The sequence below is a fragment of the Caloenas nicobarica genome, chromosome 1, assembly GCF_036013445.1.
Source record: "Caloenas nicobarica isolate bCalNic1 chromosome 1, bCalNic1.hap1, whole genome shotgun sequence".
NCBI lineage: Eukaryota > Metazoa > Chordata > Aves > Columbiformes > Columbidae > Caloenas > Caloenas nicobarica.
Window position 1 is genome coordinate 28354969 of NC_088245.1, and position 144179 is coordinate 28499147.

At 37.4% G+C, this 144179-nt stretch overlaps 1 protein-coding gene across 3 annotated transcripts; it reads right to left on the minus strand.

The window, feature by feature from the left end:
* Positions 1-48729: 48729 nt before the first annotated feature.
* Positions 48730-99350, minus strand: MDFIC (MyoD family inhibitor domain containing). 3 transcript variants are annotated; one of them, XM_065658715.1, is made up of 5 exons: positions 99268-99350; positions 96905-97060; positions 85357-85488; positions 64175-64450; positions 48730-52298 (listed from the first exon to the last, which is right to left on the minus strand). In XM_065658715.1, exons 2-5 carry the CDS (start codon positions 96993-96995, stop codon positions 52051-52053), a joined length of 747 nt encoding a protein of 248 aa, XP_065514787.1. In that variant the 5' UTR covers positions 96996-97060; positions 99268-99350; the 3' UTR covers positions 48730-52050. The 3 variants fall into 3 exon arrangements, with proteins under 3 accessions (XP_065514787.1, XP_065514788.1, XP_065514786.1); XM_065658716.1 differs by lacking the exon at positions 99268-99350 and adding an exon at positions 97560-97651; XM_065658714.1 differs by lacking the exon at positions 99268-99350 and adding an exon at positions 97374-97458.
* Between the last annotated feature and the right edge of the window lie 44829 nt (positions 99351-144179).

A 144179-nucleotide genomic window follows, 5' to 3' on the forward strand; every position in this document is an offset into this window, starting at 1 on the left:
CACACATGGAACACATATGCCTTGTAAAAAGCTGGTATTATTTCTATCCAGCAAAATGGCATAGGAAGAGTCATGTCGGTCATTTCACAGAAAGGCATTTGTTAACAAAATTCTGTTTAGTTTCTTAGCATCAGTGTGCACAAAGCGAAAAGCACGAAATAAAACTGTTGTCATTATTCTGCTATGTAAAGACAGAGGAGAATACATACTAATGTCAGCTGTGTACACATTCAGCTCTGGGGTAAAAAGCATTAACTTGAGAACAGAAAGAGGTAAGACTTAACTTCTAGATGTCAACCAACAGTCTTTTATCATATATAGAAAGCATATCTGATATTCTCTGGCACTTTACATTTGATCAGATGTTTGATTTATTGTGATAAAGGCAGTTAAAACTCAGTAAGGCTCATAGACTTTGAGAATGCAAAATCTTGCAATCCTTAGGCAGACAATGCTACCACTGACTTCAAAGAAGACAATAGGAAGACTTCACAGAATCACAGAATCACAGAATCACAGAATGTTAGGGATTGGAAGGGACCTCAAAAGATCATCTAGTCCAATCCCCCTGCCAGAGCAAATAGACAATATCTATTGTCACATTGAGATGATCCCTTCTGGCTGAAATATGGAACAATATTGACAGCCAACTGCAAAAGCAGTCATTTCCAGGCCTTCTCAGTCAAAAGGAGGGTCACTGAGATGCAGACCTGTGAAGGTATTTGCAGGACTGCATGGAATTGGTTCCTCTAGATGCCTCATCTAAACTGAGGAAATTTTACCCTGCGAAGCATTCTTTCTATAATTTGCTTCTATAGTATTGAAGTACAATGCAAAAACTTAGAGAAACACCTTCTAACATACAAACAGTTCACAACTCACTACCCTGTAATATTTCACCCTTTCTTTCCTTCCTCTCCAGTTTTTAGCCTTGGCCTTCCTATTTCTAGCAGAACCAAGAAACAATTGCAGAATGAGTGGGGCAAGTATCAGTAATGAGGTAGGTTTTGCAGTTTGATCAGAGCAGTTGTCCATGTGAAGTTCAAAGGCCACTAGAAGATTTGTCACTAGAAAATTTGCCACCAGCAGATTTGTCTCAGAAATAGTAATTTGTTTGAAGTACAGCTTTAGACCAGAAATAAACAAAATACCGAGAGGAAGGCATAGTCCTGGATTATCAAAGTGAGATACCTTGAAAAAGACATTAAATCCAACTACAAAAAATAAACTAAATGAATAAAGAACATTTGCTTCCAGGGTCTCTTTTATTTTTCAAATCTAAGCATTTCTTCTCTCTTCACATTTAAATCCATCTATGTTCTTTAGAGGAAGAAAAGACAAACTTAGCAGGACCTAAGAACTGAATTAGAGAAACAGAGACAAATCCAACAATATAGAGCTATGTTAACAGGTGCTTTCAAATAAAAACAGGAGAGGAAATGCAATGACTATCCCTGAAAAAAAGACATGAAATTAAGAGCCTTTTTTTTCACCTGGGAGCCAGAAGAGGACCAGGAGTGATTACTGCCAGCACTCCCATCATCTGGAATACAGATCCAGGTGACTAGCAAGAGATAGTATACTTTAACAGTAGATGTGAAATAATCTGCCTTTCAAAGATGATCAAACTCTGCCTACTTGCTATGAAGACTGAAGCTGGATTTTCCCTAATCAGAAGACTGTGTAATAGCCTTTGGATTCTTGTCATTGTTTTCAGTCCATGCAGTAGCTATTTCACATGCAGCAACTGAAGCTAAACAGAGCTCTCTGTGCCACTGATCCTATTTATGATAGTCTTGATCCTGCAGTGAAATGAGTTTGGAGTCAGGCAGAGCACATTTTTGGATCTGCAACTAACTAGCTAGTGTGAAAGCTCCTGACTAATAAGCACTAGGTTCCATATCTGTTCCCTTGCATCATTCCCAAGGCCATATCCCATACCATCATCCAAAACAAAATAAGATTAGCATCTGAATTCATACCACAACACTACATGTTGTGTTTGCCACCTGTCGAGTTTGCCTGCTACAGAGTACCCAGCTTCACCATTTCATACTTAAGGAGAACTGGAATGTCTCGTGATGTATTCAAATTTACACAAATGTTGATGGCACAAAATTTCACAGACTTTATTACAGTATGTGACATTATTTGGGCAACATATTCAAAAGGCAAAGAATATATCCTGTCTCCTCCCTGTCACATAGAGAGAGACGATCAATCAAAAAGGTGCTTGGAGTCAGACAAAATGGCCGTATGGTTCTTCGGTGTTCAAATTATGTGTGTTCTTTAAAAAAACTGAATGCTGGATAATGATTTGCCACACGGCTACACTACAGGTAAGTTCAAAAGCAGTCATTGTCAGTATGCTGATTGATGTAAGGCTTTCAGTCTCTGAGGGAAAGAGTATAGCACTTCCTACTGCTTGATCCATAAAGTAGCATTTACTGCAGCCCACCTTCCTGGTCTGTGCTGCATAATACATCGGCAGATTACGGGAGTTAGGGAATTAAAAGGAAAATAAAAGAATGGATAAAAAAGCCATGACCCCCTCCTCCACAGGTGAAATATTTGAGTCACTGCCTTAGGGTATTGGAAGTAGACACTAATTGCCATCCACATACCCACTACTCACTTTCACCTAAATATTTCCCACTTCTAGATGATCAACCAACCTAAAATTCAACTGAAGAAAATTTTCATCTAATGTTTGCATCCTGTGATGACTAGCTGGGTCTGGAAGCATTCACTATCAGAGCTACGCTATAAAAAGGGAGAATAGCACTGTGTGAAGGAGCCCAAGTGAAAGGCAAGAAATGAGAAGCAGGGAGGGGGGGAAGCTCTTAAGGATACACACTTCAAGTTTCTTTTACTAGGAACCAACAACTTGCACTTCAAGTGATACTTCATGTGCCAGGTACTGTGCCAGCTGTTTGATTTTGTATTTGCTACCTAGTGATCACTAGTTGGATTTTTGTAGGCATTTTCTCATGGCTGTTGAACAGAAACCTGCAACACTATCCACAGACAGGAAGGGGAAAGTATTATTGATCTGTGTCTGCTTTGATGTGCTGCTTTCTGGGAGTGAAAACCAATCTGTTACAATCAGATGCTGGACAGCCTGAATTATATTGAGGTTCCCATCAATATATAGAATATGTGGGAGCAAATAAACAGTAGCCACAAAAGAAAGACTTGACCAAATTATTAACCAACTCTGGGTGTTGAAAAAGGAAATTCATGTGGGATCCAGACAGGTCTCATTCTTAAAGACCTTTTGGAGAGAAAAATACAAGAAAGGAAGCATTTGATATTGGAGACCACGCAGAGAAGGCAAAGAAGAGGATTTGTGCTTTATGAAGCATTAAAGTGACTTTTGTAATGATACTCTATTTGGAACAGAAATGTCTCATTTTTTAAAAAAAAGGAACGAAAGCAGCTGAGACTCAGAAATTGCAAACCTCGTTGGCAGCCCTACAGATATTTTCTGTGTTAGAGTTGTACCTAAAAGGAGGAGATGGAGTACGAAACACCAAACCTCAAAATGCCTGCTCAAAAGTGTTTACAGTCTGAGAGAAGGAACATGAGCACAAGTAGTCATCAGAAAGAAAGACTCAAAGGCAATGATTAGAGACAAGGGGAAGATGATTTGAAAGACAAAAGAGTAAATTAATTTATAGTGCCAAGCAGATAAGATTCTCACCTGCTTAGAACTTGCCACCATCTGCCTATCGGTCTCCGGGCGGGGCAGGCAGGCAAAGGGGAATATTGGTTACAAACAGGGATGGATGCCAAAATGACATTGGCTAAAGTCAGGAACAAGTGAAAAAATGAAACTTGTTCAGAAACAAAGTCCTTGCAGTGCTTAAAAGTTTAACAACAAAATTGAAACACAGATGTGTGATTTACAGATTTAAAATGTCTTTGGATCTGATCATGCGATCTTTTGCACTTTTTCCTCCTTAAACTTAGAAATCATCTGTAAACCAAAACAGTACTGACATTTTCAGAGACATAAATACGAAAAATTCAAGGGATAGGCTTGTATAGGGTAAATGAGGGAAGAGCAGTGGATGTTGTCTACCTTGACTTCAGCAAGGCTTTTGACACCATCTCTCACAACCACCTCATAGGCAATCTCAGGATGTGTGGGCTGGATGAATGCACAGTGAGATGGATCATGAACTGGCTGGATGACAGAGCTCAGAGGGTTGTGATCAAGGGTGCAGAGTCTGGTTGGAGGCCTGTAGTTAGTGGGGTTCCCCAGGGGTCAGTATTAGGTCCAGTCCTGTTCAACCTGTTCCTCAATGACCTGGATGAAGAGACTGAGTGCACCCTCAGCAAGTTTACTGATGATAACAAACTGGGAGGAAGGGCTGACACACCAGAAATCTGTGCTGCTATTCAATGAGACCTGGACAGGCTGGAGGACTGGGCAGGGAAGAACCTGAGGAAGTTCAACAAGGGCAAGTGTAGGGTCCTGTACCTGGGGAGGAATAACCCCAGGGACCAGTACAGGTTAGGGGTGGACCTGCTGGAAAGCAGCACTGCAGAGAAGGACTTGGGAGTTCTGATTGACAACAGGTTGACCATGAGTCAACGATGTGCCCTTGTGGCCGAAAAGGTCAATGGTGTCTGGAGTGCATCAAGAAGAGTGTGACCAGCTCTTCGAAGTAGGTTATCCTCCCCCTCTACTCTGCCCTGGTGAGGCCACATCTGGAGTGCTGTGTCCAGTTCTCGGCTTCCCAGTTTAAGAAGGACAAGGAATTACTGGAGGGAGTCCAGCGGTGGTCTACTAAGATGATTGGGGGTCTGGACCATCTTTATGATGTGGAGAGACTGAGAGAGCTGGGTCTGTTCAGCCTGGAGAAAAGAAGGCTGAGAGGGGATCTTATCAATATTCATAAGTATCTCAAGGGTGGGTGTCAAGAGGATGGGACCAGATTCTTTTCAGTAGTGCCCAACCATAGGATGAGGGGCAATGGGCACAGACTGAAGCATAGGAGGTTCCATCTGAATATGAGGAGAAACTTCTTTACTTTGAGGGTGACAGAACACTGGAACGGGTTGCCCAAAGAGATTGTGGACTCTCCTTCTCTGGAGACATTCAAAACCCGCCGGGATGCATTCCCATGCAATCTACTCTAAGTGAATCCGCTTTAGCAGGTGGGTTGGACTAGATGATCTCCTGAGGTCCCTTCCAAACCCAACCATTCTGTGATTCTGTGATTCTGTGTAGAAACCTCTTCCAGCTGCCTCTCCACATAGGGATTTCTGGTAGGTATCTCTACTCTAAATGAAGAGAAGGTAGTGCTTTGCCAAGCCAAAAGTATTCCATAACAGTGGTCAAATGTGGCATGAAGGCTGGCTTCATCAGAACAGGTAAAATGGCCAAATATATGTTAATGACTGTAGCTGAATAGAAGCAGAATTCCATTGGCCTAAGGGAAATGTGAAAATATTGGAGGATGCAGTCAAAGGGAACTTAGAGAATATTGCAGTATGGTAAGTACATGTACTAGAATGACAAAGTAATATAAGGAAGATCCTTTCATTTTACTTAACTTATCTGATGCATTTTTTGAGTGTGCAAAAGTAGAAAACAGAGATAACTGAACAAAACACTAAAGGCAACTTTAGTACCCTAAACAATGCTTTGGAATATCGAAGACACATACATAGGAGACAGATATGACACAGGACCCACAGAAGACTCACAACCTTGTGAAGTCAAGCAGAATACCTTAGAGCATATTAAGTGGCAGATGATACCTACAATGAGGCACCTGAAATATTCTCAAAGAGTCAGAAAAATATTTTATCTCCATAAGTACCAGGTAAACACTCCCCTAAACACAACCACCAACACAAGGTTTCTTTCATTTTTTTATCCTACTTATTTAATTCTATCATAATATCTTTAGGCAGAGTTCTTAGAGAAAAAGACAGGCTTCACAGAGACGTGAGGGTCACTGGACTGATGCCTTTGGACATGGGTTATTTGTCTTGCAAATGTAAATGCTCATGACCTGATGAGTTAGATGCAGAACAGTATACTGCATAATAAAGACAGACGACTCCAAAGCATGGTCTTAACTTTGATTGTTTGGAGAGGTTTATGAGATTCTTCTCTTCTTGGCGTTTCAATTTCTCGTTGGAAGAATAAAAAAAAGTCACTCAATTTCCAGTTGTGGACAGATTCTGGGCAGATAGATAATTACCCTGCTGTACCTGTGCTCCTGTTCCACCAGTGCCCTGTAGCATTTGAATTGTTTGCCTTGTCTCTCACTGGTTTTGACTTTGTTAAGAAGAATGAAGGCAACATTTATCTCTTAACACAAACATGTATTAGTAAGCCATTTTTAGAGATGCAGGTTAAGTGAGAGACTGTAAGGCACACATATGGGCAGACGCACTACAGCAATTTTAGTGACAAAAAGACCAAAATGGAATGGTTACATTTGGGGAGAATGTGATTGAAAGTTAAATTTGGATATGTGTCACTATTCTGTCAATGCTAAAAGAAAGCGAGAAAATAATGACCTGTAATTCCAACAGGGAACAAACAATCAGACCATTTACAGACAATAGGTGTGTTTCTTGCCATACTCCTCTTTTGATTTCCACATGAAGTTATACACTGAGTAAATTCCTAGCACAGTTTTGTCAAATTTCGTATCACATATCCAGTTATTAAATATCTAGGTTTGAAAAGAGTAGTGACAAATGACTGTTATGTGAAAATCGAGTGGTTTTGGTAATTTCTTGACACAGATGCTATGTAAGCAATAAGACCTGGATTCAGCCATATGGCAATGACTTAAGCCAGGGGTGTCAAACTCATTTTCACCGGGGAACTTTATACAGTTCTAAAATTACATTCAGCCCTTTGAAGGCAACCGCAAGGCTGATGTGGCCCCCAGTGAAAATGAGTTTGACAGCCCCTGACTGAAGCATATGACACCACCATTTACTTTAAGTGCTGCAAAAAGCAGGCACCTGACCCCAATCAGGAGATCTAGTATGTGTTTCCCTGGCACAAACATGCTCTACAATCAACAGACAGAGAGAAGCTACTTTGAAGTGAGAGAAAAAATGCTGAAGGTTGGCTAGAGTTGGCCAGGAACTCGGCTGTGTCTGAACTTCATCCCCTTGCAAAAGCTCAGATATGGCTCTGCCTTCAGTCTCCAGCCTCAGAGCTGTCTCCTAAGGCCTGATGCATAACTAAGCATGGGCTTTCTGCAAAATATCCTAGTGACCAGAATATTCTGAGAAGAGATACCTGTGTTCCAACTTCTCCACAGCTTAAGGAGTTTTGATCTCCAAAATGCCATACCTAACAAGAGTGCTCCACCATCAAATTAGACCTAACTGCTGGAGTAAAAGAGGATAGTGAGAAGATGTTCTCTAACCTTTCTTTCCAGGCTGAGACACTGTGAAGTCAAAAAGACAAAAATCTTGAAGTCAAAAGACAACAGAGAATTGAGAGTCTAACTTTCAGGTCTGTGGATAGATGGAGAGGCAGGGTCCACTCCCTAGCAATTTGTAGCATTTCTAAAAGTTTATTTATGTGACATAAAACATATTTATGTAACTGTAAGAAGGTAGAAATATCTTGGAAGCCTCTTTTTATTCAGTTAATTACTGTGCTTGAAGCTTTCAATATTCTGCAAGATGGAAGATGACAGAAATAAATGTATGTGATAAGAAATTTAGCCATACTGACATTTTGTGATATATTTTGAGTCCTAAGTGATTGTAGAAACCAACACCTGACATTTTAATGTCCAGAATTTTGAAAAATTCTTCTAAGAAATAATTTCATTGTATTATAAATTCATAGTATTCTGTAATTAAAATATTTTAATTATATAAAATTGCATAAAATTGTAGTATGCTATAAGTACGTTATTTTATTTTTATTATTATTTTCAATTGATAAACAAGAGGAAGGCAACAAACACACCTTCACTTTCAACTCTAGACAAGAATGTGGAGGTAGTCAAGAAGAATGAACGGAATAGGAAAATGCTGTGACATTAGAGAGCTGGTTTTGACAGAAAGATTTCCAGCTCCTGTAATGGTGTTGCAAGCAAAATGTGTAAGACTTCACACAGATTCATAATCAGTGAAGCCATAATAATCCCTGACATGCATTATTTTTGAGCCACTGCTGCCCTTATGCAATGTGTTAAGACAACGAACTTCCAAACGCAATCAGCAGATGTCACAAACGTTACCGCTCCACTCTGTAACACACGGCAGTGAGTCAGGGCAGGCCCCTGGGAGACTTTAAACGTGGGTTGGAGTGCAGCACCAAAGCAGAAGAAGCTCTCGGAGATTTAAACTCTCCCACTTCTGTCACTGTAACTTGGTCTGACTTGGAGCCAGCAAACACTGGAGGTGCTGCTCTTTCTCACACTATCTTTAAAAAAAAAGTGCCTTATGCATTTAGCAGGTTATTATGGGGAGAAAAAAACTCATATTAGAAAAAAATATCAATTTCTTGTATTCTTTTTTAACCACAGATTTTACCTCACCAAGCTTCCTTTTTCACTGTCTTACAACATTGTACACCATCTCAGTTGAAAAGAAAATGAAATTGTATAGACATGTGGCATATAAGGACCACAAAATTTCTCTGCACATGTTCTCTGCTACTCAGTTTACATGGGCAATAAGGATAATAGAATTTCTACAGCTTTTTCACCTTTCATACCCATTCCAGATTCTTGAAGGGTCTCTGAGGGACTGGTTTGAAGCATGCTATTCAATGTCCCATAGAAAATACAAATCCACTAACCTGATTTTTAAAATGCCCACTCACTTTGATACATAAAGTTATTTGAAAAGTACCATTTTCTAGAAGATATATGATACTATTGCAAATGATCATCGGGAATTTGAAAACACAAATTCAAAATGTCTGTTGTATACAACTCCTGCATAGATGGAACCAGATATTGCTCCCTACTCCCTATTTAAAGTTGCCATTAACATAAATAATATTTAAATATTTTGAAATTACTCCATATTATTCCTTTTATCCTTAAGAGGATCAGAGCCTGTAAGCATCTGATTCAGTTCCAGAGGCATTCAGTCACCAGTAGCACACAACTATAGCATCAGGTACAGACACTGCAATATGTTGAATGGCTGAGGATGTCAAAGGGTGAGATTTAAGTCCACAGTAATTCTGAATTTGCAGATTGAATTCCCCACGAACACAAACTAAGTTTCAAATATACATTTATTTTAAAATGTTTCCAGAGTACATATACACTGAAAATATTTAGGGTGCATTGATGTTGCTTTAGTTGTCTTCTGAAGTCTTGGATTGTGCTCTTCAACAAGTGGGAGCTTGGAGACCACCGGTCACTGGTATGATTATAGTCGCAAGATGTGAAATGCCATAATTGCAGTCTTGGAAATGCTGGGCTAAGTCCTGAATATATTTTACCACTGCGCATTAGTGGGACCTTATTATACAATATTACTTATCTCTAGCACTGTATTTCCTGTATTTACATAAGAAAAACTATAAACATAGTGGTAAATAAAATGACATCTAAGCCTCACCTTACATGGACTTTGCTGTTTGCAAACTTAAGTGTGCCCTAACAGAAAAAAAATCTTTTATGCTTCATTAAACCTAAACAACAACAACAAATCTTCAAACAAATGTTCTTCTGTTGGCTAAATTCTGCAATAGTTAAAGGCCCAATAGGTGTATTAATTGTTGTTTCATCTGAGGCTGAAAAGATAATGACCAAATGCATTGCTCCTCTGCCAGTCCCTATGTAACTCAAAGGAACAATAAGCCAGCTATATATCCTAAAAAAACCAACCTACCTTCACAAGTCCAAGCCCTCCAAGACAACTCTTCTGACCTGCTGCCTTTAATTATAATTACAGGTCAGTGCCAAGTTGTGGACTTTAAGTGCAAGTATTTATACTTTAGACCAATGCCATTCCTTGCTTCTCAGAGTTTGATTAAGGCAGAAAAGGTTTTATTCAAAACAAATCTGATAAAAGGGAGAATGACAGGAGTGAGACATGGCTCCTCCTCCTTCCACAAAGGATTCTTCCTCACTAGCAGAATCCTCCTCTCCTTCTCCCTCCCTCAGTCTGACAATTGCAGAGTGCCAAGATGTGGAAATCATCTTTCCACTGGTGACATCTGTCTCCCCAAAGAGCTCTGGAGGCAGTTACTGTGATAGCTTTGGAGTTTGTCATATGATTAGGTGAATATCGAACAGTCTGAGACTTCATTCTCTTAATGGTAGCTCATGTGACTCATGTTTGATTGCCTGGAATTAATGCAATGTATCATCTTATTTTTTTTTTTTTTTTTTTTTTGTGCTAAGAAAGGGAGGAAAAAGGCTTAAATAAATTTATGCATAGGGATTGCAGTTTAGGAATGTCTTCTCTTTCATTTATTGAAGGGTTTATCCATAACTATCAGTCAGCATTGTCCGTTTATGCATCTACTGGAAATACTGAATTTTCATTGTGAAAAGGCTGATGCTTATGAACACGTAAAAAAGCTTTATGTGTCACTTCTTTGCAAACAGGGACTTCAGAACACTCTCATTAATGAACTATAAAGGAAAAAGATTTTTTAAAAATAACAGCTCTCCTAAGAAATGACATTTGTAAAGAGTACTGATTAATATCAGAAACAAATCAAAAGAGTTAAAGAAGTTTTAAGTATTATCCTTTTCAGCATAGCTATCAATAGGAAGCTGACAATAGTATTATTGCTATTTACATATTGGTAACATGCTGGTAAGAATTTGCATAACGTATTGTGGTTCTATGCTCTAGGGAGTTGCATTGTAACATATTGGTGCTTAATGAACTCTGAAAAAATTGATTTTCCACAGAGTAAATTAAGGAATGCATTATAGCTGTTAAAGCAATCTTAAGGGAAATCTGAGGCTTCCACTGCAGCACCATGCTTAGTAAGTAATAAATTACATGTTATACTTATTTGCCTTAATTCATGCTAATTTTGTCCAATTAATGTATCACAGTAATTCAGAAGCCTGTCACAGGAGAGCTAATTATTTATTGGATTTTTGTGTTCAGCTCCCTAGGAGTCTACTAGCAAACAAACTTGCGACTGTCTTTCTGTTAGGTCCACAATGACATTCTTATGTCTTACTGTGAGAAGAAAAAGAATGTTACTGTTTTCTGGTTTCAGTTATAAAAATGAATCATTATTCACATAAGTTAGTTTTTTGTTTACAAACTGGTGTCACATCATGACAGACTGCCATGCTCTTAGGATGAGATCCAATGTTTGTCCTCTTCCTGTAAATGTCTGACGTGACATAATTCTTATTAAAGACCATGGTGGTACTTTTCACAACCTGAAACCTTCTTCTGAGTGTCTGTAAAGTTCAAGAAATAAACCCTTCTCGTTCTTTTCACTGAAACCTGTGTTTTTCAAAATCCATTGGCTTTAAAAATCAAGCACAACATGCCCATAGCAATTGATAGTCTTTCACAAAAATAGATTTTTAACTGTGGCAGAATGTTAATTCACAGCGAAGAATGAATTATTTATGAGATTAATTTGTGCAATTCATACCTATAAATAATATGGCAGTTGCTAAATAATTTGCAGAGTGATAAGATGCAGACATCACAGTTAAACAATAAGAGAGTCACCAGCTGTGAAATACCCACTATCTGCTCGCATTCTGTCATGCACAAGCATTTACAGAAAATTGTTTGTTGGGGGTGGAAAGTATTAGATCTGATACTTGGCTTCTTCTCATGGGTAGCGGGAGAATACTTGTCAGTTGATTACTGTCTTCTACCCTACGCAAAAAGAAGTGATATTTCTTTAAATGTATAATGCAAAGTGATGTTACCAGCAGGCTACATAAAATCATGTGATGTAACCTGCCATAATATGATGCACATGACCGACTGTGTCACAAATTTAAAGAGACTTATTTTAGAAGAACTGGTGAGAAAAAAAATATTACCCTTACTCCTTTCAGTCAGTTGCTATTGATCTGTGTTTGCCTATAGCCAAATGAATACCTGGTAGTTCAGTAAACGTCTCTGAGTAATATACCATCTTACACTTACTGTAGCTATTCTTATCACTTTAAAAGCATCTGTCAAGCACTTCATAATTTTCTACCATTGTTTTTCAATCTCTCTATTCCTAGCAAACCCACAAAAGCTTGACAAAGAATTAATTATCCAGTCCTTGTTTCTTGGAAAACAGTTGTTTAATTGTTTATGGCATTTAGAATCTGAAATTGTCTTCTTAATTGTCTTCCTTGGCTTCTCTCTTCTGGAAAATATGAAGCCTACACTTACTGTTAAGAATGTTTAAAATCCCATCAAAGTCAACTCTGTAACTAGGAGCTTTATTTTCAGACTGCTTTACCACGTTTTCCTGACAAGGGGACGGAATATGGGCACCGCTTCCAAGGTAAGAGCACATGTGGCCAACCATACCATGCAAACATAATGGCTGTTTTATGAATGGTTCAGAAAAGGGATGAACTACACAAAAGAGTAACAATCAACAAAGAAAACCCAAGCAGCAGGAAGAATAGACCTTATGACAATGTCAGAAAATAATTCCTGGCAGCAAATATATGAGTTTTGAAAGGCCACTTGCCTGAAAATATTCATAACTTTTTCCATTTCTCAATCCTTTTTTCCAACGAGTAGTCTGCATCATTGCCTATATGGAGAAGTTTAAACAGCCTCTTCTTGTGAGCCAAAAGCGGCACAACCTGACACTGAAAATCATCTGAAACACTAATCATGTGGAACAGGTGACAGAGTTTACATTGTAAAGATGTCACCCTATGGATATACAGAATAGTAAAAAGCCTAAAAAGTTAAAACAAGAGTTTGAATCCCTAGTTGGAATGAATGTTTTAAAGTGCCCATGTTTACTCTCTTGTTAAACTAATATGTTTGCTTCTGCTAGATGTAGCAGAAACTTATAAGCTAACTTTCGTGTTACTTTAACCTCATATAGCAACTTCAAAAAAACTGCACAATACCAAAACACCCTTGGAGAGGGAAGGTTGAAGACAAGGAACTAGATGTTCATTAGAGACTCCATTTGTAACAGAGCTTTGACTGTGTTTGCTCCTTCCTTCTCCAAGCCACCCTCCTGTTGAGCCCAGCTGCACAAGGACAGTAGGGAGGAAGAGTATTGTACTTCCCCTCTTCTTTCTGCTTCTGCCATCTGATAAATGCTTCACTTTAAAATCTTCTTCTCTCCATGGAGGCAGCTGCTTTTCTGCTAGTTATTTTATTGGGTTATCTTCTGGTCATTCAGAATATGACAAAAGAAATCAAGTTTCAAACACCTTCTTGTATCACAGAAATGTAAGGAAATACTGAGTCACACAGCAGCAAGTGGTAAGACTGCTATGATCTTCAACTACCCAGGAGTTCATCCAAAGTCTCTTGTTATACTAAACACCTGTAGACCTTAATTTCTGGATCTGTAACTTTCCCAACACCAGTGTATTTTGTCATTCCTCCTGACACCTGACATGTTCTGGCACACTGTTTCTTTCCAACACAGAGACAACTCCTTTCTCCGCACGTGGAATGTCTTTGTCTCACTTCTTTCCCCTCCCATGTCCTTCTGCCACCTCCCTGGCAAAGATCCATCAGCAAAGGGTTTCACATATCCCTTTTCAGGCTGACGAGATTTATGTGGTCTTTCATCACCCAACAAATGAAGAAAGGCTTCTCATGAAATTAGAAATATGTACTGAAGATCACATTCACAATGCAGATTATTTGTATAATCAATGCCATAAAAAATCCATCCTGTTATGCCAATAAGCCACATTTGTCAGACTATAAAATACATTTTTTAAAAAAAAAGTTACAATGTAGCAGCATGTAATTTTGGGGAAGATCCCCACTGGAAGCAGCGTCTTCCTTCTTCTCTCAAAGGAAACACAGAAAGGTTTTACAGATTATAGAGATTCCCAAACCAATCCTGGTCTCAGTGTTTTCAGAAAACAGTGCTGTTCAAAATAGCCGCATCCTTCTTAGCCATAGCTGGATGCAGAGCCAGCACAAATGCTTTTCTGGCCGTTCATATCATCATGGGTGAAATCAGTGCAGAAATCAGGGCAGGAACCATCAGAGAGAGAGAAAGATGTGGATACACTCATAAAACTCATAAAACTGCAAGCTTATACAAATAGCTTTCATTTACACACTGAGTTCAGAAACAGATTATTAAAAGAAATGGAGGGCAATGATATCAAGGCTTTTAAATGATAACTAAGTAGCATCTTGGCCTCGATTACAACACTAAATTAAAGCAAAAATCATATTAAAAAAAAAGGTGACCCAACTCAGTATTAATTATAGAATGACAAAACCACACAGGTTGGAAAGGAGCTCCAGAAGTCATCTAGTTCAACCTTCTGCTCAAAGCGGGTCCTTTGGATCAGGCTGCTCTCTTGGTGAATGATTAGCTTACTGGGGTGCAATGGAACTTAGCTAGACAAAGAAGGAAGGTAGTAGTTTCTTATAGAGTAAATTGTAGCAACAGGGAAGAAAAGGGAAAGGAAATTCAAAAGTGGCTATAAAAATGAGGCAGACTATGGCTACAAATAGAAGTTGCAGGTGATGACACACTCTGCCTCTTGGCCTCCTGTTGCCTTACAACATAGGTGACTGAATGAGTTGTGCTAACGGACACCCACTGCTTATCTTTGTTTTCCTGTCCACCAGTGGTCGATCAAGACTAAGAACACCTACAGACCTGCTTGCAGAACTCACACATGACCAGATTCCTTGTCCTGACCACCATGAGCTGCTCATAAGTTCTTGTCTTGTGTGTGTGGCTCTTACTGTCCTGTTCCATGTCTCCCAAACACTTCTGAAATGAATTATAACTATTCTTCTGTAATTTGAAAGGTGACTCTCCAATTTCAGCCAGAGTTTGAAAATAAGTTTGTTTCTTTTGATAATATCAAGGTGGTTAGCAGAAATAGCAAGAGTTCTGTTTGCTTATCTGTGTCTCATAGTATCATGGATTTCCTTTTTTTCTATCTGGGGATTCTGGTATACATTTATGTGCTTTTGCAAGAGAGAGGAGAGAACACAGCCATTGCCTCTATACTGGTTGCTGCTACACCTGCCGTTGCTGACTTCCTACGAAAGTCTGTTTCTTGCATTTGGTAGTTACATATGTAAATACAGGACTGCAGTAATCAACTTCAGGACTGCAGTTTAATAAAATCACTTACGAGTAGCCCCATTACACAAGTGATGCCACCTGATGTGCAATTGACCCCGTGGTTTATCGGAGGGTTGCACCTCTCCTGCTGTTCATACAAATCTCCTTTTTTTCAGCATACTACTGCAGTTCACTGTTCTGTTTTGTAAGTATTTTATATGGTTGTGCTGGAATTAACAGAGGGACCGCTTTGAGATTTTCAGGTGAAATGTATTATAGAAATGAAAATAAACTACTAGCTTATTTGATGCAGAGGCTGCTATATAACTCTACCTAGCAATTACATTTACTTTCCATGCCTATCAGTATGCACTCAGAGATTGATAGATGATGGTTTTATAATTCTTAAATACTTTTTTGATATCCTAAACCTATAGAGCCTTCAGACATTTTGTTCAGGAGATTTGGAACACTTTGCTACTTGAAATAAAAAGAGCTTCAATTGCCAGGGTTTTAAATCCAAACATTTAAGGCATTGATTTTACTTAGTTTTTCTAAAGTAACTCCTTTAGGAAATTGAGTGCTACATTGCTAATTTTAACCTTATTCATTTTAAAGTGCTCCAGGACACTAGCACAAAGGGCACTGTAAAAATTGCATTGTGCTGTATTAGGTTTGAATAGGATGAGTTATAGAACTGTTTGAGACTTTGAATTTCCAGAATTTAGTTATTACAATGCTTATAATACTAAAGGTTTCTTATGTATGCATTTTATGTTTGGGGTTTTTTTCTTAATAATCATAATTTCTAAGAAATATCCACTATACACAGTCTGTCAGTAAAGCTTTATAACATTTTCTATTGCAATACAGCTGTTAAAAAAGATTTTATAGAACAGTTATTCACACCTAAAGATAATTTAAAATGCAAATGTTCGTCACCTAAATAATAGTAGAAATTAATCTTCTATAAAATGAATCTGTAAAATATTTCCAGTGTTGATTAACCTGCAATGGATTTTTTCTTTTGCAATACAATAAATATGCTCACCTTGTATAAATCTGAGTACAGAATGCAAAACTCTGCCTGAATATTACATAATGACAGTAAGTGGTTGTGTATTCAGAGTAATCAATGCAAAATAATTCGTATGCAATTTGAATTTTAGAACATTTTTACAATAAAACATTTGGAGGTTTATGGCCTGCTACTGCACAACTAAATATACACTAAAAATACAGCAAAGATTGCACTCATTTTCCTTTAATGATTGTAAAAATTTATGTAGGACTATATAATTGATTTCAGTAAAAAGTGGTTCATAATACTTTACCTTTTAAAACAATAATATCATTTCATAGGTGTATTTTTCCTGTAAGTATTCCTTCAAAAAAATAGATGGCATAGTGTGAAAATGTGAAAGATATTGCAAATATTCTGATTTTTCCTCTCTCTTTTTCGGTGATTTGTCTCAATCCCATGTATAATCTAGCATTCACTGCAAGTGATAAATATCTAACATAAGCAGGCATAGAATTACTTTAAAGGTAATAAGCAAAATTTGAAAGATACTATGAGTTGAGAGGGAAAAATAATCAGAAGTATTCAAAAAGGTAAACATTGGCTTTGGAAGAATAAATGGAACATTCCTTAATTGCTTTTTAAGACCAGTGGAAAATATTCCTCACACATACAGTGTGCTTTTTTTCCCCTGCCTCTCAACAAGGAGTAATTTGTGAAGGGTTAAGTTAGTGTAGAAAAAATAAGGTGGATGAACTTCAAGCAACATTTTAATAGATATACCACCAAACTTCAGCAGGTCATTGGGGAGACAGATCGATGGAATGTATGTTATCACTAACATCAAAAAGAATAGATCTATCACAGGAAAAAAAACCCAAACTATTTAAAAATTTAAAGCATTATCTATAGTATTTTTATTCAAAGACTTTTTTGAACAATTGTGTTTGCTTACACACTTCTTTGACAAGAGAAAGGTCCCACAAATCCTATCTTCATGGTCAAAGTACTACATAGGCTTTTTGCATTCCATGTGTAACCAGATTTGATATGTACTTCAGTTATGTTTAAAATAGGCATTAGTGATTATAAGTCATCTTAGCTTTGAAGGAAGAGTCACTCCAAAATAAAAAAGGGATAGCAAAGTCAGGCAGTTATATACATTTTTACTTTTACATTCTCTGTATTAAAACACGTTTAGCACAGTAAAGCATGCACTACATAGCATTTATCTTCTGCTATCTCCCTGAGTGATATCCAAAAGAAATTGAAACCCACAGTTATCTTCTCACTTGTCTGTGTATTTCCTGGAGCATGCCTTTTATATATTTCCAGCGTGTCCTTCCCTGTTATACTCCAGATCCACCTTTTACCTTCCTTGGTGAGACCAACAAAATTTGTGGTTTTATAATCACCCACTTGTTCAGAGCCAAATTACAGTAGGCACTTTATTGATGAACAGAAAGTGCAGCATTTGTGGTAGAGACCCATTGACTGGAATAGCACGGGGCCTCTAGAGACCCCCGGCCTGCAACGCATTCATGGCAAAACACGGCCTGATGTACCAGGAGGGATGTAGACGAGAGCTGTCAGTAGCAGGGAGGCAACATGAATCAGAGCATCATCTAAAGTCATGAGCCTGTATGTAACATTCACATCCTGCTGCTCTTCTGAGGTGGTAAGACAGGGAGACCAGACCTTCTGAGAGAAGTAACTACAAATTTGTTACAATTCTGTGATAACCAGGATGGGTGATTAAGATCTGTAATGTGTTCTACAGCTTTAACTGTAAAATGTCTGATTAAATTAACTCAATCTAATAATCTACTTACTTTTCCAGTAGCAAAATTTGCAATGGGTTAGAAAAGAAGAAAACTCTTTCATATTTCTTATAAGGTCTTTTTAGTTAGAAAATACAAATTTACATACAAGTGGGAAATGTTTCTCATCCCTGAGAACAATTTTCATTAAATATTCTGGTTTTGCAATGAAAAGGTAAAATTTTGTCTAGCAAACAGAAAATAAAGTTATTTAAACAATGCCTTACTTTTCCCATCAAAATAGTTTTGAGTAAGTATATTCAGTTTTACTTATATGAGATGCTTTTCTCAGAGAAAACATTTGTACAAAACAATCAATGTTTGTAACTAAATAATTTATGTTGGCTGAATTTAGCAATTTTTAGTGTATTAATTAGGCTTGAAGTTTCACTCATCATGGTTATTTAGGACTGGATTACAACACATAACCATTTTTCTTCTTGGGACTGGGATACAAGGTAGAATACTGTAGCAAATTTGTTGAAATATATTTGTGGTCAGAATTAGTCAGAAAATTTCTCCCATGGAAAATTTCAAATCTGAAGCAAAATGTAAGAAATGGAAATGTTTTTATTTGGAAATTCTGACATACCGTCTGCCAAGAGTTGTGCTCCAAGTGCCCTTTGCTGGGGGGGGCGTTGCATGATCAAGATATTATATATACAATAGTAGCCTTTCTTAGCTAATCTGACTAAAGAAAATCCCCAGAAGATATAATGTAGCTGGGCAATCCGTGCAGAGACAAGGAAGATGACCTACTGCTCTTCTAATCTCCACACTTAAAGCATCAGTGTGGCAGCATTTCAGCTTTCTGGCACATGGTTCCTACACTGTTTTTTAATATGAAAACCAGATCTCTTGCACGAATAAAGAAATAGTTTTAGATCAGCTGGCCATTGGGGAGGAAAAAAAAAAAAGTGAAATAGAACTTCTCACACTCCTCCGACTCAAGACCCTCTTCATAGTTAGTGAGAACAGCAGTCACCTCTGAGCCAAAATTCCTCTAAAACAGGTCAGATAAATTGCACCCAAAAGCACCTATTCCTCTCCATGGACTCCCAAAAATGTTGGGGTAACTCATTCAGATACAGATCTCCAATTTTGTGAGAACAATTCCAGCTCTGGTCTTCAGTCACACACTGTTCTAGTGGAAAGAGAGAAAAGAAAGGAAAGCAAACTTTCCCTTGGGTTAGGAAGTTACTTTTTCTATCTCTTCTGAGCTCTTTTTGTCCACAACTTGATGCTGTTTCACAGAGTGATCGCTGGATATCTTTCATGACACTTTCACACCATTTTCTGAAGAATGATGAAACAGAAGTTTTCAGTCCCATTTCTTCTCTGTACTTTCATGTAGCTCCCACAAAATTTCAGCAATCAAAGCTACACTTATGTGTTGTAAAAGAAAACAACACAAGTCTTGTTCTGACTAGGGTTATCGGTTCAGTTTCCATGTTTGTTTCAGTGAAGTAAATAACAAAATTATATATGTACCTTTCGATATATTCCTGCAATTCTATTTAATTTAACTGAAATCATATGTGAGTTTCAAAAAATATCAGCCTGTAGTCTGTATTCATATCTCAAGTACAACACTTTTAATTTACATTGACTCCTTTGAAGTCAATGGATTCAGGCCAGTGTAAATGATAAAGTCTACTCTGTGACCCTAAAATTCTCGTAGTAGAAGGACTGCATCTGTAATCATACTTTATGGCATTTTACAGTGTAGGCATACAAATTTGCTGCAGAAACACACTTTTGAACTCTGCATTCTTTTCTTTAAGCTGCTATCTTAGTGGAAGAATTTAGGCGTATTTTGCCATCAAAATATATAAAAAAGACATGAATAAATCAAACTTCACAAGCATAAGTCAAGTATATTTTAAATCCTTTCAACACCACTAATCAGCTATTCTTGCATCTATACAATTAAAAATAATAGAAAACAGATGCAAAGAACTGGAGAGATCATTCAGTTTATCCTTTACCCCAAAGGAGGTGCCAGTACTTACGATATTATCTAGGATACACAATATATTAGCTTTCTTTTTGCCTACCACAAAATTAAGGTATTCAGAAAGTCCCATTTTCAATATTTTGAGAACTCCAGTCCGGGAGCCTACATATATAAAGGCAAATGAAATATTAGTTACCTAAATGTTTGTATGTTCAAGTTCCAGTTGAAAATTATCTACATCTGCACATAAGGCCTGACATAACTTCCACTGAAATCAATGTGGATTACTTTACCGCTAACTTTCATGGACTTTGGGGTAAGTCCTTATCCAGACCCCCATGTAGAATAATTACATGCACAACTGTAAACATACAATGTTTCATACAAATTTGACAACATAAAACTAATTTATTTGAAAATTTTATCCACAAATGAACACTAATCAGTATAAACGTTAGAAGAAAATTTCTCCAGCTAAATTAAAGCATAATTCTTAAGATCAGAATATGTTAATTAATATAATCACTAGTGAATATAAGGCCATTTACCTCTCTTATCACACACTTTCGTTGCATATAACTTCACACACCTGAATAACTAGAAGTTTCTTCATGCACCTCTAATAGCAGCTCTTAACTACAGGACAACTCACATGAAAAATTTACAGATCTACAGAGAATCTTTAAAAAACACTAAAGCTTTGTTTTACTTGTTGTTTCTTGAACAACAACCTTTTACCATTCTGAGTATTTGCTGTACAATGGGGATATTAATAGTTACCCTTAGACTGCACCTTATCTTTTACTGTAAACCTCTTAGCCAGTGCATTCACATTTCATGTCCTTTCACACTGCAGTTCACTTGGAGACAAAAGCAAGAAGAATTTGCTTCAGTTGAGCTATTCCTTTTTAACAGACACTTTCCAGCTCACTTGCAGAAGCTGCCAAAAGGGAAATCAAGGATTGAGATTAGCATTTTTTTTTTCCAAGATATAAAAGACCAGCAAGGTCATGGGGATTTTTAAAATGTATCTGTCATTGATTACAGTGTCATTAAAGTATTTGCTAATTGATGGACTGTCAACTATGGGACAGTCCTATACCTCTAATCCTCTAATTGTACAGTCTTCCAAGATACTAATATCATAACCAGATCTTAAATTTGTCCTGTTGGAAACTGCTTCCAAGTTTTACACTTTCACTGCTGTTGAATTTGTTTTGCTACAAGAATAATGAAAGACTAATTATGTTAGTTATATATTAGTCTCAGAACAGGCATTCTAGAAACATTGCTGAACTTTCGTTTTTTTATGTGCTGTTTGAATCTGATGTTATTATAGATTCATATGACTAAAAATAACAATGGCAAACTTTTTCCTAAGCTTTTGTACTTTCATATGTATCTTGCTTACACATAACAAAGAATGAAGTCTTATTCAATCAGAACTTAGCCAACTTAAAAATGTACATGGAATTTTTACTATTTGTTTTATGTTACACAGAACATAATGACTAAATTATATATTACCTAAAGACCTTAAAGACAAATACTACCTTGCAATACAAAATCCTGTTTTAAGCAGAGAGAGATCCAGTCACTGATTAACAAAAATGTCTTTTAAGGTTTGGAACCAGATCATACAAGATGGATTTCAGCAGTGGAAGATATTATCATTTAACATTTTTTATATACCTTCCAAACTGGGATGTTGTTTTTTTCTTCTGGCAGAGTTCTGCACTGAGCACTACTGTCAGCATTCTCACCAAGAAAAATACTACCAAAACTGGTTCAGATCACCTAAGACCTACACAAGGGACAAGGCCGCCTATGGGGGTCTTTACCTTAATACTGGCATTGGGCCTAAGCCTTGACTTAAGTTCCCAGGTAACAGATCTATTAAAGTTATATCACTAAGGTTCACACTGCCCCTGAAAGCTTTATTAAATGATTATTTCACAGCATGGAGGGAAATCTATTGAAAATTAATATGTAGCATCAGCCAGTCATGGCTTATAGCTGAGATATGCTCTTCGTGTCAAAACCAGTAGACTTTTCCAAAGAAGAAAGGGTAAGTGAAATTCCTCTCATTGACTTGTCTAATCAGACTTCTAGGGCTATAGTCAGTGGGGAGAAATGGCTGTTTCTAGAGTTGGTTTCATCTTTCCTCTTTCTTAGGACACCAGTCTTGGGTAGGATGCATTGCCCTCTGGAAGTGCCCCTTTGCTTCTGCAGACCATAGAAGGAGTCCAACTGCCTCGCCAGAGTGGCTGAAATTAAACAATATGAACTGCTGCTTACATGAAAGGAGTAAGATTTTATGTATCCATCCAACCCATAAGATTCTGACAGGCTCAAGCATCTTGCATATATACAGGATTTAGCATATTAGGTCATCCTTTTGTAGAAAACAATTTGAGAGAACTAGTGCCAAGTAAAATCATGCCCACACATGTCACTTCAAAAGAATTGTTCAGAAACAATTAGCTAAACTTCTACAGTGTTGCCAAAGTCAGAATATACATATTTTCTTCTATAGAAACACAATTACAAGTTTTATGGAGCTGATTTTTAGTGAACATTTAAAATCTCTAAATAAGTTAAAGATACAGTATAATCTTAACAAAATTTGTCATTTTACATTATTACATTGCCAAGTAACGTAATAATTCAGATCATACAGTCCTGAAGTTATGGGCAGATTTTCCTGCTGACTTCAATTGACTTGGAAGGTGAGGGATAGGAAGAGCCCGGGCGGGCAGTTCCCATCCCTGTGAGCACCAGGTGGCAGTCCGACCTTGACTGACAGGTCTTCATTTTCTCTGCACTCCCCAGACCAAAACCTTTCCTTGTTAAAATACTTGTCTGACTACCCCTGCTCTGAAAGTCTTCTACACTTTTCTATCTGCTAAATAACATACATTCGCCCTGGGGATTTAAGGCAAAAAGAACTTCTGGCAGAGAAAAAGATTCATGTTTTTCACAAACTCATCTGTACCACCTTACTGATACTGAAATGCCAGGGAATTTCCTTTACATATAGCATATTTTGACAAATTAATCTCTAAATTTTGCTGGTAGGACAGACAACAGTAACACACCTCAGAAGTTGAAACAACCTTCAAAACCATGTACAGGGAATATGAGGCATCTTTTATGTACTAACGAAGATTGATTCAAATCTCCATTAGTCAAAATGGAAAACAAAAAAATCTTTACAGCTCCAAATTAAGACTCAAAGAAATACTGGATAAGACATAAACATACATTACAAACTTTGTAAGACAGGTTGAACTAGTGTACAAACGTGTCTTTGTTAGGAATTTTGATGGTCCAAAAGTCAGGTTTGGTTTTGTAAGCTATTTAGTACACCGTACAATCTGACTAGTTGAACTGATTTTATAGCTTTTCTTGCTAACCTCTAGAAGAAAAATAAAGTTAGATATTATAAAAGGAAAAAAAAATATACTAATATGTACACCAAATTTCTCAAATATCCATGGAAACTATCCTACTTTATTTGTTACTCATCATTGTATCATTTTAACTAGTCTGGTGATCCATTTAATGATTAATTTTTATTAACAAAGGAGGTAAACAACAACAAAAACATGGAAAGAACAGTAAAAATCTTATAACCTCCCACATAGTGATAAAAGATATTTTTTCCTAGTATCAGAAAAAAATATTGACAAATACAAATATTTCACTGAAAATGCCTGCTAATTCCTATTTATGTAAACATACAAGTCACTCTTATTCACCAGAGCTTTTCTGCTAAGCCAGGCGGTCACTCCTTTCACCTTGCACAATTGTGCTCACATATACAGACAGCTCAAGTTTCTAAAAAGGAACAATAATAATAATTTAAGTGATTTATAATGTTGATTTAGCTTTTATTTGTCCATTTTGGTAAACTGTTATTGGAACTGCATGGTGCTCCCTGTCCTCATTTTTATGTAACCATCAAGGGAATTTTTTGCATCTTCGTCAGTATTTTTGAAGGCTGAATTTTAATAAGAAATTTTGTTACTGAATATTGCTAAAAACATAAAAATATACTAATTTAGAACCTGTGACAGTATTCATGAAAGTAAATCTAGTAGAAATTGTGGGCTTTTTCCTCAAGGAAATTTAACAGATTTGGAGACGTGTAACCATGTTTATTGCAAAGGTTAAATTCAGTAAGCAACAATTATTCACCAACAAACAGCTCAAGCGAAGTTCAAGTTACTTGCAAAAAAACCCAGGAAGCCTGTATTCGTCACCTTGAATAGAGAACTGAAGAGCTTTACTAGTCTTCTATTATATATATATATTTATTTGATTGTAGTGGATATATCAAGAATTTTAGCCTATATTCCTTGTAGTCTTTTTCCAAATTCTTCTCCACATAATTCTGACATTTGTGAAACCTCATTATAATTGTCATGAGATTCTACCCACAGTGGGCATACACAATACATTTATAGAAATCACATATCATTCATCTTACAAAGAAACAATTTTTTTTCTTACTGAGCACTCTCATTTGGTCATACTCTTCACCAAGGGGAAGTCGTGTTTGACCAACCTCATAGCCTTTTATGAAGACGTAACAAGGTGGATTGACGATGGCAGAGCAGTGGATGTGGTCTACCTTGACTTCAGCAAAGCATTTGACACCGTCTCCCACAGCATCCTCACGGCAAAACTGAGGAAGTGTGGACTGGATGATCGGGTAGTGAGGTGGACTGCAAACTGGCTGAAGGAGAGAAGCCAGAGAGTTGTGATCAATGGGGCGGAGTCTGGTTGGAGGCCTGTATCTAGTGGAGTGCCTCAAGGGTCAGTTCTGGGACCAATACTGTTCAATATATTCATCAATGACTTGGATGAGGGAACTGAGTGTACTATCAGCAAGTTTGCTGATGACACCAAGCTGGGAGGAGTGGCTGACATGCCAGAGGGCTGTGCTGCCATCCAGCGAGATCTGGACAGGCTGGAGAGTTGGGCAGGGAAAAATTTAATGAAATATAACAAGGGGAAATGTAGAGTCTTGCATCTGGGCAGGAACAACCCCAGGTTCCAGTACAGGTTGGGGAATGACCTGTTGGAGAGCAGTGTAGGGGAAAGGGACCTGGGGGTCCTGGTGGACAGCAGGATGACCATGAGCCAGCACTGTGCCCTTGTGGCCAAGAAGGCCAATGGCATCCTGGGGTGTATTAGAAGGGGGGTGGTTAGTAGGTCCAGAGAGGTTCTCCTTCCCCTCTACTCTGCCCTGGTGAGACCTCATCTGGAATATTGTGTCCAGTTCTGGGCCCCTCAGTTCAAGAAGGACAGGGAACTGCTGGAGAGAGTCCAGCGCAGGGCAACAAAGATGATGAAGGGAGTGGAGCATCTCCCTTATGAGGAAAGGCTGAGGGAGCTGGGTCTCTTTAGCTTGGAGAAGAGGAGACTGAGGGGTGACCTCATCAATGTTTATAAATATATAAAGGGTGGGTGTCACGAGGATGGAGCCAGGCTCTTCTCGGTGACAACCAACAGTAAGACAAGGGGTAATGGGTTCAAGCTGGAACACAAGAGGTTCCACTTAAATGTGAGAAGAAACTTCTTCTCAGTGAGGGTGACGGAACACTGGAACAGGCTGCCCAGGGGGGTTGTGGATTCTCCTTCTCTGGAGACATTCAAAACCCGCCTGGACGCCTTCCTGTGTAACCTCACCTAGGTGTTCCTGCTCTGGCAGGGGGATTGGACTAGATGATCTTTCGAGGTCCCTTCCAATCCCTAACATTCTGTGATTCTGTGATTCTGTGATACTCACTTTAGTGATGTTTAAAAATTATAGATTGAGGACAATTTTACTCACAATTAGTATGTTTTATTCTCTCTTTAAAATACACGGAATTCATGTGGCATTTTCATTGTGCAGAGACTGTTCTCATCTTTTTATGCTGTTGTGACAGCATGGAAGAGCTTTATAGCCTTAGATAAGTCTGCAAGGGAAAGCCTGTGATGCAGACATTGCAGGACAACTCCTGCTGTAGTATACAAATGCTGGTGGACGGGCCGCTAATGAAGGAGCAGGAACAAAATCCAGAAGGGATTTCAGCTGTAATAATTACTCAAAGGTAAGTGGGCGTAGTCTTTAAAGGTCATATCTGCTTTTAAAACCACTTATGAAATAGAATATGATCAAAAGTAATGGAATTAATACTAACTGGTTTTCATTTGTAACTGAGGTGGGATGAAGATCATGACCACTGCTTAGCTGAGAGGCAATACCTTGCCATGCTACAGTAACTCCAGTGCCTTCAGTTTCTGTGTCCATACTCTTAAAATCAGTTGAGCACAATGGTGGTGTAAAGACTTTTTCTTGCACTCCACTTTGAAAGTTGCGCCTTAATAAATATTTGGCATAAAGTTTCACCTTAGTTATCAGTAAGTCGATTAAAGCAGAAGTCTTCAACCAGTCCCTCATATATGGCTTCCCTTGCAAATTTTATAGTAATCACTCCATTAGACAGTATTTTCAAAACCAAAATATACATACATAGACTACTGACACTTTCATTTTTAGAAGTGTTTGGGACAGTCATACTCCTACAGTGCTGGAAAAACATACCAAAGTCATAGTTCTTGTGTCATTAGCTGTGTCCTATGAGACTTTGCAGGTTTTGCCTCTCCTGTGTTGAGATAAATACACGAAGATCTTCACCAAAGTTGTGAAATGGCTCTCTACACACATTTAAGTGTCATGTTTCACCTGTTTACTTTCAAGGAATTAAAGCTTTCACTAGAGTAATTACAGGTATCATCTTAAAAGCATAAACATCTGAGAAGGAAATAAACCTGTTATTTGGTAGCAATCTATTCAAACGTTACTTTATAAAGATCAAATAATATTTTTAAAGGAAATACCTGCACAAAAAAAAGGGAAAAAAAGAAACGAAATTAAAGCCAGACGTTTTAGAAAAAAAGATCACTAGTGATGACCAAAAGAAAGGAATTTGACAAATGGTACACTAGTTAACTTCAATGAGCCACAGGTAAAGTGGAGTAGTCCCGCACTTGTCAAAAGTCTTTTTTCTCTCCTACCCTGAAGTGTTACCATATCTGAGTAAGAATAGCACGGTTTATTCCACAGAGCCATTCCTTTTGAGCATTCTGAGCAGGATCTGCTGACTTCAGTGAGGAGAAAAAAAAAGTTTCAGTGCTTTTTATTGCAGCTAGAGACCTGCAAAACCAGCACAGCTAAGAAAGATGGATTCTGTTCCTTCTTGTTCAATAGAATTCTTTAAAATGCCACTGAAAAAAAATGTCTAGTTGTCATAGGTCATTAAACATAGACATTCTCAGGCATGAACTGGACTAAAGAACCAGGATTCTGTGCCTGCATATAGGCTTGCAGGACAGACCTGGAAGCAATACGTACCTTCTCTGAATCAAATGTAGAAGGGGACACACATCGTGCACTGAAAAACAGCTCACAAAGTCACTTAAGTGTAGTCACCGGTCTTTTCCAGCCAGAGCCCTGGTGGCTCTGAAGCAGCTGAGGCAACCCCATACCCAAGGCTCCTACACACAACTCGAGACCAGGCTTCGGTATCCAGGCTGCCCCACACCGTCTCCACACCATCCTGTGTCCATATCATCCGCAACGCTGAACACACGCTCCCCTTAGTATTGAAGAGGGACAACTGGTGGCAGAATGCTTTTTCCAAAGATCTGGTGACTCGGGAACTGACTTTTGCCATCTGCCTGCCACAGCCTTGCCTTCCTAGTCTTCAATATGTAAGAAAGCCTGTTTCCTCTTGGGTCATCTTTAGTGAAACTCTGAGCTTCACTTAGAGGAGTGTATATTTGTTATAAACTATTTTCTATTACACTTGCTCTGACATTTTTATCCATATTACAAATTGAGACAATGACTGTTAATATGGCTATGGAGCAAGCAGTGCATGGAGTGGGCACCTACTGAGAATTTTCATCTATCAAAAATAAATATTTTTTAAACCACACATGCAACACATGATTTGCTGTGTCTTTTAGAACGTGAGCTACTTGCTTGTTATTTTAAAAACTAGTTTTAATTGATTTTCAGATTTCAAGCATCACTACATGGATCTGTTTTTATTTTATTGCACTGGCTTCTACTTTATTGTTTCATTTTATGTTAGTCTGTTGAGATCTCTTTATATGAGGTATTTTCTTCTTAGCCATATTTTATTGAAATGTCAACTAGTACTAGGGATCTTTCCATGGCTTTTTGAAACTTAGAAACATCTTGATTCTTACATGATACTTTAATAATGTTGCCAATCCTCTGATAAGTTGTTCACATCAGATATTTAGCCCCAATACCTAATGCTTGAGAATCTACACTGATTCTCTTCACGTTCTGCTTCTGCATTCCAAGATTTATGAATATTAAGTTGTGCTTGCCCCAAAGCAAAAGTATACTCAGTAAGATATTTGCTGAGATCAGGAGTCTCTCTGCCCCATTTTTAAAACAAAGGCATTAATAAGGAAGCAGTATAAAATGTACGACACTGAAAAAAATAAGGAAAATTCAGTATTTTTAATAAAGTGAGAAAAAGATCCTCTAGTTCAAAGCATCCTATCTGAGCTACCCTAAATAATGCAAAAGAGTAACAATTTATTACGCTTGTACAGAAATATGTCTGCTGAGCAGTGTGAATGAACTGTGATAAAACTATAACCATTATTTTTAAAAACAGTGGTCACCTAGAGTAAAAAGAAATTATTCTCTTTAATTTTAACCCTTACAAATACATGGGCAGATACTATACACAGCAGCTATCAAGACAGTTAGACCCAGCAGCAATAGTTGCTTCGTTATCCAGCACATACATAATTACTTTGTGTACCAAGCACGAAAGTCATAGACCTTGCAGAGGCTACACATATACATCTTTCAATGCTGAAACATCTTTCACAAGGACGAACTGAGCTTTATAATTGTAAATGTATATATAAACATGTACTTTTAAAATTCCTGAAATGTCACCTTCTTTTTTTTTTTTTTTAATAATTACATTTCTTAAATTCTATTTCAAATGCTCTCGGCTTCCTTAGTGATTTGGTCCAATTTTTATGTGTGCATGAAAATAAGAAATTTATTTAAAACAAGCTGAAACTGGTACAAATGAGAAGGAAAAAGATCACAGAAGAAATTTGAATGAGGTGGTTTGCTGGTTTACCAACAGGTGGAATAAACGTGCTCTGGCAAAAACATCCCATTGAGATAAGTGCCGAAGCAAACTAATACTAGTCATTCATGTAGGCATTTATTAAGATACTCAAGGCTCAGTTTCTAAACTGTGACTACATAATATTGCTTCTGCCCCTCTGTTTGTAATTACATTGCTTTCAGTTTTATATATTAAACAGTTCCCCAGCTGCTCTTTAGAAAATAATAAATTAGTTAATTTTAAGAGCAACCACATATGGTTAAGATAATTCAAGAGATACAACTGAGTAATGTAATTCATCCCTTTTTTACATAAGTCTTTTTATTAAAGTAAAAATAGAGCTCTACTGTGTTTATTACAGTAAATATTCTTATTGAAATCAACAGTACATGAGGTATTCCCAGCAGGTTCTGTATAAGCCATTATTGAAATATCTTATTGCAATTATTTTTCAGCAATTTCTTCCCACTGTTATTCTATATATTACAATATATTGAGTACAAAAAAAAAAAAAAAAAGATATTGGTATTGCTCTGTGTAGCCTCAATTGGATTATGAATTAAGATGGATATAAATTGGACTGTAAAGTGAAAAACACGAAAAGTCAAGGCCCCCCTTGGATACAGAGAGCTCACTGTGCGGCACCACCAGCGCTGGGGCTGACACTCGACACACTTCAGGGTAACGCTCTTATTCGCCATACTGGCAGAAATAAGAAATTCCCTGGCTTCAAGAAGAAGTGCTAGAGAAATTTATTCTTCTCTTTACTGGCAATTGCTATGTAGGACATTATATGGATTCCCGGATAGCATTAATGGTTCTGTTTTCTGCATGCCTGGGGCCACAGGGCTGTGATTACTTTTAATCAGTTTCAAGACTCCCCACCCTCAGCTGTGCTCTGGTTATCTGCAGACTGGATCAGTACATTGTAGCCTACCTACTCCAGCACTTGGAAGTTTCCCTGAGGCTTTCAGGCTATGCAGAATGCAGCCAAAACGAAAGTTTAGGTCCCTTTCCTTCCCCTTCCTATCTCTACAGGAACTTTGCTGGCTGTTCCCTGTTTCCCCTGTTACACAGCAACCAGAAACCCTGTCCTTTCTTTTGCAAGGCAATACCATAAAACAAAACAAAACCAACCAACCAAAGAAGAAAAGTAAAATAAAATAAAATCAATTTCCCAAAAGCTTGTAATGTTGTTTCTTATTTACATTACCGTTAAATTCCTTCTGAATACCCATGCCAATACATGTAAATTCACTTTATACATATTCCTGATAAAAAGCAATTCCCAAAATCATCAGTCTGTGTGATCAAAAATAAACTTTACCAGTTTTCAAGCCCCAAAACTCAGTTTAATGGGTGCAAGGAGGAGAGAATCCTTGGTACTCACCCATAACCACAGCAAAATAGATTCTGCCACTCATGCTCACACTTGTTCCTCACTCATTAACCTTCTTCATTTCAGTGAAACTTATAAGTGTAATTGACCCCTGCCAAGATAGCAAGCACACTTTCTGTTTCAAAAGATCTATAGCTTTAATGATGTCATTGCACAGCGATGCCAAATCTTAACACAAGTGCTTAAATGGAGTGAATATTGTTGACAACCGTAGAATACTTTTCACTATCATATGTTATCAGTAGCATAAAAACCACCAAATTATCTACCAATGTGGTAAAATCATGTCAGTGAATGAGGTGGGGAGCAACTGGGAAGATGCAGTGACAGTGCCCTGTGCATATGCAGTTCTTATTATTCAGAGAAAGAAAGAAGATAAAGCTGGAGGAAATGTATTTATAAATCCCTGGTGAATAATATATTAATTATCAAAAAGGGCTCAGCCAAACACTCAGACAGTTTCTATAGCATATCAGACAAAATATGCCAGCTATTCAAAAAACTGAGGCAGATGAGATTAGGCTTGTGCAGGTTGTCTCACTGACATGCAGCGTTCTAGACAAGCAAGTGAACATGCTACTAGACAAGCAAGTGAACATATTACACAAGGACCTACGCAAACTACAAAACGATCAAAGACTGCTTCAATATCATAACGTAAAATTGTAATGGGAAGGCAGACAGGATGATAAAAAGAAGCAGATCTCTTTGAAATGTGAGTTGAGAAAAAAAAAGTGACAAGCTCATAACATTTTCAGATGAGGATTTAAGATTATGGCACCTTCTGCAAGAACAACATAGGAAGTGAACACCAAAACATGCAGCTATTGAAACAACAAGATTAGCATAATTTTTAGAAGCTATATAACATTATTAGACAACTCTGCTAATTCCAGAAAGGAAGATATCCAAAGACAGAGAGATGGAAGGTTTAATTAAATGGAGAGCAATGCTACTAAAGAAAGCCTAGAGTGGTTTTCTGCCTTCTGTATAGAAACTGCAGTCTCCGATAAAAAAACAGGACTGGGCTCTCCTGATTTCCCAGCAGCAATTCCAAAAGCAAGAAGTTGCAAAAGCTCTTTTAGTACATTTGTGACGAGCAACCATAAACTCAAGTTTAACTGAAAAGAGCATTTTGCAGTTGCAAAACCAAAAGCTGCAGTACCACCAGCTTTTAAAAGCTGCCACTTGCAGCACTGGCTGTGGGAAGCCTAATGCAAGATTAAGACTCCAGCTGCAGGAAACCATGTGTTTTTTATTTAAAGTTGACTACAAAACTTCTCTTCACTCATTATTGAAATACAGGTTGCAGGAAGAACACTTTTGTCCCTCAACTGGAAAAGTAGCCAAGTTCCAGTTAACTCCTGCCAGTGAGACTGGCTCACTGGCCATGCTGTGATGAAAAGAAAAAGGGCAGAAGCTCAGTACAAATAGACAAGAGGCTGTCATGAACAGCCGTGAAAAAGGCAGGCCAAAACACTTCACAGTGTGATAAAGGGGAAAGAAAAATAAATAAATAAAGACAAATAAGATAAAGAGGCACAGCCAAGTTACACTGGAAAAAGCAAAACCAAAATCACTGTTAAACCATACCTGGGTAAAACATGCATTTCGTATGATAGAATCATCGAATGTTTGGGGTTTGGAGAGACCTTAAAGATCACATAGTTCCAGCCCCCACTGCCATGAGTGGGGACAACTTCACTAGATGGGGAAAGGTCTACATGGCTGCCCCACAGATTTTGTGATTTCTCTGGTTTCTAAACAGCACCAATATTCCTGGTAAATTCACCAGTAAAACCAAAGGATAATTGGGAGAGTTTCACACCTTTTGATGGATTCTTAGTTTGGTTACCTTTTACAGTACATCTATACATTAAATCTCCATCTTGAGACACAACAAAACACCAGGTGGCAGGTTAAAAATGCTTCTAGAAGTATAAGCCAGTTTGCTCCTACCAAGTTAATATATAAACACAACACTAGAACATAAACAGCAAAACAAATTTGCAGGTTCATTATTAGGACCTACTGATTTCACAGTATGTAGCAAACACTTGGTTTTAAGCAGAAACCAAAGTGAATAAGCACTTTATGATCAAGTTTATGGAGACAGACCTGCAGACAGATGTAGGAGTATAAGTTGTCTCTGTGCACAGTCTTTTTTGTCCGCAAGCACATGATTCAAATACTTCTGGATGAGCATTGGTTACTTTTCAAGAGGAAATATTAAGCTCTGATAATCTCTTTGGATACCTCTTTCTTGCCTTGCTAGTGGACACAGGCTCAAGCCCTAAGTAGCTACAATAAGAAATCAAAGCAACGTAAAAAGTAAATATTTACAAGCACACGTACCAAGGAAGCCAAAATGGGAGAAGATAAGAAGTAGTAGGTTTTCTCTCAGTGCCATCTGGTAGGATGGATGCTGTAAGCCCCATGAGGAGGTAGGTCATCTGGCCTACAGGAGCTCCAGCAACCACGACTGTGATTTAAGACAGGAAGCAAAATTCAAAAAAACTTTAAACAAGAGGATCAAATCCAGCAATTCCTATAGAATCAATAACTGAAATATGGAGGGGGAGAAAAGAAAAAAAAAAAGTATGAAAAAGTTTATTCAGAAATGGAATATCTTTTGTTCCAGGGAGAACAGCAATTTACTCCTGCTGTGTGTTTGCTTTGTATGAAAGGTTATGATTTGCTGGTTCATGCAGGGAGTGGGAGGAATTAAAACGTGTTCAAGTTTTTAAATACATGTTTATCAACAAATTCTTGGCTTTGATCCAATAGTATTTTTTTTACTCATTATGAGCTTAATACAGCCCTAAGCAAAGCAATTCCTACAAAAGGATGTTGCATTTATAATGGATAGAACTTTTGTATTTATGTGTTGGTTTGATAGGTGAAGGAGGAAGGCTTTTTGGAGGCTTGTGGGATCTTCCTTTTTCCTCATTTCGAGCTTAAAAAAGAAAAATGCTCATAATTCTTTATTTCGGTGGAATCCTTAGAAATGCTTTTCTACAGTTTAGCTAGTATTGTGAATGATTCCCTTGCACAGCTCCACAAGCTACCCCAGTATGAAGAACAGAAGAACAAGTTAAGAAAATGATGAGAGAAGTGTCTAGGGAAGACAGCACTGCACTGTACATTACAAAGATCAGAGGAAGCCCAGAAGCAGAACTAGAAAAAAATCTGTTCACAACATGCATCACAGTGTAGAAATTCCCAGAAAACCCAAATACCATCATTGTCACTTTTGAAATCAAGAAAGTTGGGGAAAAATTTGCAGAAGGGGCCTGAGAAAAGTAAAACCTAACAAGTTGTTTCTATAGAAAGATCTTGTTGAGACATTTGACCTTAAACAACAGATACAGTAGATTTAAAGTCCAGTCAAAAGACTATCAATTCTTGAATCCAAACCACCTCCATATCTGGTGAAGAGAGCTGCTAAAAATGCATAGTTTATTTCCTTCTGTTTATTCCCTCTGTTATTTCCTTCTGTTTATTCCTTCAGGAATTCACTGAAACAGCCAAGCAAACAAAAAAGCTTTCAGCTTAACCAAACAAATAGAAATTGTGTTAGGAAGAGTTTGGGGCAGCGTATTTTTCCAAAAATATTTATCATGACTGTGTAGTAAAGATTCGGTAAGAGAAGTAAAGAATGTGTCCAAACCACAGAATGTGAAAGGAAATAACCCTTAAGTTTTATATACACAACAATACAAATCCCTCAGTTTCATTTGCTGCCACCTCTCATTGACTGGCAACCTCAGTTAACAGAAGTAGTAGAACATGTTTTCTTGGTATGTTTGCCAGGTCTATGACTGTAAGAGACAATACCAAGAATACAAAACAAGTGACTGGCTTCTTAGAAACAGAAATGGAGAAAAATGGTGTTAGTGCTTTTAGTAACTAACTGGAAGAAAACACGGAACAAATAAGAAATCTACTTGGTAACAGACAGAAATCAGAAATCTTCATGATCATTTGGTGGACTAAATGACTTGGAAGACCATTCAGAAAAGCCAAAACATATACATCTGTGCTGAACCTGATCTGACTCTACGTAAATTCCTGATCAATAAACTGAGACCCAGTACGTGGAGGTTTATTTATTTTAGGAATACTTATGACACTCCTCTGAGAAGCATGCTTTGCGTTGGTGCAAAATTTGCTCATCAGTACAACAAGGAGAAGGAGGAGGGCCCCAGATAGTGCAAGCATTGCTAATGAAACAAAGATGAGCCTTTGTGCTGATGCCATTGTAAGTCACACAGTATCTTGTATTGTCTTTTAAATGTCAGCTATTGGAATAAACAGTTCATACGAGAATCTTTGTTTTCTTGACTTTTTCTTTCAAGTTATTTTTGCTACTGTTTTTTAAGGAAGCATTTAGCCTCTGCAGTTCCAAAGTAAAATCTGAAAATAAAAATTGTGGTTTTAGGCGTCTGACTACTGGTCTGTCATCCAAAATCTAGATAGTTGTAGATCATACAGTAGCAAATTACTGATCTTCGTGGTTAAAGATATTCTAATATATAGAAGTTCATAAACATTAGTGCATATGGATTTGTATTTCTATGTGAAACAAATATAGACATCGTTCTAATTTGTAATAATCTGACATTTTGTTTATTTGAAGAAGGAAAAATAACCCAAAACTAAAGTTAAATTATAGTATGGCTAAGTTGGGAATTGCAAGGTCTGTAGAAGGGATGATGAAGTCAATGTCTGTGTCATTTGGGAAGCACACATCAACATAAATTTTGCTCTTTCCTGGATGGCTGGACTTGTGATGTTACTATCATCCAGAGAAGTCCAACTTCTACATGCTTACATGTGATATCCCCCTGATGCAGTCTCTTCCACTAATCTTCTAAGTGTTGTGTGTGATTCCTTCTGTGTGCAAAAGCTACAGGGCAAATTGCGATCAATGTGTAATTTGACTTGATGCCCTTTGAGTTTCCCAGTACTCTGAAACAGGCAAAATCACTTAGAGCAGATGATTCAATTTGTCAGGCAGCACTGTGTGTAACATGTATCAGCCCTAATTCAGCTGTAGCAGAATAGGGTGTCTTGTCAGTCCATCAGTATATTGGGTTATTCACAGGAGCAGGACAGAGCAGGATGTGAGCCATTAGCAGTCCAAGCAAGAATATTTAGTTAGAGAGTAACTCATGTGCACGTAGAAATATTAACATTCTCAGTCACATAGCAATACATTTAACAGAGGTAAATTCAGCAATTGTAGGAAAGGAAAGTTCATAAGACAGGTGCTTTCCCATATACCTCACCAAAGCTCTCTGAAGGAACAAATTCTTCTATGGCTGTTTTTCAACATGGTGTCCAGTTTTCCAGGCTATCACCTCTCAAGAGGTCTTGAGGGTTTGGGTTTGGTTTGGGTTTGGGTTTTTTTTTGCTCTCAAACTCCCTGACACCATCTGTCCTAGCACCCTGAGGTACATTTCTGAGAAGAGCAAGGAAGAGGGAGATGCAGGTTCTAGGTTTCTCCGTTTAATATTAGTTTCAATTGTGAAGATTTCCCTACGAATCAGCAAAGGCAAAGGTTCCCATGTTGTGGCAGACTGCTACTCTGCCATCAGACCTTTATACACAGTGCTTGAGATCAGCTTAACAATAGAAAATTATAATAGAACAAACAATGTCTGCCTGTTGTTTCGTATATTAATGTCAGGAAATAATCATTTACGCTAATTGTATCTACATGTGAGCAGTCAGTTCCATTGTTTATGGTTTAAAAGTCCATTAAATAAGACTACGTATTGATACAATACCCTTAATTCCAGGATTTACCTGAAGGCTATGGTAATATTCATAGAGGCAGGCAGACAGTTGGGCCTATGCAAATGCAGATCCACATTTGTAATTCCCTTTCATAAATAATAGTCTTACAAAATACACAAATGTGGTGTTTGAGCTACATCCCAGGATCATATCTTATCTTCTGTTTGAAACATGCTAGAACACCTTTGGCCCCTATTGAAAATACAAAAAGATCTAGCCTGAGAAAAAAAGTGAGATATCCTACATTTATTTAAACCACATACTACAATGAAGAATCTTTTATCAAAGATGCGGGAGTACTTACCTTTCCTGATATGCTATTTCTTGAAACATCAGAATCCTAGAGAATTACCATTAAGCCCCCAGACAGCATGTGCTTTCCCTGATTGTCTCTTCTATTGTTTATCTGAGCTCAGAATTGGGCCCACATAATTCAGACAGAAGGTTTCAAGAAGCATATTAGCCCAAGCAGTGCTGCATACAGTGTTTTGTATATAATTAGTGAAAAATCAAGCCTCTGAAACACAGTCAGCACAGAAGACATCACAAACAAATTGCGCTCTTCCCATTTTAATTTTAACGAAAAGCTTCAAAAAGTCTTTACACTTTTGTGCAAATTGCCTGCCCTTTGTGTGCCAGCATCCTTGCTGGGGTGCTGATAGCCTACTCAGAGCACCTACAGTCAACAGGATCTTGCCTTTCCCTATCCTGATTAAGTAAGTAATGTTCACTTCCCGGGAATCCCCCACAGAGCAGCAGCATTCCTACACGCCTGGCCGTAACACCAGTAATGACTGGATTCTGAGAGAATTTGAAAACCTTCCTCAACGCACTTATTTCTGTTTTTCAACCTGTATTCAAAGCAATTCTTTGGCATTGTTATGTGATTTTTGACAGGGTTACAGTAAATTCATCATGCTAAACTGAAATGTTTCTGGCAGATGTCTACTCTGCAACAATCAAGCTATGTGTACAGTAAAATGTGACAACCACAGTGCTACTTCTAGTTGTAAAAATTACATATATAATGCTTTATTAATGCTAACGGGGAGCACAATTATGCAGTATATTATTTATTTTTTCCTTAGAAAATGTTTATTGGAAAAAGTTGCTTCAGTATAGAATTAAAATTTAAAAAATTTTGTCTTGAGTCTTGGTATTGGTAAAAAGAAAATAAACAAGTGTATGTGTTAATAAAAAGAGAGTTTCTTTATGAACTCTTCAGACTTTTTTCTTAGTCACTATCATTTTTTTTTCAATTCATTTGTAGTTCTCTTCCTGAAGCCTACCCTGAAATAATGGATTTAGAAACCTATTTAGTGGGAAAAAACCCTGAATCATTAAACCGGGACACCATAGCTTTTCCAAAAGCAAACTTTACAAAACAGGAGACAAAGAAGTAGGATTTATTTTGAAAGCAATTTAAACTCTTCATATTGATGGAAGTCAAGCTTAAATCATGCAAAACAACTCGTTTCATGAGTAGTGGAATTAATCTTAATTTGTGTGATTTCAGTCTCTCAGCTTGATTCCCTTAGATTTACTAAAACATGAACTTCAGCAGTTGGTTCTAATTCAATTAAACATGTTTAGTAAGTCTCCAATCTGTGGATTATCTGACAGTTTATAAGAGCTGCACAAATTCTGCAAGTGCCCTCTCCATGGGGTAAGAATAGACCCACTCCGTTATTTTTTTTTAATTGCTCTCATTTTTCACTTGGTTTAAATGGGACCAAGAGGCTTAAAAGTTATTAGCAGGATATAAGGAAATGGAAAAACACGCACACAAGCGTATACATCACAGTGGATTGTTAACACCTTTTCTCTCTGGAAACAGACTAAGAAAAGGGGAAAATTCGTTTCTGTCATTGGAGAAATCCATGTATCTCAAAATATAGTCTAACAAACTGCTTATGATTTCCATAGGGGTCAATTTTCTCTTTATCATTTCATTCCCTCAAGAACACCACAGAACTGAGGAAGTAGCCTGGGGAAAATAAATAAATAAATAAACCTAATGGTGTAGTTTGTGAGTTAAATTTCTCCTGAAGTAGGCGAATGCAAAACTATTGCTGAATCGATGTAACGTAGCATTGCATTAACCTCTAACTAAGGCGCAGGGAAGTGAAATATGCAGTAAAGTCTCTACACACGCCTGACCTTTCCACCTGCTCTATTATTTCCTGCATTGCAACATGTGGAAGGATGGCATACACACAAAAAAAGCCAGTACTCACTTCTTTTCCCTGGCCCAGAGGAAACAGACCTTCTAGCTCTGTAGTTTTGCTCTTTTAGCATTTCAGGGTAGATTTGTAATGGTTATGATGAGCCTACTGACAGCTCACAACACACAAATCCCAGTGGTCCTTGGTTTAATACACTGGAATGGATTTTGTCTTGTAAATTTTCCATAAACTTTTATATCATAGATGAACTTTCATGCTTTATTTTGGTGTGAGTGGACTACTTATCTTTACACTGCTGCTCAGTGTTCTTTCACAGCCCATTTTATTAACTTTTTTATATTAAGTAAATTCACTTTTTATCTATGATGTTTGTTTTACAGGTAATTCATCTAATTTAAAGTATTTTCTTAGGGACTTCAATTTAGCTTTGCCCTTGAAATTAACATTTAATGTGTTTTACATTTTTGCAATAGAAATTAATTTTTATTTGAATTATTAGTCCAGAACTATAACCTATATTCATCATATTTGGATGTTGGTATGGGAAACATCTATGACCGCTACGTTATCCCAGACAGCTACTCGGAAGAAGACAAACATGTCTGTGCTGTGGAGATCCTGCACTAATGAAAAAAAGCACCATATCAAGTCCATTTCAATAGATTAGGTGCACATACTGGTACTTCTCACGCTCCCACCAGTAAGGGTAAAAAAAAGAAAGAAGTAAATAAATACATAAAACAAAACTTCAACCCACAGAGATGTTGTAGAGCCTGTTAAGGGAAGACAGCCAAGGAGCAAGCCACCTTGAAGACCCAGGAGACCTGTCCCTGTTTTATCTGATTCCCGTATCTTACTTGCAGAGCACGGGGCAGAAAACGTCACTTCCCCGTTAGATAGTCTCTCTGAATACAAGTGATAAACCGTCTAGAATACTGACACTTTTCTTATATACCTAGAATATAGAGAGATATTTTGCAAATGAAAGTTTTATAGAAAAACAAACATTTCCTTCTATTCTTTTTGTTTGACAAAGGTAAGAATTCTATGAGCCCCGTTCAAATGATTAAAATAATCTGTTAATGCCCTTAGAAAACAATCATGAGGTATTAATGCACCACATCATCTAACCTCTCCAATATGAAAGGAAATAAAATTTCACCCAGTTAGACTATTATTACTATTATTCTTTTCCCTCTATATATGTTATATGTGTGTATGTATGCATATACACACACAGCCCTTTAAAGGTAAGCATATCTTTCAGAAAAGCATTCCACTGTGAGCTAATACTATCAGGAGGTGTGTAATCAAATGCTGCATTTTGTAGTTTCTTCTACTCATTACCATCTTCACAGTTACATTCTGGTAAGAAATTAGACACCAAATTTTGCTTGTCTTTAGATTTTAGCTCTTTCTGCATCTCTTTGGCACAACAAGAAAAGCTTCAGAACACCATAATTTGTGCCTGTGAAGATACTGGTACAGTGAGATGAAGTCACATCTCAGTCTTCTGCTGCCTAAATTGACTAGAAAAAGCTCAGCAATTCTCTTCTTTTAAAGCACTTTTATGTCTCGGTAAGTCATTTCTGTGGCTCTCTTTTGGACTGCTACTGTTTTTCAAAACATAAAGGTCACAAAGCAGTGTTCTGAAACTGATTTCCTAAGTACACGCTCTTCCCTGCTTCCACTCACTGCATTAACCATTCAAAAATCAAAACGTCACCATGAAAGGCCAGAGCATTTCAACTCAAATCCATTGTTCAGTACCGTCTTCATCATGAGCCCCAAGTTTTTTCAAAGTGTTTAAAATTAATCCTTTTTCTATAAAGTAAATTCTAAATATTTCCTTTCCCTTTCATAGCATGGGAAAATATTTTCTCGGAATAGGTCCATCCTACCAGGTCCAAATTGCTCTAAATAAGCACCTTGTAACAAGGTATGTGTTTAAGTTACTGTTCATCGACTATTGATTCATCTACAAAATCTGTTAGAAATGCTTCCAGATCTTTGATGGAAGCGCTGAATAGTGGCAGGCTCAGTACTAATTTCCATAGTACCTCTCTAAAATCACCCTTTTAACAACAATTTCATTTGACAACTACTGATTGAGACCTATCAGATACTTGGTTTCAGTCTACATCAGCTGCACATATTAAAGTATAATCTTGCAAATCAGGATGTCATGTAAGTCCTAAGTCAAATGTGTTAAGAATACAAGTATATTATGGCTATACAATTATTTTTATCGGCCAAACTTTTATTCTTACTAGTGAATAATAATCAAGTATTTCCCATAAGCCTATATTGACATGCATTAGAACTTTTTCCATAATTTAATTTGTCATTATTTTCAGATCAAGCCTCCAATGATTTTCCTTAAGAAAAAAATGAGCTTTCCTCAAATTCTAATTACCATTTTTGAACATGAAGAGTAGCAAGGTAGCATCAACCTTTTGAAATGTGGTTTGTTTATGTTAAAATCCACTTTTGCCTAAGGTCACAAAACCATATTCACAGAATTACAGAATGTCAGGGATTGGAAGGGACCTCAAAAGATCATCTAGTCCAATCCCCCTGCCAGAGCAGGAACACCCAGATGAGGTTACACAGGAAGGTGTCTAGGTGGGTTTTGAATGTCTCCAGAGAAGGAGACTCCACAACCTCCCTGGGCAGCCTGTTCCAGTGTTCTGTTATTGTAAGGCTACCATAAAGCTGCAGGTAAGTTTAAGAAATAAAACACTAGTCTTCAGCGGCAGAGGTTTTTTTTTTTTTGCTTAGAAAAATATGTATTTGGTTTCAAAGAAGAAATGAGAACCAATAGAACTGGACAAGAAGTTTTAGTGAAAACACGGAAGATGCTGGATTAGTAAACAATGGTGAACAGAAATGTCAAGAAGCTGAAAGCTGAGATGGAGCAAAAATACATTGATTTTCTCTTTTTGTTTGCTAAGACAGCACTTATAGATCTCCACCCTGAAAATTTTTAGAAGTGTTCTACAAATCCTATGAAAACCTTTGAAGTGTTTATGTACAGGGCGATACTGTTGATTCTTTGGACTGTTTCCTTGACAGAAGTTAAGGTGCAACTGAAATGCTGTCAACTTTCTTGCCACAGAAACCCATACATGTTAGAAGCATTAATGTATTTCTCACTTCAATATGCTATCCAACACCTGTGTTTCTCATTTGCAGAGGAAGTCCCTCACAACTTGTTCCCTCAGTCTTGTGATGCTTTGAAATGAGAACCATAGCTCATACAGTCTATAATGTCTGATATGATCGTGGCACTGAAGAAGGCAGGTTGGAGAAACCAGACTGGATTTCTTTGGACTAGGTAAGAGAAAACTAGTTAGGACTACACAAACTATAAGAAAGGTTAATAGAAGAAAGGTTATGACAAGAGAATGGTGATTGTTCTGCACATCCATTGGGAATAGAACATGGATATATCAGTCTTACTTGCACAAATGAAAATAAGATTTTAAAAAGATTTCTGTCTGCAAGGCTGCTGTAGCACTAGTGCCAGCTATCTCAAGATTGTCCAAAATTCCCTTCAGCAGAAATTTTCAAGAACATGTTTTTAGACACTGTTTCAGGTTAGACTGCTGAACTAGAAGTTCTCCAGAAGTTCCTTCCAACCATGTACTTCTGTGCTTCCACAACATTTGTGTGTGCATTTTGAAATTAATCTTTCAGTATTAGCCTTTTTTATACAAATGATTCCGAAAAGTAGTTTCCAGTAAAAGTTGGAAGTTAGTATTACTTAAAAACACAGTATATTTTTTTTTCCTTTCCAAACAGTGTGTGACATACAACTTCAGTATGATATAACCTTTTTCATTTACATGTACATATACTACAAAAATATTGCAGTTCTGCTTTCAGATGCTATTAAAATTATTATCAGCTTTAAAAGGATGTGAAACATGTAAAAATATCATTTTAACACCAAAAAAACCATTTTCACCACAGGTTTTTGTAACAAGACTTGCATATGCAATACATGGAACAATTTAAAAATCATTTTGATGCATTATGAATCACCTGTAAAAAAATAAATAAGTGAAGACATTCTCAATTTTGGTAAATATTTATAGAGCCAAACAATATGAAGTATATGTAACAATCAACTTTCTAGTGAAAATGTGTGCAAGTGGGTTTATTTTGAAAGGAAAAATCCTACTCCCAGTGTCATACCCAATTAAATTCTCCAGGTAATGACCCCATTTGCATAGAGAGCTGAACCCACAAGTGGGAATTTTAATGGGCACACCACCTGAGTACATTAATTGAGAGTGACACTACTTGAACTAGTTTTGTGCTTACCTCACTGAAAATTCTACTCATATTATTTTTAATGTCAAGCTACAAGTCAAATTTCAAGATGATGGATTTGTTCTTTTTTAAGCATTGAATTTGAATAAAAGAAAGCTTTAATTCTGTTATGCATTGCATAGCTTTAACTAATCTGTAGTTGTGATTCTCACCATTGCTTCATTTTTTCAGTGATTGGAACTTAATTTTATTCATTAATTTGTGAATAATTAGATAGAAAATAATGCCTTTAGCAGCTAAATTGCTTTTGGATTGCTGTTTAATGTACTTTTACCAGAATACGTGTTACAGTTAAGCTGGCATAATAGTTTACCAAAATGTAATTGTGTAAATATGTCTAATTATTCTTTCTGAAGAAACAAGACTGAATATAAAATTTCGGTCATGGATACCTTAATTTTCTTAAACTTAACCTGATGAAAGCTTGATAGTTGCGAAGCAGATTACTGATGCAGAGATAGCAGTTGTCAACAGTAGTGGAATCCTTGTACTGCGTTTCCCTTTATCCTTCACACGCTACTTGTAATGACCTTGAAGTTATTGTGGATTCTAAACCACTGCCGTTAGTCTACATTAAATATGTAATCAAGGTGTCTTCTCCTCACATGAAAAAATCAGACAAATGGAGCTGCATTTCCGAGGGAGGAAAGCAAACCCATGTTGTTTAATGCATTTCTTTTTTCCCAGCTTGTTCTTATTAGTCTTCAGTAACTGAAAGTAGCACAGAATCTAAAAACTAGCATATATATGCCACTATAAAAGATATTAATTTTAAAATAATGTACTGCTCTATTCTTGTGAGAACTATTTTGAAAACTGCCAGTTTGCAAGATTCTGCAGAATTCATCTTGACAGAACTTTCAGTTCGTTATTTTAATGAGCAAGACACAATCAATATATTTTGAACTTCATATATTCAAATATAAACCATTGTTGAGCTAGTTACTTAGATATGTTCCAAAGATATCACTTTCACAAGTCTGTTTGACTAGGAGTTGCATATAGCAGTGAACACAGAAAAGATGAAGAAATAATTTACGACATGACATACATCATGGTATTGTCTGAGACCCTCATAACAAAAGCCCTTTCTGTTGTCTTTGAACAACAAAGATTTAAAACAAAACAAAACCACCACCACCACCAACAAAAAAAAAACACACAAAAAACCCCAACCAACACACACACAAAAACACCTCATAATGAAGCTAAAGAAACAAAGCTAGGTGCTGTGGGAAAAGATTGTAATGTGTAACACATACGAGTTGGAGTACAGCATATTCACAGTGTGGTCACTTCGTGCAACTTGGAGATGAGAAAAATTGCAGAAGCTTACACCACTGATTGAAGAGGAATTGTATAGTGCTTGGGCACCAATTACATACCCTACTGAGATGATATAAAGAGCCTCAATTACAGTGGAGTATTTTGTCAGTTAAAATAGCATATGCATATCAGAATAAAAATTAGTAAGATACTACTCAAAATGTAAAATGTATTATGGAATCTTTCATCCAACATCCCATTTTTATGAGTATTGAATAGTAATGTACTAACAATTGGTATAATATACATACATAAAGGAGGTAAACAGGATTGCATGTAGTGTCTTATTAAATTAAGTTTTAAGTGAGGTGAACTGATAGACTAAAAACCATATGGAGGTTAAGATCGCCTAATCAAACTCAATATCTGACTGTTTCGCAGAATGGTAATTCATACAAATTTCTCTTTCCAGCTATACTAGAAATAGTCCATCATATCAAAGACTTGTGAAGAAGAGAAACACCATCCTTTTATGTCACTAGTACCAAATCACTGGTAAATAGCAGATGCAAGTGCTTACAAGGAGGCTGAATTTTGTACAAGCAATCAAGTTCACATTTGAGTATACCGAACAGGGAAAAAGTGCATCATGGAAATAGGGGCAGGGTATTATTTTTATTGAACTTCTTTCAACATCCTGATGCTAAAATTGAGCTCATGTCCTCCTGATCTCTTTGGAAGTGATGAAAACTGGCAGAAGTGTTAGAAGATAGGAAAAAAAAGTAAGATTAATGCCTGCCGATTCTAGAGCTACTACTGTCAGCATCAACACTACCTCTTTTGACACATGGTGTATGCACTCACATATGGATAGAGAGAGGGACAGAGAGAAGACACGAGGGAGATATTTCTCTAATCTTTAATTTAATTTGGGGGCCAAGAGTAAGACTTCAGATACATGATTAATTCTATGATTCATTCAGTGATATATCTGTTGCCTTTCAGAAGGTTACAAGACTGCTGACAAAAGGAGTTTTACTGTGGAAATATATCAATACAATTGGCATTGCTCTCCAAGAACATATATCAAATATTGCAATCATTAAGACATTTTTTTTAAAATGTGTGAACAGCTCTGAAAAGCTTCTCATTTAGAGGATTATGAAAACAATGATTCACCCAACTCAACAATCAGTTCTTAACAAGAGTACTATGGCTGAAATAAAGTCATTACTCAATCCAAATCTCCCAGATGTTCATTACCCTTCTTCACAGAAGCCTTTTGTTTCCTAGAAATATTATGTATTATGGATACTGGCTAGAACATCTATAAGAAGTCCCAAATGATGCTGTTTCACAGGATCACAGAATGTTAGGGATCAGAAGGGACTTCAAAAGATCATCTAGTCCAATCCCCCTGCCAGAGCAGGAACACCTAGGTGAGGTTACACAGGAAGGCGTCCAGGCGGATTTTGAATATCTCCAGAGAAGAAAACTCCACAACCTCCCTGGGCAGCCTGTTCCAGTGTTTCATCACCCTCACCAAGAAGTTTCTTCTCAAATTCAAGTGGAACCTCCTGTGTTCCAGTTTATACCCATTGCCCCTTGTCTTACTGTTGGTTGTCACTGAGAAGAGCCTGGCTCCATCCTCGTGACACCCACCCTTTACATATTTAGAAACATTAATGAGGTCACCCCTCAGTCTCCTCTTCTCCAAGCTAAAGAGACCCAGCTGCCTCAGCCTTTCCTCATAAGGGAGATGCTCCACTCCCTTCATCATCTTTGTTGCCCTGCGCTGGACTCTCTCCAGCAGTTCTCTATCCTTCTTGAACTGAGGGGCCCAGAACTGGACACAATAATCCAGATGAGGTCTCACCAGGGCAGAGTAGAGGGGAAGGAGAACCTCTCTCGACCTCCTAACCACCCCCCTTCTAATACACCCCAGGATGCCATTGGCCTTCTTGGCCACAAGGGCACAGTGCTGGCTCATGGTCATCCTGCTGTCCACCAGGACCCCCAGGTCCCTTTCCCCTACACTGCTCTCTAATAGGTCATTCCCCAACCTATACTGCAACCTGGGGTTGTTCCTGCCCAGATGTAAGACTCTACATTTTCCCTTATTATATTTCATTAAATTTTTCCCTGCCCAACTCTCCAGCCTGTCCAGATCTCGCTGGATGGCAGCACAGCCTTCTGGCATGTCAGCCACTCCTCCAAGCTTGGTGTCATCAGCAAACTTGCTGACAGAACATTCAATTCCCTCATCCAAGTCGTTGATGAATATATTGAATAATACTGGTCCCAGTACAGACCCTTGAGGGACTCCACTAGATACAGGCCTCCAACCAGACTCTGCCCCATTGACCACGACTCTCTGGCTTCTCTCCTTCAGCCAGTTTGCGGTCCACCTCACTACCCTATCGTCCAGTCCACACTTCCTCAGTTTAGCTGTGAGGATGCTGTGGGAGACGGTGTCAAATGCTTTGCTGAAGTCAAGGTAGACCACATCCACCGCTCTGCCATCATCAATCCACCTTGTTATGTCTTCATAAAAGGCTATGAGGTTGGTCAAGCACGACTTCCCCTTGGTGAAGCCATGTTGACTGCCCCTGATGACCCTCTTATCCTTGATATGTCTTAAGATGGCACCAAGGATAAGGTGTTCCATCACTTTCCCAGGGATGGAGGTGAGGCTGACCGGTCTATAGTTGCCCGGGTCCTCCTTGCCCTTTTTGAAGACCGGAGTAACATTTGCTTTCCTCCAGTCCTCAGGCACCTCTCCCGTTTCCCAAGACTTGGCAAAGATGATGGAGAGTGGTCCAGCAATGACTTCAGCCAGCTCCCTCAGCACCCGCAGATGCATCCCATCTGGACCCATGGATTTATGGATGTCCAGATTGCTTAACTGGTCCCTAACCCAGTCCTCATCAACTGAGGCAAACTCCTCCATTGCCCTGCCTTCCTCTGGGGCCTCAGGGGTACAGGGCTCCTCAGGACAGCCTCCGGCAGAGTAGACAGAGACAAAGAAGGCATTCAGCAATTCTGCCTTCTCTGTATCTTCTGTCACCAGGGCACCCACCCCATTCATCAGTGGGCCTACATTGCCTCTGGTGTTAGTTTTATCTGCCATGTATTTGAAGAAGCTCTTTCTGTTGTCCTTGACCCCTCTTGCCAGGTTTAACTCTAAGGAGGCCTTAGCTTTCCTAGTTGCCTCCCTACATCCTTTAACAACAGCCTTCTATTCTTCCCAAGTGGCCAGCCCCTCCTTCCATGATTTGTAAACTCTCCTCTTCCACTTGAGTTTACCCAGCAGTTCCCTGTTTAACCACGCAGGTCTCCTGGCTCCCCTCCTTGACTTCCTGCGCGTCGGGATGCACTGATCTTGAGCTTGGTAGAAGCAGTCCCTGAATGTTAACCAACTATCTTGGGCCTCTTTACCTTCAAGCAGCCTTGCCCACGGGATTTCCTCCAGCAATTGTTTGAACAGGCCAAAGTTGGCCCTGCTGAAGTCCAGGGTTGCAATTCTGCCTGCTATTCTGCTTCCGCCAGATGAGATTCTGAACTCCACCATCTCACGGTCGCTGCAACCAAGGCAGCCCTCCACCTTTACTGCTTCAACCAGACCCTTCTTGTTAGTGAGGACGAGATCCAGCAGCGCACCTCTCCTAGTCGGCTCTTCTACCATTTGCATCAGAAAGTTTGCCTATGCCTTTTTAAGTCCTCTTACACAAACCATTATTTTGGCACATAGTGTCAATAGCAAGACTTCATGGTACAAACTCAAGCACGACTTCTGTCAGTTTTAACATCTTTTCTCTATAACACCCAGAAGCGACACATCAGATTTTTTTTAGGCCCACGTATACACATAGTAGGACATCCAATAACTTTAAAATAGACATAGAAAAATTTGTGCAAAAGACTGTAGACATGCAGTTTCTACAGTTTTAAAGTAGCATAAGCATGTTCACACTCAGCTTAAGCCACCACGAAAAAAAATCTTTGCTTAAATCACAGCTTAAATGGTCTACTCTATCTGTGTTTACACTAGTCGATTTTAAAAACATACCTTACTTTAAAATAGTGGTGCTGTGTCTAGGCCTTCGTTTCATAGGCCACATGGGCCATTAGACCTTAATATGTCTACTGCAATCCTGTAAACCGAGTACACTCTGTTCAGCTTGTTTTTAGTAAACTGAAGCGTGTTGCTGCAGACGTATTAAAAAAAATTTCATTTTGATCAAATTTAATCATTACTGGATTTCCATCTCATTAATACAATTTCACTAGGGAATGAATTTGCCTTCTTAATGTCAACCTTTTTTACCATTGCAGATTTACGCTAGCACAGCTTCTAGCACTAGTTGGTTTAGCTCCACCTGTAAGACAACTAACCTACACCCGTTCACCCTCTGTGCAATCACGCAAGAGCCAAAGCCTTCAGGAAGTATTATAACAGGAAAAAAAAATCAAAAATAAGACATGAAATTATCATTCAGAAGAGCAACAAGGCAAGACTAGAAGAAGACAACCAAAAGTTTCAAAATAAAGATCTTTATTTCAAAATAGTGTTTGAGAATAGCACATCCAGTTGATATAAAATACAAATAGCAAATCATCATTTTTCAGATGGGCCAGTTTGCAGAACTATATACTGAAACACTGTACAAGTTCACAAGAACTATTATAAAATAGACAGTTAAGTTCTGATGTTTTAATTTCATTTAACCTATATTTTCACATTTGTTTCCTTCTAATTCTGCTTGTTTAAATTACACAAGGTGCTTACAAGATTGCCTATAGAGTGAAAATTACAAAACAGAATCTAATAATATAAATACAGAAAGGAATTCCTCAAACTACATATTAATATTCTCTGCTACAAAGATACATTTTACAAAAGTGCTAATATCTCTATGACAAATAGTAGCAGACTACATTTAAATGTCAAACAACTCACATATTTTTTTTTCAATTGTCCATAATACTTTGATACTTCTAATCACTATGAGGGTTAATAAACACTATTTTCACTTCCTAGTATTTCACAAATGAAGTGGGAAAAGAAATAATATTTCTGCATGTGTGTGTGTGTGTGCACGTGAGAGTCTGTACACATACACATATAAGCATGAAGAGAGTTCTTGTAATTATTATTTGTATTTTAACAGTACTGGAAGTAAATACTTAATAGTAAATACATTTCCCAGGTTTTCATAGTTTCAACAAATAAACAAAACCTCTGAATTCCTGTAAGAAGAAACAGGGGTTTGTATAGAGCAAACTGTGTAAATAAACTTTTACACAGAAAAGGCACCCTAGATTTTCTAGATTTTTTTTTTTTTTTTAATATTGTATCATCCTGTGGTAAAAGTAATTTTTACTAACATCCAGTATTCGCTAAAAGCCTGATATGCAAATGTGCAGTTTTCCAAACACAGAACTGGAACTGCTCCAGCACAGTCATTCTGGCGGGACAGGAGCCTGGAAGTCCTCTTCCCCGCCCTCAAAAGCACAGTCAGACAAGAAACAGCCATAAATCACCTCTCTGTGACCAGAAGGACACGAGGAAGGACAGCTCATGGTGCTGCCTAGCCCCAGAGAGCATGTCCCCACCACTACAGTGTCAACCATAGACCTACAATGGCCTACACCTTTTCCAAGGTGCATCGAGTCCCAGTGCTCACTGTGATGCCCCCAATTTCCCCAGAGGCGTTATGCCTTACAAAGGCAAAATGCCTCCAGGCACTGCCACTCAGCCAAAGCACCTCTTCCCCCTTCCCAATGTGGTTCAGACTTTTAGGAGTCATAATTGAGCCCCATGGGCCTGATTCTGAGCTCAGGGAATTTATCAGTTTAACTATATGATTCCTTATTAGCCTGCCTATTACCATAATATCTTTGTGCTCTCTAGCTGGAGCTAAACCAATGGAATATTCTGACATTAATGAAAATGCACTTTGTTTATACAACACAGATATGAATCTGGCCCGATATATGGAAAAAAAGAAATACGATAAGAATCAATTCTTGTAGTAACTATCAAAAACAGATAAGAAACCCTCTGAGTAAATCTGCATTGCATCAGAATACACCACAATATTGCAGATGTTGAGGCAAAACATAACACCTCCCAGCTCCCTAGTATAGTTGAGGATTCGGCTATGTTACCTTCAGTGATAACTTGCAGTAGTAGGCACTACTAGTCAGTGTTCACAGAGAGAAGCTTTGGTTAATATCAGACCATTTGTTGACTTAGCCTCACACTCCTGTGATCTTCAGCTTGTCACATTTGCAAAAACTGATTTCACTACAGCGGACAGACACATTTATGGTCAATTCACTCAACAGAAATATGCTATTGACTATTGATGACTTGTAACAAGGCCTAGATTTACTAGATCCAACAATCTACAAATGAGAAATCTGGTGTGTAGATAGGAAAGTTTGTGAGATCAAGATGTATAGGTAGTTTACACAGAAAATTAATGAGCTACAGACATGGAGGAGAAAAACTAGCAGATGGTAAAGAAAATAGGTACCATTATTCCCTAAATCAGGGAATACCATAAACTTCTTTATGTGTTGGACAAAATTCATTTTGCAATTACAATGACAAAGACAGACATTTCTCAGAAAAACTTAATGGTGCGATAGGGAAAGTTGCCTACTGTATCCTAACTGTATTTTTCAAACATTTTAAATCATATTCCATTTATTTTTAAAGGATATAATACATTTAAAAATGTCCTTTGTTTACACAGTTATTTAAAAATAACACTTAAAATGTATCTGAAAATAAGCATTTTTGCGTTTGCTTTTTGCATTCAATGATAGAATTCCTTGATCAAGTCAGTTTTATTTTGGTCTTTAGATTCTGTTTAAATTCTTCCATCTTCTGTAGATCTTTCTCACACAGTAAAGAAATAAATACTAAGTTATGTGATAACTGGCTATAAAGCCACAAACACTGACAAGGCCACTAAGGTACAGGTTTAGAGTCTTAACTTCTGATAATTTCCCTTTAATAGTCAGATTTTGAAGATTTGTTAGTTTAGCAGTCAGTCTGTTAGTTTAAGGATATATCTCATGTCTACACAGATTTCCAAGGTATTTTTCTAAAAAGAAGCATTTCAAGTAGTATTAGTACTGAAGTAAAATATAAGTTCTCTATTCTGTCTTGATTGATAACAACAAAATCTTGGTACTGTAGTCCGTGTTAAAACTTACATTGATTTCAGTTTGCCAGTTCTTCCTGTAGCATGAATATTGACAATGGGAAATACCAGGAATCTCTCCCAAACCAGTGAGACATTCAAAACAAAAGAAATATTGCCAATGTGACCACTGTAGCAAAACCAGCAGTAGATTCCTGATGCTGACTTTTGAATTCAGTTTAAAATAAGAAAACAAAGTTGCTTTCAACCCAAATAGATTGAAATAAAGACATTTTGCTTTTCAAAATGCCTGTGAAGGCATGTTATGCATGGAAGCATTTGAGTGTTTAAACATCCAAGTAGGTAAAGGCAAACACTTAAGGCTTTGCCCTACAATCTTTAACCAAAACCTGTTGCACAATTTGATGGCAGTTTTGCCCTCATACAGCCTGCAGTATCAGGCCTATAACTCCATTTCAATAAAATCTTCCATTTGCAAAGCCAAAAGGAAGCCGGAATGTAGACTGAGTTTCACATACAAAACTATACAATTTGTGTTAGAATACAGATTTGACGATTGCTTTTAAAAATATATATTTATATATAGGGAATTAACAGTGCAATATCAGTTGGTGGTGTGAAAATCCTACCTTGTCTTTCTTCAAATGTATTTAAAGATCTCCAGTTTTATAGAGAATAAAATAAAAGGGGATAAATATTTCAGGATGGGAAGCAGATCCCACAACATTCCATGCAGATCTCCAAGCAATCTGAAGATTCACAACATGCGTCCATTATGCCACAGTCCATATCACAGGGGCAGTTACAGTCATCGCCCATCTCGTCCCCACAGCAACAGCAGCAGGACTCCGAGGTGCAGATGCCACAGGACGCTTGTCCCAGAACAATGTTACAGAGGGTGACAAATTCACAGAACAAGCAAGCCAGGATACAGTGAACACAGCAATCTTCATACGTACCCGTTCAGCAGAATGCCATGTAGGAAGAGAAATAAAAGAAAAAATGAAAAAAAAAAAAAAGAAAAAAGAACAAATCATTAATACATTATTCTAAAGGCAGATACATCGCAATGTCAAATAAGTAGCTGAAAGATAGCAATTCTGAGTAGACATAACCTATGACCATTAAGAACATGTTTCCCATCTTCAAGATCACTTATGCAACCTAACTTGTCTTCAATTTAATATTGGTTTTGGTACAAGTTTCCTTCCCCCACTTCATGCAAATCCCAAGTACTAAATGTCTGCTTAGATCCATTTCTCCAGTCATTTATTATGTAAAATATCCATATCTAATATATTCAATCATAACTTCTTCCAGCGGGCCCAAAAATGATTTAAAAAAAAAAAGCCGCACATGAAGGAAACTAAAACTATTTCCAGTCTCTCCCAGTGCATCTCAGCCTTCTGAATCTGCTTTGTTTGGCTTGATAGTTACGAAGAAAAATAAGGGAGTTGCCATATGATTTTTTGCTTTCTTTATAGTTTTATGCACATCTTAAATCTAGCATAACAGCATGCTATATGTATTTTTATACTTTCAATAATATATAAAGCACTCAATCAAAACACAGATTTTTCTATTGCTTTTCTACACAGATCTCTTGGCAATCCTTTTAATGGACCACTTTAATCTTCAATAGAGTTCATAACTACACCTGAATATCAACATCCATCTCTCATAAGTACTGATAAATTACATGAGGTAATTGAGGAGGTGTCCCACAAATTGTCAGCAAAAAATATGGCGCCCAAAGAGTTAATGTATGGAATAGCTTCAGGCTTGCTCTTTCCTAGCCTCAGCTTTCATTCTTATTTTTAGTGCTTGCAAGCCTTGAACTCCTTTAGTCACAAATCACTGAAGATTGGGAAAATGTTCCTGGGAAAATATCCTACACCTCATCCTTTTCCTGTCTCTATAGTCTATCATGGGTATCTGCTGCAAGAGGCCAGTATGAAAGACAGCATATAGAGCTATATGGGCATTTGGCCTGACCATCTACAGGTGTTACGTTCTTCCAGTTCACAGGCTGAAGACTGTTATCATATTGGGAAAGTTTGCAATTACTTGCAACAGTAATACAATTACCAGGACTCCTAAATGTATTTATAATGTAAAAAATGGTGGAGTAACCATAGTAAGTATCTTGATGGATTCAAAGTACCTCTAATATTGCAGAAACTTTGACTGTGGGATGGTGTAGACATGACTTTATGCAAGCAAGCACAAATACTTACAGCAATGCAGTGACAGAGGCTCAGACCTGCAAAATCTCTTGCAAGAAGCAAAGTAACTACCTGAGCTCTTAGCCCACTCTAAATATCAAACTGCTGGGGATGGATTTCACCTACTTACTATACTACCTAGACCGCAACTTAACCTGGGAATATCTGTACTGCAATGTGATCAGATTCATGATACACAAAATGAGCACTTAACATCCAAAAGAAGAAAAAGAAATATCAGGAAAAGCAAGAATGAAAAATAAAAATCGCAACCTCAAAAACTCCCTACTACTGTGCAGGAAGCAAAACTGAGGAGAAACCACATGTAAGATTGAGCTGTTTCTAAAGAAAGTTGCTGCTTGTATTAAAAGGCTGCTTTTCCCAAAGAAATACTGTCGTGAAATAAATGACCTTCAGAGAAAACCCAGAAGATATGTGAAATAAAGCTGGGGAGTATCAGTTCACTGAAGAGGACCAAAGCCAGACCGATAGCGATTAATTAGCTGGTTGTCATGGAGATGGTGTTAAATTTGTTCAGGTACAATCTCCTGTCAGATTTTCTTTTAATATGAAGGAAAAAGATAAAGAAGCCAAGAGTTCTATCTAAGAAACATTCATATTTGAGGAACTGAGATTTTTACTATTTTGCATCTTTAAAACACAGCTGATAGAAGCTAATACCACAACAAATTTTGTTCTCCAAATGTTTTTTTAAAGAAAACACCATAATAAAACTTTATGTGTATTAGTATTGAAAGTAAGATGCTCATCAAAATCTTGCCTGCTTCATGCAGGGATCTGTAAAATCGCAGGGAGAGAAATAAACATTCACAGAATTTATAATATACATATTTACTGATGGACAAGAGACAGAGTTCATAGGTTAAACAAAAGGGACTGCACTCAGAAAGCACCCTCTCGACCCACAAGGGAACTTCTCCGTCCTAAATTAAAAAACAACCCCACTAAATCAATACTTACAAGGAGTGACTGTGTTGATGTAAATAAACGTATTTCAAAGGTAAAAGGTATTAAAAATGGTTCAAGACACAGAAGGAAATTTTGACCACTAGTGCTATGATGGAAACTCTGAGGAGGGTCTTTCTTTCAATCTCTTCTTCACTGACTGAAACAGTAAAAGAATTTATTTACCTACTATTTATTTTTATTTCTTTCTCCCTGGATTGCAAAATTAATTTTCCATTTAGAAAATCTTTATGTAACAATTTTACTTAACCTCCACAAACACTTAACATAGAGATATACTTTACTGGTCTCTTCATTCTTGCAATGACTCATTTGTACAATGAACATAAACTTTGATCCACATCTCAAGGACAAACCCAAAATAATCATGCTTTTATATTCTTCATGTTATTGACTTTTAATAGCTATCCAGGTAGCAATTATTTAACACATGACAAAGCGTGCTGTTACCTAGCCCTTCCTGACTTGCTGAATTCAGAATCATGACTCTAGCCATCTGTAATACATTCAGATAAAATGGGTGGAAGAATAATTTCTTCCATATATGACTCCTACTTCTTAGTTTCTTAGCTACAGATGTAATTATATGAAAAAGATACAGCCACAGTGGGTTTTGGGGTTTTTTTTGTGATAATAACAAACATGCTACGCAAAACTCACACATACTTCTCTAGTACCCATATTCCCACCGCAACCTGTCAGTTCCATAGAAAAAATTCTATAGCTAAAAACCACCTCCATCCAGCCACAAAGAAGATGCTATATAAAACCCGCTCCAAAAGATATGACCTCAGGTTTTTCATTACCATGTTGGAGACCACTAAAATGTATTTCACTGCTTGCACAAGACTCCCTAATAAATCTTTCCTGCTTCCAGGACCAAAGAGTCTATTTTAAATTACAGATTATTTTAAATTTCAAAACTATTTAACATGTTAAGAATAAAGACTATACTTAACTTCTACTCTTTGACCTTACCACATCAAAATCCTAATAGTTTTTGCAGATGAGTGAGTAGTGGAACACATTAATCCAACTGGAACTAAATGTAATTTATATAGCTGGGAAGAATTTGGAAAAAAGAATAAATTTGATGATCTTAATGTCTGACAACATGTTTTCTGGAAACCTTAAATATATTTTAGTCTTTTCTGCTAAAGCAATGATATAGCAATATCGGTTATGACACTGTATTACTGTAAAGAGCAGCTATCTTAAAATGATCTATTTCTTTACATCTGCCTTAGTTCCCTTATCAAATGCATTTATCACATTTGTTGACTATGACCCAAGCTCCCAAAAGCTATGCTGAATGCCATAAATTACGATAGGCCTGGTCTGTATGCAGTGATAGTATATTTTGTTAGATCAACTCACAGTTGGGGAAAAAAGATGAGCTTTCAGACACGAATGCTCATCTTCAGTTATCCTTTCATTTTGCCTGGGATGAAAGCTAAACCTGACGTTAAAAAGGTCATCCCATGCAGCATTTTTAAATACCGATGCAAGTAAAGCTGTTTCCTTAGTCCTTTGGCACACTCCCAAAAGTTACGGATTTGTTAGGGAACTTCATCAAAACCGTTAAACAATGCCAAGGCAAACAGAAACCTAACAAACCCGTCCAAGTTTTTGCTGGTTATATCGTACACACACATTCAGCTACTTTGTGCCGATTTAACCAAAGAGTGTATACAGTACATGTAACATCTACTTTAACTGGGTTATAAATGTTACCACAGACAATATCCAGACAAGAAACAGACTGAAATCTTTTAAAACTGTTTACACAGTTACTCAGAGACCAGGGGGCCCTCTCTATACCTTATCCCAGTTATAACAGCTATGGTCATTTAAGGAAAAGAGACAATATCAACAATAAAACAACTTTAATGTCCATGTCTTTAAACATTTGCATGTGCGCACCACTTTTTATTTCTAAAATCTTTGCATACAGATATTACTGGGATATCCATATCCTTTTAAACACTGAAATATATATTTATTTTATTTCAACTTCCCTTTTATCTGCTCCTCTTCATTTTTATGAAAAGGTGCAGATCTACTCAAGAAACGGCCTTTACAGAGAACTATCGACGATCAAAACTGTACAAGGTACGCAGAAGTTCAACTGAAAAATGTACAGAGAAAACACACGCACAGGCTGATCTGTGCTGCTTTTGTAATGTTTGACACTAACCTGCCACAAACTGACCCAATAAGCTTTCACACCAAGCAGGCAGGTCACATATGATAAAAGGTTTTTGTGTCGGCAATGGTAAATAAGCTCACTTACAGGGTGGTGACCTTGGTCAGCTTCTTACTAACTATATTCACCGAGTTCAGACAACTCAAAACAAATCTCCAGGCATTCGGCTGTCTCACAGTGAAAATCAAAAAGGGCAAAACCGCAATCAAAGTGGCAGCTGAGGTCCTCAGCAGGGGTTTACTCCGGGCACCCGCAGAGCCCTGAACAGAAGCCCCAGCAAGAGCAAGTGCTTCCCGCGGCAGCAGTGGATGAACGCGCAATGCCGACGGTGGATACAGCCCCCAGCCAGGGCGGCATGGCGAGAGAGGAGAAGAGAAACCACCCCACACAAGTTTCTAAAAGGTGTCCATTACACCGAGGTGGGGTGCAACCTTCCCGAGCAGCGGCACACATGCCATCGCACCACCATTCCGCTGGCATGCATGGTTAGTGTGCAGCCTCTGCTGCCCGGCCCCGTCCAGAAAACTCACCGCACCTGGGAAAATGCTCAAGGGAAAACAAGAAATGCAGAAAGAATAGACTGACCTGTTGTGTGGAGTATAGTTACCTCTAGATAACAGAGTTACATTTATTTGGATGGGGGAAAATGCAGTTACAAATCATAATAAATGTGATATTTAGCATTTTAAAATGGAAAACTATCATCTCTGTCGATCAAGAAAATTAAAATGTTGCCTGAACAAGCAAATTACACTGCAAAACACATGAAAACTTCCATCAAAGCTTATATTCTAAACTCTTGATACAGATATAACCTCAGGAGTAAAATGATCCAGTTGAAACATACAGATGTACTAAGAAATGTGCCAGTTCACAGTATCTAAGGCTTCCTTAGAATACAAAGCTTTCATTGCCGTTGCTCATTGCTGAGACTAGTTAGATGCTACCTAGACCATAACCTTATAAAATTGATACGGCAGGAAGACCTTTTTTTGTTACAGACCCTGTTTTCCACTCAATCCTGCTACACAACATGTATATCACCTCCCAAGACTTCTATGTGAACAACAATACAAACCATACTCAAAACACACCAGTCTTCAAAATGCCTTATATGATAATGTTATTTGCCCACTGCCTGATTGACAACTGCGTTCTGATACAATCTCATCTAACAAAAAAAATCTCTGTTTATCACTTCACGCTCAGACACAAATCCACTTTGAATCAATTTCGTAAAGATAACAATGGAAACTTCGTCCCAAGTAGAGAGATTTGCAGGATACTAAGTAAGTAGCTGCCTAAATGCTACTTAATGCTCTGGGATGGATTTCAGAAGTGTATGCAGGTTTTTAAAATACGAGAGAGAGAGAGAGATGCCCGGCAGATATTTCTGCAATGTTATGCTACTCATGGTGTAACACACACTCATATTGAATTTCAGTAAATAACAACCAATACAATGTCAGACAAATATATATAAGAAAAATTACTGCCGCTCTTGTGACACTCAAGAGGAAATAATAATAAGAATATTAATAATAATAAATAATAATAAACATTCCTACTCAAAATCATATGCACAAAAGGAAAGTTGATTGAAAACTATTTTTCAGTTTATACGAAGTTATATAAACCAAAGTAAGATGCTCCTACTCCAAACAGAAGTCTGCTACTCTGCCAAGAGAACTATTCACTACTTTCCATGTATGTGCACCTCATGGCTCCTAAGACGCTGGCTTAACACAAAGGCTATTTGGTGGACTTGCTTCATCTCAGTTAAGCCATCAATATCACTTGGGATACTCTAATAAATTAATGTAGTCAGCAGCGTGAGTTAAATAGTGCCCACCAACTCCATGCTTGGATTCAACATCTAGAACAGATGGAGTTGCATTATACTAAAAAAGAAGGGTAAAAAAGTCTCATTCAAATCCACCCTGAAATGTTGAATTTTAAACATTGGATTTAAAAATAAAAAACAACACACGTTGGGTGAGATTGTTCACTGCACATCTAAGCTCAGTAGTGCAAGATACACAGTCCAGAAGGCTGAGGGAGGTTGCTTCAAGCCTTGCTCCAGGAAAAGCACGGGTGGTAACTTAGATCTGGCAGCAAGCTGACATTGCCTGTCCTTCCCCAGAGCCTCCCCTCCGTGCTGCAGGCTTTCTTACCTACTTCACTCCTCCATCTAGCCTTATTACACTTCTTAAGAACTATCTTGAAAACAAGTCTTGGAAAGAAGATGCCTTCTAGTGCCTCTCTGATTTAGAGAGTCTGGGAAGGAATAAGGTGAAGATCTCACCATACATACAGGAGGCAGGCTCATAATCTGCTCACCATAGTTTAATGAACTACCGTTTCCAGATGAATACAGCAATTGTGTATGCTCTCAGCCTTTTGAATATGTGAAGTACCACCCTAAATGCAAATTGTCACAAGAGACCGGAGTTGTGGAAACTACCCTGACAAATGTTAAAACTTGTGAGGTCACAGAAACTTAACCAGAAGTGAGTGTTCCATTTCAAAACTGAATTAAATCCAGTATTCCTTCTCTCAATCATTAACTTTTAATAAATGATTGCTTTGAATAAAAAAATGCATAACATCAAGCTTCATAAGTTTTTATTAAGAAAACTTGGTTTGGTTTGGGTTTTTCAAAATAATTAGTGCCTACTTCATTTTGCACCCTTCACCACCTTAATTAAATTTCTCTTCCATTCTTCACGCTGCCCAGTTGATTCTTCTCTTTCCCTCTCCAACTCTATGTATGTCATTATTACTCACCTTCTGCTACTTTGACACACATATGTATGTATGTATTCAGCTACATGTTTTTCTTCATTTTCTAACATCTAGATTTACTGTCCAGTTACCTCATCACTATCTCCTTTAGTTTTTCTCCTCTCTTTAAGTTACACTGGACAAGTACCACTGCTTCCAAACACAGCAGCTGGACTGCCTTATTTTTAGTCATTTACATTTCCTTTTTCAGGTTTCTAAGGTGTTTCTCTGCACTATTTATAACAGGTGTAAGACAGTTACAATTCTCTTTACTAGTGGTCTGCCGACCAGAGTTTTGGAAGAACTGTGACACCTCTGACATCAATAATTTAAAATATTATTAAAATTTCTTTGAACAAAAAAAAATCTTTTATTCCCTATATGCACTGAAACCTACACAGTCCCTCTGAAAAAAATCTTTAGAAATTAAACAGTGTTTTAAAACTGGTTTTTAAGAGAGACACTCCTACTATTTCATTATTCCTTTGGTGGTTTTTTTAATTGTATCAGTTATGGAGCTAAGTAAGATTTCTTCAGGGACAATATGGATTAATAATAGATGCAGAGGAAGAGCAGAGCTGGTGAGTGCACTCACACCCTCCTAAGCCTCACTGGATGTGAAAGTGTTTCTAAACAGCCTATTCTGGAATGCTGACACAACTCCATACATTACAGGCAGATTTTAAAGCTTTTATACTATCACTGCCAAAATGCCTGTTACATTTTAAGCACTTCAAATGCAGCTTCAATTCCGAGAGCTCACAAGATGTGATCTACAGCAGAAGTGGAGCTTGCGTCTGGAACAATTAATAAAAGAGTTATTAATAACTATGATGGGGGAAATCTGGTGGGGTGGAGGACTGGGGGGCTTTATAGCCTGCATTAGGGTTGTCTAGAGCTTTGGAAACCAACAGCAGCAGTACTGACCTTCTTCATGGGAAGACATGATATCCTGGCTAAAATAGCACTGGACTTCATTTAGGTTTTGGGTATTTATACGGAAGTCTGCAGTATATGACGGAGCACACTGCATTTGGTACACGTCTTAATTAAGTGTAAGCCCAAATACGCTGCTGCACAGGATGGATGGCAATCCTGGATGTTTCTTGATTCTACTCTGCTTCAAGAACTACCAAGGTTTTCTGTTCTGTCAATAGATAAGATATTCTAGACCAAAATACCTACCAGACCTGGACTTATTTTGCATTACAAATAGGTGGGGTACTCCAGAAATATTAACATCTTGCCTTTTAAGAAGAAATGATAAGAATGCAGCTTTTGGGAGGGAATAAGAAAAAAATGAAAAATATTTTCTTTTTTTCTATAGTTTAAACTCAGCTTGATAACCAGAATTTTCACTTTTCTTCCTTCTGACGATATACGCTATTTCTTGTCTATGGCCACTTTGTTTCACGTAACAAAACCAGGTATTCTCCTGACTGTCAGTAGAGCAGAGTACTCAAGGTGGAACACAAGGCAGAAGAAACAAAAATATATGGCATCTATTTTCAGCTTGTTTTGGTTTGGGGTTTTCTTGTTTGTTTGGGGTTTTTTGTTTGTTTGTTTGTTTGGGGGTTTTGTGGGTTTTTGTGGGGTTTTGTTCGGTTTGGTCTGGTTTGGGTTTGGTTTTGGTTTTTGTTTTGGTTTGGTTTGGGTTTTTTTAAAGCTATATATTAGATTACAAAAGCCAAGGTCATACACAAGGAATAGCAAAACTAAACTGAATCGGAGTATCTGAAAGCATTCCAATTTGCCTGTATTTCTTTCTTCAAAAATTATCTGGACACTAAAGTGAACCGAAGTAGCTGAGTTAATTTGGGTGACTGATTATTCAATATTCACAGTAAAAAATTAATATAATTTCTCTCTTTCTGCATAAGATTGCACAAGAAATTGCATACAAGTTATATTATTATACGATATAGATGTGCACAAACACAAATGCACACCTTCAAGTAAACTCAAACCCAGCAGCTCTTCAGCAGTAACCAATGGTTTATGAGGTTATGTGGTACAAGTTAAAGCAAAGCCAAATAGTTAAGTAACGTTGTAAATTATTTCCAATAGTTTCCTATCTTTTCCATCTTCCTGTCATCCTTTTCAATAGTTTCTACAGAAATGTCATGGGATCAGAAGAGACAACTCCTCACAAAAATACCTCTTTTCCCACAGAAGTATGATTCGTTATACAAAAAATCTGCAGAAGTTAGGTTCAAATTAAATTACGTATAAGATTTTGAAAGAGTGTCTATGCAATCCTCGGTCACAGGACTTACTAGTGTACTCTTCTGGATTTGTATAGTTAGATGTATTCATCGAGTATACATATTGCTGGTTTAAATGCAACTCACGTCCTTTGAAAAAATAACCTGGCTAATTATACCAAGTTTTTGAAGTGTAGCCTTCCAGAAGTAGTTATAAGGGATTAACATTTCTTAAATTCCTGAACACAATTATTTTTAAGTTACGGATAAATCATTTTTGCTTAAATAGTGATCACTTCTTTGTGTTACTTTAACTGTTTCAACTGTTTCAACTCTGATTATGTATCCTACCCAAAAAACAATGGATAATATAACAGATCGCATATATATTGATCCTTCCTGCAAGGCAACAACTTGACAAGAATATTACTTATAGCCTAAAGTTCCCCCATGCAGACCTACAGGGTAAACTACTGAAAAGCTGAAGAAATGTCAGAAGATTTCTACATGTGTTCATGCAGATGTGTAGACACAAATACCCTTGATATACTTTAATAATTGAAAAATAAAACTTGTGCTTCACTCAGACGGGTTAATGGAAAACTGGAAGCAGCAGATATTAGCAGTGTGGGTCAAGCTATTCAGAGCATATATCAAAGTTCCCACACTCAAAATGAGAACATTACAAGGTTAGATGTATAATTTGAATATATTTAATTTTAGCAGTTTGGTGACTCAAGAAACTACATGTAAGAGTAAGGATTACCCTGTATTTCTGTATGTTGAAAGTATGTAAGTTAGACAGTGTGACAACACAACGTAATTATCTATATTCTAATCAGACATACTGTTAAAAATATCAACATTTCTGACTGTGTATAAAAAATTGTATATTGGCAGTTTTCAGCAACTAAAGCAAGCTGTGCTGGGTATTAAAATCAGACATTAGAATTCAGAGCTATATCTGAAGATATGTTAATTTTTCTCCTGAATTGTTTAGCAATTTTACAGAATCATTACCAAGGTTATTAAAAACAAACAAAAGCCCCACTGACTGTATTTATTCCAACATAATTTTAGAAAAAACAAAGAAGTGTTTGACATAAATAATTGTATAAAGGCATGAACGTGGCAGGCACTATCACTTTAGAACTCTGGAATTTCTTTTTCAGAGGTTGAATTCCCTAAATTCACTTTGTAGCAGTCATGCGAACAGATCTAGGTCTCTTAACAGTTTTTTGATATATAAGAAAAATATTGGGCTGGAAGGTGAACTGGATTTCGCCTAACAGAAAGAGATAAGGGGAATATAGCAAGTATGAAGTTGTGGGTTTGGAAAGAAATTTTAGAGGACTGTGAGTGCAACAGAAAAATAACAGTATGTTTTTGAAGATAAATATGAAAATAAACCACAGCAAGGAGGACCAACCCACGGCACAATCTGAGTGAAGCTGTTCATGATATTACTACACAGATTCACTCAGTAGGTTTGATTGAAGTAGCTGAAGTCAAGAGAAGTCACTCCACTGACATCAGTAGGCTTCATTCAGGCCACTACATGCAGCCCTTCTGATCCCTCTTCCTTTCATCTTGGCTGAGAATCCTCCCACATTTCGCTGAACAGTACTGCTTCCCATTTCTCTAAGAATCTTTGTCTGCACACACAACCCCGGAGTTTTTTTTAACCAGTCGCATCTATGTCTGTCTCAAATCAATAAAATTTTTAGAGCCTCTGCACCCCTCTTGCAATGGGTAGGAGTAAAGCCCATCAAGCATTTAGAGCTAATGCGAAGGCAGTGGATTGAGGGGCAGCTCAGGAACTCTGGGACCACTAGAGCAAATGCAAGCAGGGAAAACACGCACACATAGCTAAAATGTACGGGAAATTATTTACTTTTGCTTATTTAAGCTGTGCATAGGGAGTATGAAGCTTTTTCATGCAAATTATTTACAGCTCAAATATAGCATAAGGCACACTGAACATTGAAGCACAGGTCCAAATTTTATTGTCTAGTGCTCAGACCTCATGGCTAGTCAGAATATCTGCCAAGAGAACATTTTCAAAAGCAAACTCTACCATCATTACTGGATTTAAGTATTGACTGTGTTTTGAACGAGTGCTTTAACATTTTTTTTCTGGTATATGTGTGACAATGCTGACAGGAGTTTCTAAAACGTTATCAGACTATGTTGGCCAAATGAAAGCAAGAAATCTCCCATTGCTTCAATTTCTTTCAAACACTTAATATTTTCCTTTGGGGAAGTAACTTGTGTTTTATCATAATGATTTCTATTTGCTTCTGAAGCATGAGTCATGCTCTTCAATTATTTTCAGTTGATTGTGTAATTATTAGTGAGAATGGGGTTTGGATAGTCTTTATTCAGTTCAGGGTTTTTTAATAAGAATTTCTGCTTACCTTCAGGTGAAGTACCTGGCTTTTGAGAAAACACAGAGCTTATTTTACTCTTCTTGCTGCTGTTACTGTTGACAGACAAGGTGGACTGAATTTTTCTGTGCATTTTTTCTGAAACAGGAGCTGAAAGTTTTCTGTTGTCTGTAGGCACATGCTTGACCCCATTGTGAATTCCACTTCCATTCCTCAGGCCTGCATGGCCATTTTGGATTTTGCCACTTTCTTCCTCACTCCTTTCCAGTGCTGAAGTATTTGGCTGAGGCAAACGTTGAGGTTGTGCTTAAAATGAAAGAAAGAAAGGGTTAATTTAAATTGTAAATTAACAACTGAACATTGTCTCCAATTTAAAGACTGTATCTGAAGAACAGAAAACATGAAGGATTTTTTTTTTATGTAAAGCTTTGTAATAAAAAAGTGGTTTCCAATTAAAGATTCTTATTTACAAAACAAAAAAAAAAATGCGGACTTTGTTTGAAAACTAATTAAACTATACACATAGTAACACAACAAGATTTCATAATCAAAAAGCATCAGCCCAACTACCTCTCCTAATCAAAACACTACTGTATCATGCTTGGACATAAAGAGGTTTTCAGACAACCCAGTATTCATCTGGTTCTAACCTAATGTCAAGGAAAAAGCCCAGATTCCCCTGAGCACTCAACTGAAGAGAGATTATACAGTGCCAGCAGTAAAGTGCTGTATTGCATTCTCTTTTCAGATGATTCACATCCATTTTCAGATTATTTCAAAGTATAGCTTTGTATGTAGATTACACTGTGTCCAAGATAACAATATGTATATGTATTTATAGTTAGCTTCCTCTAAAAGAAATATTTCCACTGACCACTTCGGGTACAAGTGGCCGAACTTTCAGACAAATACTACTGGGACACACCAACCAACGTGGTGTGTAAAAGGCCTCTCAGTTCTGAATTTGCCTGCCAAACCCTCAGTGCTCCCTTTTATCAAGGACACTGACACCATTCTCAGATTGCTTCCTCCAACAATCATAAACTTGTCCAGATTAAACTTCAGATAAACTTTAAGTCCTGGTCACATGTTCACAGGCAAAAAGAGACATTTTGCATAACAGTTTAAATATGAACTGGCTCATCTTTTTCTTGCCATTTGATGTTTTTAGTCACAGCAACCAAGATTTTAAGAAGATACTCTAGACTGCCCACATCTATCTAGGTCAGATTAACCCTGACTGAACCTACTTTACAAAAGTGATAATTTTCTGTTGCAGGACAGAAAGGGAGGGCTGGGGGAAACATTTATGCTTTAGCCTCCCCAAAGATGTTGCAGGGAAGACAAAGATCACTCCTTTCCATTACCAGCAGTAACTGCTCAAGAACATCCTAGCCAACAGAGCAGGAGCACAACATGGTCTGACGCCTGAACAACAAACTGTTGCCCAAAAAGTTTTTCATTTGCAATACTGAAACTGCTTCTCCTTTAAATTTTGCATTAGTGTTTGCAAAACCTATGCATACTGCATAAGCAAGGCACTTTCTTCAATCTGCAATTCAATTTGTAGTATGTATTCTGTTAACAATTCCAGAATTCCATAAAGGCCTCAAAACAAATTTTAGGGAGTTTTCTCCTATAATAATAGGATTCTTTAAAAGTGTATGACCAGGATCCCTTTGTGTAGGTCATCTTTCCAAACATGTGCAAAACTAATTTTGTTAAAAATCGAAAGGTATGCCTTCCATTTTAAAATTGTCAATGTAGACCTAAACACAATCAAAAAAATAAAGCCTTTGGCAACACCAGGAATTAAAATTTTACCCTCTAAAATTTAGTGTTCATACCCATAGCTCCCCGTGGCTTTATTCGCATTATCCCACTCAAATGTAAATTGTACTATTAAGGAACATTGTTTTTGACGTTCCATGTAATGATGTTTCCTCACATTGAGCTGCATATGTTTCCCAACTGTGGAGTGGTGCACTTGCACCAATAACCTAGAATTACTGTGGAGGAGTTAACCTTCCTCAATAAATAAAAGCAGTAGACTATACTAAAAATTCTGTATGTCTGGACACACAAGTTTCTAAAACTGACAGTTATGACCTTTTCCAAGACAGCTAAATTGGTGGTGGCAGCTTACAATTGTTTGTATATTTTTGGTGCTTTGCTATAACACAATAACTCGACAAATTATCCAAAATTCAATCTTCAAAACCAGATGTGTTTCTGTCAAACTGTGGGTGAATGGGAAGTCTTGGGGAATCTAAACAGTTATATGTTTTTGCTTTTATTATTAATTTTACTAAGAGTTTGGGGAGTTTTTTGGTGCTTTTTCTTTTTAATTTTTTTACTAAATAATCCGTTTCCCAAAGTATGCTTACTTCAGTCTGTTGGCATTAACATACAACTTTTTAGCTGACTGGCTTTACAGTATTCACATGTGATACGCAGGTCAAATCAAAATGGAATAAAACCCCAAATGGATTAGTTATCTCAATTTAAATTTATTTTAACTTTATTGATAATTTTGCACTAGGGAGACTTGAATCTTATGGTTAAAACACACTTGAAACCAATTAGGAACCATATGACCGCATTCTAGCATAAAGAACAAAAGCAATTGACAGTTCCAAGATTAAGCCACAACCACTCAGTTTAAACCAGAAATATTTTTATCTTATTTTTTAAAGGTTGTGTATATCTAAAAAAAAAAATAATAAAAAAGGTGTAATATGGGGAACGACACAATGCTTCTTAAAACACAGTGATATCCAGGGACTCTCACTCTCTCTTTAATGATCCACTGCTCTCATTCAGCTGTCTTTCTTTTTTCAAATCTTTACATATGTGACAGCTCTCAAAAGTAGACCATAGACCATCTGGCATTTTCAGAGGTGTAACTTGTGCAAATTCAGCTCTACTGGGAACACAATGCTATCTTCTGCCTGCGTTATAAAAGATACAATAGAATGTAGAACTTATGAGTTGTTTTGAATTATTCATTTTTTGCCTGTATATTCAAGAAATTTTACAAACTCTGCATTTTGTACTACATAATCACATGCGTTAAAGGTACAAAGAAACTTTTTGACACCTCTTTTCTACAGAAAGATGGCATTTTGTTTGATATGTGAACATTCAGCGCCTGTTATATCATTCTAAACAGGCCGTGTGCTGCTACAAAAGATCCCATTTTACACTCTATGTATGAGCAAAAATTTTATTCTTGATATTCAGTAACTAATGCAATACACATCAAAATTTCAAATATGAGTTGGATGAACATTCAGCATCTTCAAATCAGGATGGCACTGGTCACTTACTATATGTTAAAGATTTTTAAAAAATCATTCCTCGCACAACATAGAAATAATGTCATTTCAAACATCCACAATGAATAGTTTCAAATGTCCTAAGAAAGACTGTGCTTTTCAGGTTAATATGTTTTTAATCTTTAGCAAAACCAGTAGATTTAAGTCAATATTTTATACAGTGCTAACACTAGTGAATTTTCAATAAGAATGATAAATATTGGATTAATGATTCAATAGACTGAATCTTTTTGATAGAAAACTAGCAGATAATGTAGCTAGTAATAACTATACATGAATCTGCTGCCTGTGGAAAAGCAATAAAAAGGCAATATATTGCTATAGCATATAATCTATTAGCGTGTTTCACTGCTTCCTTGTCATTGGTTTCCCTGCAAAGTGGGCCTTAATACAATAACTTCTGCTGTTATTTAACTGACTTTTGTAATAATTTAATTGTGAGGTTACTATCTGCTGAATAAATATTCAAGTACTAAACATTTACTATGGTTTTGATGGTTTTGAAGTAACTATGCACATTCTCATTCAGACTGTAAAATCCTTAGCACAGTTTAAATGAATATGCATATATATATATGCACACTGACAATATATTGTTTACACCTTGCAAAATAACAGCGATTCTTATGAGAAAAATCCTGATGCGTGCATTTAATAGAAAAATATATGTAAACACAGGGAAACCCTCAGCCGAAAGAGGACAGTCTAAGCTATCATTAGGGATTTTAGACAAAACGCAAAAACAAACATACACAAAATACAGACTCCTCGGAGTCCAAGTGAATCAAAAGAAAACATCAGGAGGGAGAGAAGAATTGAGACAGCTAATTAGTAGCCTAATCACATCAAAAGCAATTCCAAGGCAGCTGATACACGTGCCCTTGGTGTTTCCTAGGCAGGTCCATGCCATCAATGGAAAAAACACATTCCAGTTTACAGCCTGGGTCATCTGACTGCATACCCAGAGAGGTAAGAATGCTGGTTTTCTTCATTTGTGACACAATAGTTTATGACATCAGATCAGGCCATAGAAGCAATATTTTTGCAGGTGGACTAGGGCGGAATAAAAATGCATGACTTCTGGGTGTAAAAAATATAACCTTTGGTATTTTCAAATACTGAGAAAATGCGAACTATCATTTCAGTTCAAAATATCCTAGATACTTGTCTGCCTCCCAAGACAGTTGCAACCACAATAGGAGAATGAGCTTCTTTTAGGAAATACAGAGGTCTTGCTTGGGTCGATGAATGTTGAAAGCCAAGATCTACATGCTAATTTGAGCTTGGGAAATTGATCTCAGTGGTAGCTGCTCCTACTTGCTCTGCATGGACCACACAGAAGAGATCACGTGCAAGGGAGGTAAGAATCAGGCCTCCAGTTTATGTCGGTATTTCTTCATAACACCAACCTAAGCTTGAGGGGAGAAATAAAGCATATGACAAGTAGTCATGGATTGCACAGTAAAACCAGGAGCTGCCTGGATTCCAGAGTAAAATTAAGGTGATTCCAAATTGCTCCTGGAAAAGACATAAATTCCTGATATATAAAAGGAAACATTTCAAACTGACTGGCAAAAAATCTTACGTTTTCAAAAATATTACAAATTGTATGCATTCATAGGCTCAATAAGCATAATGTTTCAGTGAAACTGGGAGAACTCAAATATCTCAATCTCTCTGCCTCCCCACTTTTCTAACTAAAATCCTGACTAGTCTCTACATGGATCTTCAAACTACTTCAATAGTTTTCTCTGCCTCGCTACCCAGAATATTAACATTCAGATTACAAGACGTACCTCTGAGTCAACCTGTGAAGTGGCTTTTGTCAGCAATTATTTTTGAATATTTTCTAGGACATAAATAGCATATACTGCAGCTTCCATATCACAGAAGGCATACATTAACTAAATAACAAGGTACCATCAAGGTACAATCTATCTTTTAAAATCAATTTTTTACACTGAATTTTTTATACCATGCTGACTTTACAGGGAAAACAAAGTACCAACTAACAGCATCAACCACTTTTTTAGAATGGCTTCTTGTAAGACATGAGGACATCTTCAAAATGAACACACTATATTATTATGAAACAGGATGTCCTTTGTAATGAAAATACTGTCGTAAAATTGCTGGTACGAGTTTTACAGGAATCACACTGAGAACGCTTTGTTAAAATATGTCTGAGAATACATCCAGGGAACACCAGGTATAACAGAAATGAGGCTGGCAGGGGACAAAGGGAAAAGACATTTTATCCCTTCAGCTCTCAGTCGGTGAAGGGCTGAGCAGAATGGCAAACACGTGTGTGCATGTGTGTTTATGGGCCGAGAAGGTGACACAAGTGCATGAGAAGACGCCAAGAGTACTCTTAAATCTGTGCAAAGACACCTGCGGTGCCTTCCTTTGGAAGCACTGCAGGACCTTACACACTGTTTGAAGGGTTGCAGGAATTGTATAAAGATGCCTTTGACATACTCAGAAAGCAGCAGTTACCACAGGGAGGCATGAAAAGGGCTGGTAGCCAGAGGTTTACAAAGTTGATAGGCTTTCCCACTGAAAATGTGGACTGAATTTATCTGTTTACAAATCCTCTTTCCTGACATGTTTTTTTCCAAAATGAAAAAATGCCTGCTGATTTTTCTAATGACAGCAACAGCAAATTGCTGAACTGAGTAAATCCTCAACATTTTAAATTACTTCTCTTCTAATAATTATCTCAAAATCCAAATATCCTTTCGTCTTCTAATGATCATTAAATTGTCAGTAAATTCTCCTTCATCATACACAAATCTTGTAGTCATTAGTAATGTCTTTTGTGAGACTGAAAATATTGGTATCTGTGATAAACGTTGAAGACGATTTGAAAATTCTTGCTAGATCACAATATATTTAGAAATAAAGATGATTCACATAATGCAAGGATTGTTAAGCCACATCTACCTGAAGTGACATACAGTTCCCTCTGTAGCATATGGTTTTTCATTTCTTGAGAACAAGCAGCAGTAGCTTGCCACAAAAAATCCAAGAGAAGAGCCATACACAAAACAAGACACCGTAAGTAACAGACACTCATACACCTGGGGAATAAATTTCTGTATAAAGCTGTGTTAAAAAGTGGGAAATTTTACTCCAAGCTTTCCACTTGCAACATTTATCTATCCTTTTTTCTCCTTGTGTATTCTGCGCAGGGGTGTCAAACTCATTTTCACCAGGGGCCACAACAGCCTCTGTGCTAGAGGACTGGAAGAGAACTGCAGTCTATTTTATCTTGTTTCATAGCATTACAACTACTTAGAGCAGTGGCAATCATTGCACAGACATGTGCCATGACAGATTAACTTATGGTCACCATTCCAACATTTCATGGTGTTACTATTACTTCTGAAGGTGATTTTTTTTTAATTGAAGGCAAAATGCCTAGTTATTTCTTCCTATGTTTTCTACATAGGTAACTTGTTAAGAGGCATAACGTTCTATTTTTGTTGCTGTTGTTATTGTTAAATCTTTCTTTATAATGCACCATGGCTAGTAGGATTTGGATATAAGAACAAAATAATATGAAAATTTAAAAACAGATCATTAGGCTCTTTGTTAATTTCTAAAGTGCTGAAAGTGATCTATTGCTGAATAATCAGTGAAAACAATCAGTGATTTAGTAAATGTGAACACAGCCCCCAAAACAATGAAGGATATAAAGGGATGCCAACCCAATACAATCCCACCTCACCAAGGAACAGAATGCTTTGGTTCCGAAGCTTTAATTTTAAAAGAGAGGTTAATTAATCACTAGACTCAGAAAAGTAACTCAAGCTGTTGGCATGACAATTACAGCAGTTATGCAATTAGTGCCTATGACAACATATGGTTATACCGCTGCTTAAAGACACACTGATGTCCCATGGAACTTGAGACATTAAGACAAATGTTTGGAACAGTTTTGATGTGCCTCACCACTACGTTACCTGTTCCCAAATCAAATAATAAACATCAAAGAGAAACTACAAACAACAGGATATCGCTTGCTGGGTATTGCCTCATAAGCGGCACAGCAGGATGAGCCAGGCAGGAGAGATAACCTCAAATGTCATTAACAGCCATAACCCGCGCAAGTGCACAAACAGGTCCTCTTGGTTCCAGCATCTCCTGCTCCCTTCCTCAAAACCTCAGCAACTGCTGACAAACTGGACACCATTTCACTGCAGGAAAGAATGTGGGATTGGTGAGGCAAACAGCAGTCCCAGCCATTCAGCTCTGAGTGAGAAAATATTCAAAGATTTGGTTTATTCTCCACTGGCCAAATATACTGAGTTTTCAGATTACGAGATTACAGTGCTCAGTTCAACTCATACAAATATACATAAAACATGGCTGTACTTGGTTTTAAAAAGAACATGAAGGCAAACACTTGGAATGAGGAATTCCCTTAATGTTGACTGTTCCCTTAATTTCTAGTCCACCGCTCACAGAGGTGAGAGAATTTCAGAAGACTTCAAAAAGTGCTCTACCTCACATGTGAATCTGAATGCCTGCTCTCAGTGCTTTGTCTTTTGTCATCTCCATAATTCTAAGTAACACCCAATGCTACTATTAACAAAACTAACAAGATGCAGAAATAAAAAGTAGGAGTAAAATTAGAATGGCAGCAGCAGAGAGAGGGTAATGTAAAAAGATAGCAGGAAACCACCAAATATCAGTACAAAAATAGTAATACATACATTGATAACTGAGTTTCTCATTTCTTTGCTGCACTTATTTTCTCTCTGCTATTGTTTCTCGCAATGTAGAGCTGATGCTAAGTTTGGTAAGTACCAGAAAACCAAAGAAAGAAAGAGAGAAAGCACAGCTGCAAAGAAAATGGAACAGGAGAAACAAATGGACAGTAACCACAAGGAACAGGCTAAAACTTGGGATTTTACATTATTAAAACAACAGTAGGGCAAAAACATCAAAAGAAAAAAGAGCAGATAGCAACAACCCAGAAGAAGACGGCACTGGAGGCGAAGGAGACAGAAAGGGAAAAAATACATAGTGAGCTCTGCCACTTCAGTCTGTGAGGGCAGAAAAGAGTAGAGAAGAAGAAACAGAAACATTCACAAGTAAAATCCCACTAGAGCTGAAGTATTTGCTACAAATTTTACGAGTAAGAAAAGAATTAAATGATAAATCTCTAGTTGATAAGCAATGAAATTAAACAAAGATAAACACATCGTCCTTATACAGTGATCTGGCACTGAAGCAACTGTTCCCTTTCTGCTCGAGGTCACGGAGGCTCCTGGAGCCCAGGCCAAAAATCAGCCACATTCAGCAATAGCAGCATGATGGAGAACAGAAATTCTGTGTCAGAAAGCAGGGTGAGGACTTGAGGTCCACAACAACAACTCTTCGTGACCCAGCCTGTTGTTACTGCAGACTGAATAGTTAATAGAGTGATTGTTAGTAGGAGAAAAAAGATGTGCAACGAGAGTCCATTTGTTTCCCAGTCCTGAAAAATCAAAGTGTGAGGGGAAAGAGAAGCAACCCGTATCTGTGGGGACAACACTAAACAACAGTGAGAAGGGTTAGTCTCTGTTATGTGTCCTTCAGCCACAGGAATTCTCTCATGGCAAGCAGGGCTGACACAGCCATGGGCTGGATGAGTGGGGCTTCCCCATCACAAGGCACTCAGGGACCCCAGGTCACCAAAGGACTTTGAGTCAAACACAGACAGTCCAGGCAGTGCTGCCATAACAAAGGTGGCTCTTGGGATGCTTTATACCACTAACATACCACCTTGGCATCAAGATGACCCAGAAATGAGAGCTCTTTTTCCTTTTTTGAACTGTTTTGGTGTGCCTTGAAGAGGTATGGCACAGTCTCACCAAAAATGTTTTTTCTGCAAGCTGTACAAATCAGATCCTTCAGAATACACCTTGAAAACTCCTCTTTTCAGAGTTCTTGAAAAACCTAAATTCTTTTCTTTCCTTCCCCAGATTCAAAAATGCAAGCAATCATGGACTAAAGGCTGCATCTCTGCATCAGAGCTAACCGCCTGTTCCCTTCCTCACCCCATAGGCAGTTTAACTGGGTTTTACATTAAAACAGTAGTTTCATATGCTGAAGCGAAAGGCAATGCTATATGTCAGAGTGTAAAAATTCATCAACTAAGGGATTTGTGTTTTCAATTCAAAACTGAATGTGTTTAACATGAATCATTGTCACCAATACTTAGCACAAAGGAAAATGTTTTTTACTTACTTCTTATTTACTGTATTCTACTAAAATGATCTAGGAAGTCCTCCTTCTGACACAGCTGGACAAACCCACCCATCCTGGCCAAGCTTTCACACATGACCTCCATTATATGAATTCAATACAGTAAAAAAAAAAAAAATGCTAAATGAGTTTTTGCCTGCTGCTCATGCACACATCCCTTAGAGCAGAGCAAAAGTCAGATTGCTGACCGTGCCTGGTGAAGACCGAACTTCCTGTAAGAACGATGCACTTAGTTTCCTGAGAGGAAGCAAAGCACAAGCTGCTCAAACAATTCAGAAGAAAGCTCTGATATCTGAGCCACACAGTTACAAATCCGCCCTGCTAGAAAAATACAGTGTCAAATCAGTAACTAACAGCTACAAGCACAAAAATTCAGAGAAACAAATGCATCAGATTACCTGAAGAAATAGGTAAATTGTCTTAACAGGATGAAATTACCTGTAAAACCTTTTTCTTTCGTCCCATAACTGAGCTAAAATTCTGATTCTCCACTCCATTCATTAAAGAAGATATAAATCTATGAAATTATTGTGCCCAAACGATTTCCATATAGAAGAGGCCAGTAGCACCTTTAGGTTCTTATACTGCAGAACTGACTGAATAGCAGCAGAATACTGTTTTTTATCTCTAACATACAGAAAGGAAGAATTCTTATTTCAGCTTGTTTAAAAGCATTCAACATTACATATGGAATCATTTTCATTCTCTATTAAAATAAAAAAAATATTTCTTTCAACTTATAAAACTACATAATTTGGCCCATTGAAGTTTATTTATTTCACCTTTTGTTTAAAAATACTTCTAAGTAGCATTTAAATTTGGACAAGGCACATGCTTTGAATAAGCACTTTTTGCAAAAAGGATCTTTTTTTTTCTGAAAACATTCTGTTTTATCTTGTTTAGAAGACATACTTCCTTCACCTGCAGAGAAAAAGAAAATCCTTCTGTAGACTACGTACAATTACTTTTTTTCTTCCCAGTGGAGTGCAGATGATGCAGCAGTGAAATCTGTACTATAACAGTTATTCACAATACTGAAAGATGTCCATTTTTAGATTTAAAAACATTTTTTTACAAGGTTTTGCAAATAAGCTGGAGGATTTCACGGAAAAGAAAAAACATTTTAAGTGAAAGCATCAGAATTTACAGTTACATTATTTCTTTTTTGTCCTTTTACAATTCAAGACCTTTAAAAAGTCACAGCTGAAGCAGCAATGTCCTCTTATCCAAAAATATCCAAAGTTAAGCGGCAACCCTTGTCTCCTAGCAAAGACGGCGACTACATCATGTGCAAACAACCTTTCCTTCACCGTTCACACAAGCCTTCAGCCCCACAAAAGCCTTGATGTCATCCTCAGCAACAGCAGCTTGCCCAGGCTGGTGATGGGTGAGCCAAACCTCTGCCTCCATCTCTTTGTGCTGTGCAGCTGTTTTGTGCTTGGGAAACATCTCAGTCTCACTTCTTGCACTTCTTGGCTCCACACAGAAAAGCTCTTAGGAAACCATTCAAGCAACTGCCAAAAGGACAGAACTGCATTGGTTTTGATACATCCTTATCCACTCTACTAAATATTCGTGCCATCTGCCATTTCATTTGCACTGCTGCCATAGCTCTGCCACTTGGAGTTAATTCCAGCACCCTTTTCTTTACTGTTCCTTCAGCATAACCAGCTACACTTTATTGTGCCATATCATTTTCTTAGGCTGGGAACAATGGGAACACCTCTCCACCACCTATATTTAATTAGTGTTACACTCATTTAGACAAAATTCTTTGTTTCTGTGCAGTGTAGTACTGCCAAGCCAAATTACTCAAAAATCAACAATATTTTATTTTTAAATATATCCTTTTTATAAGTATTCTCAATTTTAAGACTAACTTTCCGCTTCTGTCAGTAGCTACAGACTAAGACCAGGTTAATTTTTTGTTTATTTTATGAAAACAGGCCTTTATACTGAAGCACTTTAAAAACATTTCCAGCCAGCCTCTAAGCACAACCTTCCTGTCCTTGGTTACATGTATGTAATTGTAACAGAGAAGTGGGAAAACAGGAAAAAGGATTGCTCAAACAAACAACCAACAAAAAGAGGGTAAGTGGGACTGGAGAAAACTGTGCAAACAGAAAAGAGAAAACTGGCTTAGAGACAGTAACTATAACAGGGATGGATCAGTTTTTTATCTCTCTTTTTACTTTATAAAATAAATATAGGAAAGAGGTCACAGCATAATGTATTAAGAGAACAAACCTTCAGCCCTCTTCCAAGACTGACTCCACCACGATAGCCACCACTTCCCTTTGTACCATATCCTTTACTGTCTTCCTAAATTAGGATAATTTCTAAAAGAATTTTTTTAATGATCAAAACTTTCAAATGCCATTCCATTACAGTCACTGTGAAACAGATTTCTAACTCTGAGTTTACATTCTGAGAGCAAAGTGGCTTATTCTACGAGAACCTTCCCCATGCTAATCAAACAAGTCTTCTCTCATTTTCCATAAGGACTTGTTCCACAAATATCCAACAAAATATTGATAATGACACCTACACTTCTTTCCCTATTCCAGCTTTCCCAGTAGAATCCCTCATGTGGATGCAGAAGTGATAATGAAAGAAAGCTTTTGCCAGATTATTTCTGCTCAAGAAGGCCACAGAGCCCTATCAGTATTGTTCAGTAATCTCTTGCATTTCTGAATTGTACAGAACTAAAAGATGTTCACTCTGTTTTGACACTGCTTTTATGGCCAGTTTTGGTCAGCATAATAATCTTCCATTGCTTTCTTGCTAAAATATGAGTTTTACTTCAACTTGCAACTTACAGAATACAGTTAGAATATGCATCTGTCCTAATAGAGGAAGGACACGGGAAAAGGTATGTGCCCTCTAACTTGCTAAGAGGTTTTATTTTTGAAGAAAGATGTATTTCAGACCCATACTTGAAGACAGGCTTGCTCCTGCTCTGCTGAAGAATGGGCAAATATCTTATGCTGTCTCTCAGGGGCAAAAACTTGCCCTGCAGGTCAAATCTGACTCATAGGCCACATATTTTATAAGCTTGCCTAACAGTTTGCTCTACTTGACTTGTCTCAAAAGCAAACTTCATAACATTTTATGCAAACATTATACAACCTTAAGTCTGAGCTGTAAATCAATAAAACTCACTTAAGCCTGAGGAACCTCTGTAACAGGAAACAGTCTCTTAGTTGAAATTCTTAGCATTGAAATTAACATTAGCATTGCTAAATCTTATCATTTTCTCTAAGCAAGTGTCATAATATTTCTATCTCCAGATTAAAGTGAAAACATGATAATTGAGATACTGCATAGAATTTGAGGGAAGCAGGTTTGAAAGTAAAATTTAAGTGTCTGATTTTCAGGGGTCCAGACGTAAAACTCAGAATTTGACAGCTCTCCTGTTAGAATGCAATGGGTTTGCACTTCATCATCACAAATTTCAAGAGCAGTCTCCATACAAAAACATGTTTCTCACATGCCAGGACACTACAGTTCATTTAAAAATAGTTAAGGCTCAGGTGGCAAATAATTCACCATTCTCTTAAATCAAGCCTCAATATTTCTGGAGGCCTACCTCATCAGTATAATGAGTTAACAAAACTAGTATTAGAAATAGCCTGAGTGGCCACAGCTGTTTGACATTTGAATGGTTTTCAAAGGGATTCTCTGGGTTTGGATCATGAAGAATTGTTTGGTTGGTTGGTTTTTTTTAAAGAAAAAACAAAAAAGCACCACCACAACAACATGCAAATAGGTCATAGGCTCCTGTTTTTCCTTGTCTCTTACAAAAATACCTTCAGGGAAAGGCACTTGTGGGTACTTTTGTATTGCAGTTATTACCAGAATGCAGAACAAGTAAGTAGTATTCAGACCTTTCTTTCCTCTAGATACCTAAAATGTATAACCGTAATTACTTAGCTAAGCCTTCTGCTGTGCCCCTCTTCATCTTTCACTTTTTTATCAGTAAATACAAAATTCAAAAGATTAAAAACTATTTTGGCTCTCTACATTTTTAAGAATTAATTTAATTATTTTGATGTTCATACAATATGCAGTACTACTTTTCCGCTGTATAAACTTATTCCAAGCCTTCTGCACACATGACAGCAAATATAAAATGAAATCTAAAAAGAGAAAAACTAAGAGGATTTTTGCTATGGTTTACGTTCAAGACAGTTTTGCCTGAAAACAGGTTCTTAAAAGTACAACTTGCATGATGATACTTTAAGGCACTTTGTAATTTGGTGTTTTCTTTTCTAAAAATGACTAACTGAATACTGTTAGCACTGAAAATAGCAGACTGAAACCACACTGACTCATTGGTTTTGTAGTATAACATTTCACGTAGAACGCAGTCTGAGTTTCATTACTCTTCCTCTTTAAGGAACCACTAAGAATATGTTGTACTTCTTCCCCTATAGGAAGAACTAATCAGGAAAATAATATAAATAGTCTTTCCCACCTAGGCATAACAGCACATTAATTCTGAGACAGTACCAATACAACAAAGGAAAATATTCTGAAATTAAGATACAATTTACTTCAGGATTAAACACAGCAAGCACAGTAATCTTCATGTTACTTGAAGAAATTCACCTTTGTCTGGTACTGATGATTACTGACATCCAAACTTCCCCAGCCTCAGACCATAAATTCAGATGACGTTCTGAGAGTCAGCAATAAGGTAAAACAAAATGAAAGGCTCCAGGTAATTCTGGCTCCTAGTGATATGCAGAATACATGCATCTATCTTACGGTCATCTGGTGCAGTTTAAAGTTCTCACTGAAGTTCAACTACCGCTCTGTAAATGGATCAACAACAGCAAGAAGTTTATTTCTCCACATGGAGTCACCATAGAGTACCCAAATTCCTCACCTATCCCAGTCCATCATTAAGTGCATTCCTTCAAAACATTCAACCTGGAGTGAAAGTGCAAGAGGCCACACAGAAAACATTCACATCCCCCAGCAGCTCTGTTTATAAGCAAGGGATTACTAACTTCAGCAACACTCAGGTCATTCCACAGGTGACTTCTGAAAACACCAAAGACCCAGTCCTAAACTCTGAAGACTGTACCTGGAAGAATGCAGCTATTTGTGAAAATGTTTCTCTGCCTAGGAGAGGGTGAAATGAAAATCTAATGAAAATGCTATGGTTGTGCAACAACGAGGTGTGAAATTTCCTGGATGTAAAGTTGTCTCAGCTGAGAGGTCTGATTCCAGAAATTCCTAGGGGAAATCAAAATGGTGAAGAGATGGATACACTTTCAGCAAGAAAAGGCCTCACTTCCTGCAGAAGTCTTCCAGGTAGAGACTGGAAAGAGAACATCATCTTTATCCATTAAAAAAGGAGGGAAATCTAAACAAACCCAGCTGAGTCATCAAGACTTAGGTGATCAGTAGTGAATCTGAGCTCCAGTTGCCTATGCGTGCACCAGCTGCAAAATCTGATGAGTTTATTTGGAATACCAAAAATGCTTGTCTCGGTGTTCTGATGGCACTGACTTCTGATTTGTCATTTGTATTTCACAGCCTACTGCAAGAGCACTGTTATTCATTCTTCTCCTCCCCTTCAACTGGTATATCATCAGTAGGAGTAAATCCATGGGTTCTTCATAGGCCCTAGTACTTCTGATGCACAACACACCAGTCTGTCTTCAAGGCATCTAAATTGCAAAATTTTGTTAAACAGCATAATTTTCACTACCATCCTTATGAGATGCCTTATCTTGACTTGCGTGAACACTGAGTATGCTGTACAACGTACTCAGTTAGCTTGCTTCCAGTTTATATAATCAAAGTAAAATTTCACTATTTAGTGGCTGAAAAGTTGCCACACTGTAACCCTGGTAGGCAGCTATGAAGAAAATTAACTCTTTCCCAGCCAAAACTATCATACGAAATCCTATTTTACCTCCTGTGTTGTGCTAAGGGAACTAGCTGATGCACAATATTTTCAAAGAATATTTTCAAAAGGCACATGTTGTCAGCTGTCTTATAAGTGGTTAGGAAGAAGTTAAAAACCCATCAGGCTCCTCAATAGGTATGAGAAGAGTCTTCTGAGGACTTTGGAACAGAACTAGTAAGAGATCTGCCAGGCTGGGGAGAGAAACAGAAGAGACACAGGCCAGGTGTCTCTTGGGGAGAGGATTAGAAAACCTCTCTGGCAGGGGTTCTCAAGGAGGTCCTTCACGCCTCCTTTACTTCTACACCCAACTCAAGGTTTATCTTTTTTAAAAAAGGATCTAAATATCAAATTATACTATATATATATATATACTAAATATATATATACTGTACTTTTTCTGTTGTTTTTCTGCTGTACTTTTTCTATTTTTCGAACTTTAGTTAATAGGTAGAACAAGTAGTAACATTTTTGCAAGGTACAAGAAGTATTTGTAATTGAAGCAAACACTGTTCCTCAATTTTTTTTTAAATAGAACAGACTCTCCCACTCAGAGCCACAGCCCACCCTCTCCAAAACAAAGCACACACACACAAATATATATAAATATATATACTAAATATCAAAATATACATAACATACTGCATTCCTGTTATTAAGTGTTGAACTGATTAAAGTTTTATTCGTTCATAGGCTGACAGTTTTTCACAGCCACATGAAGCAAATTGCTGGGTATATTTGGAACATTGTACACAAATCACTTTTTAAACTAAAATAATACACCTTTCAGACTCAGTAATATATTTTGAATAATTTCTATTAATCTATTTTCTGTGATTTCTGTACTCACTCAGTTGCTTTGCAAGAAGACAGTATCTGTCATACTTTCTAGCTTTGAATAGAACCATTTAAGTTATCTCAAGCAGTTTGCTCTATGTTTATACAGAATAAACACAGTCATCTGAAATCACAATAATTGTAAAATCACTGTGCACTATAAATTAGCCAAGAAAAGATATTTGGATTAAAATCAAACAAAAAGAACAGTTCTAAAAGCAGATTATCTTCTTCTTATTGAGGAAAAAAGTCCGAAACCCAAACTGCATAATTTATACTACGGAAATCACCCAGTTACTCAGCCAGTAGGAAAGGGGAACCTCCAAATCTTAAAATTAAAGAGTCATGTAAAAATGTCAACATAAAAATACAGAAAATTGATTAAAAAATCTAAGTTTATTTATATTTCAATAAAATAAAATGCGATAAAGAAGAACGTAGTAAATAAAATAGTGGGCACAAGAACATGCAGAATTTTTTAATCCCCACAGAGCTGAAGGTGCCACATTCCTTTCTCTGAAGAACCACTCTTATCAGGAGGGTGTTTCATGGGGAAGAAAGAGGCAATTGAAGCCAGGAAATGATGGATAGCAATGACCTTTCTATCTGTAAAACATGGGCATATTTTAGGTATTTAATCTTGACAATTGGATTATTATTAATCAATTATTCATGACAATTTGAATCTATGGTAGATGTTTTTTGTTTTCTTAAATATCACATAGCTAAGGTCCTGCTTGTGAACTGGAAAGGAGATTAAATCCTCACAAGCAAATATTGCTTGAGATTGGCATTTTCTTCCTTCCTAAACTTTCCTGCCCCTTTATAACACCACACACTGATGGTAACCTAGTATCATCTATAAAAATTGTGCCTAAATATTCTCTAATCCACCTCCCTAGGCTTTTTTTTTTTGGGGGGGGGGGGGGCGGAGATGGAACAAACAAACAAACAAACAAAAAAACCCCAACCAAAACAACCAAAAAAACACCTTTCCCAAAGAACAAAGCCAGGCATTGTGGCAATATGGAACAGCAAAAACTCCTATGGCTTCATTCCTACATCCACAGGCTACCCTGCTGCATGTTTTAACATTCACTCTTTCTCACTTGCCAAAGGTGAGTGATAACACAAGCAGAACATCTCCATTAAGGCCACCAGACCATACAATGAAAATAAGCAAAAGGTGTTTGCAGATATTTAAAACACACTGCCGAAGAAGGAAAAGCAGATGGAGCTACTCTAAGGCTAAGCTCTTTTGAAAAGTAGAACCTCTACAGCCTGAAATACAAAATACGTGTGTGTCTGTGAAGAGAAAGGGATAGGTCTCGGTATTTCTTTGAAGAATACCTGAGATGAAAAATACAGAAGTTATCCCAAATTAGGGAACCGCAATGGAAAAGAAACTCCCTCTTACTCAGGTTCTAAAATTTAAAGATATGGATAGCAATGGCCACCTTGTGAAGTGTAAAGCCAATTTAGCACACCTAAAACCAACAAATATTTGTCAATTATTCCTGTTCTCAAATACTCTGTTAAAAAATGTACACCTTATTTCTAGTCTAACTGAACCTCCAGACATTATATCTAGTTCTCCCTTTGTCTGCTACAGTTGAAGAATTGTCTTACCAAGTTTCTACTCATTGTGGTATCGTGCTTCTCAGGGACTCAGCAAACCCCTCTTTACCCGCCTTGCTAACAATAAACAGATTGAACTCCAGGAGCTTTTCCACAATAAGGCATGTTTTCAACTACTCCAGTCATTCTTAAGATATTTGTGGTTCTCCCCTGACCCTTCTCCAGCTGAACACAATATTCCAGTAACAGTTATGCAAGTGCATTAACAATTAATACAGAAAGGTAATTTAACCAATTTCTTATTTAGCTCTCCCCTGTTTATATGTCAGTATACAATAACCTTATGAAGCAGTGGTGCACTAGAAGCTAATATTCCTCTATCATGACTCTGAAGCTCTTTTCAAAAACAATTAATTCCTTGGTTGAAGCTTCCGGTAAGATTAGCCATTCAGCCAGGATATTATGAAAGTTTTCATTCCGGGGACAAGGGATGCCCCAAAAGGGGTGGGGAAAGGGCTAATCTGGGGGAAATCTCATCATCTAGAGATGAAAAAAAGGGAACCCGAGAAAACGACTGCAAGGGCAAGGTGAACTGAAAACGCCTTACTGTGGAAAATGAGGGCAGCATTTTAGTTTATTGATGTTGCCTGGTAAACTGAGTTCACAAGTGCAAACGAGAAATCATACATAATGAAGTCATTACAGAGTCTCTAACACTGGACTTCGTTGTTGGTGTGCCAGTAAAACTGACTGATTAATCTACTTCCATATAACAGCAGAATAAAACAGCTGCAAACAAGGAAAACCTTGGAAATTAAATGTTGGAAACATTTATAAAGTGAAAACTAAGGCTAACACAAATGGAGTTTGCATCAACTGTGAGGGTGGAAAACAATCTGCATGGGAAAAAAAGAAACTGGATCATTAGGATAGCGGTGAATTGTTAATACCTGAGAAAATTAAAGTATGCACTGTCTAAAACAATTTTTCAATTTTCTTTAGAAACAGTTTTGAAGTAGACTGTAATGATCAAAACACTGTTTATTTCCAACCTAAAGCTTCTTTCAATATGCAATATTTTGCAAACTTTAGTGGGGTAATAGATCTGGTTGAATCACAGCCATTCTGACCTACAATGCTTATCACTTAAGATGAAATACCCAGGTAATGTTTGTGATAAACGAGCTTCTTTTTGCTGTACTTTTTCTATTTTTCGAACTTTAGTTAATAGGTAGAACAAGTAGTAACATTTTTGCAAGGTACAAGAAGTATTTGTAATTGAAGCAAACACTGTTCCTCAATTTTTTTTTAAATAGAACAGACTCTCCCACTCAGAGCCACAGCCCACCCTCTCCAAAACAAAGCACACACACACAAAATTTTAAAAAATACTCAAACGTATTATAACAAAGCCACTGCTATACAAAACACTGTTTGAAGACTAGGAGTTTCAGAAACTTCTAGCTTTCACCTAAATTTGCTGTTCACAAAATCAAAGGTAAAACTATTAGTGACTCCAGGAGAAGCACAGTTATGCACACTGCAGCAGTGCATCACACATACATACTTACCTCAAAAATGTATCCTATCTTTACCCTTTTTCCTGTTACTTTTTACATTCAGATAACCCTCCCATTAGAGAGACATATAATTGCATGTAACTGTCAAGTCACTTTACCCTTCCTTCACTGCCAGGGACTTGCAAAATCTGCTGCAATTTCTAATATATGTTGAAAAAGTTACCTTTTCCTCTCCTGCTTCCCCAGCGCAGCCACTACAGTATGTTGGATCAGAGAAAGCAGAGCTCCACCCTACTGTCCTTGGTCCTTTCCTCCATAGTTCAGGCACGCTGCTAACTGCTATGAAACAAATCTGCTTTCCCACAGGTCTGGGAATAAGGAAGCCTCTAAGAAGATGGAACGAGAAGGAGGCCACTCCAAAAGCAGCAGATGCCATATGTACCTTCCCATGTCCCCAACACAAACACAAAGCAATTGCTTGTCCAGGGACAGTTATGTCCAAAATAATAATCTTTTGGGATTAAGTAAACTCTCAAACTGTGCAGGAAAATTCTCCCTCTTTATAGCCCTTCAAGATTTTTTTCTAAATTGTCAGATGAATATCTGACATGATAAATTCAAGTTAAGGGATCTAGATTACTATTCAATACCTTAAGGGTATACATATTTACTGGGATTCATTATTTAGAAAAAAAAAGGATTAACTGAGATTTGAAAAGAACTTTAAATGCTAACACGATGTTCAGAAAGAGTTGATTGCATAGATAAGATTAAAAACAAAACAAACAGATAGCTCCAGAGAAAATCACCAGTTACGACAACTGAAAGATTCAGAAATATGAATGTACCCACTGGGTATCGTGTAGTACGTGCGGAGTGTAAAGACAGGCTGACCCTGAAGTGTGTGGTCAGACAAGGATCCCAGAAGGCTGGAGCACCACTCGGCATTTAGTCCATTTGCTTTCTGAATGCACCCTACAATTAGAGAACAGTTTCTCATGCTGCCCCTCCCTTGAGCAACTAACGTCCAAGCATTCACAGAGTTTTAAAGTAGTATTAGCTCTGGCAATTGACAGAAATATTTTTGCCTCAGGAGGGTGCAATTCTGGATGATCTTTTGGACAGCATATGATCTTCAATTCAAGACTGAAAAATGAGAATAACCTTGCATACCTTTTGGGGTTTTAAAGCATCCAAGACATACACTCGGAATGCGGACTTGTAGAAACTAATTTTTAAAAAAACACAGTTCAATAGCATAGGTCTAAACCCTTGTCTTACAGCATTCTTCTAGTTTTGAAATAAGTAACTACTTTAGGATTCAAAACTCTGTACAAACTTACATCTGACCAGTACTCATTGCATCTGCAAGCAACTGCTCTCAGCACAGTTTACCATTTAAATGTATAACCTGAGAAATCAAAAACAATGATACCTCCTAATAGAGTGGCATACTGCAGCTCATGTGCCTACTAAATATACAGATCTAATTAAGAACGATAAGAGAAAAATATGACATTAACACTTTAAAACGTAGTTGCCGTAGAGGTCTATATTATACTGCACCACTCAAATCACACCTTTCTTTGATCTCGCTGCTTATGCATGTTGACGGGAGTCATTCCGGGAAATAAATTTGGTAGACATGCATTACAATTGCAACACAATTGCATTTGACACACATTTAACTAAGTCAACAGGCAGTATTCCATTGCACTGCAAAAGCAAGCCTAAATGGCAGCAATTTGTTCTGGAAATACTTACTTCTGATGAGGTCACCATCAGTGCGATTTTCCCAGATGGACTGGTCTTGTATCTCTGGTTGTATACTTTGGTTACTGGAAGGCTGTTTTATGTCTTTAACTCCTGTCCCGGTATTCTCTTGGTCAGTTTTTTCTAAGTCAAAAGAAAATATATTAGTTTCTATTTTTCCTCTACATGAACAAAACTTACCTTCGAAAATTAAAACCAAAAGAGCATAAACTATAACTTGTCTCATGGAGTTTCCTTATAAATAATTCCCATTAATTTTCAATTTGTTTTCTTGTCCAGATCAAAATCATTCCTCTTTAAGATAAAGACTTCTTGTATTTTGTTTAATCATAAAAAACCTGTTGAGTATTATTTGGTATCAACAAATTACATTTGAGTTTGTTTATATTTATTTACCTTCCACAAAATTTTTGAATAAAAATTTGAAATGCTATGTCACACCAAAAAACATTGGTTTTGCCTAGGTACATGTGGCTCTGGCATATAAAAGTCACAAAAACTCCACAAAAGTCTGTTCTCTATTATTTACAGTTGAATGCATAATTAAAGACAAATATTGAAACTTCAAAACTGATTAGCACAGAAATTCAGAATTATTTTATAACACAATTACCAATTTTTTCATTGAAAAAATAGCTTTTAAAAGTCATTCCTGAATAAGAGGCAACATTTAGCCTATGATGAAAGGAAAAATGATTTCTTCTCTCCCAGTATATACAAGATGTAGGGAAACTTCCATGGTAAGCTTATCTGAGGGATTCTTAAGCTTATTTCACAAGATAGCAGATCTTGTTGTTTTGATGATTTTGCCAGTTACCACACACAGACCTGAATTTTCTCAAAGCAAAGCGGCAGCTTTCATTTTTGCCGTCATTATTTTTTTAATAGACAAACTCACAGATAAAAATCTTTCTGTTCTTGATTGCTACAGGTTTTTCCTACTGGCATTCAAGGAAACATATCCAGATCTGGAATTTCTTTGCTCATTATTCACAGTGACAAATTATCAGTTTATTTCACTTACTAGAAGGGTCTGTAAAACACTAAATATTTTAAGTCTCGAGTATTTTTTGAGTATGTATACAACATTTAATATTTATAGTAAATCTAAATGAGCAACTGTTGAAAAGTCTGTTCGCTCTATTTATTTGTTTCAAACAAGAATGTGTTTATAAACCACTTATCACAACGTAATGATACCACATCCTCTAGTAAAGCAATGATTCCAGTCCCAAGACATAGAAAAATCACTTATTGCTACTGTGACATATTAAAGGTTAGTTTTTTTATGTAACCAACAGCGGTTTGATTTTAAATCCTAACTTTCTGCCTTTGTTATCCACCCTATTAAACTGAGGCATTGAACATCACTCAAAATAATATATGCCATATTGTATGTATAGTAGCATGTGCCTTCAAGCACTGCTGCTCCCCTTCTATTAATTTCCTCTGAAATGTCTGACCCAGCTACCTCCGTGGTGCTTATTTCTCAGTGCTGCCTCCCATCATTTCTTCAACAACTTGTGAATATTTCCTCAAGCCCATCCTGAGATGAACTGTTTCACTGGGATTTACATAAAGTTACTGAAGTGATTGGGAAGATTCCATTGACTTCAATGAGTTTTGCATCTTGCCATGATGACTTAATCTCACCCAGATACTCCTTTTAGCCAAAAAAAGAAAACCCACACAGATTTTTTTCAACCCCTTTGACAGACATTAGATACAAATCATTTCTGCCTTATATCTATCAGATACAAATCCTACTGTATTGAAGTATGATGATTTCACCTGTGCTGTTCGGTATTAGGTGCAAATGTGTTTCAAAAGTGCCTTGAGTTAGGCTGAATGAAAGTAAGTAGCGTCCTGGAGAGATCTAGTGTAAAAGCACTCGTCTTTCCACATAGAGTAAGCTTAAATGGGCTATTTTAAGAGATTTTGCTCTTAAATTACTGCAGTAACGACACCAAGATTACAACAGTATCTACCTGGCAGTGGTAGTACAAAACTGCAGAGTTACTGTATACAATTTTCTTGTATAGGATATGACATCACAGAGCCTTTCTATTTCATATAGTAAACAATGAACGGCTCTAAGGAAATATTAATGTTAATATTATGGGACCCTCAGCATCCTAGATTACATTTTTATCTAAGAAGTCTGAAGGAGTGCAGAATACAATCAGTTATCATTATTCATAGGGATTTACTTTTCATTCTTCTGCTTGTTTTAGGTTCAGTATCTTTCTCTCTTTTTTTTTTTTTACTAGGTAGTTTGTATGTGTGATTTTCATGTTTAATTTTATTATTCTAGCTGGATATGGTAAACACCCAGTCAAACCCACATAAATGATATTAACAGTCAAAAAGAAAGAAGAAAGAGTCACTATTATAAAGTAAAAATTTAAAAAAAAAAAGTTGCAATTGAGCAGCAAACAATTTTGATAGGAAGTTTACAACAATTAACATTAATCACCTGTTCTTTGATCTATTGAATTCAAGTGAAGACTTCCCCATTAATGTGCATAACAGAAACTTACACCATTAAACATGTGTTTGGTATTTTCCTTTGCACAGAGCAGCCCATCTCTGGGCAGATGTTGCTCTGTGGCTGTGGTGGGCTGACCCCAGGCAGCAACCAAGGACCACACAGCCAGTCCTTCACTCCCCAGCTCCCCATGGGACAATGGGAGAGACCAGAAAGAGCATGAGTGAAAGAACTCATGGGTCAAGATATAGTTTAATAAGTGAAGGAAAGAAGAAAAAAAACCAAAAAAAACCAAGTGATGCATGGGCAATCACTCACCACCTCCCATAAGCAGAACAATGCCCAACCCAGCCTCTAAGCAATGGCTATCTCCCCCAAAACCTCTTTCCCTCAGTTTTTATTGCTGAGCATGACATAATATAGCATGGAATATCCCTCTGGTCAACCTGAGCCAGCTGCCTGGGTTGTGTCCTCCGCCGAACCCCCGCCCACCCGCAGGCTGCTCACTGGCGGAGTGGGAAAAGAGAAAACCTTGACGCTGTGCAAGTGCTGCTCAGCCACAGACAAGCCACTGGTGTGCCATCAACCTTGGTTTAGTCACACATCCCAAACACAGCACCACAGGGGCTGCTATGAAGAGAATTAACTCCATCCCGGCCAGACTTAGCACAATGTGGCTTTAGAAAACATAGACCATAAACCATTTTAGAGTTTTTCATACATCCTTTCTGATGCATCAGAACACTGAAAATATACAAACACTGGTGTCCTGACTGATTATTTGGATTTTTTTCTTGAATGTGTACCAGGTCTCAGTTTTAGTATGAAGGAATTTCTCGATTATTCCCTATAATACATAGCTGATGATGGGATCATAACACTTTTTTTTTTTTTAATTCTGGAAGTGCAGCTACAACATACCAACTACAACCAATCATACATGAAGACGACCTCAAGAATACTCTTGAGTTTGTGTTGCGTTAATGTCATTATTTTTGTGCTAGGTGCCTAAGAATAATGGTAAGAGTTTATGAGTCCAGTAAGAAATGAAACAAAAACCTTAATCTTCTGTGATGTGCCATGCTTGTGACAGAGCAGCTCTAATAAAGCCTACAGCTGGCACAAATACAAATGGCTGGATCTGGCCATAGACAGGTACGGCTTTTTTCTACTGCATCATCAAATAAATTTATAACAATTCTCTGTTTTAATCAAGCTTAACCTCAAGAACTTTTATGTAATACTTCCGTGGTACTTAGTTTCTACTTCCTTTTGTATACTCTTCTACTCTCACGTGACTAAACTCCAAAACTGACAGCCAAGAAGAAAAAGAGATGCTCTTCCTAGCAGTGGGAAGAAAAGACTCATTATGTTCTGAGTCTGGCAGTGCTGAGGTAGAAGTCCAACCCCTCTTCAAAACCACAGTAAGTTACTCTAGGTCATGTCACAAAAGCCACATAGTCTTCTTACCAATCACCATGCAGCCCCCACACCAGCAACCTTTGTGGCTATGTACCTCTCCTAAAATAAGAGCAGTCCCTGAGCTGAAGAGTGACACCTGCACAGAGTACCCTGTGGTTTACCCTGAAGGTAAGCATGGGCACAAACTCTACTTGTGTAGAGATTAATGCAAGTTTAATGTTTAAATAAGGAAGAGACACAACATGTTGGTAAAATATAGAACTGAGATGGTTAACAGCCGAAATCATATCTATATTACAGACAACTGGTAAGTCACTTTGTGAAAAAATTGAAAATTTTAATCACATCTCAAAATTGCTGTTTCATTAATTAAGTGAACAAAGTGAACTCTTACATTTTTGTCATTTGGAATTATTGAAGTATATATAAATCACTTTTATAGTACATATATTCATTTTCTTATAATCTTGCTATGTTTATTTTTAAAATTACACAGCGATACATGTATTTCATCAAATCAAAACTTGTTTTCACCATTGAGACTATTGTAACAATGACTGTTAACTCCTTTTTTAGTTTGGAGCATGTGCCTCTGGTTACACATATTTTTTTGCATCATGACAAATACATTCTACAAGACTCCACCAACAGAATAGTGTCAGCAGCCTGGGTCAACAACAAGGCTACTATTACAATAGCCCTACCAAAAAGAAAATTTAACAAATAGCCAGAACTGTCAAGAAAGACTTACGTATAGTTAGGCAAGAATGGTATACAATACAATCTCTCCAGATCCTTTCCAACCCTATCTTCTATGCCTTTATAAAGTTGCTGGGATACAAATCAAACTAATTGCTGAAAATTTCTTAGAACATCCCAGTGAAGTATCTCTCTTTTTGGAGCTATATTTATTCGTTCTCTATGATAATGTAGAGCATATTGAGTGGACATCAGACTACTACACAAAACTGATAGAAAATACAAAAAATATAGGTAATGGATGTACATTTGCAGGACACACCTCAAAGAGCTCAAGTGTTTAACAAATAACCAACTTTTCTTCTCCAAGTGCTTGCCCATTTGTACACTCACACACCAGTTGCCCCCACAAGCCCTGGTCCATCTCTTCACTTTACTCAGAAATGGGTCTCAGCATTTTCAAAGGTGGCACCGTATCTTAACGCATCAGTAACTACATAATATTGAATCTCTGAACATGCAAAGCAGAACAACTGCCCACATTAAGTGGGTTGCATGTCCTCAGAGTGTGATAGGCATCTGATTTCTATTCATTAGATGACACATAAGCCTACATACTGGCTCAGTCATCTCTTCCGAGCATGTGAACTATAGCAGTGCTTGACAAGCAACATGACAAACTGGACTTGAGAAACAGGTTTGGAGTTTGTCTATTGACACAGCAACACTGTGGATGTAAAATGAGTGAAAAATCCTGTTGCTGCAACAATAGATGGCTTTGTTGCTATGACACATTCATTTTCTGATCACCAACAATGTGGTGGATCGCACCACATAACAAGCAAAGCAAAAGCTACTGCTGAGAAAGGCTTCTGGAAACCTGAGGGCACCAGTCTCATCAAGGAGAGAAGGACAAGCAGAATGGAAGGGCACAGTGGAGTCATTGTGATCTCTAAAAATGCAGAGTCAGGAACAATCCAACAGTTTTACTGTTTAAGGGTAGAGGAACAATGGAAGCACAGGGCAAAGGTTACTTAGGCACCTAAATTTGACCTAGGTGCTGGGATGTAAACACGAATCTTTGGAAGGCCTGAGTTATCCCTGAACAAGCAGACACATTTAAACACACATGTGCAAAGCTCAAACCACCCTAAATGGAATTTTGTTCTTCAAAGAAAAGAGAAATTAAGAAAAAAAAAAATCTATGAGGAACAAAAAGTTGAAGAATGTTTCCAAAGGGAAAGATAACAAAACAATTCTTTCTCTCAAGCCTCCAGCCACTGGAAGGGGTTGGAGAGCATGTGGCAAACACTGTATTTCTAACACTTCCTTTGTTCATTAATATCCTCACTGGCAAGAAACCACTGAGGATACTATTTCCTAATGAAAATTCCACTGTTCACAACAATAACACAAAGGAACCGCAATAATACCAGGTTTCACAATGCAACCATTAACAGGAACACCCACCAGCTACTTCATGAAATGCCTAAAACTTTCAGTCATTTCACATAACCAGTAAATTCAACTGTGCTATTCATGTAACAGAATGCCTATTCCAGTTCATGATTTGCCTGAAACTATCTCATTTCATTAATGACTGGTTGTACAATCTAATTAAAATTGATAATCCAGAAATTATGGAGTTGGAAGATTCCATTTACATGTTTGATTGTTTTAAAACTAAAATAACTAATTTGATTTTGTTTCATCTCAGTGGCTTTTACTTAGATGTCTCATTGCAACTTTCAATGGCCTCAAAAATGCCACTAAAAAAATCAGTCTTTGAAAATTAGAGCAATTCAAATGAACTTATTGGAAATCTCTTACACAGAATTTTCCAGGTGCAAGCTATGGAACAACTATGAATCTACTACAAGTTTGACAGCCCTGGACAAATTTAAGTCAAGATAAATTTAAAATTACTAACAACATGCAAATAGGTACTCTGCACTATTAAAAGCATTAAGAAGTTCAAATACGTAAGTGAAAATGTCTTTTCACAATAATCACACTAATTGTTATGTGGTCAGTTATAAATTTATGTCATTCATGCTACAGTGTTTCATATGGGTACAAAACTAGTTTCACCTATGTGCTAAGCTTTACTTGGTGGCTATGATGTATTAGCAACAGCATTGGCCAATAAAATTGGGCCTGTACAGTGAAAGAGTTGATTTTAAGGACAATTCCATATTACACATGTTTCTGGGGCTTTCTACTTTGGACTAGCTCTCAGTTTTAATCTCAAAGACTGAATGGTTACTGGTGGCTAGAGTGCATTAGGCACATTCCTGCAGTGCGTCTCTCAGATTATTTTGTCCAAAAGGAATCCAGTCCAGGTCACTCCCCAGGATCACTCCACCATGCAAACCAAAGCGGGGGCGAGCAGGAGATTCACTTCAAAGCTGCACTGCTGATCCAAATGAAAACACCAGCATAACACACTCATTGCTGGATGCTACTTATTAGGAAAAAACAAGTGTTTAAAACAAAGAGAAACATAACTTCTGAGGGCCTGGAACGAAATTTGAGAAGAATTATTCTGATATAAAATTAGCCTATGAGATGGAACAAAAGTATTTCAAATTTGATGCAAGACCTTTACAGTCAATTCGATGAAATACAAGTCTATCACACCCATGTGGACATGAATCACTTTACTGGAACAGCACGCATGTGAAACTGAAAGCAGAAGTATGTTTTTATGACAAACCAGAGTTAGACATTTATGAAGGTTTTAAGTATTTTAGTCAGTAACGTTCAAAAAACGTCTCAGTACTGACAGACAGCGATGAAACAAATTAACGCAGATTCACTCAACTCTTGTCAGATTGCAAGTGGGAACACAAATGTAGAGTAAGTATCTGCTAAGTTTGAGCAATCTGAGTGCACTGGTTAACCGTTAAAATAAAAATCCATTACTCATAACACTGAGGCACTGCTGGTAAAGTGCAATAATTATGGTGATATTAATCATTGTTGCCTCAAGAATGTTCAAACACCCCCAGCAGTAAGTCTTCTGTCACCCCATCTCATCTAGTCAGCACGTTCCTTTAGTGATCCTCATCATGAAAACACTTGAACACAGAAAACATGAAGAGGTTCGAATCGTGTTCTTGAAAAGGAGAACATGTTCTTTGTACTTTTCTGAATGGAAGTATTAGTTGCTGAATATGGTTTCTTCAGACACCAAATCAGAACAGCATCTCCATCCAGCAACAGTGACATGATTTGCACCAGAGGGAACAGTCACTTATAGAACTTGACCCTTAATATTTCTACTAAACTTCTCCATCCTCCTTCCCCACCCAATTAAAAAAAAAAAAAAAAAGAGTAAATTCTAGTGGATTTCCATCATCTGAAGGGTCATTAGAAAGTTCTTCTAGTTGAAGTGCAATTATTAGTCTCAATTTCATAATAGGTTTTTTATTATTATTTTATTTATTTTCTTTCTAAATTGATAAAGCTAAATATTGTTCACTTGTTATTCTGCGTTATGTGTAGTTACCAACAAGCAAAGGTAAAAGCATTCCAAATATTTTATAGATGACACCCTTATATGTTCTAAAATGTGGTCGGATTCTCTAAATATAGTTCCATGTTCATTGAATTTCTCTCTCGTATTCCATGGTTTATTCAAATGCAGAGGATTTAATGAAAAAAGTCTACCCATACTCCAGGCAATAATCATGACATGACCTCTAACATACGAAACATTTTCCTTAAAGCAGAGGGGCTAATGGTGACTAATTGTCACATTCCTTGCTAAGGGAGATTATTTTGGTACCTGCTAGTGGAGAAAATACTTCATCACAGCCAAATTGAAGTGGTCCAAGCACAGAGATGACACTATTCATCGACTACATTTACACAACACACAGGTAGAAGTACTCATAATTTGATTCCGAGGCCTGTGGAGCTACAGGAGAAGAGAGATGGCATGACCAGGATCTTCAGCAAGAGTGCATGAGTAGACCTACACTTTGGAAAGATGTGGCAAAAATTAACTAGATGTTTTCAGAAATTAGATTAAACCTTTCATCCTGTAGTCTGTGCCTTAGACCACCAGACTCTGTCGGCACAGAAAATGGTTTAAAGACTGAAACTGGGTACTGACATTGCCACAGAAGAAGATTCTACAATTTCATTTACTCTCTCTGATAGCACACTAGTTGTGGATGGTCAAAGTCCAACAATCTCACTAATATTTCTGCATTAATTAAAAAATGAACTAACAAGGAAGAACAGTGATGGGGGGGATGTTGAGAAAGCATGTTGGTTAAAGTGACACACAAAAATTCTTTTAAGTTGCGAAAGCCAGAGCGTGCCACATCTGTAGGCCAAACTATGGCCCAACCCCACAGCCCACAACTGATGTATATCCCTGAAATCTGACTAAGCTTTATTACTTTTGTCTGGTTTTGAATTAGGTTGTGGGATAGCTATGGGTTGAGTATTTAAAATTCAATTGAAGTTTCTTTTCCTTTCATGGAAAAATACTATTCGGCTTCAGCATCTGAATGTATGATAGCAAGCAAAATGAGCACTCTGAAGATTTGGATTTTTTGATGATACCTCACAGAACTACAGAAGAGAAGTTTGTTTTTAGGGTATAAGGTATCTATATCAGTTAAACAAATACAGAAACCATATTAAAGTATGCTGTTACCAATCAAAAATTATTTCTCATTAGAATGCACTCAACACTTTATTATATGTACAACATAAGCCTTTTTTCTTCTGGTTAAGGAATCTTTATTCCTAGGTGGACACAGATTTCAAGTATCTCACTGTAGATATATGGAGTCATCACATAAATATGACGAGGTGATTCTAAGTAAAGTAGTAATTATTTCAAATTATGGCAGATTTTTCCAAATACCTCTAGCCTATTTCCAGAAATAATATGAATTTCAATGACAGCTTTTAAAATTATCCCCAAATTCTAGAGAAGTCAGTGTACTTTCGCATGTCCTGGGGGTAGTATAGAAAGAGTAGGGGGTGTTGAAAGTCCCAGACATACTATCTCAGATCTTCAGTCCTGGAATATCTGGGCTACCTTACCCTGTAACCACACACTGCAAAGCTGACAACAGAAATGCTGGAATATAGACTGGAAATGTTATGAACTCACCTCTTCCTCTTTCCACCCCCATTTCCCCAACAGACTTAGGCTAGAAAAAAGCAACAAATATCCACAGTTATCCTTGAATCTAAGTTCATTAGGATAAAAATCTATGTATTTGAATGCTGAAATCTGTAAAAAAAAAAGTCTTGTTTCTCTGTGAACCATACATATGCTTTAAAATTGAGCATATGCCTTGAAAGGTGTGGCCAGTGAGCACATCTGAACTAATATATTACATTTGTTTGTACCTTACTGATCCCTAATAAAGTAACTTTATAAACCTCCACCTCAATAGCTGTGAGCTGTAATTGTGTCATTCAGCCTTTCTATACATGTCTTGTCCATGGACAGATCAGTATTCATTTCCTTACTTTTCATAAGAAGAAGAGCATGTATTGAAAATCTTACGAAATGGAATCACATAAGACTTTATTTCATAGTGAAAACTCAATTTAAAGTGGCACTGTAAGAATAAAACCACTTTCCAGGTGAGTTAGTTCACTGACTTAAAACTTCAGTAACTTGGATGTATGGCCTACATGCAGAATTTAACCAGTGTGGCCACTTGATCACATGACAGATAAAAACACCACATTGAAAATAAACATGTACCACAGACAGTGATTTTTCTGGCAAAAACATTATTCTAACAGTTCAGTTCTGCATGCTTGATCTTCTGTATCTAATCTTTTTTATTATTATTATTTTTACTGTTTAGAAGTTATGAGTCATTCACTAGGACAGAAAAAAACCCCAACAATAAGATAAGTATAAGCCAATTTAATGTGTCTCACTGCCAGAACATTTTTTTAGTTAGCTACGGATACTTTCTGGTTTCTCAAACAAGTCTTCAACTTTGATTTCACATAGCTATTGATTTTCCAAGTTACAAAAACAAGACTGCATCTTTAATCCACCGTTGCACAACTGTGTTACCAGGCTCTGCTCCAGTTAACCACTTGTGAATAAAGTTACAGTTTTTGAATAAGCTTATTTGTCTGTTCTTCAGAGACTTTTAAAACTCCTGATGGAATTCTGGAAAACAAAGCTGTAACTGTAAACAAAAAACAATAATTGAGTCTCATCTTCACAGACCAGGACTCAGAAGGCAAACGTATTTCCCTATTTTGAAGATAACCTGCAATATAGGTTGTCAAACTTCCCTATATGAAGGTGATCAGAATATCAATGTATGCTGTGCAAATGCAAATAAGACATAACTTTAAACAATTTATCTTTAAGGTGAATGTACTTTTAAACAACCTTTTGAACAGCTGATATGAAAAAAATTAATACTCCCAGAAACTGGTTTTAGCTGCAGCATCACAAAGTAATCTAAAAAAAAAAATAAAATTAAAAAAAAAAAAAAGGCAAAGTGACCTCCAACCTGAACAACGCTCCTGCTCTTGGATCAACCTTTCTCAATTTACTGCGAGACCTGGAAAGAGAGCTTTACAGGAAAGAGCTTCTAAACACAAACGCAAAGCTGAGAAGAAAGCAATTTTTAAGGAGCAGCATCTGCCTCTGAATGACTGCTTTTTTTCAAATACTGAGAACCGGTGCTGACATCAGTGCATCTTTTTTTTTCTCTCCTTTTTAAAATTTTTTTCATTTTCTGCATAGGAATTTCTGGTTAAAACAATAAAGAGGTGGAAGTGAAAGTGTTACAGAGTTGCACCAAAGAGAGGAGGTCGGGGGGAGAGTAACGAAAAGAGGAGTTAAACCCACAAAACAAATCAGTAAATGTATCATTCAAATAAAAGGCGCAACAATTACAGAGAAACTTTAAAGCAACTTACCTCGAGGGAGAGAGATCAAAGAACTCTTTTCAGTCGGAGCTTGCTCTGGCCCTTCAGGCCCCGGGGGAAGAGGTTCTCTCACTTGGGACATCTGCCAGCTCTATCACCAAGTAATAAAGAGCGTGCACCCCCCTCCAACAAAACTAACACTCGACCCTGAAGGAACAAGCAAATGAAAAGGCTCGTTAATGTATTTTATGCAGAAAACTCAGGGCTCGGGGGCGAGGGATTGAGGAGGGACAGCAACGAAGCGGCGGCAACTTTGCGGGGCGGCGGCGGGCGCGCCGCCCGCCCCCCGCGGCGAGCACCCGCGGGGCCGGGGGGCGGCGGCCGCGGGGCGGGGGCGGCCGCGGGCCGTGAGCCGGGCGGCCGCGGGGGGTGCCCGCGGGGGGTGCCGGGGGAAGCCGGGGGGGGCCAGAGGGGCCCCGTCCGCCGCGGCAGAGCCGGCCGGCAGCGCGGCGCGCCCTACCTCCGCATTTCCTCCCGCTCCGCTGCGTTGCCCGGCCCTCCTCCGCGCCCCGGCCGCGGGAACGTCCGCGCCGCTCCCCGAGCCGCCGCCGCTCCGTCTCCTCCGGCGGCCGCCGCTTCTCCCGCCGCCCGCCCCGCGCCCGCGGGCCTTCCCCCCGGGCAGGGGCGCGCACACACTGGCACTCACACCCGTGTCCCCCCGGCGCCACAGTCACTCCTTCTCCATCATTTCCGGACGATGAAACATCCCACCCCGGCTGGCGGCGGCCGCGGCTCGGGGCGGCGGTCGTGCAGGTCCTGCCGCCCGCCAGCGAGGGGCCCGCGGGCCGGGCCGGGCCGGGCCGGGCCGGGCTGTGCGGGGCTGGGACCGGGGCCGCGGGGGGTGGCCGGTAAGGCGCCTCTCTGCCCCCTGCCCCCAGCCGGGCTTCCAGCCACAGAAATTCCCCCAGGAGGCCGAAACCCGTCAAGCAGAAATGGGGAAGAAGGAGAAAGAAAGAAAAAAAAAAAAAAAAGGCAAATCTGAAAGGGAGGCTTTCATGCCTGGACAGGGTTTGCAGCTGTAGCGCTTGGCAGAGGTGCAGGGGCACTTTTAATGGTGCAGCCGCCGGCTCCGAAGTTGTTCGCTGCGGTTATTGTTTGCCTTCAACCAGTTGCGCCTCTGGAGCCGGGTGGGCAGGCACGTGAAACGCCGTAGGCCTCCACGCCTGTCCTCCAGGGCTTTCCACCCTCCCAAAGATCAGTTCCAACAAAACCTAACCCTCTCGTGTACCTCCACTGGCAACATACAGATATGTCTATAAGAAGGGTTTCAAAGCGGGCATACAAAAATATTGAAAGGAATATTAAGGATAGAAGAAGCTTTTTTTCAGAAGTAAAACCCCAAACTACTTCCTCCACTATCACCTGCCAAGTGGTCTTACCTGTGCTTTCTCTATATAAGAAATACATTTCTTTCCCACGGCACAGATTGACTTGATCATCAGCCTCATGATCCATTCTTGCCCACACCATGGAGTATTGCTCCACATCATTGTTCTTGTGTGTGCTAGTGCCCATAAGACACATGCTTTACCTTGCTTACACTGTCACAGTACATCACCTTTCTCTACAGAAGTGTGCCCATGTTTAAACTGTAATTTACTTAAAACTTACAAGCAGATTTTTTATTATGGCTTAGTAAATGTACTTTACTAGTATGTGTCATTGCAGTGTACAACCGGGTATCTTTCGGGAAGCAAAAGTAGGAAGACAAAATACCCAAGTTATAAACTATCTACATCCTAACATAAGAGGAAGTAACTGATGGATATTTATTTTGATGTCATAAATGCTAAGGAATATGCTCTGGTATTAAAAGTGCACTTCTTAAAGTTTAGCATTTCCCTGCAATGCTTGCAAACCAACCAGGAGAGAGGATAAGTACCTGAGCAGGAGTCAATTCTGTGTGACACACCACCCACTTCAGGGCCTCCTCTTATTTCATAAGTTATCAATAAATTTTTTACCACTGTATAGGTTTATTATTGATCATTATGGGAGCAAAAGGCGACAGTGTGATACAATTAATAGGAAATGCTACTTAAGGTGTATATACTTTCCTCTGAGAAAATACAATATTTCTTAAGAATTTCAGTAGCCTAAGATGTTCCTTGGTACAACATAATATTTCTTTAAACCTTTTCATGACAAAATGGAAAAAATGTGCTATGTGGGGAAGAAGCTATGGAAAAAATCCATTTCTGGCACACAAAATTATTAGCGTACTGCATAATAATAATATTGGTCTCAATATCAACACGTTTCATCTATGAAAACATTGCATAACTTTCCAGAGTTCCTTCCCTTCTCACTGTCCTGGGGGCAGAGCGATTGAGACATAAGGTAGAATGACTTACCTCAAGCTCCCAAGTGAGTCAGTAGCAGAAGAGATGTTATGACTCATACTCAATGTACAAGCTTGTGTTTTTCCCTCTGAAACTGGAAACATAGCAGAGAACAGTGGGAGGAGCAATAATTTAGCCAGCTACACCCTGCCTTCAAAATATTTCATTGGATAATAAATGTCTTTGAAGGACAGATAGCATCCAGAGTTGGTGTTTGTTTGGGGTTTTTTTAACCTTATCTATGAAACCCACATGGTAAACTTCATGACGTTCGGTTTATCTTCTTGTAAAAGATGGTGGGATGAGCTCAGCCCACTAAGGTTCAACTGTGTAGCAGACTACATAGAGTTTAAAGCAACTAAGTGAATGGAAGAGTATTGCCGTATTGCAACTGATGCAGTGGGAGATACCCCTAAGCAAAATCATATTAAAAAAAAGGTAAGAGAATTCAGCATACAAAAAGCAGAAATCACTGAAATAGTGCATTAAAAATATTGTGCAACACATAAGACATTACATACCAAAGACTGTGATGATTGTAAAAAGACAGGTCCAGATGTGGTCACTGTTAATGAGATACCACAGATAGGCAAAATTCATTGGCATAAGAAAAACCATAACAGCACTTCCTAACAGTACTTAGATCTAACAAATACAAAAATAATCTAAAATAATTGTTTAATTGATTTTCCTTAAAATATTTATAATTCTAAAATGTTATTGAAAATTTCAAGAAGTGTGTAGTTCAGACATTAACATCAGCAGCCTTTCAAGTGTCTCAGTTACAGGCAGTTGCACATATGTATTCCAGTATACTCTTCCATTGCTTGACCATAAAATTCAGGTATGGTCTTCTACACCATTAGTGGCAGATTTTGGGATGACTGTGAAGAGAAGCTCAACACACTTGCAAATAGACAGTAAGTATAGTTTGTAGGCAGATAAAAATTTCCTGAAAGAAAAATAAAACATCCATTTTTTTCCCTATTAAAAAATTTCTGTTAAACCGAATCCTGTTAAAAGCGCACAAAATGCAGAATATAAACATATGTCTTCAGGACAAAACTGTTCATCACCATTTTCTACTCTGATCTCCTACATGAGCCATATGATAGATATTACCTCCAGCCAAAATAGACTTGTCACTGGAGAAAATAAAGTATTTTAGAAAGAAACAAGTTGCTTATTTAAAGTAAACCCGAAATATCCCAAAATTGACTGCTGCGAAGGTTATTTACTTACATTATTACAAACTCAAGCTATATTTTGAGCTTGAATTTTCCAAGGATAACTTTTAGTCTTTGAGGATTTTTTTGGATATCAAATAGTTTCCTGTGGAAGAGGTTTTGGATAGCAGAGTTGCTCATTTCAACAATGTTGTAGAAAATTTGTGCATAACTCTTCAAATAAAATAAAAATATTACTGCTTACAGCAATCAATAACTGTAACTCATGGATTAATGCAGGTGAAGGTACGCAAATTTTCCCCCCATTCTAACATTTACCTTTCCCTCCTCAAGGCTGCTCTTTAACAGATCCTGAATTCCTTCCGTCAACAGGAACAGAAGAAACTGGAAACATTTTACATCCTTCTTAACACCCTGGATCACTTATATGTTTCTGAAAGGTGGACAATAATATTCAGTAAATCTTTTCGTGATTGATTGCATGTACGTTGATACCTATAAGTTCAAATTATCCTTCTGCTATGTCTAGGAACATGATTTTCAACTTTGTAAGATGCATTTTTAACATATGTATATTACTCAAACCTTCATAGCTCTTTTCAGTATTAGGATCATGGCAGGATCTCTATCCTCGGTATTTTATAGTGTGGCAACACTGAAATGGGAAGGCTGTTATATTTAAAAGGGCTAAAGACTTGGAGTTAAAGCCAAATTACGTCATAAAATAACTATTACAAGTGAAGCTTACAGATTAGAGTTTGTTGGGTTTTGTTGTCATTTGTTTCTTTCTCTTTTTTTTGGGTTTGTTTTAGTTTAGATCAAAAGCAGAAATGCATGTGGTATATGCATGAAAGTGCAGTAAAAGGGAACCTGAAGGTCACTCCCATGCCTGGTTTGGAGTTCTTTTGGTTCCTGGTGTTCATGGCCTAGTTTGTATATTACCCTTCTCCAAAACACCCTGTTTTAAGCCATGTAAATTGTCAGGTGCCAGAACAGAGCGGGGTGCAGCTGTGTTGTAGGTGAAGACTTGTGCTCTATAAAATACAACCACTGAAGTGCTGTGGGATTGATGGTGCCTTAGACACCATCTGGTCCTAACAGGGCAACCAACCCTTTCTCGTCTGAGGAAATCCACCTCCACAGAGCACAAACATAGAAACAAATAGACAGTTGGATGCCTAAAATGAAATTAGAAACATGCAGATTTAACTCCTTCCATAACCAGAAACAGAAAAAAGAAATGCATTCTCTTTTAGAGAAGCCGTTGGTTCCAGTAATGCTGTACATTACCCTGGGAGTGAGAAATTGTCTTTCTACCGTAAATGATTCTTGTCTGGGTTTGATGTTTTTCTGCCACGGGATGGACTTCACAGTGGAGAGAAAGGAAATATGGGGCTTAATGTCTGCTTTGTGCTGTCTCAATCTGGCAATTGAGAATTAAACTGAGTGTAAACATGAATTTAAAATACGAAAAGGTATTTTTCTCCATTTTATTTTTCTGTTTATAGTAAGTAATATAATAGCATAAGAAATATTTTGTTTCTGTAAAATATTTTCTAACACAGATGGCAAAGATTGCATTAAAATTGATAAATTATGAAGTAAGACAAAATAAAATTTTCTGAATTATTTCTGATGTGACTCCAATGAAGTCCAAGGAGTTGCATGAAGATGAATTCAGCTCAACAAGCTTTATCCTGCTTAGAGCGAAACACATGAGATGGCATGGTTTATGGTAGTTTCAGCTATTCCTTAGCAAGCTCAAGCAAGTAGCTCACTCAAGCAGGTAATAGATCTCACATGAAAAAGTAACAGATCATATATTGAGGCATGCAAAATGACGTTTCATCACAACAAAATGTCAACTAGTAATTCATTACATTCCTACAAATAAGTCAAGAAGAAATATTCAGTATTCAATTACAGCTGTGTGCTGGATTGCAACAGTTAATTTATTTGCTTATATTCCCTTCGGTTATCCAGCTTTTCACTTTGCAGTTAATATTGCACCTTAATTAAAAAAACAAAACAAAAAACCCAAACCAAAACAAAACAAAAAAACCCCACCCCAACTTATTTAGGACTTCAGAAGCAGCTTGAAATTCAGCAAAAGTGGATGTTTCAGACTCTGTACTGATTTTTTAATGCATTCGAATTATTTGGAACTTGTATTGACGTTAAAGATCATCTCAGACACAAACAATGGACAAAAGCATCTTTTGTCATAATAGGACAAGAAGTTTAAGAAAATATTGGTTTAAAAGTGTGGCTACTGAACACAGAGTGATGTAAAATATACAGAGACTCAGTAGATTTAGAATAACTAAATTAATTTACCTGACCTACTTAGTCATAATAGCCCTAGAACCTGTATTTAGCAAGAAAAGCAAAAACAAACAAACAAACAAAACCTAAGCCAAATATTTCTATTGCTTTTCAGGTTAACAAAGCTCCATTTGCTTCTGCCACCTGAGCAGTATCTGGATCTGGAATTACTCTACATTAGTATTTTATTCACATTCCTTACAACTGTGAGTATTCATGAAATTTACATTACCTTTTCTCAGTAGTATCAAACTAATTGCCAATATCAAATGACATTTGCAAAAATACCATATTTGGAATTCCAAAAAAATAAAAATATTTCCATATGAAAAGAATACCTAGTCAATCCTTCCCAAAAATATTAAAATGAAAAATTCTACACCAAGCATATTTTACAAATAGAATAAATAATGCAGTGGAACAGAAGACTGTATGTTATATTGCTGTGTGAGATCACGGTATCACATGCAGAGATCTATAAAAATTTAGTTAATTTTGTGCATCTTCAATAGCAGTTCATAATACATAGTACAGTTCTTCCTTTTGAACTGCCAGAGAGTACACTACGAATGAGTATTAAAAATATTATGCATTCTGTGTTATATTTTCATAATATAGAATGTTCTTACTTACATATTGTGTATTATTCCTAATACATATTCAGAGCATATATTGTAGCAGCTCCTTTGGAACCACTAACATGTATGCTGTGAATGTGTATTAACAGCAGAATACATTTGCATGTTATGAGTCCATAATACTGAATGCACAATCAAATCTTTGATAAAAACTCATTGCTACATATACAAGCAGAAGTTATTTTCTCATGCTTCTCACTTGCAACTATGCTATCTTGCCCACCCATATCTTCACAACTCACAAAGAAAAAAAGCCCCAGAACTGTGACAATTCTATGAATTGTAGTTTTCTTGAAGTAAAATATTTCATGAGGACTTTTTTTTTCCCTCTCTTTGTTCTATCTGATAATTATAATCAATATTTTCTTGAATTGCCTGAGTATATTCTCCTGATTTTTCATTTTGGCTTCCATATAAATGACTGGACTAAGGCCTTAGCATCAAATGTTCATTTGGATATTACATGTAAAATACAGGTCATAGGAAAAAAACCATAAAAATAAACCTGTCAGTTCTACTAGTATTTTTAACTGTCATGATTTTTTTGTTTGCATAGTTGCCTAAAACAACAGGGATTTTTTGCCAGCCAGGAGCATACAATTCTCTAGACTGAACAGAACTAAAATTACAAAATAAAATTACAAAACAACATGATTACAAAACTTCATTTGAATGAAATGTTATTGTTGTTCTATATTGACAAATAAGCATCCAGTCAACCCATGCAAGTAAAGATGTAAAAAGGCACCCTTACTTGTCTAAAACAGGGAATTAAAGAAAAATAGTCTATGGCCTCAGTTTCTTGCTTAGCTAAATGAAAAAAATGCAAATCTTGGGTCCAGAACTGATAAAATTCTGTGTCTGTGTTCACAGGATGGGGGCTTTCCCAAGGAAGCAAAAGAAAAGCTAAGGACAACTTAGCTGTTGCCCAGTTCCCTTCCTCATTCTTTAGGCTTGCTGGAATAGCTAGAAAAAAAGCACAAGAGGAAATTACCAACAGCATTTGAAGGACTACATAGCGATCATACTCACTGTTAGTTTTGAAGTACTTTCAGTTGTATTATTTTACTAAGCACTACTGAAAGATATTTTATAGTCCTGATATTACCATGGGTACATTAACTCCAAAAAGTATTCGGATAAGCATTCTGGCAATTAATAGCAAGTATAAACTACCAGCCATACAAGAACCGTATGTTTATGCATGGCTATAATAATGCTTCAGCTAAAATATTAATAAAATCAGAAAATACAAATTAGATTCAGAGTCCCTCTCATAGCTGGTACTTTTGGGTCACATACACAGGGATGCAGTCCTGCCCACTGAATGATAGACACAATTATATTATCCATTAATATGCATAATATCTGCCACATGTCAGAGGGAGAGAGTGTGCGTGTATGTGGACATAAAATCACCAGAATTTTAGTGTTTTCTTTTTAGAAGAAATGGTTACATTTCGGTTTAGTGAGGAAGCCTATTACACTGTACAAATTCCTTCATTTCTCTTTTCCTTTTTCTGTGTTTTATTTCAAACATTTTAAAGTATTAATGAAAATGCTGCAAAAGTCATAATATTAAAGTATAATTTTATTTAACATTGTTTTACATTATAAGAACCATAACCAGGCTCCTGTACACTTATACAAGCAGTTACTTTGGGGTCTGAGCTATTTTTTTTCTTTTATGGTTGTAAATAAAAGTAAGGTAGCTTGTACTCAATTATTTTATAATTCTAACATACTAGCTGCTGTCTCTCAGAGGTTGTTTCAAGATATAAATGCCAGCAAGCTGTAAATTACCTTGATCATCAATGATCAACAAGAACAAGTGAAATACTTTTCTGTGGTTTTCCAAAGTGAACTTCACATCTTCTCAATAAATTATTTAGACTTCTGATTTAATACAATTATTATAATAAAAGTATAGTCCTGAAAACCAGGATCTACAGCCAAGTAAAATTCAAGCAACTGTGGCATGGGAGCTTTCACTGTAGAATCTCTGGCATTCCAGTCCTTGATCTCTGACCGGATCCCTGATTTTTGTCCAGTTTAATTATGTTAGTAAAATATATATTTTTTTTAAGTCAGATTTCTTAATGTGAGCTTGAAGAAGACTTGACTCCTGTTTTTAGAGTAAAAGGTATACTTTTAATTAGTTTACACCATAAATATAATCAATGAGTAACTCACGGGAGTAGCACAAATGCTTTGTCACTTGCAGTGGGGACATGAGACGTTCCAGCCTGCTCCATTTTCCCCCACCTCCACATCAGTCTATTCTGAGGCTGGGAATGGGAGTCTCCTCCTATGGTCACTCCATGCTCTCAGCCCAAAACAGTGAATAGTTCTTACCAAAATTCGTCTTGCCTCTTCATATTACCGTTTGTGGGTAATTCTGAAAAAAGAATCATACACAGTTTAGAAAAGGGTTATTGAAGTGTTCTCTCAAAACACTATAACATCATCAAGCTCTTGTTTTCTTGAGGAAACAAATGCAATGTACATCTGGAAATGTATGTGAAGGAGCACTCAAGGCCTATATTCAATAAGTATCCACTTCTACCTGCCATTGTAATGGGATCGAATTTGCCAATAATTAAAAAAAAAAAAAAAAAAAGAACAACACAAATCATTTGTGAGAACATGAAAATTATGCTAGTCATGCTATGAAAGCTTTGTGCTATGTATGAAGAATTCATACGAAAAACCTAAATCTTCAGAAACATCGAAGTTATCAGCCATTGAATTTTCTTTTTATAAAACTCTAACTGGAAAAGGCAAAACAGGAGGGTGAGCAGAAATACAAAGGTGTGCTATTTTTTCCTTTATAGTACCAAAAAAGAACTTTCTCTTATGACGTCCACAGCTTCTAATACCTTGTCACACTTTAAATTCTTCTCCTTCATGAGATTTGTTATGGAACGAGAAGTGATGAAAAGCACCAACAAGCTCCCATGACAAAGAAGACCGTATAATACTTTTTAAAGTAAAGCAGAAGATATCTGATCTCATTTTCTCAATGTAAATGAGTGAACTGGGGAAGAATGGGTGATTTTGGCCTCGCATTGATGCAAACAAAATCAGAATTTGACACATGGATACAGCAGTCTGTAAAATATTGCATTAATTTGCTCTGCAGTTTGCAGGGAAATACACAATTTGGGAATTTGGTAAAATTAAGTGAAGGGTTTAGAAACACACAACTGATTTCGTATATATACATTAATGTTTGTCTAAGTATCTGTCTAGACACTCATAGTTAACTACACTCACAATGTGCATGTGTAAAGGATATGCTACAGCAGACCATGAGATTATACATTTATCCTCATTTGTGAAGGTGGATGCCTAGAACTCATGAATGGAAAAAGATATATTATAAAGTATTTAATCCTAATCAATATTTATTCAAGGAGACAAAGTAACAGTAAGGCAAACCTACAATACTTTAGAAAAAAAAAAAAGCTGCAAGCTGGATTTCTTGCAGTAGTTAATGAAGTTCTATAATTTATTTTAACTCTGAAGTGGGTTTTTAAAAAAGCCTAATTATATTAATGTACTAAAAGAAATACAATTGTCACTTAGTTTCATTAAGCATGACAGGTGACAGTTCCAAAGATAAGTGCTGAAACTTGTGAAAATTGCAAGTTCAGGTTGAAGTGACAATAATATGGTAGCAATGGGATGGAACTGTGCTGTTCACTGCATTAATCAATACTACAATTTATTTTTTAATGTATGAAGAATGTTTCATTTCATTAATTTATGACTAGGTTCTTTCTACTTAAGTCTTTCAGACTTTGGATTTTGGTTTCATTTTAAAACATTCTGGCTATTTATAAATCCACAGGCAATCTCATAAAATATCACTGTTGGACAAGAATCAGTTTTCCGCATGCCATGTGCAATTTGGGAGACTGATAATATAACTAAATCAATTAAAGGGGATGTGGCTCTATTAAGACTGGAAAAGTTGTAGTATTGTCACCTGTGCCATGCTCTACGTAAAAACAAAAGATTTAAATTTGTTCAATTCATGATAACTCACTTATGTTTCCAAATCAAGAATCAGGCTACAACTGCAAACTCCTAGCAAAACCTAGCATTTTTATTTCCAGTGGTGAACACACACTACTGTACCAAGTCAGCGTTATATTTAGGTTAGCACAGCCTGTATCAGTGTCACAGATCTGAAGCTCTCGAACTGGGACTGAGAGGATCCTACCATAAAATATTTTCATTACAACTTTGTGACTCAAAACACAAACACACACTCCTTGCTGCCATGCACAGATGGGGTTTGTTTATGTTGTACTTTGTGATCGCCCACATAATTGAGTTTTAGTACTTTGGGATAAGTGAGAAGTTAAAATTTTTATTTTCTAATACAGTTAATGAGCAGTGGTAAAACGTGTGTACAGTAGATGTTTAAGGGTAGCCATCAGTAACAATGCTGGCAGCACCTAGAATAAGCACATACTTGAGCTATTTTCTTTAAGTATGGTTAAATAACATATATATAGTAATTGATATGTAAATTTAAACTTCAAAAATGGCAATAATGAAATCATTTAAACAATCACCTTCACAGTACTATAAAATCAATACGTAAAGGGTTTCTGGAGCAAACCTTTAGCTTTTGAGATACAAAACTTTCAGAATACAAAATCCTTTCCAAGTTAAAATACAGGCAGTACCAAGTATCAGACAGAACTGAAAACTAGTCCTGTCAACAGGTCTAAGGATGTTTTAAGGACAAGAGATAATATAAATATTTTCATGCTGAATGTTAATAAATACATCAGGTGTAAACGATCATGAACCTGTCGGTAGCTTTCTCTGCTAACACCATGCATTTCTGCTCTCCACATGTTGTATAATCTTTAAGTTGTGGACTTGCAACTTATATTGCTCTTTACATCTCTTCTACATCTGGCTCATTATTCTCATGACCTACCAAAATTCGTGTATAAATGGGTAACGTCTCTTAAATTTATTAATCCAGTTTGATTAAGAGACAATATTCATAGTGGAGGAGCATATGAGGCAATTTACGGCTTTTGAGGGTGATTAAACGCTGAAGTGGAGCCAAGGCATTTGATAATCACAAGAACTATTTATTGCTGGAATATTCCAGCCACATGACTGTGTTTCCCATCAGCTGGTAAAAGAGGCACATTTAACAAACAATATTAAAAAGATATATTTTTCTAGGTAAATGAAGGTTTGAAATTTTATGATGTAACTACAGTTTAGAGCCCCCACTCATGTCCCAAGAAGGGCAAGTATAGGTAAAGCGTATATAGAATTCAGAAGGAATATGTTTCTCTCCCTAAGAGCAGGACTAAGAACAAATAATTGTGTGAGGGAGTTACCTGTGTAGAAACTGAGGGCTGAGACTGAAATGTAAACATACGTGCTTTGAAAAAGGATTTATGACTCATTTTCATATTGCTACTGTAAATGAGTAACAATTAGCATCTGCCAAACTGGCCTGTTAGCACATGTTGGAAACAAGTCCAAAGTGGCTGCAGTTCTCCCATCTCATGGGAACAGGCCCCTTTCGTTTATAACTCCAAAAATATAAATTAAGGAATGATGTCTTAGGAATTGGCTGCTACGGAATTAGGAGAAGGGAGGTTCTGGTGGAAAACCCTTGTAAGAGCTTGGAGAGGAAGTTGGAGTTGAGGGTTTAGGGGATTTTTTTTATTTTTGTTTTTAGTTAATGTTGTGAGTCACAAGTGAAAGGCCAATGCAGGGGTACTACTCCATATTTATTTATACAGTGAATACCAAGAGACTCAAATCATTCACAGATCCCGTCAGTAGTCTGCTATACACAAAACAGCAATATTTGGTTTGGTTTTTTTTTGTTTTGGTTTGGTTTGGGGTTTTTTGTTTTGTTTTGTTTGGGGTTTTGTTTTGTTTTGTTTTGTTTTGTTGGGTTTTGGGGTTTTTTTGTTTTTTACAAAGAAGGCATCACTGATACTCATGTAAAATGAGGTAACATCTTCTGCAGCAAGAACATTAGGCTGTAACCTGGTGACTTCCAGAACTGGAGCAACCAAGCTGCACATGCCTGGTTACATATCTGATCATCATTCTCCTTTGTCCTGCTCCTCTGAACTCATATGCGTCAGTGTAAAGCTGTATAAAATTCAACCCTCTTTTCGTTTAGTGGAAATGAAGAAGGAAGGTGGAAGGATGATGCTGGAGTGTTGGGCAGGCTGGTTTGGAGAGTCTGTCTGAGCAGACAACAGAAAGCAGGTAACATTGCTTGCAGTGACAAGCAGGCACGTCATTAACTGTTAGTCAGAAAAGAAATATGTTTGTCCTTCTCACTGATTGTTAGGGAGAAAAAGAAAAGGCAGCCTCATTTCCCCCAATGGTTCTGCCTTCAGTTTTCTGACTTTCGCACTTCATATCCACTAGGAATAACTCAGAGATAAAAGGGAGGCAAACTGAATTTCTGAACATAGCTGATAGACTTTTGTAACAGCATCCAAGCAAGGACTGGCAAATGGACTATCACTGCACAGTAAAATATAGGAATACTTTTATTTACAGTTGCTAGATATCTAATTTCAGTGTTCAGTTTCTTTTCCCTAGGTAATTTCAGAAAGGAGAGAGGAAGAAGCTAGGAAGACAGAGGAATGCAGCGTTGCAGGGAAGCACTGATTTTCACTCCCCTTTGCTCACAGATACTCTATAAGTCCCGTTACACAGACGGTCTCACGCGGTGAGAGGGCAGAACCAAGGAACTGCTGTGTCGAGGCTCTCCAGAGACTCTCCCAGAGCGGTCTGTCTCAGAGAGCAGGCAACATCAGGCATTTCAGGGAAAAGTGAAAGAAGTCAGTAATAAAAGTGGGGAATAAATCCTTCACATCTACACATGATGAGATCTTATACTAATCTGCAAAAAGCTGCTTTTTCCTTACCTCAGACATCAGGCTTTGTCCATACAAGAGACTGTCTCTATGCATATATGGTTTATACAGTTCAATCATTACATTTTGTTCTTTACAAGGAAATGTATCAAATCTCACTCTAATGTGATGAGAGATTCCATTTTTTCTCTAAAAATCACTCAAGCCTCAAACTGAATACAGTCTCAGTGCACCGAAATTCTGAGTCTAGCTGTGTTTCTTTAAACATACAGCTTCTGCATCTACCATTGGCTTTTTTTTTTTTTTTTAATGCAGGAAACCTCAACTCTCTTCTAAAATTTACCACAAACTTTCACAGCATCTACAGGCAAAATACTTAATCTTTGCATGCCTTCTTTTTATTATCTATGAAACAAGAATGGCAGTATTTGCTTCCCAGGAAGGTTATATTCACCTGATATCCTGCTACAGCAGGTACTGATGAATTCCAAGTAGTAATTATTTGTTAAAAATCTCAAGACAAGAATTCAGGAAATCAACAAATACACCTGTCAATTCTCTTCCACAGGACCACGTCAGGAAGCTCCATTGGGAGGCACCATTACCAGGTTTTCAGTCTTGCCCAACTATCAGCATTAAGTTTGGCCTGTCTCACCTGTGGTATTACTGACAGAGGTGGCTTTACCCACTTTTGCTTTCCTCAGGCAGCCAGAAAGGATGTTATGACAAAATAAGAGCTACCACTGAGATAGCAGGGTAGTTATCTTTGAAAGCATTCTGGGCCATGGTTTCAGAACAATCCCGCAACACTATTTAGAAGTTGACTGGCTTCTTGTTAAGGACATAACAAATCAGTTTGTTCATTCTTGGGATGATAATGCCATTTCACTGAAGTACAACTGAGTTCCTTTTATATTTTCTGTGTGCAGCAAAAACCCCAATACAATACTGTTGAGCCTTCTGAAATGAATGTCTCTTGAAGCAATAAATCTGTTAAAAGAAAAAATGGTTTCTGGGCACCAGGGCTATGTGTTTAAGGATTCGAACTTTCTTAATGCCTAAAACCTGGAAAAAAGTCCAGAAAGGACACCCAATTAGAAAGATGTTGACTCATCCTGACAAAGAGTGGGGGGAGGGAGAAAGGGAGGAAGGAGGGAAAAGATCAAGGCTCACAACAAAAGATCTATTCATTTATAACAGCTTGGCTGTGGAACCATTCCAGCAGGCTTAAAAATACTTTATCCATTAGTTGGGAACTATTTTCTAAATGGCAACTTGCTGCCCACATCTGACCACAACCAGCTCCCTTTTCACATCGAACATAGCGAGGTTCACGTTGTCAAAAGCAGCTTGCCACCTCTTCTGGGCGTTGTAACAGGGTGAGGCAGAGTAAAGCACAGGTGCCTTGTGTGAAACAAAAATCCCTGACTTCCAGCATATAGAGAGGAGAAGTACAATGCTGTTCAGTTCCTCCCATGCTATTTTAAGAAAAGAGGACAAACTAATACAACGTTGAACTAGAGTTCTCCTCACACAAAAAACAGGAAGATCATTTTAGGTTAATCGAGTTATTAAAAATAAGGTCATTTAATGCCTCAGTGTATGAGCTCAACAGTAGTTCTTTGAAATTTTATATGAGGCCGCTTTATGTTAAAATCTGATCACGTACCTGAATAAAACCATCAAACTTATATCACCAATGTTCTTACATAATTAGCCAACAGATAAACATTTTAATTACAAATACTGTATACTTGCTGAAGAGCAGGATTTTTTTGATCAAATTATTCTCTCCTAGGAACGCTTCCTTCTCAGTTATAAAGTGGTATAGCTGGAAATATTAATATTTTATGCTGGGGACTGTGGATACAACTTCATAGAAAAGCTTTTCTTTATCTGAAATGTGACTGTTGCTGTAAAGTTGGCATTTCTACCTTTTCCCAGTATTTTGTTACATATGCTTTCAGAGCTTAGTTTGAGGAAAATGAATGTCTGGTTTAATGTATGTTTATTTCTCTTGACACATATATTGCATCCTTATGTTAGTTTGCACTGAGACTCTGGAGAAGATGTTGGGAGAATATTGCACAGTTGATCTTCTCATCAAAGTATCAGCTTTTCTAAACGTGTCAGTCAGCTACAGCTAAAAGTACTCTGTATTACAATATATGCTATCTGATTCACCTCCTTATAGGGATCATCTTTGTAACCTTTTCTCATGTGGATATTCTTAATAACGCCAACCCTATGTAAATGCAAAAAGACTACATCTGTATCTACAGCATCCGTTTAAAGTAAAAATGCAGCGAGCAAATGCTTAGGTTCTTAAAACAAAGTATTCAATAATTTATATTTGGGGCTTAGATTTTAGGTATAGAAAAACAAGGTTTGTAAGAATTCCTTGCTTTTCTTAGCTTAGTTGTTTGCTTTCAAGCTAAGATGGGGAAGCAGTGATGAAAGTGGGCATTGTAAATAAATATTTGTATGTGTCCAGTTGTACACAAACAGGGTTGTACTGTACAAAATGAAATGAATGCACAATAGCAGCCTTTTTAGCTTCCTGAGACATGATAGCTCTTAACCTAGGTTTGCAGGTACCTTGAAATATTCATCAATAATAAAAGACAGATTCTAAAATATAATCTCCTTTATGAAAACAGGCACATTGTAACCCAGCTCTGCAGAAGGCCTAAGAAAAATGGCAGGGCAAGATCAAACATTTGTTTGCATCTCACCTCCAACAAAATATAATTTTACTTTGGCTGACCTTTAAGTAGATGTAACAATTATGTAACAAAGTAAACCAAAAGCCAAATAGAGAAAGAGAGACCACAGGTCACACAGTCCGAAATGTAAGAGAAACAAAATCTAATTATGGTTTCATCATGAGAAATGCTATCTAAGTTTTAGGTGCAATGCTGGACTGGTAAATGTTTCTAATTTAATGAGGAAAAGTATCCAGATTTTAACAGCTCATTTCATTTTCTAGGTACATCAAAGAGCAGGATGACCTCAACACAACAGCAGGGCTGAAAAGAATTCCTGCATTCTGAGCCCAGCCACGGGGTAGTTTCAGAAGCCTTCCTGTCACTGCCTGGCTCCTGTCTTCTGACAATTTGGGTTTTTTTATTTAAGGGCAACATTTAACTACTGCATAGGAACACTGTGAAGATTAATTAATTTACATGCCATGTGAAATATGAAATGTGCTGTGAAACAGATCTGAGTGATGGAAGCGCAAAAGGCAGTGACGGTGCTGCTGACAGGCTGTCCAGGAGAAGGTGCCTGGTTGGCCCTGCTGACTTTAACCTCCTTGCTCTGTCACTCCTCAGAGAACATATCAGGGCAGGAAGGAAAGGGTTTCATGAACTGGCTCCTCTTTCCAGTCCACAGTGGAAAATTCTCTCTGGCCCTCAGCCCAAGCTGGTACGGAGTGCTTCCATGGCCTTACAGCATGTCAGGCGTTGAGCCTCGCATAGGCTTCTCTCTCACTGACGCTTGGGCTTCTCTGCCGGAAGTGCTTGTAGTTGAGGTTGGAGCTTAACATATCTGCAGTCGATAATCAGACGAACTTGACCACAAGCAAAACAAAGGATGATTAGCTGTAAGCCATATATTATGTTCCACTTGATTATGGAATTCTAATTTCTGGGGCTAGTGGAGTCCCTAAAACAAAGAAAGGCTTAGAAATCCCTGCCGCCTCAAACATGAGCAGTCTTAAGCAAGAACTTAGCACAACAAAATGTAATTATTAATAGAAACGTCATATTTTTGCAATGCATACTTCAAACCCAAAATGTCACTATTTTTTTCTGGCTACAGTAGCGATGTCCTGTGCTCCATCCATAGCGTGAAAATTGAGGTACATTTGCATATCTTAATAACTTAAATAAACTAGTCTACAAAGAAAACTGTACCAAATACGATATGAAGCAGAATTAAGCACTTTTCAGTTCTGTTAAGTGATACATTAGAAAAGGAATGTTTGTTTAATGAAATACAAAAAATAAGTAGAGAACATAATAGACCACTCATCTCTTTACCTACTTTCTCTCTAGAAGAGACAGTGCACAATCACTACCTTTTTAACTCCTCTGTAACCTTGACGATTTTATAAACAGCTGTTACCTCCCTCTTCACTTGTCTTTTTTCTAGCCTGAAGAGTCTTAAGATGTTTAATTAAAAATCATGTTGACACCATATCATACTCTTGATCATTATTGTTAACTTCTCTGTATCTTTCTGACTTGGGGAGGGAGGGAATAACAGTGAACCAGGAGTATATAAAGTGTTTGAGATGAGGGCACATGGTGGAGTTACAGAGAGGTGAAATGATATTTTCTGGTTTGAGCTGACATTTTCATAGAACTGTTTCTGTACAGTTATCCACTATTTATAACCTGACGATCTCATTCCTGAGTGACAGGTTGTGTATGTTAAGTTAGATTTATATATAGTTAAAGCTGAGGTTATTTTTCCCCATGGACATCAGTTAACATTTATTTATATTTCATTTTACTCGCTTTTTTATTACCAAGTATTATGTTCTACAACTCTTCTCAGTTGGTCCTCACCCTTCTTGTCCTGAATAACTTTGTAAGACCAGCAAACTTTATCATCTCACCTTTTACCCACCTTGCCTGCTCATTTGCTACTATTACTCTAAAGGTCTTGATTTCACACACCTTTTAATTTTGTAACTTTTGCCATGAATTCTTTTGTTGAATCAGATGCTTTGATGTCAGAACCTGTTTTTCAATGGCTTCTGGCATGGGACTCAAGCTTCTCACCTGTTAACACAGATGCAGCAAAAATGCTTGTAGTTTCAACTTTGTCTTCCCTAAATCTTTTTTACATACCTTGATTACCTAATGCCTTTATGAACTCTCGTTTCCTTCTTGTAAGCATCTTGTTCTTTACGTGTTTGAAGAAAAAAAAATCACTGTATATCTTTTGCAAGTTTTTCCTTATTTCATATTTTTTTCCTTTTAGCTCTCCTTTCCAGTTTCTTTTTTAAGAAGGTTCTTCCTTTTGATGTAGTTACTTCTTTTTCAAAATTAATGGGATTTTTGGCTTGGTTTTTCTGGCAATGATTTTGAAATTAACTGTATTATGGCCACTCTGTTATTCTAAAATTAAGAAATTAAAACCTGCTATAGGTCTGCTTGCAGTGAGATTTACATTAATACCTTTCATTTGAATGTAGAGGAAATGAAATGAACTCTTGATGTACCTAGAAAAGGGCGTGCTCATTGTAAAGAAATGGTGGTAGATTGTCATGCAAGGCTATTAGGATAGCCTCCTGGAATTTAAAATTGTTCTTGATCATACCAAAGACAGAGAATGTCAGTAGCCAAAAACCAACATGACCCAGTGCAACTGACCTTCACATTAACTCCAGCCAGTGGCAGGTGGACAACGTCCCATGTGTACTGCTGGGCTGAGGATCTTTATCAGCACCAGTTTGCAGTTCTTTGGCCCAGGCAGAACCGATGATTGCTCCAACACCAAGCACTGGGATCTTGCCTCACATGACAACACATTCATCTCTTTCCCAGAGCTTCACTTCTTTCTGACACCTTTCTCTGATTTGTATTGTCTTGTCACAGTATACTCAGGCAGCCAGGTCATGGCAGTAGTGCCCCAGTATAGAGCTGCTTGCTGAGGTGATGGGTCATACATGGTGCAGAAAGACAGAAATTAAAAAGAAATAAAGGGCAGCATGCTAACGAGGAAACTATTGTATTGGGCCTTCTGTGACCACCTGATGGCAGCCAACCTACAGTCCGAATGTCAATATTATCCTCTAACCTAGAGCAGTCTGTAAGTGGCCTCTGACTCCCACACAAGGGACTATGACTGACCCCCACAGATTAGACTATGTGGAAAAGCCCAAAATATTAAACCAAGTATGACAGGCAACGCTAAATAATAAGAGAAAATTGGGGTAACACTGACAAAACCAGCACTGAATAGGACAGAGGTAGCAACTGATTTTTATACAGAATAGTCAAAGAAACATAGGGGATGCTACAGTATGGTCGGTATCTGGCAGGGTGGTAAATTTTATTCGCCTAATAGGTAAGACAAAGTTTGAACACAGAGGTTTGGATAATGTGATAGCTTTCAAGAGTTACTACTACAAAGTCACTCTGCATTTAGCAGGACTGCCAAAGAGCAGTTCAGAAGTTAGTAAGTCATGGAACATGTTTAACATTTGGCTTACAATTTGAAGGATCCCAGCCAGACCTGCAAGAGTAGCCTCTCCATGACTTATCCTTGAGCTGTTACCTGCAGCATTTGTAGTCTCAATCAGCTGTTAGTGCTTCTCTTGTAAGATTATAAAATAATTGCAAATAGCACAGATTAGGAGGTATGAATGTCACTTAAAGCTCATTTCTGTTTCATATGCTATCCAGCATTCTCCATAGGCAGCAGATGAGGGTCTACAGAAAAACAGGAGCCAAGAAACAAACAATAATAACAAGCACTAATCAGAGTGTAATAATCTTTTGAGTTGCACTTATGTTAAAAGGTAATCACTGACATTCACACGGTACTGAATAAGTAGCATTTCATATGGACTTCATAGTTACAGAAAGAAAATAAAAAAATTTATTTCCTAAAGGGCATCAGCAACAAAACATGAAGAAAACACAGCTTTAAAGTTTTAACACTGGCTTTCAGGAAGGCAGCATTTTCTCAGTTGTGGCACGAGATTTTGTGCAAGCTTAAGCGAATTTTGCATCAGTTCTATATTAATGTTATACTTGAACACATCTTTTCGGTTGCCATATTGTAGCACATGAGTGTCCACTAGGTCAGCGGTATTGAGACAAGCATGTCTGGGTACTTGAAAACAGGTGCCTAGGTAACTTAGCCAGTGGAAACTTCTATGAAAAAGAGTGTAAGCACCATCCTGATTAGATGGCAGTTGAGCGAACGGTTTCATGACAAAGGGTCTCAAGAGACACCACCAATATAAGGAGTTGCCATCCCTATGTCCCCTGTTCCAGTGGCAGCTGGGACAAGCAGGGTTTGCCATATGTAGGAGAGCTGCTCTTACCACAACCTCCATATGTGAGCATGGGAGCTGAGAGGGCTTCCAACACAGATGCAGTTAGACGTCTAGATCACTGGATCTAACCATATAGTCCTCCCATGTCTCCCTCTTCGTGTTTTTAAAATACAGTAATAATACCTACTTGAACAGTATGTGCAAACACTCATTTCCAACATATCTGAGCTACTCTGAAATCCTTGAAGGGCATTGTTGAGTAAGAATTACTTTTTTACTTTTGTATCAAATGCAGTAAATATTATATTTTTTAAGCACTATTAAGATTTCTTCACAAAATTGAGATTCCTGAATAAAATAAGAAACAAATAGCAGAAAACTCAACACTAATTCCAAGTATAGATGAATAGTATTTTTCAAAGCATAAGTAATACAGAAAGCAAACAAGATTTCAAACCTCTGTTTTATGCCTTTTTATATGCACATACACTAAAACAATATATGTACATTATACATAGGCATGGGCATAATGCATGTGTCCTAGTTACTTGAAAGCTTTTTATGTACTTGAAAAACAAAGAATATCTGCAATATGATACAGAATGCATACATTTCTTGCAGGTTTATTTCTTTGTTTGATTAAGATTTTTTAAAAAAAGCTTAAAAAAAAAAGCTTCAGGATCTAAAATAAGACAATTAGGAATATCTGAAAGGAAAAATAACCAATAAATTATTAATATATTTATCATATTTAATTACATAATCTTTGCATTCATAAATATGGTAATCAAGAACTGTGAACTTTAAAATCAACAATATAGTAGCATGTGAAAAGTAGTACAGTTGTTTTTCTTTATAATAACCTTAGTGGTATGAGATTCTTTATATACACAAATATGATCTTTAAAATGGCCTCTATCAGCTTAAAAATGGACAATTCCATGAAACTTGTTAAAGCCAAGGTGAACTGTGGCACCATATCCAAATGCAGAAAAAGACAATCACATTTTTCGACATTTCTACAGCTGATGGCATTGAAATGTCAGCAAAGCTCAAAGTAAAAGTACACAATAAATTTGATATTACACCACATGTTTGATTAAGCCCAAGGGTGAAATTGTAACCTGCAATTTTATTCTGAGTCAGTAGATTTCTGACACATTTTGATTTTTAACAAAGGGAAATTCAGTGTTAAGGCTTCACAGAATTCAGCAGGACTGTCATGTTTTTATTTCGGCTCTCCTAGAAATTGGTCTTTACAAGCCCAGTGGACACAGATATGTTAATAAATTTTGTTATTGTAAAAACTATTCCCAATGAATTGTTTCAAATAACAAGGCTGTGACTATACTCAAAACATAGACTATTAATTAATGGCAAGTTTGTGTGAAACAGCAACAGTATTTTCTCATGAAAATTATACTATTTCTAGTTCAGATTTTTAATATATCGAAAATATTTCTATACATGTGCCTCAAGTTGTTCATGTTTAAAATGCAAGAGTGTTTTCTATGAAAACCTCAAGAAATTTCTGGCCATACTTGCTTATTATAAAACATCCATTAATACTCATTATAAAATATAAGATCATTCCAATAATAGTTAAAAAACCCAACTCTGCCTCACAATGAAGACACGGGGAAACGGTGTCACTTGTTGTGACAGGTCTCAGAGAATAAATGCTTGAATACACATGAAAGAAATACAAATGGTGAAATACGCTCTGGTTTATGACCACAGAGCATGGTAATTAACTGACACATACTCAAACACTTTTAAAGAAATGGCCTATTCAAAAGCCATGCGTTGTTTTTGTTGTTTTGTAATTTTTATCACACTGCTGGATAGCTCAGAAGTGATGCTGTCAAAGCGGCAGTCAAGTACCGAAGTAATTGGAACTGCTGGGTGAAAAGACAAGCTCCATACAGGAATTTCCTGCCACTCCGGTGGCTGTGACAGAAAAGCTCTGAAAATGCCGGTAGAGATTTAGAATGATGAATAGCTGCGACAGTTAGTGAGAAATCCTGGAAGTTCAGTTTTGTTTTATTTGCTGAAATATTACCAAAGAAGGCTTGAAGCCTGTGACTTGTAAAATGTGACTCCAGAATGACCTCTGACAGTTGGGGTTGCTGTGGATGTTATGCTTCTATTTATCTGTGGATGTTATGCTTCTATTTATCTGTGAGTATTGTCAGCTCCTTTGTCTCATTTCTCAAAATAAAAGCACAACCTTTGTCCCACTGTTTGTCATTATTTATACACTGCAAGGTCAGTTCTTCTATTTTGAGACCTCCTAATTTTCCTGACATTATTTGTTGGGGCTGTCGTCTCTACCACTCGTGATAATTATCCCTGTATTCCATTCTTCAGTCTTCAGAGATAAACTAACAAGGCTATGTCCACGTAATGGACTTCAAAGTAAATTGTTGAAACGAACCTAATTACCCTGCTGCTTGGTGGAATCTGTAACCCTGCGACAGGCACACGGGCTCCCGCTGCCTGGAAGCTCTCGAAGAAATCGGCTTGTGAGAATAACATCCACCAAAGGCAGGAAAATGACACAAAGTAGGAAATGCAAATACGGATGTCTATCAGCACTCCCAGGCAGGGAGACATCCACCTCCTGGCTGGACACTGACTGACTCTTTCGCCTGCTGAGGTTCTCAGGTGTGAACTCTCTTCTGATTTCACGTGCTTGACACAGGTTAGTCCCCATGACCACTGCATAGAGCCAGGAGTGATAAGTAGGAGAGTGTGGATATTACACCCAGTAGATCCAGCTGGACCATTCACCTGAGACGGAAGGAGACCCACACTCAAATCCCACCTCTGACCGACTCAGTCCCTCAGGTCTTTGGAGAGCATTTCCTGTGGTGCAGTGGTTAGAGCAACAGAGAGCAAAAATGAGCCCTTTGTAGGTCTCTTTCATGCAAGGAATTATACAGTAAGTGTGATTTGAGGATATCTACACAATTAGATGTAAGAGTCAAAACGATGAATTTGTGAAATCTTCAGGTATTTAACCATTGGCCTGTTTGGCACAACCAGGACTGTGGTTGTGATATCCAGAAATCTATGTCAAGCATATACAGCACCTTGGACTCAAGAAAGAGTGGTGGAGCAATGGCTTTGAGGGTCTAAATTTTGACCTGAAAACATTAGGCACTTGCAAGTTATTCAAAGTGAACGAGCCTTCACATGATTTCATGCAAGTGGATCTAATTGCAGAAGCAGGGCTTCAATACTTATCTAGAGAGCATCTTCTGGAAGCATTAAAGCTCGATACCAGTAAAAAAATCCATTGGTACTGAAAGAGTGTCTGCCAGACACTCTTAAATATAAAACCAACACCCAGCATAAGTGCTAAGGCAATTTTATTTTGTATATGATTTTTCAAGATAGCTACAAAACATTGCATGAAGCAGACAAAATGAAAGCAATAATCTTCAAAGCGTAACACCACATCCTTTTCCTTCCTGGCATAAGTACAAAAATGCAAGCTAAAAGAAGATAACTTGTTGCTGAATGAAACCGTTTTCACAGAGACTGGATCTAAAGTGCTTTCCTCTCTTCTGCTAAAGTCTCTTTAGAAAAAACAGAAATAAACTGAGGCAGTGGGGGAGAAGGGCTCCAGCAAATCGAAAAGAAAAAAACATTAACAAAACAAAAACAAAAATAAACATTATGTGGAAAATGTAAACTTATTGGTATAGTTGAACATAATATTTTTTCATAATTTCTTTCTAGGAATTACTGTAGTTGAACACTTCTAAAAGGAAAAGTTCACTTCGAAGTTATAAATGAAAATGTATACAATAGATAAAGTTAATTGTCAAATATGTAGGCTCTCACTTTCTGTCTCAATTGTAAAATACGGAATCCCACAAAAATACACTTTTCACAAAGCCATAGTGAAATTAATTTGCAGGCTGCTAAAATATTTTTCTTTTAGCTTCTCTTATTTCTCTTGTGCTATTCATATAGCATTCTTTTTCCTATACAACATATATTTTCCAATACTACTTCTAAGTATTATAAAGTGTTCCTGTTATAACAATGAACTTCTAAAAGAATACTGTAAGTCTTCAAAAACAATTTACCCAATAAATCAGAAACAAAATTTGCGAAATCATTATTCATTTTTATCTACTTAGTATTATTAACTTGGTTTAATTTACCGAATTATAATGTGTGCTGTGCTATATAGCCAAACAAAAAACCCTCAGACTTTAGCAAGGATCAAAGCAATCAAACCCACCACCATGACCACTAAAAAATCCTCAAAAAAAAATAATATTAACTAAAACTTACTTTCTAAATTTAGGATGAAATAGATATTGAGAAGATGTGAATTGAAGAGTCAGCTTAGCACTACTTCCAGGACACTTTCATTATGGCCGTGCTCAGCTCCTTACCAAAACACAAGATAAGCAGATGGGAACAGAAAATATTTAAATACAAACCTGATGCTACTCTTCAAGCTACCAGTCATGCTCTGAGAAAAATCTCCCAACTTTACCATTACTTCATTTGGGACCCATGTCCTCACTCTCAGTGCTCCCAAACTGACTTTGTGCTTTCTCCTGAGTGTGCTGAAATGATACAGAGCAATCCCTTACCAATCCTGGAAGAGTCAACTGATAGTAGGAATGCAGGTGAATGTCTCACTTTGAGCTAGGCTGATATTTTCATTTAGTCTACACTTATGTGTATATTGTAAAGTCTTTGGTGGATTACCTAGGATTAAAACAATGCCATGGTCAGCCTAGTCTTTCTGCTCCCAGCCAGCTGGAGCTGCTTTTTGGAGACAGACTCACAAAGCACCCTGATACTCCTACTAAGGCAAATGCTCCTTAGACAGTTTTCCATTACAATCATATAATGTCTGTAAGTTATCAAAAATGCTTCAAAGCATGCAGGTCCCAGGAGAAGTTCCAATTTAAGAGAATATCAGTTATATTGTACCCATTTAAAATATGTTCAAAGAATATTAGAGTTGAATAGCCAGTGTTTCAGGCAGGATTCATATATTAGGGAACGTCAGATGAAAGGCTATCTATGCAAATTTCGTATGTATCTGTTTGTCTTTGGCTCATCGATCATGCATTATTTTCCACTTCACAGAACATTATCTGGACCTTATGTGGAGCCTTTAGACCACCAACAAAAAAATCACTAGTCTTTAAAACAGGTATAATCACTCTTTGCCAGTTGAAAAGCAAGCTACGGAACAAGAGTGAAATGCAGGTCAGTTCTCACCCGTCTTCCAGGAAGGGGTTATCTGCTGACTACAGCCTGCATTAGCTAATAAAGCCAACCACATTGATTTGGCAAATTCATTCTGAAATGCATTATGCTTACATTTAAGCCTTAGCTCTTTCATATTAGAAATCAGTATTTTACTCTTTTTCCTAGGTCACAACTAGACTGACTCTAGCTGTCTCAGATTCATGCAGTTTTACCAAAGCAAAAAGTTTATTTCAGGGTTATCTCATCCACGTCTTTGTGATTTTACCTAGAGCATGATCAAATGTGACAGGGACATCGTTGGTGAGATCAGAATGTGAAATCTGTCTGTTAGATACCAGATACTTGGATGTGCTTACTCCTGCCATTTTCTGTCCTGTTTGACCATCAGAACTTTGGACCATCCAAAAACCTTATCCTAGTTTTAAAAGAAAACTAGAGCCCTAGATGTTCTTTAATTGCTTTTCATTCCTCCAAACAACTTTCTGGTTCTGCTCACTCTCTCAGAGAAGGGGAAATTCACATCCAGATAATACCACCCTTTGTGAATTGGTATAGTCTGAGGAACGCAAATTTCATCAGAGAATGTACATGAACTTTCCAAACAGAGGTTACTAAGTAATTTTATTAGATTTTTCACCAAATCATCCTTGTGCTGAGAATAGACTCAAAGCCTAATGTTTAGAGTGACACAGCTGTCATTAATTTAGTGGTTTTAATTAATATGTATCATCAAGTATCATTATTACTGAATAGCTTGGTACTGTGGTCCTGTAATCAAAGTCCTGACAAGCCAGTGACCATAGCTACCTATGTAATTTCTGAAAGCAGGCAGTCTTAGCCGATGCCATAGATCTTTATGTGGCTGTATAGATCACACAGCTGGGAACTAAGGAAAGCCTTTAAAATGTCCTACTGTACATTTACTCCAGTTAAAGTGAAGGGAAATGAAATATTCATATGATATGAAGCTTCCTAGGCTGGAAATAGGGTTTCTCTTGCCAAGAGAAGCAAGCACCTTCTATAGAATATTTTGCTTGCCAGAAATATGGAATAAGCATTACCTGACTTCTTAAAATCACCCTTTTGTTTGATTTCTTACCAGACTGAAGTGAAATGTGAACTGTAGCTTTAAGGCCTCTCCCAGACTTAATAAGCTCCAGGTGTACTTGAAGCACTTAATTGCTTCTGAAGGGAGCTAAGAGAATATTGTTCCAAGAGCCTGTTATTTCTGAAAAGACACTAAGTTCAGGGTTTGCTGCCTCAGTGAGTTCCTATGGTGAAAGTTATTCATGTGCAGGAGCTATCAGGCTTGAAAGAAAGAGCTTTTATGGAGAACTTCTTTGTGGAGGGATGAATGCACTGAAGACTCTCTACAGAAGGCTATTTGAATAACATGCATCTTAAACAGTGTATGTTGAACTAAGCCCCTCTGAATTTTATGGAAATGGGCCCAAAGTGTGAAGCTGGGCTCATGATCCAGGTTTCCTCCTAATGGAGGAGGCTAAATTCAGTTTTTATATAAGGCTTCTCTCCAATGCTATTAACACTGAACTCTAGATGGCTCTTTTGACAACTGAATTGAAATCTCTTGGTGTAACTTTCAAGAAAAATAAAACCTTCTCTGATAGTAATGACAGTAACTCTACAGTTCTATCATTTTCTAACAGAGTTTCTATTTTCCCAACCTTCTACAATTAAAATGGCATATCTGTCATTTATGGTAATTCATAATAATGAGATATGTATGAAGAAAAAAATCTCCAGGATCGATTCCCTGCTTTCTAGCTTCCACATGATCACATTCTGATAATTGGCAATGTATTGCAGCCAGGAGATACCATAACTACTTAGCTATGTTCTTGCAATTTTGTGTGACTCACCTGTTTCAAGTGTGGATGGATCAATGCAAAACAATAACTTTGGCAAGTGCTTCTCTCCAGGGACACAGAATTTTAGTAAACCACACTGAATTATGAAACATAAATATCGTGTTGATTTGTAAATAAAAGCTACCTTGTGACTGAGACAAAATGCTACGATTTCTAAGGTGCGGACATAGTTCATCTCTTTCAATTTTCCATTGTGGCCCTGGATAAGTCATCACATTTTTCATTCTAATCTTGTTCTTGGAAGAAACTTATCTATTGGGATTGAATTTTCCAAAAATTCAGTCCGTATGGGAAATTTTAGAACAGATGTTTCAGGCTTGGCAAAATTACAAGTAATGAAAACAGGCTCTTATTTTGGGAAGCATGAAGCAATTTTAATGATTGATAAGGTCTCTCTATTAGAGTGTAAACAGGTTGTACAAGAACAAGTTTTTAAAGATAACTGCTTTTGCATAATTTTTTTACATCCAACGTACTTATCCTTACTTTACTCTCTATTTTTCTGCACTTGGTTCTTTATTTATTATTTCAATTTCTCTAACATTTTCAGAAGACATGAAAATGTCGTCCTCAAATCTGGTGTGACTCAAGTACTATAATATTTAAATAATATTTAAACTTTCTAAAGGCCTTTTCCAGGCATGAGGTGAAAAATTTCAGAGAGACACTATCTCCATATCTAGCTACACTTCAACTCAATTTCTTCACACTTCTTGTCATGCAAAACTTAAACATTTCTGTCTTAATAATATAGTTGTGTTTCTGGGTTATTATATATACGGCCCTTCTACACCTTTCCTTTCCACAGTTTTCAACACTACTTGAATTTCCATCAAGTCAGAAATCTGTTCATAATTCCAGGAAGGCATACACAATCTCATGTTTTTTCTGGCACTCTTTCTCAGGAGTTATTCATTGTTTGCAGGTGATTGGTGGCTGAGACATTATTTCTAAATCCAGGCTGCTTTTGAGCATGATTAGAGCGTCATTAAATATTTTTATTGTACATAAAGTGCTGGCTATAAACCCCAACCATCTGGCATTGCTGTGTCCTGGTGGTTGGTAAGACAGCAAAAGAATACATTCAACCAATTTTGCCCCTAGAACAACAGTAATAATCCAACAGAAGCGCAGGACCTGTTTACCAGAGAAGGAGCATTTTAATGCTGCTGAATATTATATTTAAAGCATTATTATTACCATGCAGTATAAATATCACTGCATCTTGGAAGGCCTCAGTATCAAGCTTTCAGACATGCTCTTGTAGTATCATTAAGTTAATCAGGCACACCTTATTCTCAAATGATATTACAGTTATGAATCTGGAACACTTTGGATTTCCATGAAATTCCTAAAAAGCCTCATTCTTTGTTTATTTAGTTTTACAACTAGTAAAGTGTGAAATTTATTCAATATGCAGGCAGAGTGTACTTGACAAGGAGAAGTGTGTGGATGGAAGGGAAACGCTGTGATGTCACAGCAAAGCAGCCCTGCCCCTGGACATGTCACACCTAAGAGCACTAAATGTGGGGAGAGGGCCTATATCCCCCTTACCTCCTCTCCCCTTAATAAATACACTTTAAATACAGGATGTTTCAAAAAGATGGACCTAATTTAAAATACATAGTGACTTCAGATAAGGTCCATCTTTTTGAAACACCCTGTGTATCAACTTGAGGGCCTCACCTAACTTATACATTTCTTAATCCTTTTTGTTTTGATCTCAAAAGAAAAATTCTTTAGGGATTTCCTCCAAAACACGTATAAGGAAGTCAATAACTAATAATATAATTTAAAAAAAAAAAAAAAAAAAATCCTTCCAGTTTTCTACCATGCCTTAAAGTGCTGTTCCACATCATAATTTGCCTTCCTCAAAACCCAAATAAGTTCTCATCTTCTTGTGTTTCCTGTAAACTGGTCTGTTTGGACTATTTTAGACAAAGGCAATAAGCCAGTTTGAAGAACTACTTTGGAGAACACCAAGTACCAGATCCCCTGTGCATATGAATCCTTCCAATTGCAGTTTGGCACTGTATCTCACAGAGAGAGATAAAATCCTCACAAATGATTTGTTTTCAAACTGTTTAAAGTTGCATAACCCAAAACTCTAAATTCTACCCAAAACCAAATAGGAACCAGAAACTAATTAATCTGCTTTACTTAACAATCTGATTTAAAGTGTATCTCCCCATAGACACTCTGAAACACTCCAAAGCTCAGTTAATTAAAGTATGGATTTTGGTAACATCTGAAACAAAACAAGACGTTGCCATTTCAGGAACTCAACAATGTGGGCAACCATGCTGGCACTTTTAATTTAATTGACAAGTATTATGCCCTTTCTAGAGTCCTTACACCCTCATATTATGACAGTAGGTTGAAATCTTAGGATGCAGCAGCTCTATCCTCGTCACAGGATTTCTTAGTATCTCTAAAATTATGCCATCTCAAATTAGTCGTGAAGCCATGAATGTGCCACCCAGGAGAATTTTTTTTTTTTTTTTTTTTTTTTTAACGTAGTCGTCCTGTTCTGCTAAGATATTTTAAGCCCTCCAGCAAATTATACAAAAATCTCGTTGCCTTTCCATTCTGCCCAGGCTGTATTTGAATGCAAGTAACTGAACTGAGGCAAAACGGTGTGCCCAGTGGAGTCAGGCTATGACTTCTAGCAACAGCACTGACCAGATGCGTTACAGGAATTTTACAATATAATGTTTGAAACATGTGTCACTATTCAACCTGCTCTGTCAATGCTCAAATCCCGCTGAACAGTGTCTGCCACGATCATGAATCTTTTTTTTCTACATGTCCCGTAGTGAGGAGCAGCAAGAAAATGAACACTGTGATGCTAATGCTATTGCACACATAATAAAGGACAGTCTGTTTACAGAGTTGGATGGGGTAATAGCCTTTGCATAGCACGAAGCAGACACAGAAAGTGTTTTACAGAGGTAAAATTTGTGATGTTCTCATTTCCATCAATGACAGTGGCTAGTAACACTTTGGGAATCCCTATCGGTTACCACGGCATGCGACGGGCTATTTAATATGCGTGGAAATTGAAGAGTTATGTTTTCAAACAAACAACAGAAGCATATTTTCTCTAACAGAAATCAAATCCTAAAATCCAATGTGAAAAGGCCAGTTCAGTGCTACTACTTTTTATCAGTTTATTGACAGATGGTACACTGAAAATATACATTTTCCCATTCCAAATTTGGCTGTTGTCCACTTTACAGGTCTGACTACTAACTGTCTATTCTAATACCAGTTCTGTAGTTATCCAATTAGGTAGAGCTGGGAAACACACATCAGACATTCACATCCACATCTGTATGTGACAGACAGAACTTCTGATAGTCAGTGAAGCACACGGAAAGTGGCTGATTAAATTCTTCCATCTGAATTTGTAGGCTGAAAATCTGATCTCAAGTTTTTCCACTCTTTCTAAAATCTGACAGTTCGACATCCACCTCCCCGACTTCAACTGATTCTTAATGTGATTTAGAATGACATGAGGCTGCATTTTTACTCGATGAAATGTGCACTGTAATTTGTTTTAAGTGTTAAAAGAGGAAGATTAGTTAGATTTCTATATTAATAACCACTCAAACTAAGCAAAAAACCAGTGACTTCTACCTGTTTAGTCTTAAGTAAAATATGGAAGGATTTTTGCTATAATAAAAGCATTATAATTAATCTTTCTTTTAACAAAAGTTAAATTAACAAGCATAATTAATATACATCAGCTTTCATATGTCTTGTTATGAGAATACATACCCCTATCCTCTTATTGTTTTTGTTGACGAAAACCGAGGAATCCGTTAAGAGGATTAACACATGCAATGTGCTTTTAAATGATAAAAAGCCCACAACATTTGAAACATCTCTGAGCAGAAAGCACTTAATAAAATCTATTAGCAGTAGCAACAAAATATTCAAAAAGTCAATTTGTAAAGCATTTACTTATATTTCCTGTGTGCAAATCATTTTGTATGGACTACAAGGATCAGAGAATGAAGTGTCAGCAAATAACTTCTGAAATACAAGATACCCTTGTAGTTAAATATTTCATTTCTGCATGAGTGGTCGTGAACATCTATGGATTTACCAGCCTTTTGTAGCCTATATAGCAGGATAATATGAGAATACCTTCTACAAGTGAAATTGAATTTTAAGATATTCAGATAAAGTGGGTCAGAATAGTATGGAATTATCAACAAACTTAAAACACTTCATGTCAATTTTTATTACATTCAGTAGAACAGAGCTCTCAAAAATGATATAATCTAACCTTTTCAATAATAAAAAAAGAATACTCCTTCTTTAAAAATCTGATCTCACAAGTATTTTTCTTTAGGGAAATACAGCTCATCTCAGAAATATCCCTCTCTTCCTTTCACTGTCATTTATCATTGAATTCAACTGAATCTCTTTCACTGAGACTTTATAATTTCATCTTTAATACCCCCCACTAATCTCCCTCATGGTGGCCTTCAGCCAACAAATGTTCTTTACATTACAATACCCTCATTTATTCAATTCCCAAGAAACAGATCTGTGAAAGGGTTAACCATTTGATTGTCAAAAGCTTTGGGTTCTGCTGAGCTACTAAATTTCATGTGCACTTATTACCCAGGTTAGGTTCAAGCCATTGCTGGGCTGGCACAGCATTTGCCTAACAGGGATAGACCCCTGTAGGGAAAACTAGACAATTAGATGATACTCTGCACACCTAGCATTTACTCAGCCTAAGCCATACTGGTATAAACTCAAAGGTAAACCATCTTTTCCTGATTACTCACTGGGAGTGCCGGTTCCACAATAAGGGCTTGCAACTAAATCTAAATTAGAGGAATGAAATTAGTTTACCAGATCACAGCTCCTGCTGCCCCTCTGTGCAATATCAGGATGACATTCTACTTTGTTTCAAAAAGGGGGTGGGGAGAAATCATTTCCAGCTGTAATGGGTAATACGAAAAGACTTCACCATTTATTTTATCAAGAGGAAATTACCTACTGAACAAGCGGATGCGATATCACAGGGGCTGAAGTGACAACAGCAATGTATTTGTCTCCTGTTCAGTCTTCCCACTTTTGGTATGTTTATCTGACAGTTATTAGGGGAAACTTAGTTTCTTTACCGAGCGGCCTGCATCTCATATAAATAATTAAGCGTTCTTTGGAACAGGTACATGAAAATAAATTTCCCACATCCCAGGAGAATGTTCTTGCTTCCTCTCCTCTTAACCGTTCTCCTAATTCACATTTAGGTATTTAATACAGCATTTAATTGCCTTAACAGGAAATACTGAGGAAGTTCTACCTCCTTTTTGAGAAGCATGGTGATTAGGATGTTTCCACATTAGATGTGGAGGATTTGGGTTCAGATTCCTGTTCAAATTACAATAATTGCAGCATCTTAAGGAGGTCCTGCCCTCTGTATTAAGCCATATGCCAACTCAGTGTCTCCTTCCAGCTATTTTCTGCTACAGTGTCCAATACCTGTAAGGTCTGAGAACACTTCTGAGGTTTGAGCCTGTGTCTTGGACTTGGGCTAGAGAATTTTGTTGGTATTTAGGCAGGTGGTAAGTGTCTGGACTCAGGAGCACCAGCACCTCACCCTGCTCACTAGTGACACTTGGATACTTGCACAGCTAAGGAACAGTTAGCTGGGCTGAGGATCCACATACTGCAAGATATTTCTGTATGAACTGGATTCAAGTAGGGAGATGCCTCACACTCCCCATTTCTTTCATCCAAAGACAGGTCTTCATAATTGGCCACCCACAGCCAAACGAAAAAAATGGGTGTTACTTTTATCTTCCTGAAGAAACAGCCTGAAAAATGTTCTTAACCCCCTTGCAAAGTCTCTTTACTGAATTTCTGATGATCTTGTCACTTTGAAATAGGAGCGGGGGGGGGGCGTGGAAAAAGCATGCCGTGGTTTATTTGCCAATCTATAACATAGTATTATGAAAACCTGAGTACACTGTTCAACTTTACTAGAACAGATGAAATGATCCAATCACTTGCAAATATAAGGGATAAAGTTCAGGCATTATAACATCCCATTCTGTGAGAACAGGGGCGTATCCCACCATTCATTCAGTGAAAATGAAGCACAGAAAATGGAGGAAAAGGATAAAATTTCCTTTCGTCTACCAAAAGCATCTGGGTGCATTCTGAGCATAAAGAAAACTGCTACTTGTGATACCGAATGACAGATAAAGGTTGTTTGATTGCATGGAAGAGGGACTAACAGCTTTTCCAATCTTAAAAATGGTCATATTGGAGACAAATGAAGGAGTTCTAATCATCATTGAAACAACTCTTTTTGATTAAGTCAGACAGAAGAATCATTTAAGATATAGGAGACAATCAACCATGTTCAGATTTGAAGAGAGCATCTAATTGACATAGCACAAAACAAAAGAAGGGCATTCAAATAATTTTATTTATGAAATATCCCTGACTTATAAAAATGCACGTTCATATGAAAACACAGCATAATAATAATTGATATGTACGCCAAGATGGGTAGGAATTAATATCTTTATAATATAGATGGTGAGTTAATTAAGATAGAGAGGGGGGATATGATCTACTTAAGGTCATACGGAAAGCCAGTGAAAATAGTAGGAGGAAGCACCAGATGTCCTGTTTCTGAAATCTCTGCTATAACCATTAGATCAGTAATTCCCAGTCTGGCAGCCCGTAAGGTCTTCTGGTGTGTTTTGTGCCAGTATGTATTAAAAAGCTAAAACCAAAGCCAACAGCAAAATGTTGCCCACAACACTTTACTTGCTTGCTGTTTGGCTGATAAATTAAGCCAATTAGAGGCCACAGAAGGAACTGCTTGCTTTATATGTCTTATGCGTAGAGTCAGGTTTTGTCCAGTCTTTAAGTCTGCCTTTGTTGACTTGCTAGAGTAAAACAAAAGGCACAAACCGCTGCCAGCAATGAAGCAGTAAAGGGAGGTAAGTGAGCGGCTGCACCGCAGGGCTGCCGGTGGCAGCGCCCACCAGCTCCCGCTTCACCACCCACCCCAGCAGCCGCCCCGATGGGTCCGGCAGCGGAGGGTCATGGCTCTAACCCTGACACCACTTCTCTATGACAAACAAGTTACTCACAGAGATTGCCAAATAAATACGGGCCAAGTAGAAGTTATATTGAAGCAAATGTAATTGACTGCTGCACGCTCTAAATAGTATTTCATGCCAATTTACATTTTTCAGCCTGATTCTTTGCATGTATTGCAGTGCCACTGCATTGACATATTTAAACATGCATTACAGGCTTTTCCTTAGAACCTTCTTTTCAAACTTGATTGTTGTAGTCACCACAGAATTATTAATCAAAATCCATCGCAAGAAGACATAGTTAAAGAGATGTAAAAGTGCTTTCCTATGAAGCTATTCATTGAATGTTCTCAATATGTGAAATGAAGTATCACATCACATCGTAGTAACTTTGTTTTGTAGATTGCCATCTCTCCCAGAAATCATGGAAAATGGAAGTTTAATGCTCTTTCAGACACATGAATGCACATTTCTTTAATTTTTGCTATTGAAAATGAATGTGAATTATAAATTTTGAGAGCAGGGTAGAGTAACAAGGCATATTAGGAAAATAACTACACTTTTGGCCTTCTGTTTGCCATAAATACGAGGAAAAAAAAAACCTCAGAGAAAATGATTTTTCAATTACGGCTAATACAAAGGAGTTTGAAATATGGGAAACACATGTTAGCTTTACAGAGAGAGGTATTTCATTTTTTTAAAATAATACAGGTTTGAAACAATAGAAGTTATCCACGAACTTTATTTCTCAGACTGTTTTTTCTTACCAGAGTATTTGACCAGAAACTTTCTGAAGGAAAAACAACAGCTTTAATAAGGCTACTGTATGTTTGAGTTTCCCTGGTCTTGGTGATTTTCCTACTACATTTTGCTTGGGCAGGATTCATCCTACTTCATCCAAGATTCCAAATTCCTGGTAACATCAGAAAGGTTGAGAGGTCTCAGGGAGTCTTAACAGCCTAATGCAATCTAATAGCTCAACATCCACTTTCAGAGGAGAGTAAATCAGACTCACTGCAGGTAAGATAACCTGATCATGGATCTGCATTTCCATGGGGAAAAAAAAAAAAAAATCTTCCAGAGATTGCAATCCTATGCCGAAGTGCCCAAAAGTTGCCTCAAATGCTGTTCTGAAACTCAGATCTTCTAGGGTTTTTTTCCTCATATGACAGACATACTGTTTATTCGTCTCAGGGAGTTCACCCACATTACCTTGCCAATATGCCTTAAATCTGAACTGGAGACAAAGCTGTTTAGCCCCTAAGTTCATTCATTTTCACTTCTTTCCACTGACACTGCAGATATAGGTGGCAATCAGACAAAAAGCAGTAATAGGCTGTCCACATGATGCGAACACTAGCATAGGAAGAAAATAATATTCATTTCATATAGTCACCCAATGACTCTTTCTTTTAAGAAAAATGCAGTAAAAACTATTTTTGGTTTCTGGATCATTCTTTCACTGAATTTCTACCTATTTTACTTACAAAGACAGAAGTTCAGGTCTGAAAGGGACAGAAAATATGCCAAAAGTGCACAAAAACTGTCATGATATGAAAGTCCAAGTTTCAGTTACCTGAGTATCTAATTTTAGCACTTTATAAATATAATATATACATATATGTCCAGTCCTTCATATATTCTAATTTTAGCACTTTATATATTTTATATGTGTCCAGCCCTTCATATATTAAAAGATGCATCCTGATGATTTGCTTTTAGACACCTGAAATATACAATATACAGAAGACATAAACCAATTCAAAATAGGATCAGAGCAAATGTTTCACAAGGAGTGAAACAATGCTGCAAGTGCTGTAGATAGATAAGGAATTATACTTGGCAAGTCAGACACAGAGAGAAACTGTTCACAAGATCTCCAAGGAACAGTCTGTGCTTGTCAGAAGCACTGAATCTACATTTTGTTAGGTTAGATGTCTTCAATATTCAAAGAAATAAATGTTTCCATATCCTTCTCAAATGAGTCCCAGGTTGACCCAATTTGCATGGAAATGTTTACACTTACTTCAAGGTAAATCATCTAAACTTACTTTTTATTGCATTGAAATGAAAACTGATTTATCATTTCCCTATTTACAGTACTGGACTATTTACAGCCAAGTATGTACCACAGATAAATATCACAAAGACTTAACCAGCTAGAATCTTTTGCACTCAAAGCAATATGATGATCCTGAGGGTCCCTTCCAACTGAAACGATTCTATGTAGCCATAGTCTCTGTTATAAGATTTTTTACTTGCTTTCAATAAATAAAATCAGCTTTTTAAACTACTGCTACAGTCAGGAGAGTTAACAGGGTTTTGGCCCAGCTGTGTGAAGGAGCTGAATCCAGACCAACATTCCCATATTTTGGTGTCAAAGAGCCAGCGTAAGTGCTGGCTCTCACTGCCTCAAGTATGCAATCTATGAGGAATAGCTTTGGTCAGAGCTTTGTGATACCTACCGCAGGAGCTGCTGTTTATTTGATTGTTGTCTAAGGGCGAGTACCAACGACACCACTTGCATCACTTTCCAACACCTACAGGACTCACTAGCAAGTTCAGGTTCGGTGAGACACCCAAGAGTACCGGGTGTTCACGGGCCGTCTTCTAGGAAGAAGTAACACTGACAGTTTGTTTTAAATTGAGACATTGTCAATTATTGCCACGGTTGACTGGAGTACATCAGTAAAGTCATCAACAGGGATGATGGAATTTTACATAAAAGGCGCAAAACACAGCTTAGAGGAAGTGTGTGGGTCTATAGGATAGTAATGCAGCATTATGTTTGTACAGCATCTAAGGAGATTTGTTGCTGTAGTCATTTTCTTGCAGTACTCAGCCATGCAATGGGAAATATAAGTGTCGACGGGAGCATGACAAATGTTTCAGGACCTGGCAGCACCATTAGACCTCCCATATGCCGTGGTTCTGATTCTGCCTTGGCATGCTAGGCAGAAGACCTCACCGCTCTCTTGAGCCTCAGATGGAGCCAGGTTAAAGCTTCAATGGCACAAGAAGAGGATGAAGTCAGTGCAATGTGGCCGTGCCGTGGCCATGCTGCTGTCCCTGCTGGTTCCCATCCCCTGACGCCATGGGGTGGGATGCAGCTGGGGGACCACAGCAGAGCCAGTATGCAGTGGGACCAGCTGTGCAGCCAGCAGCGCTGTCATTGCCCCATGGTGGAACTGCTTCGCTGCTCCAACAGTCTGCCTGAGGAGCTGCCTGCTCTGCTGAGGCCCATCAGCTGTGTCCTCTGCTCCAAGGCCGGTGCAGGGAGGGAAGGGCACGGCGGGAGGCACCGCACTGTGACACAGCTTCAAACGCCAGACTTCTGCCTCTCCCTGCAAGGCTGCCTCTGCATTCTAAAAGAACCATAAACTCCTTCCTAGCCAGGCAGGCATAAAAGTATGAACGTGTGTACATATGTGTGAACACAGATGAATTGGCTTTGACGTTCAGAGTTCCTTAATTCAGGGCAGCCCTTGCTTGCGAGCATTTTGAGTCACAAAAGCCAGCTCTGATAACTTTATTTGCTCGCCATTTAGTAATTATATATTTCAGTCACCCAAAGATGTTCAAACGCTGGAAACTGGAAAGTAGTATCAGACATTTTTATAAATACAGTGACTGATTCCATGATTTATTCATGAGGTTATAAGGTACTGTTGGGCTTAGCAATCACTCCATAAATAGGGCAATAAAAGCACAGACCAACACCTTTCACTTACCCTAGTAAGTAACTTCATGGTCAGATTTTTCTGGTATACTGAGCAGAAAGCCATTTTCTATCAGATAATGAAAATATTTAGAAAAACCTCTAGAGCAGTGAGGGCTATAGAACTCCTAAAACTGTAATTGTTTTATGCCATTATTAGAAATGAAAATATTTGGAAATTATTGAAGTTTCCCAATAAATAGGGTGCTACACCAAATAACCCTGAGGCAGCTAAGAAAAGCGGTTTTGAATTGCATGAAAAAGATAGTGGTTACTTTTTCATCTATCTGCTTCTACCACATAACAATAACTATATGTATAACAGTATCCTTCTCATAAATCTTTTTTTATAAGCAAAGCAGCTATCATTTGGAATACAGTGTATTTTATATAATTCAAAATCAGAAAAAAGTCTTTAAAAGTTTTAACAAATGTAATTGTACAAGGTTCACTAAATGCAACCACACAGACTCTGCAATAACTCTTTAGCATATTAACTCAAATCTAAAAAAGTTAAAGACAAATGATAACATTCATTATTTAAAAAATACTAAACTATTTGAGTTCACTTAAAAGTTGTGCCTGTTCTTAGCTATTATTTTTGTTCAATTTGTTGGAGAACTATCTTTTCTCTGAGATGAAACCTTGGTCTAAATCTTTCTCCCCCACGTGGAAAAGGGAGCAGCGTGTATGAGAAGTGTGGTTCAGATTTTGAAGAGTTTGTGTGGATCAATAGCTGAGGAATTTCCAAGGAAAACCTGAGGAGGTTCAAACGACAGAAACAGTTACACTGGCTAATATAACCCCACTAAACTGCTTCAAATTAGTTGCATTTTCTACAGATTATAAATCTACAAAGAACTAGATTTTATCCTGTAACCATAAGTACAATAGAAACTCCAGATCTCAAAGAACCCAAAAAAGCCTGAAGAAAAATCAGAAAAATATATTAGTATGATCAAAATGTTCTTAAATCCACTGAAAGTCATTTCTATACTGTAGTCCGGTCTACTAAAAATCTATACTCAGAAAGTCTGCTAAACCTTTTTTAACAGCTTCAGCTTAACTACTAAATGTAATATTAATGTCACATTATGGAAGTGGTCCAATATTATTAAAAACAAATATACTTTGTAATAATTTATTTTACCAGTATGTTAGATCATATAGTTTGTTTTTCATGCAGCATTTCTGTGTATTTTTGAAATGTATATTTTTCTGTATATTTTTGAAATGCTATCATAAAGTTGAGTTATAAAGGATAAGTATGTGGCATTAAAATAACTGGTAGGTTCAGCAGAAGTTACATTAATGACCGCAAGTCCTGCTCAAGAGGTGTAGCTCAGTTAAGCCCAGGCAACAGGGCAGAGTTAGGCCTGGTAAGTCCCACCTGGTGAGTCATCACAATCCTCACAAGATTTGGCTTCACAAGGACAACTGGACAGGCTTTTCAATGCAAGAAGGGATTATTTAATCTTCATTTACTTACTTTATTTTGGGGGGAATAAAAGCAGTGATCCCACCTGCATTTAAAATGATGACAGTGGCACAATACCAAGACCAGCTACCTCAGACAGTCTATATCTGGGGAGCAAGAGGCTTTCCCTGAGAACATCAGCTTGGTTAGCTGAAGTCAAGTAGATCTCTAGTTGTAACCAGTCAAGGTATTTCAATGGGTGTAAAATATTCTTGGTGGTGAGATGCAGTGTGATTCCAGGGCTAATGGATAATCTTAACACATGAATGAAGTGGGTGTAAGTTGGTGGTTCTCAAACTATCACCAAGGGCTATACTGGCTCTTCACCATCTTGGGCAGCAGGCTCATATGAATAAACTCTGCAAAATTTTTTTCTTTTTAGAATGCAGCACTTCAAGTTCTGTGCCAGCTAGCATGGCTTATTCTCCCATATAAACAAACCAGCAGTTAAATCTGTGCCCATCTACTGCATTCCAAATCTTTCTTGCAGCAATAATAAGAAATGTTTCATATGGCAAACACCTTCCTAATTCTCAGACAAATCATTAGCAATGTGAACTGTTTTTCAACAGGTAAAACTATGGAGGTTACACTTGATTAGCTTAAAACCACAAAGGCAGCCTGTGTCTGAGCAGAATATTTAGCTGAGCTACATAAAATAATTGCAGGTCCTGCTACCTGACTGCCTTCAGAAGCCAGTCAGTTTTCTAACGGGATGGGAAAAAGTTAGCATTTAAGATATACGTTCAGACATATTCATATACTTTATATTGTTATGTCAAAAGTAGTTAAGCCAGCTTTTAGGAGCCTGTTTGCGATTTTTCCACTATTGCTGGCCACATCTGCACTTCCTGTTTTTTATGGATGATTCGTTTCAGGAACCATAGAAGCCACAAAAATTACTCAAATTCATAAAAATAAACCAAACCAAACCCAACCTATGTTTTTCCTGTAAAAGCAAAGCATAATCTGATGATTTTGCAGGAAAAAAAAGCTTTAAATTTGTGAAATTTCAAGAATTATTTTCAGCACCTCTCCATTTCCTTTGTTTCTCAGCTACAAAGTTTGGCACTGAAGTCGCTGAGTATGAAAAAGCAGATTTAAAGAGGAGAAAGATAAGGTTATTATGCACAATGACAAAGAAACTCACTGCTCTGCAACAGTCAAAAAATATAACTACAAATTGTTCATCTACAGCAAATCGATTTGCACAAGAACTTTGTAAAGTAAAATATAGTTGCAGTCTCTACAGCTGCAGTATACTTCACATAAAATAATTTACTCCTACGTCAGTAGCCTGATGCAACTTCCATGAGAACGCCAAAGCTGTGCTTTGTTCATGTCATTGGGTTTTCTTCCTGAAATAGATTTAGAAAGAGTCAAAGATTTCTTTCCCTGTCTGATCACGTCTGTAATGTTACAACACTCTCAGTGCACTCACATCGCAGGAGTAAACTGTTCTGCTGGGTTTATTTTCAAGAAAGCTAACAAAAATCATCATTATTTTGGCTACTTACTAACCTTTAACTGTTGCCCTAACTACGTGCTTGCCAGCATCTTTCTCATAAAACTTCTGTAAGAACCACAGAATTGCTGAAAAAATTATTATAACAGTGCAGTAGAACTGCTAAGCTTTTGCCTCGTTTTTGATTAATTTCATGCCTGACTCAGTCAGAGATTAGGCCCTGACACAGGTTATAATTAAATATTGAAATCATGAAGTGCAAGAATGTTTAATTTTTAAAATATGAGTTTTAATTTACCTCATACAGAGAATAGCTCTGGTCACCTGCAGAGATGCATTACACACTACATTGCCTAATGTAGGATGCCTGAATAAGGCTGAGCATACAGTTAAAGTAAACTAATGCAATTTACTGAACAGCAGTCAAATATTTATCCAGTTGATGAAGCAGACTTTATGTGAAACTCAGACAATAATTAAAGAGAAGCCTTGCTTAAAACATGCTTATTCCAGTTTTCACAAATATGTTATACCAAAGCAGCATCTTCCTTTTCTCAAATATTGATGTCCTCCTAACACATTATACAGTGAGCTTGTCCTTGGCATTCTCTTGACTATTTAATGAATATATTTTCTGGCATTTGCCTTATCTTTGTTATGTTGTTCTTTGGAGAGCTAAAACTATTAGTTAGCCCTTGACAGAAAAACATCAGAGCAAGCTAGCAAAAGGTCTTACAGTATCAGAGTTATTAACATGGTATTTGATTAAACCACAGAAAGATGGGGAACAGATACTACAGAATATGTCCCCTGTACTTAGACTTTCACAACCTTGGATGTTTTTTGAAGAACTTTCACATTTGTTTTTGTCATTTTATCTGAGCAATAGTCTGAATAGTCACAGGCTGAATACTAATCCTACAATTATTCTGTAGTATAGTATCTCTGTCATTCCAAATAGAATTGAATACATCAGATATTTCCAGTACTTTAGAACAAATATTTTTTTTCTTCAAGTTTCAGTTTTCATAGTATAAAAAAAAATTAAATAAAATCCTTTTATACCTGAAATATATGTTGAGGAGATACATGTTTTACATGATCTAGGACAAAAGGTAAACGGTTACCATACAGATATTTATAAAACTGTAAATGGTCTCAAATTTAAATTTATAAGATTGGAGTTTGTGTACTTCATAATTTACAAGCATTATTAAATCCTTCACATTGCAAAGCACTATTAGAAGCAGGAAGCCTGAGTAGTTGTTCGTCAGAAAACATCTAATACTAACCTCGGTAACAAAGGAGACAGAGTTTCGACTTAATCTATACTCCTAAAATAGATGGAAGCATATTTCTATAATAATATATTGACCGGTAGGTAATGAAGAATATATTGGCTACTAACAGTCATTAGGAAATCCCCAAATTTTTCAGTAGAATAAAGCTGATGAAACATTGATGTCCATCACCTTCAAAATACACCATATTTCAAAATACATCCTACACATGACAGTTCACTTAATCCAAATACTACTAATTTTTGCAACATAGCTGGATAATTCAACACAAAGTGACTGCATGAGGTTTCTCCTACACTGAAGTAGCACTTTTGTTTTGATAGTGTTTGTTTGTTTACTTAGAGAGTGGCACACATACGAAGAACCCCTGCATTGAGAAGGCTAATTTTGCATTTTTAAGAAACGAGGATTACCTTATCTAGATCAGACAAGCAATAGATACAAATACCAACAACACCAAGTTAGCACATCAGAAACGCTGTTGAGCAAGAGCCTAACTGGCACAAACTACCATAACTACTTCGGCAGAGCTGTGCCAGTACACATCAGCTGGGGTTGTGGCCTGCTATTTAGAAGCTGCATCCAGCCACATTTCATTTTTGGCTGCAGCCTCCAAGCGAAACCTGCTGCATCTGCCAGCAGGTAGGAGGCTACCTCAAAAACTCTCTGTCTGGACAATTTCTATTTCTGAATGTGCTGTATCGCCCCAGTCCTTGCTGTTCTTAAAGCCAATATACCACAAACAGTTACAGATTTAAGCACAACGCTGCCATTCTTACATTCCCTAGGGGTCAAGAATCTGCATGTGCGAGCTCTGTAAAGTCAGAAAATTAATGCTTATTAACAACAGGACAGTTCGAGCTGCAGAGGATCTATCGTTGTATTCCGCCATTCTCTTTGGAGCATTCACGTCATTGCTCAAAGCATGCAACAAATCATGAAGTTTAACTGAGATGCTACTCACCAGTAGACTCATTTGGGGATTATCAGCCAGTATTTTTTGTAGGGAAAGGTACACAATCCCACCTGTTCCCTCTTACCTAATGGAGGAGGCTGCAGTCAGCCTGTCTTTCTACCTGCCTTTTCACTGTTGATTGAGGAACTGAGGAAAGGCAGCTGGTTTAATTAGACAGAAGTTAACAAACACAGTCCTATTCACCACCTGTGTTACTGTTCATATGACTACATGAAGAATGTCCTTGCTAACACAGGTACAACACACAGGAAGAACTGAAGCACCAGAGGCTCAAAAATGACCATTCGTGCTGTCATACTGTATGAGATTTTGTGGTGATTTTTACAATTTGCTGTTGTAGTCAATATGTACAGGGTCTTCAGATTTGCTGTACCATGACTTAAGGTTGGATCTAATCCTCAGATTTCTACCATTTAAAGACCAATGTAACATCACAAAGGTTTGTCTTTATTAGACTAGCGATTTTGTTTGTTTGTTGTTTGTTTTAAAGTAAGTGCCCAATTAAGCGGTAAAAGCGTTGATAAAACTGTGAAAAATGGCAGCAAATTTTAAAGTATTTTGGCTACAGCATTTTATAAGTAATCATGTTTGAACACTTTTAAATGCTTTTCAGTAAGGTTGGGTTTGTGCTCTTCTCCACCAAAGGTTTCAGAGCTAGTAAAAATATTTGAGCAACTATTGTGCACCACCAACCAGACAAAAACCTGACCTTTTAGCTGTAAGTAAAATAGGATCAGATTATAGGACATCTGCCATTTTTTGAGGATCACTTTGGTTTGTCCGCAAATATTGTTGAATGTCTATAAACTCTGGGTCCTATTCAGAGCTAGCTCTGTGGTGATTCACATTGTATGACATTACACTGGTTTTTTTTTTTTCTGTTCAGCTGTTTCCCTTTAGAGATCCTATTTTAACATAATAAAACCTCTTAAAGGTGTAGGAGTTTTATGGTGCATTTGTGTCCCAAAGTCACTGAGATCAGGTCAGTCCCTACCCCTCTGTCCATAAACACACACAGATGATCCCAGGAAATCGCATAGTAGCTGATTAATCCACAAAACTTCCACTCTACATTTCTTTGTATTGCAACTACTGAGTGTTTCCCAAGACCATACAAAAACTCACATTGCTTCTCCCAAAGTTACTGGCACTGCAAAAGATGCAATTTGTTCCAGCAGGAAATATGCAACACCTGCAAATGTCTTAGGTGGAATAAAAATGATTCTTGTCTGTAAAGCTCACATGTTTACACCTTTATACCCCCTTTGTGTATGCATAACACTTACTTATTCTCCTTCTATTTATACCTATTTGCTGCACAGATCTGAATGAGCCTAATTTATGTTAGAGCAACTCATGTTTTACTGGCTTTCACATCATCTTAGCTATAATCCTTGCACTTTTTTATCAAGATCTAAGATTGTATGTCAGGGAAGCTGTCACAAGATTGATTCTGTGCTGTCAAAAAGAAAAAAAAAGTGCTTGAAGGGCTTAATACTGTGGCCCTTAATTACAAGACTAATTGTACTTAATGGATCCACTCATGGGGACGGCAGGAGTGGGCCTGAGCAGATTATGTATTGCTCCTGGAAACCTCTCCTTGCTTGGCATGCACCCACTAAAAGTGTGGCTGATTCACATGCCAGAGCAGATGCCACTAACACAGAGGGCCGTGGGGTTAGCCTGCCAGAAAGGATTCATTTTCACTTTGAACCATTCGCTGCAGCAAGATACATGAGTACACACTGGCTTGTGACTGTTACAGCCCCATGATATTTTACAGTGCATAGAATCTGTAATGGAAGAAATCATTCCACAATAAAAATTATTTAAGATGGCCTTACTTAGCCTGTATGCATCATAGGGCATCAAATTATTTTACATGGTGCATAATGACCAGCTATTGATGTTCTCCACTCAGGCTTACCAAGTGAATGGAAAACTTCACCTATGCAATAGGAGGGTTCATCATGCCATACCGTACAGTGTCTTACTTGATGGCTACTACTGAAGATTAAATAACAGCTAATGGCTACTTACACTAATTCCAGTGTTCCTACAAGTATTTCTTCTGTACCTCTGAGCATGTTTATGCACATATGTATGTGTGTGTATACATATAAATCTATACATGTAAGTACTAATGTTGGGATCACCTTAGCATAGTGTAAACATTTGTTTTATCTGAAATGTCACCGCAGTAATAGGATCCTTTTGATAATTGCAAGGAGCCATCATCTCACAACTCCAAAGAGTAATACTTTTTAATAAATAAATAAACAAAATTTTAGATTACTTTATATTTCTATTAAATATTTTTTTTTAAATGAGAAATGTGGTTTCTAAAAGAAGTCCCACTCATACAGTCTAATTTGAAGGCTATCTTCTTAGTGCTTTGGAAAAAAAAAATCCCACCACACCCCCCAAGACATTCTTAATGTTGATAGATCAATTAGCAAGATTAGTTTTCCCATCTTTGCATGTGTGTGTAGACACAAACTCTTTCATTTGAAATGTAAAAGTAATGCCAAATTCTTGTTTGAAGTTGTTCGATGACAATTGCTCATAGAACTCTAACCTTACTTATGCAAATCACTAGAGTTCATGGTAAGTCTGACATTTACAGAATTAATGAACTAAATAATTAAGTGACCTGGTAAGCGAATTGGTAAACCAGAACTATTAATCTTTTAATGAATTCTTTACTATCACTTAAATAATAAATTTTTTGCATAATTTTAAAGGATTACAGTAAAGAAACATTAGAATAGAAAATCCATTATGTAAAGGAACGTTGCTTTTATAAATCTGTCATTATGTCTCTTTTTATTGAATTCATTTCTATTCAAGGTTTAGAAAAGTGGCAATTCCTGCACTGGTGACTAACAGTCCCCAACATTTTAGTGGTAAGATTTTTTTCTTGCTAAGACAAAAAGTCTAGGATCATTTACTGCTTCAGACAAACCACTGCCTAAAGTGAGTAATTAGCATACAACTGTAATTTAAGAAATCCTCTATTTGATGGTGTGCATCACACATGTTTCAGATTTTCAAAGCACTAGTAAGTTAACTAGGCACACTAGGTGACGTTTCTGAACCAGTTCCTCTTAGAGATAAATTTTCTTTTTTCTACATGTTGTTGGCTTTCACCTTTCTACCGGCTTCATATCGTATCTCTTACTTTTTCCTGTTAGAGTATCCTGAACTCAAATACTCTCTTAAAATCCAATATACCAGCATACTTCATATTCTATCTTGATCGGTAAGTAAATTTGTTTTACCCCATCTTCCTCCCTCTCAATGTCCACAATGGAATTAGACATGTCAGAGTGGAAATTTGGAAGTACCATATGCTTCTGCATTTCTCCTGTTTGGGAAACTGTTGCTGTACAGACTTGAACTACACATTCTTTTCTGCTATATCTAGGTGTCCATAAGTACCAGCAACAAGATAAGGACATGTGCAATTTTTTGAGATGTAATCTGTTTTGACACAACAGCCAAAGATTTCACAGACTTGTAAAAAAGGCTGCAACATTTATTCCCTTTTTAACAGCACAGCCACTGAAAGCAGCCAGGTAAAAACAACAACATGTATCCAAAACTACTAAAACATTTCAAGTCATTTTTACAAAATTAATACTTACACTTAATTTTTGATTTCTCTCCTTGGAAAGGTGCTACACAGTGTCAATTGTCTCACGGTTA

Coding starts and splice junctions, on each gene's coding strand:
- MDFIC (XM_065658715.1), bottom strand. CDS start 96,995: ATGTCCCAAGTGAGAGAACCTCTTCCCCCGGGGCCTGAAGGGCCAGAG. Junction 85,489..96,904: donor TTTGATCTCTCTCCCTCGAG/GTAAGTTGCTTT, acceptor CTTTTGACTTAG/AAAAAACTGACCAAGAGAAT. Junction 52,299..64,174: donor GCCAGGTACTTCACCTGAAG/GTAAGCAGAAAT, acceptor GTACGTATGAAG/ATTGCTGTGTTCACTGTATC.